Below are 143017 nucleotides of genomic sequence, written 5' to 3'. Positions count from 1 at the left end.
TTACACTCATCAAGTATACTCCGTGTGAGCACAATTGTCAAATCAGAAAAACTGAAAAAAATAGATATGCGCAAGATATCTCGGTGAATTCATAAATTTTCCATTAAAGGCCCGAATAGCAGAATATCACAGCAGTGTGGTGCAAAACAATATTGGCAGAGGAATAAATCACCAATTCGCCGGATCATGTTTAATTGATGGTCCTTGGAGAAACACATCAAAATAGGGGATTGCATTTCCGATTTAAATAGAAGTCTGCCACCAGTAGTTAGATATATTAAAAAAACTCTTCAACCAAACCATTTTTATATGAGAGTACTTTATGCAATTTCTATTAACAGATAAGACAGTGCCAGATGGGGTTCTATTTTATTTAAAATAACAGGTTTGGAGATTTCTTGCCAAGGATATAATGAAAACCATATTGAGAAAGGAAGCAAGTGTTGAATCATGGAGGCAGCTAGAACCATGCAAATAAATATTACAAAGGACACCAATTTTAACTTCTAAGTTCTGCAAATTGAATTTGGCCTGACTTGGCTCAGCTGGACTAATCTTGTGGCCTTTTCACCCAAAAGCTGCTTAGTTTAGACCTAGACTTAGAGACAAGATCGAAAACTTTGTGGAATAATTAGACTCTATGCTTATCAGAGAGAGTAGAAGTCAGCAAAGTAAAAGAGGATACTGTTGGCCATGCTAAATTGAGCCTTAGTGTCAGGGGGGGACCAGCAGGGTAAATACGTGGGGATAGGGCCTGGGTGGGATTGTTGTCGGTGTAGGCTTGATGGTCGAATGGCCTCCTTCTGTACTGAAGGAATTCTATGATTCTATAAATCAGTCAAGCTCAAGCTTAAAGGCATCCTGCTGAAATGCTCTGGTTAGGACATAATTTGAATAATATGTTCAGGAAGGCCCAAGAGAATCTGCAGAATCCCAGACGTGATGCTGATTCCTAATCTCTAAATTCTGAGGGAATATTGGGAAAGGAATGCACTTGAAAGGAGTGAATGAGAAGTGCCTACGATATAAAGTGGAACAGAAAGGGTTACACCTAAGCATTAATTCAAATTAAACCATGATTATGAACCAAAGTTGCAAACTGATAAAGATCAGGATTGATTTGAGGAAGCACTTCGACACAGAAGGAGTAATACCCGGAATGGTCATCTGGATCATGTATCAAAAGCACAACCCTGGAATCTTTTCGGAGGTATTTAGATGGGGACTGCAGATTCTTATGGAATATGAGCTGGATATGTTCACATTATTACATATATTAAAGGAATTACAAGTTGAAGGCAGGTGAGACATTTTTAATACTGCAAAAGCTAAAATAACATGCCTGCTAACTGAGGCAACTGTTTTGTTAATCCAGTATAAATTCTGAAGATTTTTTTTCTCCTTTTTAATTTTTCCCCCTTTCTTTCCTCCATTTGAGGTGTTGAGTCCTTGACGGGCTGTGGTTTAGAGGATGCTGATTGCAGACCAGCCCTTCATCCAAATGGCGGTTATTCATGTGTGAACTCTGGGTGTTATCACAATAAGCCAATTCACTTCTAGCAGAGGTTCTATCCCTTCACCAGAAATTATAATAAAGACTAACATACCACTTGCTTTCCTAATTGTTTGTTCTGTGTACTTTGTGATTGGTGTACAAGGATGCCAAGAATACCTTTAAATCCCAACATTTCTTCTCTTGTCACCATTAAAAAACAACTCTGCTTTTCCATTCTTATCAAAGTGAATACGTTAATGCTTTTGCACATTGTACTCCATCTGCAACCTTCTTGCCCAATCAATTTAGATATATATCATTTTGCCACCTCTTTGCATTTTCCTCGCAAGTTGCTTTCACATCTAGTTTTGTTTTGAGCAAATTTTGTTTACATTACACTTGGTCTCTGATCTAAGTCATTGATATTGACTATGAGTAGCTGAGATACAAGTGCTGATCTCTTAATGCCATCTTTTGCCAGAGATGGCCATTGCTTTAGTTTTAATACCATATTGTAATTGTAGAGACACGATATTAACTAAAATGATTGAATTTGATGTTGCAAGAATTTTTTATCTGCATCAAAATAGGTCAACAATTCAATGTTGCTGGAAAAAATATCATCTCAGTAGCAAACCGGAGGGTGTATTCAAATATCAGTGTCGATGTGAAACACAGACTGCTTCACACCGCTGCTAAACTTGGAATGCAAAGCAGTTGCCAAGGTCAGAACTAATTCTAAATCAAAGTGGTGCGAGACCACCCTCCCCAGGGAGTCTTGCAAGCATCCTCTGGTGTCAGGTCAAGTGTGTTGTGATGCTATCTTTATGGTACACTGTAAATGCAGCGTCAGTGAGAAACTAACCTGCCCCATCCCCAAACTCTCTGAAATGTTAGTGTGAATGCGTTCTCTCCTAATCCCTACAGTGTAGAAGGAGGCCGTTTGACCCATTCAAGTCTGCACCAACTCTCCAAAAGAGCATCCAGCACCCCCCCCCCCCCCCCCCCCCGAACAATCCTCATGGATTACTTACACTTTTTAGGACACTTAAAAGGCCAACCCACATAACCAGCACATCTTTTGGACTGTGGGAGGAAACTGAAGCACCCAGAGGAAACCCACACAGACATGGGGAGAATGTGCAAACTGCACACAGACACCCAAGGCCAGAATCAAACTGGGATACCTTGGGCTGAGAGGCAGCAGTGCTAGCCACTGTGCTGTCCGCTAATAATCTAATTCACACCATCTTTCAGTTTTTGTTACACAGTGCACTAAAATACTATACATTGAGTATTGCAATATTAAGTATTACATTCATTGCTGTTCATTAGATAAGTTGATTTACTGTCCCCATGCTGAAATCAGAATATCTCTATTTTCACTCTTCTAGTTTTCCTTTGTTGTTTTTGACATTCTTTAGCAATCACACAACTCTCCCAATTGTATATCGTCTACTTTTTCAAAAAGTTCATTTACGGGATGTGGGTGTTGCTGGCTGGGCCAGCATTTATTGCCCATCCCTTCCTGCCCTCCATTTCAGAAGGTATTTGAGAGTCACCCACATTGCTGTGGATCTGGAGTCATAAGCAGATTTCCTTCCAACCAGCTGGGTGTTTTTTTTTATACAACCATCGACAATGGTTACATGGCCAAATAGACTTGCATAAAAATCTGGATTTATAAAATTTAAATCCCACCATCTGCAATGGTCCCTAGATCTTGCCCTGGGTCTCTGGATTACTAGTCTCCCCTAGATCTATACTAACTAGGAAGACGAACTGGGTGGTTTGATCCGTTTTGAGGATGTGGTTAGAATTGCAGTGGATCACATGAAGGCACAATGCTAATGGTTCTTTTCCTTCCTTTGGCCTCTGCTCAACACTGGTCATAACCTGATCAAACTTTCAATAATCTGGGACCAATGGTTGACAAGAATTTTTGATTCAAGTACTAAGTTTGATTTTAATAAGTATTATCAAGGCAGGTGAGATGCGGAATGGATGGGAAGCCCCATGGAGAATTGAGCACAACACCCAGGCTATTTTAACTAAAGTCTTTCTTGAAATTGTTCTGAAATGTTTCTTGCTCATTGCTGGAAATTACATCCTGGCTGGGCAACAGGAGTGAAATCTCAATGGGGCTATCTTGGCATAAGGTTAGTACTGGAGAAGGGTGTTTCCAAACAGTTGCCAATGTCGGGAGGGAGAGGCAAGCCTTATAGAATTTCTGCTCCTCGTAACTTGCGAAGAAAACACAAAAACATTCAATGTGGTGAATTTGGTGCCATGCAGTCTGATGTTTCCAGTTAAAAATGTTGAAAGTTGAAATATCATTCAAGTCAAAACTTCTGAATGTTAAATCGGCCTTGTATACCTGTGCTATGCTGCCATCCTGAATAATATGTTTGGTGAGTTAAAGGGCGGGGTGGTGGGGGCGCAAACCACCTGGCTACCATTTTAACCCGCCACTCCCATTTGTACCAGGGTTAAAATCAGGACTGAAGTCTTCCATGCCACAGCTAAACTCATTAAAATAGTCTGAAATAAATGAGTTTTCTGCTCCGTTTCACCTACAAATCATATGCCAACAGTTATTTGGTAACAGCCATTATGTTACGAATATTGAGTCACAGAATCCCTCGAGTGTCGAAAGAGGCCATTTGGCCCATTGAATCTGCACCCACAACAATCCCACCCAGGCCCTCTTCCTGTATTACTATAACTCAAATGTCTGAGGTAATATGACAGCATGGATTTTTGAATCAGAATTTCACCAAGGCTTTTAAAATCTCTTTAATGATTTTATAGCTTTTAAGTTCAATTATGGTTACAGAGTACTGGTGGAGTAGGCAGTCTGGTTGGGACAGAGGTTTTGCCACTGTTGCATGCACAAACATAAGCATCACTCACAATCAAAAGTATCTCTCTATCTGGATTATCAGATATCATGCCTGTAGTCAGTTAAAAAGTTCTTGGAAAAACAAAATAATCTAGTTGTACAGTGTATACTGTCGTCACGGTTTAGTTGGTGGCCCACTCACCTCTGACGCAATAGGTTTTGGGTTCAAGGCCCAGTCCAGAAATTTGTGCGCACTGAGGCAGTGCTGTATTGTCAGGGGTGCTGTCCTTGGAGTGCAATGTTAAACCTCGGCCCTCTTTTTTGGGTGGATGAAAAGATCCCATGGCACTATTTTGAAGAACAGCATGAGCACTTCTCCCTGGCCAATACTTAGCATCAAACAACATCACGCAAAATAAAATTCTGGTCATCTGTTTAAGAAGACTGAATTTGCTAAAGGCCTTTGGGCTGGCATGGACTGGTATACAAAGCAATCGCGATGCTGACTTGCCACATACTTTGGGAGCAAGTCAAGTTGTTTCTCAGAATCTCTGCTTCAGTAATCATCTGTGCAGCCAAGTATTTCCTGTTCAGAGGCCCTTATGAAAACTCGTAATTTCCTCTTTTGACCGACGCCTACTTGTTACAGAAACAGTTGTTCACTACTCGTCTTTTCCAGACCTTATATAATTTTGTAAATATCCATTAGATCCCATGATTAGAAAAAAAATGTTAATTTACAAATGGCTTGAAGTGGAACTTTGGGTAATTATCAAATTCAATCAATTTAGAAATTTAACTACAAATTCGATCTTTATATTTGCCCTTTCAAAGGTGACATTCTGTCTGAAGTTGTTTTGCCAAGTTATTGTGTCAAGTTACGACCATGAAAAATACTTTGCCCATATATAAATAACAGTAAACAAACAACTGTAAATCATGTTCGTGTTTCACTGAGAACACTTCTGCTTTCCCTTTCATTTATTTTATGTTCTAACTCGCAGGTGTTTGATCTTCCTATAATCTATTGCACCAAAGTAATTTGCACAGAAGGAACCAAACAGAAAATTAAGTGTTATATTTTGTGCTCCAATTGATGCAATGAATGTTGCGTGGTAGATGGCAGAAAGTGTGACATTGAATTCAACTTCACGTTGCAGATTGGCCTCACGCAGTTGCTGATAAGTTTACATTAAAGAGATTTTGAATTACCTCCAGGGTCAACTGAGATATCCTCTCTTTCACATGACCAAGCAGCAGGAGCCATCTGGTTCTGTCAGGACTAGCTACAGGAAGGTTAGTAAAATAAGCATGTAAAACAACCTTCAACATGAATCAAGTCTGTGACAACATAATACTCAGCTCCGATATATCCGAATGAACAGGAACACTGCAGGCTAATAATGAGTTACATTGATTGTAGAATCATATTCATTTTTACCTGAGGGTTCCTGCTTCTGTCTTTGAAAGAGAAATGACATGGAAAATATACAGATCAAAAATAAATAATTTATGTAGCCTATGATCTCAAATGCACTCAAAGGGTGTTGGAAGCAGATTTAATAAAAAATCTTGCATCTTTCAGGATGTCCCAGTGCAATTTATAGCCTTTGAAATGACTGAATTTGGCAGCCAATTTAAACATAGCAATGTCCTACAAACAATAACAGGATAATGACGAGATAATCCGTTTTGGGTAAAACCAGAAAATGCTGGAAATATTCAGCAGGTCTGACAACACCTGTTTCAGGCCGATGACCTTTCCAGCATTTTCTGTTTCTATTTCAGGTTTTTGTTTTCTGCAATGGTTTGCTCTTGTAATCTGTTTTAGATATTGGTTGAGGGGGTAAATATTAGCCAGGACATTCCCTGCTGTTTGAATACTGACATAGGATCTTTTATGTCCAGCTGAGAGAGCAGATGGGGCCTCCCGTTTAACATTTCATTCGAAAGATGGCACCTCCCATCAGTCCGGTGCTGCTTCAAAAGGGCATTCGATATATACTTCAAAGGAAATATATGTAGCGCTAGGTGGCAAGAACCATAACCAATTGAATAGCTTTTCAAATGAGTTGGTATGTACAAGATGCTGTACCATATGATTGTATAATAATACCAACATTGAACTAATATTTTGCAAATAGAATTGCCTACACTTGCAGCTATAATATGAAGTGCAAACTGTAGCAAAATGCTACGAGTGTTAAAAAGGGTTAATTTCATCATGTACATACTTCATACAATTGCTAACTTAAAAAGTTAGCTTTTTTAAGGACCTTGGTAGGTTTACATGACTGAGAAAAATTCTTCCTGATTTCACCCTTAATGGCCCAGCTCGAATTTTGAGTATTTTTGTGCCTTGCAAATACTCAAATCCTCGTTTCAAAACTGAAGGCAGACAGGTAAAGACTCTCTCTCATTTCTCCAACCAGATTTTCTAACTTTAGGGTCACAATGCTTGTATGAAATTCAGCTAATTCCATCTCTTTTCCTCTCCGAATGGCAGCTCAGTGCTCATTGGAGGAAACCAAACGCACAGATTTTGTGCCCAGCCCCACTGAGCAAAGCATCTCAGCAAGGCCATACTGCCATCTACTGAATCCAGCAAGAAGGTAAATATTTCCTTTTGTCAAAGAGAATCTACACTCCAGGCCTTTTGGCTGCTGTTCCCGGACAGCAGCCAGAAGGCTCCGAAACCAATGGCCAATACTATTGTTTCTGACCTTTTCGGGCTCCATTTCCAGGTGCAAAACTCTGCCAGAAGGAGCAGGGCTGGGCCTGTTCCTGAGCTGCAAACAGCCTATTTAAAATAAACGTGCAAATATAGGTGTGGTTCACATCAGAACAGGTGAAGTATATTCTGCTTGATTTGTGCATAGGAGGGCAAGTTGGGAAAACTCATGATCAGCCCTATCCATGGTTCAGCCTCGCGCACAGGGTTGAAAGTTCATGTGTTGCTGGCAAGCGTTTATTGCCCTTGAGAAGATGGTGAGTTGCCTTCTTGAACCGCTGCAGTTCATGTGATGAAAGTACTCTTACAGTGCCGTTAGGGAAGGAGTTCCAGGATTATGACACAGCAACAGTGAAGGCAATATATTTCCAAGCCAGGATGGTGTGTGACTTTGGGGGAGAGCTTGCAAGTGGTGATCCCATATGTCAGCTGCCTTTAATAATAGGTGGCAAAGGTGGCAGGTTGAGGCATGACGAGTTGCTGCATGACGAGTTGCTGCAATGCATCTTGTAGATGGTACACACTGCTGCCATTGTAGTGGAAGAGCGAATGTTGAAGATTGTGAATGTGGCGCTGATCAAGCTGTCTTGACATTAAAAGTGTTAATATTAAAAGTCTGCTGGCTAACTTAATCGTACAACTGTGAACTAAATGCAATACAGGTTCACCCATCTCAGAACCAATTATTTACCAGCTCTTGCCCTGTAAACTCTGCTAATTGATTAGTTTACTGTGAGTAATTCCATTGACATACAAAGAACAATACAGCACAGGAACAGGCCCCTCGGCCCTCCAAGCCCGCGCCGCTCCCCGGTCCAGGATTGAATCCCGAATCCAGGATCCCCGCCCAATTTTCCAGCCTATCTACATCCTAATATCCTATCCACCGAGCTGTCCCTCACAGCTACGATGCTTTGTTCATCACAACCTATTAACTCACTCCCACCCCCCCATTCCAGACCATGTGATCTCCAGGGAGAGGCGAAAACCCAGAGTGAAAACCCCAGGGCCAATATGGGGAAAAAAAATCTGGGAAATTCCTCTCCGACCCCCTGTGGCGATCGAAACGAGTCCAGGAGATCACACTGGCCCTGATCAGAAAATGCTTCCCAACCCTATTCATTTCCACCATCTGAATTCCCTGCCCCCGAGACAGGTTCCCAACTATCCGCAGTCTTGCTCTGTACTGGCACCAGCAAGATGATCATAGAATGAAGCCTTGAAACGAGAAACAAAGAACAATTAGCCCGCGCCGCTCCCTGGTCCAAACTAGACCACTCTTTTGTATCCCTCCATTCCCACTCCGTTCATATAGCTGTCTAGATAAGTCTTAAACGTTCCCAGTGTGTCCGCCTCCACCACCTTGCCCGGCAACACATTCCAGGCCCCCACGACCCTCTGTGTAAAATATGTCCTTCTGATATCTGTGTTAAACCTCCCCCCCTTCACCTTGAACCTATGACCCCTCGTGAACGTCACCACCGACCCAGGGAAAAGCTTCCCACCGTTCACCCTATCTATGCCTTTCATAATTTTATACACCTCTATTAAGTCTCCCCTCATCCTCCGTCTTTCCAAGGAGAACAACCCCAGTTTCCCCAATCTCTCCTCATAACCAAGCCCCTCCATACCAGTCTAGCTGATGGGTGAAAATCTCTTTCCCCTCAGTCCTGCCTAGTTACATCTTCCATTGCTTGCTCTCCCTGGATCTTCATGGTTATCGTGTGGCTTTTATCATCAATCTCTCTGTCCTGGAACCTTCCACTTCTTGGAACATCTCGGGGTGGCATGGTGGCACAGTGGTTAGCACTGTTGCCTCACAGTGCCAGGGAATTGGGTTCGATTCCCGGCTTGGGTCACTGTCTGTGTGGAGTTTGCATGTTGTCCCTGTGGGTTTTCTCCAGGTGCTTTGGTTTCCTCCCACAGTCCAAAGATGTGCAGGTTAGGTGCATTGGCCATGCTAAATTCTCCCTCAGTATACCCGAACAGGCGACTGGGGGATTTTCACAGTAACTTCATTGCTGTGTGAATGTAAGCCTACTTCTGACTAATAAATAAGCTTTAACTTTACCTTGTTCCACTCTGCTCTCTCTCCTTTAAAATTGTCCTTTTCTACCATGTCAAGTTTCTCTCTGAGGTATCATCACCACTTTCCAGCCTCTGCATGGAAAGACCTCTCATTCTCAGTGATTTTCCCTGAACTCACGACACTTGTACGCTCCTTAAAACTTTTCCTCCATATATTCTTCTACTCATTTTCATGGTTACCCCCTTGACCTTGTCACCTTGCTTAGCCACTCTGCACCCATCATGTCAATCACAGAAAAGGCCATCACTCATCAGTTCCTTTCATCCCTCCTCATTTTGATCTCACTTTCCCCTCCCTCCCTTTTATAATCCCACTTCCTTCTGTGTTTATCCCTGATAAAATATCTCCCCAAATCATTTATAACTTCCAAATGTCTAGCTTTTTCTGCAGTTGTTGATTTATGATGTGGAGATGCCGGCGTTGGACTGGGGTAAACACAGTAAGAAGTTTAACAACACCAGGTTAAAGTCCAACAGGTTTATTTGGTAGCAAATGCCACTAGCTTTCAGAGCGCTGGCCCTTCGTCAGGTGGAGTGGAGAAATGCTCACAAACAGGGCATACAGAGACACAAACTCAATTTACAGAATAATGATTGGAATGCAGTCTTTACAGATAATCAAGTCTTAAAGGTACAAACAATGTGAATGGAGGGAGCATGAAGCACAAGTTAAAGAGATGTGTATTGTCTCCAGACAGGACAGCCAGTGAGATTCTGCAAGTCCAGACAAGCTGTGGGGGTTACAGATAGTGTGACATGAACCCAAGATCCCAGTTGAGGCCGTCCTCATGTGTGCGGAACTTGGCTATCAGTTTCTGCTCAGCGACTCTGCGCTGTCGTGTGTCATGAAGGCCGCTTTGGAGAACGCTTACGCGAAGATCAGAGGCCGAATGCCCGTGGCCTCAACCGGGATCTTGGGTTTATGTCACACTATCTGTAACCCCCACAGCTTGTCTGGACTTGCAGAATCTCACAGGCTGTCCTGTTTGGAGACAATGCACATCTCTTTAACCTGTGCTTAATGCTCCCTCCATTCACATTGTTTGTACCTTTAAGACTTGATTATCTGTAAAGACTGCGTTCCAATCATTATTCTGTAAATTGAGTTTGTGTCTCTGTATGCCCCGTTTGTGAGCATTTGTCCACTCCACCTGACGAAGGGGCAGCGCTCTGAAAGCTAGTGGTATTTGCTACCAAATAAACCTGTTGGACTTTAACCTGGTGTTGTCAAACTTCTTACTGTTGTTGATTTACTCAGACATACTCTTGGCTCCACCTTGGATGGCCTAGTTCCTGTTAAAGCCGTTCATTTATCTCATTCTGGGTGATTTCCTTCATGCAGCCTTCCTTTGTGCTCTCTCAAATCTAAGAGATGCAGACATGCGAGTTCATAGCAGACAACTGGTTTAGCCATTCATTGGCAGGTCATGCTTTTCCAAAAATACTTTTTACAACATGTAGGCATTGCTAGCATTTATTACCCAGCCCTAATTGCCCTTGAGAAGGTAGTGGTGAGTCGCTGCCTTGAACCGCTGCAGTCCCTGTGGTGTAGGAACATGATGTGAAGATGCCGGCGTTGGACTGGGGTAAACACAGTAAGGAGTCTAACAACACCAGGTTAAAGTCCAACAGATTTATTTGGTAGCAAATGCCACTAGCTGTCGGAGCACTGTCCCTTCGTCAGGTGGGGTGGGAGATGTGCTCACAAACAGGGCATACAGAATAATGATTGGAATGCTAATACAGCTAATCAAATCTTAAAGGTACAGACAATGTGAGTGGAGAGAGCATTTAAGCACAGGTTAAAGAGATGTGTATTGTCTCCAGACAGGACAGCTAGTGAGATTTTGCAAGTCCAGGCAAGTTGTGGGGGTTACAGACAGTGTGACATGAACCCAAGATCCCGGTTGAGGCCGTCCTCATGTGTGCGGAACTTGGCTATCAGTTTCTGCTCAGCGACCCTGCGGTGTCGTGTCTCCTGTCTGGAGACAATACACATCTCTTTAACCTGTGCTTAATGCTCTCTCCACTCACATTGTCTGTACCTTTAAGACTTGATTAGCTGTATTAGCATTGATTAGCTTGATTAGCATTCCAATCATTATTCTGTAAATTGAGTTTGTGTCTCTGTATGCCCTGTTTGTGAGCACATCTTCCACTCCACCTGACGAAGGGGCAGCGCTCTGAAAGCTAGTGGCATTTGCTACCAAATAAACCTGTTGGACTTTAACCTGGCGTTGTTAGACTTCTTACTGTGTAGGAACATCCACAGTGTTGCTAGGTAGGGAGTTCCAGGATTTTGACTCGGTGACAGTGAAGGAATAGCAATGTGGTTCCAAATCAGAACGGTATGAGACTTGAGGGGGACTTGCAGGGGGTGGTGTTCCCATACATTTGCTGCTCTTCTCCATCTAGGTGGTAGAGGTTGCTGGTTTGAAAAGTGCTGTGAAGGGAGTAAATGTTGAAGGTGGTGGATGGCCAATCAAGTGGGCTGTTTTGGCCTGGATGGTGTTAAGCTTTTTTAGTGTTGTTGGAGCTGCACTCATTCAGGCAAGTGGAGAGTATTCAATTACACTCCTGACTTGTGCCTTGTACATGATGGACAGGCTTTGGGGAGTCAGAAGGGTCCTGTTCTCCTCTATCGATCTGGCTTGCTCTGTCCAGGTCATCACGGAATGCAAAGATAACCCCCAGCTTCTGTTCTCCAGTTTAAATCTTTTAAAAAAAATCTCAGTTCCTGTTTTCCAACAAGTGTGAGGTACTTATGGACGACTTTATCACTAAGATGAGACCATCTATTCAGCTGCCTTAGCCATTTTCCTTCCTTCTCCCAAATGCATCAAGCAAAACTTTCCCTACTGTTGCCCCTGCCCTAGGCTGAATATCACATCTCTCTCTCTCTCTCATCTCCCCTCACATACTCTCCCAAGTTTATCCTGTCCATGAGAGAGATATCCTGCTCTTCAAATCTAGTCCCATGAAACTACCTAACTCCATGAACTACCCAACCTCAACAATGCAAAGCTCAGCTTGAATGGAAAAGATGAGATTGAAAAGTTCATAGCCATTTTCAACCAGAAATTCCATCTCGACCTCCTAAGAACTAGGTATCATTTGGAGCACAAAGAAGCCCTATTAAAATTGGAGTCAATGTAGATGAGAGAGGGAAAAGATCTCTGCTGGTTGCACTTACACTTAGCATGAAGGCAAATGGTCATCTGGTGGAGGCCAAACATCTTTGCCACAATATATCATTTTAAGGGTACCACAGCGCAATGTCCTCAATTCAACCATCTTCTGCTGATTCATTAATGACCTTCCTTCCATCATAAGGTGATTTCAGAGTGTTCAGTTCCATTCACAATTCCTCAGTTAATAAAGCTGCTCTTGCCTGTGTATAACAACACCTGGACAGCTTGGACTGATAAGTGGCGAGTGATGTTCATACTGCATAATGGCCAGGCAATGAACTTCTCCAACAAGAGAGAATCTAACCATTTCTCCATGATGTTCAATGGCTTCAATGACCATTATAAACTCCTCCACTGTCGACTTCTTGGGGATTACCATTGACCAAAAACCTAATTGGACCTGCCACATAAAAGCTGTGGCCACGGGAGCAGATCAGATGTTGGGTATTCTGCAGGAAGTGACTCAGAATAATCTTTCCCTCAATGTCAACAAGACAAAGGAGATTGCCATCGACTTCAGGAAGTGTAAAGGAGAACATGCTCCTGTCTGCATCAACGGGGATGAAGTAGAAAGGGTCTAGAGCTTCAGGTTTTTAGGTGTCCAGCTAACCAACAACCTGTCCTGGTCGCCCCATGCCGATACTGTAGTTAAGAAAGCCCACCAACGCCTCTACTTTCTCAGAAGACTAAGGAAATTTGGCATGTCAGCTATGACTCTCACCAACTTTTACAGATGCACAAGAGAAAGCATTCTTTCTGGTTGTATCACAGCTTGGTATGGCTCCTGCTCTGCCCAAGATGGCAAGAAACTACAAAAGGTCGTGAATGTAGCCCAATCCATCATGCAAACCAGCCTCCCATCCATTGACTCTGTCTACACTTCCCACTGCCTCGGCAAAGCAGCAGGCATAATTAAGGACTCCACGCACCCCAGACATTCTCTCTTCCACCACCTTCTGTTGGGAAAAGATACAAAAGTCTGAGGTCACGTACCAACTGACTCAAGAACAGCTTCTTCCCTGCTGCTGTCAGACTTTTGAATGGACTTACCTTGTATTAAGTTGATCTTTCTCTACACCCTAGCTATGACTATCACTACACTCTGCACTGTCTCATTGCCTTCTCTATGAATGATATGCTTTGTATAGTGCGCAAGAAACAATACTTTTCACTATGTTAATACATGTGACAATAATAAATCAAATCAAATCAGATCAAAGAACTTGCAAATCTTTCCACCACCTACAGGACAAAGTTGGAATGGTGATTTAATTCTCTTCACTTGCCTAAATGAGTGCAGCTCCTAAAACAGTGAAGAAGCTTGACAACATCCAGGACAAAGCACTTCACCTGGTTGGAGCCCCATCCATCACCTTAACATCCGCTTTTTCCATCATTGGTACAACATGACTACAGTATGTGTCTTCTACAAGACTTGCCAAGGCTTCTTTTGCAGCACTTCCCTAAGCCACAACTCCTATCTCCTAGAGGGTGGGGGGTAGCAGGGTCATGGGAACATCACCTCCAAATGGTACAGCATCTTGACTTGAAGTATAAATTCTGGCGCTCCCCTCTGGAACTGTGGGGAGTACCTTCACCACGGACTGCAGCAATTCAAGAAGGTCACTCATCGCTGTCTTCTCAAGGATAGCTAAGAGATGGACATTGACAGCAGGTGAAGGAAATTGGGATACCCTTTAGCTGAGGTGAGAGATGGGAATTTGGAAGTTCCTGCATCCACAATTGGTCTGTGCAGAACAAGTACCAATATTCATGGAGCAAAATATTACATTACGTTTTCTGCCCTCAGATGGAAGTTCAGGAAGGAAGCACGAAACACATTTTTGTTTCTATCATAGCTCTCCCTCCAGGATTTGTACGAAGGAAGCAGACAGTAATCCCATATTGACAGCCTTAACAACTGGGGCACTCAATTAAATTACACACGCTCACAGTCGCGCTGTTTCCCAGGTAGAATTACTCAGGAGCAATAGGTAGAATAGATGAGGAGTGGACTTTGGGTGTTGCACAACATAGGGAAGGCAGAGAACAAGTTAATGGAAGTTGAGAAGGATGTTCCTGAGCTGAAGGTAAGAAAATGTCAGCTCTTGGCTCAAAAATGTGCAGCAGATGCTGGCAGCAAATCCAATACTTTGTGGCAATATGAGAGAGGGCTTCTAGTCAATGTAGAGCATTCTGGACTAAGCATTGAGACAAGTCATCAGTTCAATGCATAGGCTTTGACTGGTAGAATTTCGGTACTGGGTGGTGGAATGAAGAGAGCGATATCGATGGATTCCACTGTTTCCACAATGCCATTTTGGTAGATTTACAGGATATTTCTTATTCTCTGTTCCCTTCGTATCACGTCACAATTATGCCATTTAAAAAATATTCATTCGAGATGTGGATGTCACTGACAACATTTATTGCCCATCCCTATTTACCCTTCAGAAGGTGGTGGTGAGCTGCCTTCTTGAACTGCTATAACCCATGTGGTGTAGGTACACCCACAGTGCTGTTAGGGAGAGAGTTCCAGGATTTGGGCCCAATGTTTGTGAAGGAACAGCAATTTATTTATAAGTCACAATGGTGAGTGACTTGGAGGGTAACTTCCAGGTGGTAGTGTTCCCACGTGTCTGCTGCCCTTTTCCTTCTAGATGGTAGTGGCCTTGGCTTGAAAGGTGATGTCTAAAGAAGTCTTGTTGAGCTTGTTTTGTGCAATTTGTAGATAGTCCACACTGCTACTAATGTGTGCCAGTTGTGGAGGGAGAGTGCCAATCAGGTAGACTACTTTGTTCTAGCTGGTGTCAAACTTCTTGAGTATTGTTGGAACTGTGTTCATCCAGCACGTGGGAGCATTCCAATACATTCCTGACTTGTGCCTTATAGATGGTGGGCTGGCTTTGGGGATTCACTTGCAGCAGGTTCCTTAGCCTCTGACCTCTTGTAGCCAGGTTTTGCTGCATTAGAACATGGACTGTTTCAGTATCTGAGGCATCACGAATGATGCTGAATATTGTGCAACCATCAGTGAACATCCCCACTTTCTGGCCTTATGAGAGAAGGAAGGTTATTGAAGCAACTAAAGAGGGTTGGGCCTTGAGCAATTCCTGCAGTGATGTCCTGGAACTGAGATGACTGACTTTCAACAACCACAACCATCTTCCTTTGTGCCAGCTATGACTCCAGCCAGTGTTGAATTTCCCCTAATTCCCATTGAATCGTGCACAGGCCTTTCTTTCTGGGTGTCATTCAGCTCCCATTCAGACCATCTAATTAATGTCACTCCCAAGCCAGGCTAAAGGTCTGGATGCAAAACAATTTCAATAATGTTACCACAATACTTGATTATATTCAAATATAATAGTGCATGTCCAGCTGCTACCTATTACCATCACACTTCCCCTTGGAGATAGTATGGGTACTATTTGCTCTTGATCCTGATCTTGTGCTTATCTGTGCTATTTGAATGGCCAACCTCATTGAGATGACTGGCTGCTATGTATCGGAACCAACCTTTTGATACTCCTATGACCTTGCCTCAGGGTAGCCTGATCCTCTTCAGCTACAGATATCCGAGTAGATGTCAGAATGGGGAAGTGGAAGGGTATGTTTGCCTAATACCCTTGTGCTTTCCTACAAGTATTTGGTCATGGCTCCGCATGGGCACAGATCTCTAATAGTGCTCCAATATAGGTCACTGAAGCACTGAGGTGCTTATCTGCAATCAATTATCAAGCCTCTCCAAAGCAGAAGAGATCTGAACCAACCTAACATTTGAGAATTTGATGGCAACGGGTTTATCCAGTAATTTACAAGATCGCCTTTCAAAACTTATTTTTATCAGAGTCTCAGTTGTTGATGTCTGTCCCGCCCCACCCTGCCATATATTTCGTTATTGATTACATTGCTGTTAAATGTTTCTTTAAATGCTACTTATGCTGTTGGTTAACTTGTCAAACCAGAATTCCATCTGCAACTAACTGCTAATACATTTCCCAGTTTCTATACGAATACTTGACACTGTGAGCAGTGTTCTTTAAGATTGAGTTTCAATAATCTGCAGAGCCACCCGTTCTTTAACCAAGAGGTAATGTCTCCTTACCTTCCAGCCAGTAATGCCTTCCTTCTCATTCCGCCATCAGTTCTTTCTGTAAGTTCAAGATCTGTATCTGAGATAGTCTCCAAAAAAAGTAACATGGAAGTGGACACACTACTTTCTCACTCTCAAACTCAGAATGGTTATCTCTGGGTCAGATTTAGGAAGGATGGAGTGTGTTAGCAAGAGTTTAGAGAACAACAGAAAAGGGGGTCCATTCATTGGGGAATGCATTCCTGAAGATATTGATTGAAACTGAAATCCCATACCAACTTTTCAAGAATTGGTGGGTGCTGAAGGAAATAAAAATGGAGATATGGGAACAAGGCATTCTCAGGATTAGACCTCTTGATCACGTGCGGGATAAACATTAATATGGATTGCATCAACCAAATTACTTTCTTCCATGTTGTAATTTCTATATACACACACACCACGTCTTTAGTGAGTCTACCCGAGGGTGGTTACGGTGCTGTGGGCAGGTTGAAAACTAGAGTAAAATGGTTTCTGCTGAGTGGGTAAGATTAAAATCACCCCAGGCAGTTGTAGGAGAGGTGAGTGTACTGCTGGGAGGTGTTGGTATATTCAAGGACCTTGGCCAAGGGAAAGGAAGTAGTTGGAAAGAACAAAGAGCTCAGAGATGGGCTTTGTAAGGAGAAAGTAACAATGGTGATGAGGGCTCCTGAACAGAGGGAATGATTAACACTCCGTGCCTTAGGGAAAAGACAATTTGCTGATCAGGAGTAGGTGTGATGGAGGCAGGTTCTGTACAAAACTCTGGTGCGGCCACATTTGGAGTATTGCGTACAGTTCTGGTCGCCGTATTATAGGAAAGATGTGGAAGTGTTGGAAAGGGTGCAGAGGAGATTTACCAGGATGTTGCCTGGTATGGTGGGAAAATCGTATGAGGAAAGGCTGAGGGGCTTGAGATTGTTTTCATTAGAGAGAAGGTGGTTAAGAGGTGACTTAATAGAGGCATACAAGATGATCAGAGGATTAGATAGGGTGGATAGTGAGAGCCTTTTTCCTTGATGGTGTTGGCTAGCACGAGGGGACATAGCTTTAAATTGAGGGGTGAGAGATATAGGACAGATGTTAGAGGTAGGTTCTTTACTCAGAGAGTAGTAAGGGCATGGAATGCCCTGCCTGCAGCAGTGGTGGACTCGTCAACGTTGAGAGCGTTCAAGTGGTTATTGGATAAACATATGGATGATATTGGAATAGTGTAGATTAGAGGGGCTTTGGATTGGTACCACTGGTCGGCGCAACATCGAGGGCCGAAGGGCCTGTACTGCGCTGTAATGTTCTATGTTCTATAGATATATTTGGAGAGGTTGAAGGACACAAATTTCAGAATGAAGATTATAGTTAGCATGATGAGCTTTAGAGAAGGCGGGCACTTTGAGATGCACTGGGGTCTCAAACTTTGAGGCTATGCAATCCATTAGTCACACTTGGTATTAGAAGCAAAAGTGGCAGTGGTGTAGCTGTTCTCAAACAAAACTGCAGATTTGTCCTTTTTTTTCATTCGTTCATGGGGTGTGCGTGTCGCTGGCTGGGCTAGCATTTAAAAGTCAAACACATTGCTGTGGAACTGGAGTCACATGTAAGCCAGACCAGGTAAGGATGGCAGATCTCCTTCTCAAAAGGGCATTAGTGAACCAGATTTTACAACAATCAGCAATGGTTTCATGGTTATTATGTGGAGATGCCGGCGTTGGACTGGGGTAAACACAGTAAGAAGTTTAACAACACCAGGTTAAAGTCCAACAGGTTTGTTTGGTAGCAAAAGCCACACTTCTCCAGCTTCCACCCTAAACACATTAAAGAAGCCATCCCCTACGGACAAGCCCTCCGTATACACAGGATCTGCTCGGATGAGGAGGATCGCAATAGACACCTCCAGACGCTGAAAGATGCCCTCATAAGAACAGGATGTGGCGCTAGACTCATTGATCAACAGTTCCAACGCGCCACAGCGAAAAACCGCACCGACCTCCTCAGAAGACAAACACGGGACACAGTGGACAGAGTACCCTTCGTTGTCCAGTACTTCCCCGGAGCGGAGAAGCTACGGCATCTCCTCCGGAGCCTTCAACATGTCATTGATGAAGACGAACATCTCGCCAAGGCCATCCCCACACCCCCACTTCTTGCCTTCAAACAACCGCACAACCTCAAACAGACCATTGTCCGCAGCAAACTACCCAGCCTTCAGGAGAACAGTGACCATGACACCACACAACCCTGCCACAGCAACCTCTGCAAGACGTGCCGGATCATCGACACAGATGCCATCATCTCACGTGAGAACACCATCCACCAGGTACACGGTACATACTCTTGCAATTCGGCCAACGTTGTCTACCTGATACGCTGCAAGAAAGGATGTCCCGAGGCATGGTACATTGGGGAAACTATGCAGACGCTGCGACAACGGATGAATGAACACTGCTCGACAATCACCAGGCAAGACTGTTCTCTTCCTGTTGGGGAGCACTTCAGCGGTCACGGGCATTCGGCCTCAGAGAACGCTTACCCGAATATCAAAGGCGGCCTTCACGACACACGACAGCGCAGAGTCGCTGAGCAGAAACTGATAGCCAAGTTCCGCACACACGAGGACGGCCTCAACCGGGATATTGGGTTCATGTCACACTATTTGTAACTCCCACAGTTGCGTGGACCTGCAGAGTTTCACTGGCTGTCTTGTCTGGAGACAATACACATCTTTTTAGCCTGTCTTGATGCTCTCTCCACTCACATTGTTTAGTCTCTTAAAGACTTGATTAGTTGTAAGTATTTGCATTCCAACCATTATTCATGTAAATTGAGACTGTGTCTTTATAAGCTCTGTTTGTGAACAGAATTCCCACTCACCTGAAGAAGGGGCTAAGAGCTCCGAAAGCTTGTGTGGCTTTTGCTACCAAATAAACCTGTTGGACTTTAACCTGGTGTTGTTAAACTTCTTACTGTGTTCATGGTTATTCTCAGACCTTTAATTCCAGATTTTTAAAAAAATTCAAATTTCATCATCTACCATGGTGGGATTTGAACCCAGGTCCTCAAGAGGATTAACCCAAGTCTCTGGATTACTAATCCAGTGATAATACCACCACACACCTCCCCTTACCATCCAAGAGTCAGGAGTAGGGGTCAGGACTTGACTGTGCAGAAGAAATAGCCTGTGTGTGTGTGGTATTTATACAGGCTATTTCTGTTGCCAAGATGCAACTAAAGAAGCTTTGCATAGTTAGAGCCAAAATCAAACTGAGGTTCTTACGTGCTTGATGCCACATCTTGTCCTTGTCTAAGTTTAATCATTTCAAACACTAAGAATTCAGTCTTTCAATTTCTTCTGCATGTGTCATGAATGATCCTGGCTGATGAATAATAGACTTAACGAACCAACCCAATACCCCAGTAGGGTAGGACAGTTGAATGTCATTGCTCAATTGTCTTGAATCTTATAAATAGAATGTCAATTTGGATAGAGGTCACTTTGCAATTAAACCTTGTGCCCAAGCTCTTGGAAATATCCTGAGGTTCTGAATGAAATATGTTATTAGTCAGGAAGGTCCTTTCTTTTACATGACTCGAGGCAGCACAGTGGTTAGCACTACTGCCTCACAGTACCAGGGACCCAGGTTTAATTCCGGCCTTGGGTTACTGTGTGGAGTTTGCATATGTCTGCACGCGTTTCCTCCGGGTGCTCCGGTTTCCTCTCTCAATCCAAAGATGTGCAGGTTAGGTGGATTGGCTGTGCTAAATTTTCCCTTGGTGTCAGGGGTAAAATGGAGGGTAAAAATGTGGGGTTCCGCGAATAGGACCTGGGTGGGATTGTTGTTATGAATCCTTATATGCAAAGTGTAGGATTCCAACTCCATGAAGTGAGTTGTGGACCATTTTGCATATCTATTTGTAGTGTTCAATGCAAATCTCTTCAAAGCCATTGTAATTAAATGTTCTCACATTTATCCCATTTCACAAGATATTAACACCTTACGTTGACTGTCTCGACCACCATCTTGAGTGTTGTTTCAAATTCCGCTTAAGTATCCTATTATTGTAGAGAAATATCATGCGGTGAAGAAATTATCTTGCATAATTGTTGTTCATGAGCAATGCATGTATGCCATATAAATGGGTGTGAGGTTTGTACAGTGTCTTACCTCCAAGACAAATAGACAGATCTGGACAACTCAATCATGGATATCTGTACTAATATAAATCTCCACAGTTCGTCACTGCATGTGATGTAATTGGTGTTTCACAGCTCACTATTTTTCATTCAACACATGAATCATAGAATCTACAGTGCAGAGGTAGCAATTGGCCCATCAAGCCTGCACCGACAACAATCCCACCCAGGTCCTGAACCTGTAATCCCACATTCTTACCCTCCTAATCCCCCTGACATTGAGGGGTAATTTCCCATGGCCAACCCGCACATCTTTGGACTGAGAGGGGAAACCGGAGCACCCGGAGGAAACCTATGCAGACATGTGCAAACTCCACACACTAACCCAAGGCCGGAATTGAACCCGGGTCCCTGGCACTGAGAGGCAGCAGTGCTAACCACTGTGTCACCGTGTTGCCCCGAGTCATGTAAAAGAAAAGACTTTCGCATCTTTCATTCAGAACTTCAGGATGTTTCCAAGAGCTTGGGCACAAGGTTTAATGCAAAGTGAACTCTATCCAAATTGACAAATTCTATTTGTAGGATTCAAGACAATTGGCCTTTTTAGGTATCTAACCTTGAAGCAGTATAAATGCAATGAGGTCGTCACCAAAGTAAGTAACATGGAAGTGGACACATATGAAAGTCATACCTTAAGCTGGATTCAATGAAAATTTCTCAAGCATCAAGAGCCCAAACTACCAATTAATAATTACTCATTAGTAGTTGTTTTGGAATTTGGCACAGGGAGTTCAGATATTGGTGGACAAAAAATTGCTTTGGCTTCGCCTGGTGATTTGACCGTCCTTCATATTTGTGACTACTTCCAAACTTCTCAATGTTTAATCTTGTTTCAGTACAATAGTTGAATCACTTGTTTCATTTGTCAAATCCTTCAATGGCATGATGATAAACTTAAAGATAGCTTTCTGCACCCATAAAAACTCAAAACAGTTTCCACCTTTTACTTTTGCCAGCTCCACGCTTTTCTATCTATTGGTATTTGTGGCACAGTTATGTTTCCCAATTGCCAACAGCTGGATTTCCTCTTCTGTGATAACTATTTCTTGATCAATATTACCATAGTCATAACTTATCAATCATTCTGTTTTTCCAGTTTCAAATATGCTGTCCCTTTATACACACACCTCCTGTGCATGAAAAGCAACACTCATCACACAATATCCTTTTCCAACTTAGAAGCTCAAGAACTGGAATACCTTACCTGACTCCCTCATTGCTCCATAAGAATTAGGAACAGGAGTAGGCTGTTCGGCCCCTTGAACCTACTCTGCCATTCAATAGGATCATGACTGATCCAACATTCCTTACATTCACTTTCCTGCCTTTCTTCCATAACCTTAGATTCCCTTATTGTTCAAGAATCTGTCTGTCTCAGCCTTAAAAATACACAAGGATTTCTTGTCGCAGCTCCAAGAAATCCTTGACCTGAGCACCAGGGAGCAACATACAATCCTGGAGTCTTGTTTGTGGCTACAGAAACACCTATCCCCGATAGCTATTGCATTCCCACACGTTCTCCTCCTCCTTCCGTACAGCAGAGCCAATTGTGGCACAACAAATTGGAGTGTTAGTTTTTCCCTGAGGTCATTCCCCCAACTGTATCCAAAGCAACATACCTGTTTTGCAGGGGGATGGCCACAACGGATTGCTGCACTCCCTGCCTAATCCTCTTACTGTGCCTGGTGGTCACCCATTCCCTTACTGCCTGAGGAGTCTTGGCCTGAGGTGCGACCACCTCTCTGTACATTTTAGCTACGATAATGAGTTTTGTGGAGGCTCCACCATGTTCCCAGCCACTGCTCCAGCTCTGAACCCCAGGCCTCCAGGAACTGCAACTGGAGACACTTCCTGCACTTATGCTGGTCCTGGGCAATGGAAATGTTCCCGGTTTCCCACATGGAGCGCACCATGGCTTACCCCTTTAAATTAAACCTTTTGATTTTAAGCATCTTCCAATAATGTCAATTATTCTAGGTCCCTTCTTTCCTAGTCCTTATTACTACAGAATACAACCAATAAGAGATAAAAGTAGTAAATACTACCTGACTTTATCCACTACTTACCAATCAGCTTGTTCTCATGTAGCCTCTACTGCTGCAGCAGGATCACACTCTAAAGATTTGCTGAAATCTAGACTTTAAAAACCAAACCTTGTAGCATTTAACAAAAATTGTTTATATCTTCCTGAGAAGGTGATGGAAGCAGAGTCTTTGAATATTTTTAAGGCAGAGGTGGATGGGGCAAGGTGGTAGTAGGTTTTTGTGGGTAGTCAGGATGCAGATTTGAGGTATTGGAACAACTGTTAACTTGTCGAATGGCAGAACAGGCTGGGGGCTGAATGGTCTATCCTGCTCCTTGATCGTATGAATTGCTCATATTCTCTCAATCTTTTTGCTCTTAGCAGTGTCCTGCCTTGGGTCTTTTACCTGCGTTTTTAAATTTGGAAGTAAACACTCCTGCTGCTGCAGATTAGAAAATAAAGAGAGAAAACTTTATACCTCTTCCATATTATAAGTACTTGTAATGGGAGTTCTTGTGTGGAGAATTGCCCTAGATCATTTTGTTTCCAAGTTCACTGTGGCAACTGACTTAATGGAATTAATGAAAAATACTTGAGGTTCATCACCATGTCCAACTTCAACATCAATTATCTTTTCCTTTACAAGTAAACGGCTTTGGGTCAGATGGAGAAGCCTGATTATTATGAAGGCAGATATGCTTTTGAAAATCCTCATGTTTTCATCACCAAACAAACCTTCTCGATAACACAGGAAACCAGAAACCGCCGCACTGACTGAACTTGAGAATCACGGTGGTCAAAAAAAATAAGGTCGCATTGCTGCTGACACTATCCACTCCTTCTGACAATATCCACTCCTTATACTCCATTTCTTTCATATAATTTGTTACTATTTGATTCAAAATTTCTTACTAGTTTTAATTATTTAGTCGGGGAGAGTTCTTTAAGTACACTATTCAACAATACTTGTGATTAGTAAAGATGGGTACAGTGTAGTGCATCTGAGTGAATAAGACTGAAAAATGAATAAAAAGGACACCAACCCGACAAATGTTTTCACAATAATATGAGCAAGGTAAACTCTGATAATCAAATGAGTATTTTATCATGAATAGATTTTTATCTTTGGTATTCATCAAGAAAAACGATTTCCAATGTTACATTTTTCAGTTCAAAATATTGATTGTAATTCCCAACTTCTGCTTATGTTGCCAAGTGTAATACTAAAATAAGCCACAAAAAGGCACTCTTTCCAATTTGTTTCTTCCAGCGAGATGAAAATTCTTCAATCTCGATAAAACGATGGATGGGATTCTCCCAAAAAAATTCGAAGTGCCGAACCCATGTAAAAAAAACTGGAGTAAATCCCGCTGGTATTTTTCAAACAGGAGTTTGTGCACTGCAGAGAGTGCTAGCGTGATTCACGCGAAAAACCAGTGCACGGGGCCTATTCCTGCTGGAGAGGCCAGCAGCATAGCGCTGAGCGAGCCACTGCGCTTGCACCAATCTGTCAGCACCGAGATTGGCACATGCGCAGTAGCCTTGCACTGCCGGCCTCCCGATCGATGGCCAGCTCTGCATTGCTGTTCATACGACCCTCCCACGGCCCGATTGTTGGCCCCCTAAACATGTCTGGGCCATCCTTCTCCCCCCAGAGATATCAGTCCCAGGCCCAATAATTATATGTTAAACATATTAAAATGGTCGTTGGGGCCGGAAACCTGGCTGCTGGAGACACCGAGGCCATGGCGCCCAGCGGGAAACCCCTGAAATGGTACAAAAGCAGGTTGGGAGAATTGTCCCCTATATCTTTAAAATGTACCATTATTTCTTCAAGCTGGCAAAAGTAGAGCCTTGGAGAAAGATCCAATGTTTCACACATTTAAAAGAAAGTTGGAATGTTGCTGTATGGCTACCTCCTTTACTTGCTACCTCAACAGAAATTAACCTGTTTTTAAAATAAGCCAGAAAATAGCAAAGAATGTCAGATGAATTCAACAAGCATCACGGGTGGGATTTTCCAGCCACACTCTCCCCAAGACTGGCAAATCCTGCCCAAGGTCAACAGACCTATCCATGGTCCACATCCCACCCGCTACGATTCCTGTGGCGGGCGTGATGGGAAAATTCAACCCATAGTGTTGTGGTTTCATTATTATGGATATTTATCTTTAATGATAAAATGAAGCTCAAAATGCAAATAGTTAATTATTGCTTTAACTGTATACTGTACATCTGGCTGTCCTTAAAACAAAATCCTTGGATCTAAACTGCCGGGGGAGGTCGTGGAAGCAGATACGATAGTAACTTTTTAAAAAAAGGTCTTGACAAATACATGAATAGGATGGAAATAGAGGGATATGGTCTCTGGACAAATAGGGGGTTTTAGTTCAGACGGGCAGCATGGTCGGTGCAGGCTTGGAGGGCCGAAGGGCCTGTTCCTGTGCTGTAATTTTCTTCTTTAAATATTGAACTTTTGTAAAGTTTGCAAAATAGTTAGAATGTGGAGTTTGAAAACCATTAATATACTATGTTCCTAATCTGCTTGTGGCAGACACACGAGGTTTGATGTTGGGCTTATGTGGTTGTCGCTGGGCTGAGATTAGTAACTGCAGTTCAGGTTCCAGTTAGGCAATGTCTCTTTTACACTGCATGGCTTTAATGTAAATTGCCCTGACCAGAGGAAAGAACTGTGCATCCTCACTTCCATGTGCGCACACATAACTCAACTGTTAGCTGTTTGGGGTGGCACAGTGGTTAGCGCTGCTGCCTCACAGCGCCAGGGACCCAGGTTCGATTCCCAGCTTGGGTCACTGTCTGTGTGGATTTTGCACGTTCTCCCCATGTCTGTGTGGGTTTCCTCCCACGGTCTGAAAGATGTGGTTAGGTGCATTGACCCAAATAGGTGCCGGAGTGTGGCGACTAGGAGAATTTCACAGTAATTTCATTGCACGTTAATGTAAGTCTTACTTGTGACTAATAAACAAAAACTTTACTTAAAAGCAAGCATATGGAGTGTAAAAGGTGATTCATATGAATTCTTTAAGCTTACTTGGCTCCACGATAGATCGCACCTTTCAGCAGATCTTAACCACTCTGCTCTGGAGTCAGGAGTCAAATCAGGACTAAATTCAGAGTTATGTTGCCAGCTTTGTATTAATCCAAAGCAAAAATTACTTTCCCATGATGCTAACGTTGCTGTCAACACACCCCGACTAACAGGGTGAAGCCTCGTTGTCCATTAGTGTTGGTATTCATACCAGCGAGGTTTTAAAATGTATTCCAACTAAACAAGAACGGTTCTGAGGATCTTTATTTCTTGCATTTTTTAAAAAAATATGAAACCCAGCATTACATTGGCACGTAAACCTCAGCAGTAGGCATTGCTGGCCATGTAAGACATGGCACAGCATTACAGGTGTATGTACAGAAATAAGAGGTCCTTTCCATTCTGGTTAACTTAGTAATTATGTTCCTTTGTAAAACCATGAGGATTTTACACCCCCACTGAAAGACAGTATGGAAACAAATGCTGCACCTCTCCAACATTAATAAAAAGCACACTATACATATTATCATCCATAACTTTTTTCATACAAAAAGTGCATTTTCCCCAAAAGGATTATGATTTCTTCACCTGTTCAATGATTAAGTTCTGAAACCAAAGTTGGTACAACTGCTGGTAATACACATAGTCTTCAAAGCAGAAATAAAGTTCTCTCTTGGAATGTTTACTGCCACAATTATGTAATACGAAGTTTGGCAATAAAACAAGCTTTGTTGTGGGTTGAAGTTTCTTTTGCATAATGATAATGAAAATTAACCATTGATCATTTTTTTTTCCACGTATAAAGGAAAGAATTAATGTAATGAAAGCTGCAAGAGTTAACAGTTTACATTCATTTGCTTATGTCACCAGTTGTGGTCAGAGACCAGTTTAGAGCTATTTATGCAAGATCTATTTTACAGGTAAGCCCTTTTTTTTAAAAATCACAAAGAAAAAATCCAGTATATAATTAAAAATATTAGAGTCTCTGCTGTTCCATTTTACAGTTGTTATAAACATTTAAATCCTGAGAATTCAGCATATCATAATAAACTGTCCATGGAGAGACTTACTTTGGTATGTTATCGCTAAAATACTACAATATGAACACTGATAAAAACCCAAGAGATATGCCTGGTTTTCCTCTCTAACTATGGAAACAAATGGTTCATTAGAGCTGGATTTTGCAAGAATAATGGAGGAGCACAGGATGTCAGCACAACTTAAAAGGTATCTTCATATCTGAGCATTATAATTACTTTTAAAAAATCTGGTATACAAAGCAATATTTTCTTTGTACAGCGTTCAATCAACCTTTTTTTTTGGCAACATTCAGCATCACCCTGCCATCTACTTCAATACATTTAGACCCTTCAATAAGTGACTTACTCACTGGCCAGTGACTCCCTGGATGGAAAGAAATCTTAAACCCTGTATTTAATCAAACTGCTAAAAGTTTTAAAGCTGCCAGTTCCATTCACTTGTTAAAAAAATTGGCAGAAACTTATGCCTGAAGACCCAAGAGATAACTGGTGGCAAAAAATTGAATTGGATTTAGCTTAATATTCTGGTACTAAAAGAAGGTGCAGCATTCTCTATTGGTCACAGTAATTAACAGTAACCAATCAAGAAAACAAACAAAAAATAAATTGCAGTGGCGAAGCAGATAGTTATGCAACAGCTTAAAAGAAAAATATTGCAATGGGCAACCAGCACTGAAGAATTAACTAAACACTGTGAAAGGATGGTTCTCATACATTCATGAAAATGGATCTCAAGTACAAAACCATTTTCATCAGGTTTTTCTTCTCCTTTCTCAAAATACTCAACTAAAGCTATGCTACAAGTCTTATTTTACAGTGAAGAGACATTATTTACACCTCGCATACTTCCTCGCAACTACATCACGTTGCGCCCTTGGCAACCTCCATGTGTTTCTAGGGTTATTCATTGTGCAGTACAGCCTAGTGCAATTCAACGAGGTTTTCCCGTTGGCACTTCCTGAATTTTCAGGCAGGTCTGACCCTATTTTTAACTTCCAAATTGCTAGTCAAATTTTTATCACAAAAAACAGTTTTTTAAAAAAAACATATGACAGCAATATACAAGTGTTTTCACCAAAAAAAAACAATTAAAATTTGGTTAAAAGATATCCCCCCCCTCCTCCATACACTATCAAAAACCAAAACTGTAAAATTTACATTTTTTTTTTGAAATGCAGTAAAAGCAAAGCTTTACAGCAATAAATTCAATTTGCTTCCTTTTCTTTAAAAAACAAATCTGCATGTGTTTCCTGGAACAATACCGGTCTTATGAGGAACCAATGGTTCAGCAGTGGAATGAAGAGTCAATTCTTCTCCAAGATTAAAGATTATTTTAAAGGGGCTAAAATAAAATGAGACGAGAGGGTGAAGGGATAGCAGTCAAAAAGCCTGCCGTTTAGGAATTTAATCAAATTGGCAAAGATTTCATTATTTAAACAAAAACAGCAAAATTGCCAGCTGGTTTAAGTGCCATTAAAAACACAGCAAGTTCAAAGAAAACTGTAAAAGCAAAAACAGTTATCATACTTTAAAAGAATTAATTTTTTTGATTGCATTCACACATAATTACAAGTGCATCATCCAAACAGAATCATGCCATTAAGCATTCCCTGCTTTAAAGTATTTTGCCCTTTTCTTGTTACCATTGATTGTTCAGGAAACAGCATGCTGTCAAATCTTAGAGTGTACAAAATTCAGAAAGTGCCATATTTCAGTCAACAAACCGCTGGCAGGCCTTCTTCCAGCGACAGGCAGTGCACCACATATCCCTGTTCTCCATTCCGTAAACTTTTCGGCATTTCTTTCCCTCACCCCTAGGCTTCCTGAAAAGGAAAGACGTGTAAATTTGTGAAACGTGATTCTTTGAAACGTTTTTGCTCATACACATATTTAACTTCTTTAAGAGAAACCCAAGCCACCACACGTTCTTCTCTGGCTCAACTACCAGCAACACTTCAGAGAACGGTGGCACAGTGGTTAGCACTACTGCCTCTCAGCGCCAGGGACCCGGTTTCGATTCCGGGGCTTGGGTCACTGTCTGTCCGGTGTCTGCACATTCTCCCCGTGTCTGTGTGGGTTTCCTCCGGGTGCTCCGGTTTCCTCCCACAATCTGAAAGACATGCTGGTTCGGTGCATCAGCCATGCTAAATTCACCCTCGATGTACCCGAACAGGTGCCGGAGTGTGGCAACTGGGGGATTTTCACAGTAACTTCATTGCAGTGTTAATTTAAGCCTACTTGTGACACTAATAAATAAACTTTGATTGTTTGAGGCCTGGTCATTTGTATTTTATTCATTGGCTTCAAGCTCGTGGACAGTTTGAGCCTTTGGAAATTCCACGTACTCCAAGCCATCTCTTCCAAATCTTTTTAAGGTCACAGAGTATGATACTGAAACAAACATGATTGCAATACTTTCCACATGTAAGCATTAGCTTTGTAACTTATTAACGACACACTACAAAGCAAACTTCTCACTGTCCACCTTCCAGAGGGAGGCAATATTTCAAGCTAGTAAGTTTCTCAAATGGTCATGACAGGAGGTCTGCAAGTTTTCACTGCTACCAGACACTTGAATCTGTCATTAGTCATTATTGAATTATGAAGGGAACTGCAGGGGGGGTGACAAAATTATCCACTATCGGCAGGAGAAATGTTGATTCATTTGCTACCCTTGTTGAACAGTTAATTTATTGGCAGATGTAGTTCACGGACCTCTATTTAGAACTACAGCATTGTTTACACTGTGATCTTAATTAAATCCACATCTTACTTTAAAACCTGTGGAATATTTGAAGTGGAAAGAAGTGGAAGTAATGGCCTCCTTAAACATATACATTCAAGTGCTATAAATACGCAACACACAAGTATGCACAACAAATTTACAGGGCTACAGGGAAAGGTCAAGGGAGTGGGATAACTTGATTGCTCCTTCAAAGAGCTGGCACAGAAAAAACAAGGTGGGCTGAAAGGTCTCATTTTTCCCTGTACCATTCTATGATTCTGCGTCCATATTGGTTTTGTAAAGCACAGGGGGAGTTGCTCAATGATTAACGTCAACAACAAATACCAGTTAAAACCCATTCAAATAATTCACATTGATTTCCTTTTCCCTGGATAATAATGAAGTATTAGTGTAGCTTAAAATTTCTTCAAAAGGTTATTAGCTCAAAACTGATTTTAAAAATGACTTGTGCTACATACAGCAGGTTAATAGAATTTTTTTTTTTTTCCAGTCATTCAAATCAAATTCCTTACACCAAACTAAAATATGGAACATAAAATGAAGACAGTACCTTGTTCCTGTCCCTGGTTTAGAGGATGACACGAGAGAAGTATGTACCTTTAAGGATGGGTGAGAAATCTGTCGCTTCTCGACAATACTGATTGGACGAATTTGTGCTAACGGATCCTAAAGGTAATCAGGGATTCAAATCAGTTCCTAGTTTCCACAACATTACATCAAAAAGTACAAATAAAAGGCAAAACAACGCAAATTGGGAACAAAAACGCGAGAAGGAATAACCATCACCGAAATGATGACTTGCTCTTTCTATACAAATGTTAGCTAATCCGCACGGTATTCTGTTTTTGGTTCAAAAAGTACCATTTGATATTGATGGTTGTATGGAAGATCCATAATCTGGTTGCAACCCATATCTGAATCTTAAATTGGAATGCATCATGTGTCAATTAACATACCTTCTGCATTAGACATTCATTTCTCAGGTTTTCATAATCAAAAAAATGCCTTCTGCGTACATACGAACTAGGAGCAGGAGTAGGCCACTGGGTCCCTCAAGCCTGCTCCGCCATTCAGTAAGATCTTGGCTGATCTGCTTGGAACTTCGACGGCACGGTGACACAGTGGTTAGCACTGCTGCCTCACAGCAAACCTGGGTTCAATTCCGGCCTCGGGTGACTCTGTGGAGTTTGCACATTCTCCCCATGTCTGCGTGGGTTTCTTCCCGGTGCTCCGGTTTCCTCCCACATTCCAAAGATGTTCAGATGAGGTTGACTGGCTATGCTAAATTGTCCCTTAAATGTCAGGGGAATTAGTAGGGTAAATATTGCCCTCCTTCTGCACTGTAGGGATTCTATGATTTCCTGCCTATCCCCAATAACATTTCACCCCCTTGTTTATCAAGAATCTATCTAGCTCTGCCTTAAAAATATTCAAAGATTCTCTTTCACAAAAGGCAGTGGAAGCAGCATTACAGAGACTCAGGACCTCAAGAGAAAAAAAATTCTCCTCAACCTCAATCTTAAATGAGCAACTCAGAGTTCTAGATTCTCCAACAAGTCACTTCGAACCACTGATGGTTCCAAGGGTCAACTCAATTTAGTTTCATGTTATCTTAACTACTTGACAATCGCTACTTTAGATTCTTTCCAGCCTCATTACGGTGCTGGACCTGTTGGATAATTGGAGCTACAAACGTAATTTTATTTTCCTCTTCTGACATATCAGCTTGAATTTGCTAATTTGACAAACCTGACCCAGAAGCAGGCTCCTGCGTAATCTGAACCCACTAGCTGTGATACGCGTCAACTATTCTTTCAATTCCAGGGTCCACTTCATTCATATATTTTGGCTGAACTTCATCTATCAGAAATGCTTCATATTGGGATTTCAGGCAACCAGGGATAGGAAGCAATTAATATGCTGCTGGCAAAATTCAAAAGCCTTCCAGCATTTTAAAAGAGGCAAGCAGCATCATTAATCTCCAGAGAAAGATGGTCATAGTTTGCAGATTGGCCGTCAGTTCTTCAGGGGGATCAGAGCTCTCCAGATTCTCTGAAGGTGCAGCAGAAATACTCCTCAGGAAGACGAGGCGGAAAGGGCAACATTTAAGAGTCAGTGGCAAAAGACAGCCGCTCAGTGCCACCTCCACTATTCCAGCTCGACCAGGTGGTAGCTCAAGTTTAATGAACTTACAGGTCCAATGTGACAGAAATAACCAACACCATATACAAATTCACTGTAGTACTGAAGAAGCTCGCAAGCTGTACCTGGAGTTCAGTCACGGGATCTACAAGAAGCTCGGAAAATTTCCACAAGAAGTTGACATGACCTGCAGCTCACACTACATTAAAATGCTTTAATAGTTTATTGATGTAGCGAAGCTTCCATGTGCCCCAGAGCACATCATTCATTTGGATATGTTCATTCACAATCTTTCCATTCATGTGATACATAGAATGTTATTGCTGCCTGCATCTTGCACCATCCCCTTTGTGGTTGCTGGCGTCTGGCTTTACTGCAGGGTACAGGAATAAAGAGGTCGTTCTCAATTTCTCTTTTGGCGTCGAGTCAGGCTTCATAACATACTTTGGGGTTTCTGATCCCTACCCTAACAGAAGACAGAGGATTAGATTATGTAATCCTTCGGTTGGGAGGGAGTGAACAAGCCCAAAGCAAAGGAGGGTGCACTGCAGAATTATGATACATGGTTCCGCAAATGTTCAACCTCTTACCCCCAGTGAATGAAGGGGGCAACAAATCCTGAGGACAGAAGCCAGATAACCTTCAAGAAACGTATTTATATCATGTTTCTTGTAAGGGATGTGTTTAAAATTCAGCTCCTTTTACACAATGCTGATTTTTCTGCACCAGACAGCTCACCTGCTGAGAATGCAGATGAAAGACTGATCTTCGCTATTGATAGGTTTGTTTTAATCTGGGTAAATGTATTTTGTCCCCCCCCCCCCCACCACCACCACCACCACCACCACCACCACCACCCCCCCCCCCCCCACCACAAGGGTTTCAGGGGAGGGTTTTGATTAGGTTGATTGACAGAGACAGCCGTGTGTTAATGGGCGGAGCTAAACCTGTAGGGAAAAATCAAGAGCAGTTTTTCTGTCTGGTTTTGAAAGAAGCAAGAGGTCTCTTTGTTCCGCTCTCTGCTGTATGAGACCTGCTAGGAGAAATGTGTCTCTCTCCCTCCAGAGGTGTTCTGGAGACTCGAGGACTGGCAATCCACGTTCCAGCATGCAAGCCTGTGCGTTGCTAACTGATTTTGAAGAGGGAGTTTAAGCCTATAAGAGGAATATTTCTTGAATAGGAACTAATAGGAGATAGATTAGCAGTTAAGAATTTGTATCATGTCATGTTTAAGTATTTTAATTTGTAAAAGTTAAGTATTGTTGATAGAATTACACTTGGAGTAAAACACCACATCTTCACACTAACGCCAAAATAAAAAGAACTTTTGGCATCAAGTCAAGCTTCATAACATACTTTGGGGTTTCTGATCCGTACCCTAACAGAAGGCAGAGGATTAGATTATGTAATCCTTTGGTTGAAGAACCTGGGGACCACTTCATAAGTCTGTGCTTTAAAATAAATGCAGGAAAAGCATAAAAGAATAGAAGCTATGTCAAAAAAAGTGTATTTCAGGTAACAACTTGGGTCTTAGCATCTAGCAACAGCACAACAAGGACATTATTGGAGGACCACTTTACAACTTTGTTGTCCACCATGGGTATTCGAGCTACATATGCAGTCAGATCCCCAGAACAGAGGCTTTAAAGGAAAGCTGTAACTCTTTCACCAATGTTCAAACTGCTGTCCAAAAAAGACTGAGTTGCCAGTTTGTGAAGAGCTGTACTTTCTGGCAAGAATTGGAGATGGGTTTGTATGAGCAACACAAAAAGATCCCTAACCTCTTTAGGATCATCATGCATTCTTTATGACAGAACACTTCCATGCTGAGTGCCTAAGACACTTCCAGTGCCTAAGACTATTAGATGGAAGGAGTGAATACAAAGGGAAGTGCAATCTCTTGGGGTAGCAACAAATATGTCCTCTGCTCAACCCATCGGAAAGTTGGATGAATGATAGAAAGCGTGCAGGGCCTGTTTTCTCATGGAATATCCCAATAGGTACAGCTTGCAGCAGATCTTTGATCATTAGATTGAAGCCAAACCAGTCACCAGCAGTCAGATGCAGCACAATATCAGCCGTAGCGTGTATGGGCGAAGTAATCTTGCAGCAATTAGTGTACGTTAGTGGTGGCTAAGTGAAGCTTCTGCAGTCACACAGAAGTCCTGCACTTAGATAGCACCTTTCATGACCACTAGATGTCTCAACATGCTTTACAACCAATGAAGTATTTCTGAAGTGAAATAAGAACATAAGAAATAGGAGCAGGAGTAGGCCACCTAGCCCCTCGAGCCTGCCCCGCCATTCAATAAGATCATGGCTGATCTGAAGTGGATCAGTTCCACTTACCCGCCTGATCCCTATAACCCCTAATTCCCTTACCGATCAGCAATCCATCTATCCGTGATTTAAACATATTCAACGAGGTAGCCTCCGCCACTTCAGTGGGCAGAGAATTCCAGAGATTCACCACCCTCTGAGAGAAGAAGTTCCTCCTCAACTCTGTCCTAAACTGACCCCCTTTTATTTTGAGGCTGTGCCCTCTAGTTCTAGCTTCCTTTCTAAGTGGAAAGAATCTCTCCACCTCTACCCTATCCAGCCCCTTCATTATCTTATAGGTCTCTATAAGATCCCCCCTCAGCCTTCTAAATTCCAACGAGTACAAACCCAATCTGCTCAGTCTCTCCTCATAATCAACACCCCTCATCTCTGGTATCAACCTGGTGAACCTTCTCTGCACTCCATCCAAGGCCAATATATCCTTCCGCAAATAAGGGGACCAATACTGCACACAGTATTCCAGCTGCAGCCTCACCAATGCCCTGTACAGATGCAGCAAGACATCTCTGCTTTTATATTCTATTCCCCTTGCGATATAGGCCAACATCCCATTTGCCTTCTTGATCACCTGCAGACTGGGATTTTGCGTCTCATGCACAAGGACCCCCCAGGTCCCTTTGCACAGTAGCATGTTGCAATTTTTTTCCATTTAGATAATAATCCAATTTGCTATTATTTCCTCCAAAGTGAATCACCTCGCATTTGTCAACGTTATACTCCATCTGCCAGATCCTCGCCCACTCATTCAGCCTGCCCAAATCTCTCTGCAGACCTTCTACGCCCTCCACACGATTCACTTTTCCACTTATCTTTGTGTCGTCTGCAAACTTTGTTACCCTGCACTCAGTCCCCTCCTCCAGATCGTCTATATAAATGGTAAATAGTTGAGGCCCCAGTACCGATCCCTGCGGCACGCCACTAGTTACCATCTGCCAACCAGAAAAGCACCCATTTATTCCGACTCTCTGCTTCCTGTCGGATAGCCAATCCCCAATCCACGCTAACACCCTACCCCCAACTCCGTGAGACCCAATCTTCTTCAGCAACCTTTTGTGAGGCACCTTATCAAACGTCTTTTGGAAATCCAAAAACACCGCATCCACCGGTTCCCCTCCGTCAACCGCACTAGTCACATCTTCAAAAAAATCCAACAAGTTCGTCAAGCACGACTTTCCCCTCATGAATCCATGCTGTTCTAACGTAGGTATTGTTTGATCAGCTGGGCATTCCTAGGTTACTGTCCCCGCTCTTTCAAAAGCTGGACACTTCCTATGGGAAACCAACTTTTGTTGGATCCTCAAACTTTTTTTTTCTCATCGTAAATCATGTCAGCATAGCTCAGTAATACCAACTGTATCTCCGAATTATGACTTGGGTTCATGTCTCACGTTGGAATTTTAATCAGAGAATCTGGCCTGACAAATCAGTGCAGCACTTGACTAGACAGATGGCCTTGGTTTATTTAAATGGACATAAAGATTCAGTAGAATTATTCAAAAAGTAGGGAAATCCATCCAGTGTTCAGGCCAACATTTATCCATCAACGAATATCACCAAAATAACTTAACTGATAAGTTTCCTTTGCTGTGGTACTTTGCTGAATGCAACGCTACAGCCATGCTTCCCTATATACTATTGACTACACTTCAGAAGTAATTCAATGGTTAAGAATTCGTGAAAGGCACTATAATAAACACAAGATTTTAAAATGATTAAAGCAAGTTATTGGCAGAAAGAAATGTAAATATGGACGATTATCCAGAAAACCTAAGTGAGGCATGAAGGTAAATGGAGAGGATACATAAATATCCAAAAATCAACAAAAGAAGAAACTACTTCCGCTTTTCAAGAGTTTTGTTTCAGCAGATCTGAACCTGGTAATCCTGTGAGCCAAGTTATTATCAATAAGGCTTCTGCTATAGGCAAAGGTGTGCCTAAATACATGAATGTCAATATGGGCCCTTTTATATGAAATTGGAGAAAGAAAAACATAATTGTTTTTCTTTCTCCGACATTTAAAGTTGATACGGCTGATTTCGTGCTGCTTCAAAGGATCTTGCAAAGTCAAGCCTTCGAACATTTTGACAAGAGGCAGAAACAGCCCGTAGATGGTAGTTGGGGCAGCACAATGGTTAGCACTGCTGCCTCACAAAGAACAGTACAGCACAGGAAACAGGCCCTTCGGCCCTCCAAGCCTGTGCCGCTCCTTGGTCCAACTAGACCAATCGTTTGTATCCCTCCATTCCCAGGCTGCTCATGTGACTATCCAGGTAAGTCTTAAACTATGTCAGCGTGCCTGTCTCCACCACCCTACTTGGCAGCGCATTCCAGGCCCCCACCACCCTCTGTGTAAAAAACATCCCTCTAATATCTGAGTTACACTTCGCCCCTCTCACCTTGAGCCCGTGACCCCTCGTGAACGTCACTTCTGATCTGGGAAAAAGCTTCCCACCGTTCACCCTATCTATCCCCTTCATAATCTTGTACACCTCTATTAGATCTCCCCTCATTCTCCGTCTTTCCAGGGAGAACAACCCCAGTTTACCCACTCTCTCCTCATAGCTAAGACCCTCCATACCAGGCAACATCCTGGTAAACCTTCTCTGCACTCTCTCTAACGCCTCCACGTCCTTCTGGTAGTGCGGCGACCAGAACTGGACGCAGTACTCCAAATGTGGCCTAACCAGCGTTCTATACAGCTGCATCATCAGACTCCAGCTTTTATACTCTATACCCCGTCCTATAAAGGCAAGCATACCATATGCCTTCTTCACCACCTTCTCCACCTGTGTTGCCACCTTCAAGGATTTGTGGACTTGCACACCTAGGTCCCTCTGTGTTTCTATACTCCTGATGACTCTGCCATTTATTGTATAACTCCTCCCTACATTTCTTCCAAAATGCATCACTTCGCATTTCTCCGGATTAAACTCCATCTGCCACCTCTCCGCCCAATTTTCCAGCCTATCTATATCCTGCTGTATTGCCCGACAATGCTCTTCACTATCCGCAAGTCCAGCCATCTTCGTGTCATCCGCAAACTTGCTGATTACACCAGTTACACCTTCTTCCAAATCATTTATATATATCACAAATAGCAGAGGTCCCAGTACAGAGCCCTGCGGAACACCACTGGTCACAGACCTCCAGCCGGAAAACGACCCTTCGACCACTACCCTCTGTCTCCTATGGCCAAGCCAGTTCTCCACCCATCTAGCCACTTCTCCTTGTATCCCATGAGCCTTAACCTTCTTAACCAACCTGCCATGTGGGACTTTGTCAAATGCCTTACTGAAATCCATACAGACGACATCCATGGCCCTTCCTTCATCAACCGTTCTTGTCACTTCCTCAAAAAACTCCACCAAATTTGTAAGGCACGACCTCCCTCTTACAAAACCATGCTGTCTGTCACTAATGAGATTGTTCCGTTCTAAATGCACATACATCCTGTCTCTAAGAATCCTCTCCAACAACTTCCCTACCACGGATGTCAAGCTCACCGGCCTATAATTTCCTGGGTTATCCCTGCTACCCTTCTTAAACAACGGGACCACATTCGCTATCCTCCAATCCTCAGGGACCTCACCCGTGTCCAAAGAAGCGACAAAGATTTCCGTCAGAGGCCCAGCAATTTCATCTCTCGTCTCCCTGAGCAGTCGAGGATAGATGCCATCAGGCCCTGGGGCTTTGTCAGTTTTAATGTTCCCTAAAAAACCTAACACTTCCTCTCTTGTAATGGAGATTTTCTCTAATCCGAGACACTCCCGGTTAACACGCCCCTCTCCTTCGTGAATACCGATGCAAAGTATTCATTTAGGATCTCCCCTATTCCCTTGGATTCTAAGCATAATTCCCCTCCTTTGTCCCTGAGAGGTCCGATTTTCTCCCTGACAACTCTTTTGTTCCTAACGTATGAATAGAATCCTTAGGATTCTCCTTAATCCTGCCTGCCAAGAACATCTCGTGACCTCTTTTTGCCCTTCTAACTCCCCGTTTGAGTTCTTTCCTACTCTCTCTGTATTCCTCCAGAGCTTCATCTGTTTTCTGTTGCCTGGACTTAACGTACGCCTCCCTTTTCATTTTAATCAGATCCTCAATTTCCCTGGTTATCCACGGCTCTCGAATCCTACCTTTCCTATCTTTCCTTTTTACAGGCACATGCCTATCCTGCAGCCCTATCAATAGTTCCTTAAAAGACTCCCACATGCCAGACGCGGACTTACCCTCGAACATCCTCTCCCAATCAACATCCACCAATTCCTGCCTAATCCGGCTATAGTTAGCCTTCCCCCAATTTAGCACCCTGCCGGTAGGACAGCACTCATCCTTGTCCATTACTATCCTAAAGTTAACAGAGTTGTGGTCACTATTTGCCACATGTTCCCCTACCGAAACTTTGACGACCTGACCGGGCTCATTTCCCAGAACTAGGTCCAGTATAGCCCCCTCTCTAGTCGGGCTATCTACATACTGTTCCAAAGAACCTTCCAGTACGCATTTTACAAATTCCTCCCCGTTCGGACCCCCAGCTCTAAGCACTTTCCAGTCTGTGCCAGGGAAATTAAAGTCCCCCACTACAACAACCCTATTTTTTCTGCACCTATCCAGAATCTCCTGACATATCCTTTCCTCCACTTCCCGTGGGCTGTTGGGTGGTCTGTAGTACACCCCCAGCATAGTGACTGCACCCTTCCTGTTTCGGAGTTCCACCCACAGCGACTCAGTATATGACCCCTCTAAGTTGTCTACCCTCTGCACCGCGGTAATATGCTCCTTAACTAATATCGCTACTCCCCCACCTTTTTTAGCCCCTCCTCTGTCTCGCCCTTACCCCGGAATATTCAGCTGCCAGTCCTGTCTTTCTTTTAACCAAGTTTCCGTCACCGCAACCACATCCAAATTCCGCATAAGCATTAAGGCCCTAAGTTCGTCTGTTTTACCCGTTACGCTCCTCGCATTGAAGCAGATGCACTCCAGACCTCCAGGCCCACTCAGGTCATCCTCCTCCAGAGTGCTCTTCTTAGCTAGCCTTGCCCTGGCCCCCAGCTCAACCCCAGCCTCAGTATTTACTGACCTACTGTTTTGTTCCCCACCCCCCGCCACACTAGTTTAAATCCTGCCGAAACACTCTCGCAAAACTCCCAGCCAGGATATTTGCTCCCTTCCAGTTAAGGTGTAACCCATCCTTTCTGTACAGTTGCCATCCTGACTTGAAGATTTCCCAGTTATCTATGAATTTAAAACCCTCCCTCTTGCACCAGTCCTTCAGCCACGCGTTCAACTGTAGAATCTCCCTGTTCCGAGCCTCACTTGCACTAGACACCGGGAGCAGTCCAGAGATTGCTACCCTGGAGGCCTTACTTTTTAGCCTCGCACCCAACTCCCTGAATTTCTCTCATATGACCCGTTTGACTACCTTCCTTTTTAATTATGCTTACTACCCTCTCGGAGACATCCAGTACCCCGGCACCAGGGAGGCAGACTACCATCCTGGATTCTCGTTCACTCCCACAGAACCGCCTGTCCGTGCCTCTAACCATTGCGTCCCCCACAACTATCGCTCTCCTAAACCCCTTCTTTCCCTTCCGGACCCCTGACCCTGTCTCCGTGGAGGCGATCTGGTCCTCGTGGCTTACCCCTCACAGTGCCAGAGACCCGGGTTCAATTCCTGCCTCGGGTGACTGTCCGTGTGGAGTTTGCACGGGTTTTCTCTGGGTGCTCCGATTTCCTCCCACTGTCCAAAGATGTGCAGATTAGGTGAATAAGCCATGATTAATTGCCCTTTAGTGTCAGGGGGATTAGCGGGGTAAATATGAGAGGTTGCAGGGATAGGGCCTGGGTGGGATTATTGTCGGTGCAGGCTCGATGGGCCAAATGGCCTCCTTCTGCACTGTAGGGATTCTATGATTTACAGATATGAGTGAGGTCTAAAACCAATGCCAAAAATGACGCAATGGTTTACAACCTTGGAATTGTCCTAGCTGGAAATCTGAGTTACACTGAAGGTATGTAAAAAGAAATGAAAAAACCCAACATTTTGGGTTTGGAGGTCTGAAATAGGGTAAGAAGTCTCACAACACCAGGTTAAAGTCCAACAGGTTTATTTGGTAGCAAAAGCCACTAGCTTTTGGAGCGCTGCTCCTTCGTCAGGTAAGTGGGAGTTCTGTTCACAAACAGCGCATATAAAGACACAAACTCAAATTACAAAATAATGGTTGGAATGCGAGTCTTTACAGGTAATGAAGTCTTAAAGGTACAGACAATGTGAGTGGAGAGAGCGATAAGCACAGGTTAAAGAGATGTGTACTGTCTCCAGCCGGGACAGTTAGTGAGATTTTGCAAGCCCAGGCAAGTCATGGGGGTTACAGATAGTGTGACATGAACCCAAGATCCCGGTTGAGGCTCGCATTCCAACCATTATTTCGTGAATTGAGTTTGTGTCTTTATATGTCCTGTTTGTGAACAGAACTCCCACTTAGCTGACGAAGGAGCAGCGCTCCGAAAGCTAGTGGCTTTTGCTACCAAATAAACCTGTTGGACTTCAACCCGGTGTTGTGAGACTTTTTACTGTGTTTACCCCAGTCCAACGCCGGCATCTCCACATCAGGTCTGAAATAGGAACAGAAAGTATTGGAAAAACACAGCAGGTCTGGCATGATCTGAGGAGAGAGACAGAGTTAAAATTCGGAGTCCAATATGACTTTTCTTTGGAACTGTTCAAAAACAAGAATGCAAAATGCTCACCTGTGAACCTTTAAAAATTATAGGTGGCGACTGCAATGATATGCTGAACCCAGTACCATTTGGCATGAATTTTGATGATACAGGGATACTCATAGGGGCTGTGGCCTGTAAAATAAGGAAATTTAACTCTTTACTCTCAAGTCTTTAATGATAACAAAAGAATAGGCTGTGTTCCATATAGCATCTCAATGGGTTGGAGACATGGATATGTAGAACTGAAAAGGTCTCAAAGTTACAAAAAAAATTTATACCCTGTCATAATCTCTCAAATCTCTTCACAACATACTATTCAACTCTCTTCTGAATTTGCTGATGGTATCTATCTGGCTTTGAAAAATTCTTTCACAGGGTGTAAATGTCACTAGCTAGACCAGCATTGTTATTGCCTATCCCGCACTGCCCTTCAGAAAGTGGTGGTGTGCTGTGTTCTTGAACTGCTGCAGTCCATGTGGTGCAGGTACATCATACAGAGTGCTGTCTGGGAGGGAGTTCCAAGATTTTGATCCAGCAACAATGAAGAAACAGCAATGGAGTTCCAAATCAGGATGGTGCATGGCTTGAGGGGGAATTTGCAGATGGTGATGTTCCCATGTATCAGCTGCCCTTTTCCTTCTTGGGGATAGGAGTTATGGGTTTGGAAGGTGCTGTTGAATGAGTCTTGACAAATTGCTGCAGTGCATCTTGTAGATGTAGACACACTGCTGCTTCAGTGGTGCAGACAGTGAATGTTGGAGGTGGTGGATGGGATGCCAATCAAGCAGGCTGTTTTGTCCTGGATAGTGTTGCACTTCTTGAGTAGTGTTGGAGTTGCATCCATCCAGACAAGTGGAGAGCATTCCATCACACTCCTGACTTGTGCCATGTATTTGGTAGACAGGTCTTGGGGAGTTAGATGGTGAGTTACATGCCACAGAATTCCCAGCCTCTGGCTTGTTCTTGTAATCACAGTGATTATATGGCTGGTTCAGTTCAATTTCTGGTCAATGGCAACTCCCAAGATGTTGACAGTGGAAGATTTAGTGATGGTAATATTATTGAATGTCATGGGGAGGTGGTTGGGTTTTCTCTTGTTGGAGATGGTCATTGGCTGGTACTTGTGTGGCACAAATATTACTTGCGACTTATCAGCCCAAGTCTGAATGCTGTCCAGGTCTTGCTGCATATGGACATAGAACGGTACAGCACAATACAGGCCCTTCGGCCCTCGATGTTGTGCCGAGCTTTGTCCGAAACCAAGATCAAGCTATCCCACACCCTATCATTCTGGTGTGCTCCATGTGCCTATCCAATAACCGCTTGAAAGTTCCTAAAGTGTCCGACTCCACTATCACAGCAGGCAGTTCATTCCACACCCCAATCACTCTCTGAATAAAGAGCCTACCTCGGACATCCCTCCTATATCTCCCACCATGAACCTTATAGTTATGCCCCCTAGTAACAACTACATCCACCCGAGGAAATAGTCTCTGAACGTCCATTCTATCTATCCCCCTCATCATCTTAAAAACCTCTATTAAGTCACCTCTCATCCTCCTCCGCTCTAAAGGGAAAAGTCCTAGCTCCCTCAACCTTTCCTCAAGACCTACCCTCCAAACCAGGCAGCATCCTGGTAAATCTCTGCACTCTCTCCAAGCTTCCACATCCTTCTTATAGTGAGGTGACCAGAACTGCACACAATATTCCAAATGTGGTCTCACCAAAGTCCTGTACAGTTGCAGCATAACGGCTCAAACTCAAACCCCCTGTTAATAAACGCTAACACACTATAGGCCTTCTTCACGGCTCTATCCACTTGAGTGGCAACCTTCAGAGATCTGTGGATATGAACCCCAAGATCTCTCTGTTCCTCCACATTCCTCAGAACCCTGCCATTGACCCTATAATCCGCATTCAAATTTGTTCTACCAAAATGAATCACCTCGCACTTATCAGGGTTAAACTCCATCTGCCATTTTCGGCCCAGCTCTGCATCCTATCAATGTCTCTTTGCAGCCTACAACAGCCCTCCACCTCATCCACTACTCCACCAATCTTGGTGTCATCAGCAAAGTGGACATGGACTACTTCAGTATTTGAGGTATCTTGAATGATACTGATAATAGTAAAACCATCAGCTAACATCCCCACCTCTGACAGTATGATGGAAGGTCATTGATGAATTAGCTGAAAATGGTTGGGCCTAGGACACTACCCTAAGGAACTCCTGCAGTAGATGCAGTAGCCACAGCAATGTGGTTGACTCCCAAATGCCCTCTGAAATGGAAGGCAGTTAGTGATGGGCAATAAATGCTGATTCAGCCAATTAAAAAAAATCCTTTCCAAACCAGGATGCCCCATCCTGTTAACATGGTGATCAGAATAGTACACCACAATATTGCTCTCAAGACCAAATTGGTGCAATCTTGCTATTAACACCCATCTAAAAAAAAACTTATGTTTTATCCCTTTGGTACTGCATCCAAATATCTCACCTGCCTTTAAAAAAAAATTGTGGTGGCACATTGCACTGATATCCACCACAACTCCTGACTTCCCTCTTTCATATCCTGTGCTCTTAATATCATTCGTCTTATATTCCCCCTTCCTTAGTCTCACCACCCTATCTTGATCCATACTATGATGATCAGAGGCATGTTGCAGGTACATGGAAACATTGTGAGCCAGTAAGCAAAGTATAGAGAAATACTACTTTACAGAGGGAGAGGGAGAGAGAGAGATTGATTCCTGGCTGCCCAGCAGTGACAGCCAGGGAACGCTTAACACAAATACTTAATATGAACTGATACGAAGTTGTTTACGAGAGTAGAAAGCTGCAAGTTTAAACCCCAAAATTTCTTGCCACTCAAACGATCAGCCTCCGGCAAGACCTTTGCCTGTTCAGTGTTTGGGCAGTTTACGTAACAGAACCGAGTCATCTAATTTCAAAATTGATCACATGCAGCTGTTTTGAATGTAAATAATCCAGGTACATGAATTTTGAAGATCCAAATAAATTTCAAAGTTTGAAGTGGAATTCAATTTCAGAAATGGTCACCATCACTGCCAGCTAATAGTCGAACACTACCAGCAGAAAACAAAAGAATAAAGGCTTGTATTTATATACAGTCTTTTACGACTTCAGGACATCCCAAGCACCTTACAACTACTTCTGAAGTACAGACAAAGTGGTGGAAACGTTCAGCGGACCAGGCAGCATTAGACCTGCTGGGTACTTCCATCACTTTCTGTTTAGGGTTTAGTTAGTTCAGCACTCACCATATTTTGCCCAAGCACCTTTGAAAGGTAGTGTAATAAGGCCTCGGAGATGGAAGTCCCTTCACCAGAATTCCTTTATTTACAAGATCAAGCAACATTATACAGAGTGCTCTCAGTATGTAGTCTACATCCGGAGTGCCAGAGGAACTGACACTCCTGTTTATGTACAGAGCATGGGGCTCCCTGCTTGGACCATTCATTTGGCCCTTAATCGAGGAGTTCATATTCAGGAAGGCCAACCTCAATTGCGTAGTTACTGTTGTAGTTAGCGTAGGGATGCAGAACAGCACAATCTACCAACAATAAAACTTCCAGCTCAGCCAGCTAATCACTACTCTCAACTTAATCAGCCATTTCTTTTCCCTTTGAACTTTGGCCATTTTCTGCACTTTGGGCTTTCACCCAGATTTTTTGAGAATAAAATAGGGTAGATTGGGACATCGAGAAAGAAAGAAACTGGTTTAAACAAGAAATAAGAATTTCACTGTGATATCTGTAGATATTTCTGCAAAGATTTTTTTTTGGAGTTTTTTTTATGTACCCAAAATTAAGATGTTAATGATATAAAGTTGAGTCCCTACAATCATGTTGTGGAATAAGACCATAAAACATAGGAGCAGAATTAGGCCACTCGGCCCATTGAGTCTGCTCCGCCATTCATGGCTGATATTTATCTCATCCCTATTCTCCTGCCTTTTCCCCATAACCTCAACCCCCTTATTAATCAAGAACCTATCTATCTCTGTCTTAAAGACACTCAATGACCTGGCCTCCGCAGCCTTCTGTGGCAAAGAGTTCCACAGATTCAGCACTCTTACTGGTGTATGATTGTTTAAAGCACGTTTAAAATTTTGCCCCTCTGCTAATTTACTAATTTGTTTTCTATACGTTAGTGACAACACTAAAATAGCAGCTGAAGGAACTTCAGATGAACGTGTTGACTGATTGGATGTCAAGGCCAAAATAAGCAATGGGGCAAGACAAGTTCTATCAATAGATACCAGAGAAAAAAGTACGCATTGACAAGTTCCCATGGAAATACACAATATCTAGTTATAACTTGTACTCTTTGCAAACAGGATAGAAACTTGCACTCTCGCAATTGAAGATTAAAAAAAAATAGCCACTGTAGACTGATAGTGACTTAAAGAGGGAGTTCGAAAAACTCACAGGTTGAAGTTCATTGAAAGAAACCACAATAGAGGCAGAATCCGTACATTTTTTAAAAAAAAAGAAATTTGGTCGAAATTACTTGAAAAAGTTTAAATGATCTGAGAGCCAAGAGGACAGATAACACCAAGTGGTTCATGTGCAGACTTGATGGGCTGAGGTTAGTTTCTGTGCTTTAATAACTCATGATTACTGTCCTTTTTTTTTGTATGTGGGTTGGGGCAGATGGGGGTGGGGTGGGGCAAGAGAGTGCAGAAAGGTTGTCTGCTGCCTGCGAGCAGACTCTCCAGCTTCCATTTTCTGCACAGCCTCAATCCTGATCAGTACGGTAGAAAAGGACAGGACATCGAGCACTGTAGCCCTGATTTTCTCAGCAGTTCTTGCAGCTAAAGGCTCAAAACAGGTTACTCTCTCATTAAGACAGTATTTGACCAGAATCTGTCCCAGTAAGACAGAACGAGTACATTAATAATTCCTCAGAATCAGCTTACTTCAATGGTAACATTTTTACCTCCATGGTGTGAGTTCAAGTCCCATGTTAAAGAACCCGAGGACATTGACTTCGACTGACACTCCTGTACAGCGCTGAAGGATTGCTGCACGATCAGAGCTGCCATCTTTTGAATGAGATACAAAAGTAAATGGATGTGTGGCATCATTTGAGGAGAAGGGTCTACTCCCAACATCCTGGATAACGCACCCCTCTCAACCAATTCGCAATGAAAACAGATAGACTTCGCATTTGCTCTTTTTTTTTATACTTTTCCAATTCAATCAAATCAAATCCAATTCAGAGTCTCAACAAGTTGAGACATTTCAGATCCAGGCTGACAAGACAGGCTCTTTACTATGTATAAATGAACTGCCATGTTTGCTTGCAGGACAGAAACTATGTTTCAAAAGTAAATGCGTTGCTTAGAGTTGTCCCAACAACAAAAAAAATTGCTACATAAAAGCAAGTTTGTTCTTTCTGCCAATGATGTTTGTTGAAATTAATTCTGTTAAATTATAAATGATCTATTGCAAGCTTAGCCAATATTGTGTCCGATATTTAAACAAAATCCAAGGCCAGGATTCTATGGCCGCCCGCCCCCCACCCCGTCCAGCTGGTTATTAGGGTCCCATCAAACGGAAAGGAGATTTAAAAAGCCTGCAGCATCCATCGGGGTGGGGGGGGAGAAATGCAGTGGCATAGCTGTAAAATTCTGGCCTAATTGTATTAACAGATTTATACTAGAGTTTGCAGCTTTGAAAACCAGGTGACACGCCAGATGGGAGATGTAGAGAGAGTTTGCCACCTTTTCATTTTTCCTGATCATTTACCTGATAAGCATGGTCAGTGCGTACGTGATACAAATTAGTTGGTGCAGACTGGCTCAAGGGGGTCACCAACTTCTCCTCATTCTTCACCAAAGCTGGATCTGAACATCCAGGATCCACATTAGGAAAAGCTGGTGGCATCGTGGTAGTCGGAGACATTGGTGTAAGGCTGCTCAATCCATCCGTCAATGAGTCCACATCCACATCAACCTCGGAGTAGTAGAAGTCTTCTTCACCATCACAGTGGTCAGAGTCACCATTATGCCTGTAACATACGACAGATGTATGGTCATAAAGGCTTTGCATCATGCTTTGTCAACTACTTTCATAATTAGCTCAAAAAAGTTACTGTTGAGTTTCTTGCTCAGTTGATGAGTTCACGATGACTTTGCTACACAGATCTGCAAGTTCTGTTCTCCATTGCCTTTATTCTTTTATTTGAAATCAGAGTTGCAGTTTACCCTTCCATTAGCTTTCTTCAGCCAGCTCCAACATTTCTCTCCCTCAGTCTGGATTGTTAAGTTCCCCTTTGCCCATTCTACACACTGGCAATGCCCTCACCCATTAAGACCTGCTCTCTAGAATTCCTTCCCAAAAATCGCTCATTCCCTGATTCATGCCTTCCCAACTTCAAATACCTGAAGCATTTTGGGATCAGCTTGGTCCCGTGGAGGCAGGTTTGAAGATAGGATTGGAAGCAAATTTGGAGATGAGGGTTGGCGGACAGGCTTGTTACCACAAGCTTGCTGGAGGCAGATGAATAATGGCAGTGGCTAGCCACCTTGTCAGGAGATGGTGGCATTGTGATAATGTCAATAGACTACTAATCCAGAGGCTCAGTCCGGGGATATGGATTCAAATCTCACTGTGGCAGCTGATGGAATTGAAATTCAATTAATAAATCTGGAATTGAAATCTAGTCCCAGTGATGGCAACCATGAAACTATCATAGATTGTCGTAAAAAAAATCTGATTCGCTAATATTCCTTAGGGGCAGAAATCTGCCATCCTTACTTGGTCTTGTGACTCCAGACTCTCAGCCATGTGGTTGATTCTCACTGCCTTCTGAAATGGCCAAGCAAACTGCTCAGTTCAAGTGCAATTTAGGAATGGGCAACAAATGCGGGCCTCGTCTACATCCCATTGAAGAATAAATAAGTGGCCGGTAGGCAGTAATGAGCAATTAAGAACCTGATGAAGGGAATAGGGAGGATTCAGCCAGGATTTTTCTGATACCTGAGCAGACCTTTGGCAGGAGGTTGGGTGGCCATCGGAGCCAAAGGCTCCACACTCCAATGGCAAGGCATCTGCAGCCTCAACAGTTCCACCAGACAGATTTCTCCCTCCATGCCGATGGGGCCTACTGGCTTTGTATGTCTTCACTTGATCTATTTTCTGGATGCATCTGAGGGCACCTCCATTTTGAGCCACCTCACGCACTCCTTTCAGCCTCAGCCGCAGCCACTTCTCCCAGTGAGGCCGCCAGCCTTCCAGAGGTGCGAGCCCTCTGATGGGACCTACAGCCATGGTAACCTGCAGATCAGTGAGCAGGTAATTGGCCAATTAGGAGCCCGCCTTCCTGTGGCATTGGAATGGTTTCTATTCCTGAACATAAACAACCATCATAAGATTCTGCCCACTGTGCCCGAGGTAGCTGTTTGAAAGAGTTTTCCTCCTCTTCCTAATTCTCCAAGTTTATTGAAATTTATCCGTTAGGTTTTAGGGGTGGCATGGTGGCACAGTGGTTAGCACTGCTGCCTCACAGCACCAGGGACCCAGGTTCAATTCCCGGCTTGGGTCACTGTCTGTGTGGAGTTTGCACATTCTCTCCGTGTCTGCGTGGGTTTCCTCCGGGTGCTCCGGTTTCCTCCCACAGACCAAAAATGTGTGCGTTTGGTTGATTGGCCATGCTAAATTGACCCTAGTGTCAGGGGGACTAGCAGGGTAAATGAGGGGTTTGGGAATAGGGACTGGGTGGGATTGTGGTCGGTGCAGACTCGATGGGCCGAATGGCCTCCTTCTGCACTGTAGGCATTCTATGATAACATGTCTTATCAGCTTGTGCCCTCGCTTTTAAGAGATTTTGTATTCAGACCTCTAAATATCTGTTCCTTTCACAAGTTTTCCATTTAGTTTATTATCCCATTTCTTTACATAAACTTTTATTCCCTGTAACAACCTGATTATAACACAGTTCCCCTCAGTTAACCATACTCTCTATCTTTTGGGGTCACCTGCAAAATCTATAACTCTATCCTCTATTTCCAACCTTTCTATCATTAAAACTTCACCACAGCAACTGACAGAACACTTCAGCTCTGGAGAAACCGGTGCTTAAACCCTTACACCAAAAAAAAAATCCATTTTATCACTACTTGCTTTCTGGCTCTTAACCAATTTCTAATCTATCCTGTCACAATCCCTTTAAACATGTCCTTTGCCCCAGGTCATTTTTCAAGTGTTTCTCTCGAGAATTTCGCCATACACCTATACTAATTTCATCCAAGATAGGGATAAGCAGCACCGTATTTTAAAAAAAAATTTCAGTACTATTTCAGTCACATGATAGCATCGCGATTCCAAATAATGTGATATGAAACGGAATGCGAATAGTAAAGTATTGGCGTAATATTTAAAAATGCAAGTAAATTGTGGTGACACTAGTATGGAAATTTTAAATTGCCGAAAGAGGACTTGTTAATTTTCCTTTACTCTATGGGTGGCAGATTTTCCACTCAGTGCAGAAGTGCACTTCTACTAATGCTAGAAGGCACATATATTCACACAGTCCTGTCTGTCCTTTGCAGACAGAAGGAGCATATCCATGCAATAAATTTTCTAATTAAGCAAAGCTTGGTGGACAGCCATTCCCTGGTTCATTCCCCATGGCAATGCCTGACCAGAGTCAACCTTTCTGGTGTGAATTTGAAACAAAAGCTTGGCAGTTAACAGTTCTCTGCTGTATTCCCCATAGCAATGCTTCTACCACTCAGAGTCCACTTGCCTACCAACCAGCACTCTCCTCTTATGCAGTATAAATTGATTTTCCCTTTATGGTTGGTTTCTCCTGTGAGCTATCCTGATAAGTACAAGACAAAAAGCTTTGATAGTATGTCTCTTTCTTTTTCCAGCAATGCACAAGAATTCTCAAATACGAGGACATATTCAGCGCAGAGAAATCTTAGTCCAGAAGTATGGACAAGTTCCATCTTAGAGTTAACATTTAACCTTGGTATTAACTGAATCGAAGTCAGTTCACAGGATATGCAGATTACCATGTTAAAATTAATTTTGTCAAAATGGACATGAAAGGCTAAAAAGGGATGACCTTAATACCCAAGAGCTCTTGTGGCGCAGTGGATAGATTCCCCAGCTCTAAGCCTGCAGCCAGGTTTGGGTCCCACCCCAGGACTTGATGGCCAAGGAAAATATGTTCATAACATGGTCCAACAGGTTGCATTTCAACCTGCAAATCTTTCCAACACACCAATGGCTGGCAGTAGGAGTGGGAGACTGTCCTGGTCAGTCATGTTTGAAGCGGAGTGGCACCCCTCAAGCACTGAGCCTCTAACGACAAATTAGTGACCAGTCCGAAGAATAACTAACTATGGAACAGACAAAAGTCTGCCTTAGTGCACCACTAAGTGTGAGAAGAGAATTGGAATTAACACCTAAACCGTCAAGAGTTCAGTACCAGTATTAACTGTGTATTAAAACAGAGTACTATAATTAATTGCTTCATTTGATCAAAACATTAAGCTCCCTGTTCAAGGATGCAAAACCTATTTTCAGTAATTGTGCAACAGCAGAGTGGCACCATATGGTCCAAATAATAACATCCAAAGGTATCATTGATCCCAACAATGGGAGGAGTTTCAACTGTACAAGAACCCTGTATCACACATATCTTAATAGGTGAAAACTGATTACAGTTTCTGAACACGAAAGCCATTTACCAATTTAAGCCAATTAGCCTCGGATGCATTCAATTTGAAATTCAGTTAACACTCAGAAAGGCGTCAAGTCACAAGTAAAGTCTACTTGAGAAGCATCTTTCTACATTAATGCAGAGCAGAAGATTGGACATAGTACGATTTTTCTTAAAATAAAATAAAAGGTACTCAAGAACAAAGCATCAGGGTTAAGGTCATAACACTTTCATCATTTAAATGCCCAAGTTTCAGACCTACCCCAAATGGAGTGTGCGAACGTGTTTCTGAATCCCTGATGACGTACTCAGAACTTTCCCACAGTTCTTCCACAAACATTTAAACATGACTTTCATGGAGTTCTGCAAGAGAGGAACAGATGGAGCAAAGTGAACAAAGCTATTATACTAAATCCTAGTAAACATCAGAAGGGAAATTCAGAAAGGCACCATTCCGAGCACAAAACTTGACCAGCATCAAGTGCAAGTTGGAGACAGAATTGGGGTTACAGTTTTACGGCTGTCTGCTGGCAGGAGAGCTTCGTAGAGTTTGCCCTTTCAGGAGCAGAAAAAAAAAGGTCAATACACCATATCAGGACCTGTCCTTTCTTTGACAAGTTCCACTATCCACTTTCCCATTAATGCAACAAATCTCCCTTACAGTTGTGAAGGCAATTCCTCAGGCATCTGCATGCCAACGTCTCTACCCATCAGCACTCCCTTCTCATACAGCATAAAGTTACCCCCAACATTGGTATTCTTGCGATTGTCCTGATGAGCGCAAGATGAAAAGCTTTGACGAAATCTCTTTTTTCAGCAAAACTCTTGCAGTCATGCACTGGCTGGTGTTCCAAGTAAATGAAAAGGATTTCTAAAAATCAATGCTCTGGATTCACCAAAATTTGTGCAATGATCACAAATTCTATTCCAAAATTATGTGCAAGGTGGACTTCACTTTGTCTGCTGACAGTCTCTTAAACCAGTTCTTGCCTGGGAGCAGAGATCTACAGTATGAAGTTGTGAATTCCCCAATTGCCTGTTCTTCGCATAGAATGGGAAAAGCAGCAGCACAGGGAGAAGTATCCTTTTAAAGCTGTAGTTAAAGTTACAGTTTGAGTCATGTGAAATAGCCTTGCCCTACAGTTAAAACTCACAGTGGGTAGCATTGCTGCCTCACAGTGTGCTAGGGACTTGGGTTCGATTCCCGGCTTGAGTCACTGTCTGTGCGGAGTTTGCAAGTTCTCCCAGTGTCTGCGTGGGTTTCCTCTGGGTGCTCCGGTTTCCTCCCACAATCCAAAAAAAAAGATGTTCTGGTCAGGTGAAATGGCCTGCTTGTGGCACAGTGGATAGATTCCCCACCTCTAAGCCCGCAGCCAGGTTTGGGTCCCACCCCAGGACTTGATGGCCAAGGAAAATATGTTCATAACATGGTCAATCGGGTTGCATGTCAACCTGCAAATCCTTCTCCGTCAGTATACCCGAACAGGCACTGGAGTGTGGCGACTAGGGGGATTTTCACTTGTAACTTCATTGTAGTGTTAATGCTAAGCCTACTTGTGACTAATAAACATACTTTAAACTCAGCCTGCACTGGACCCAAGAAAGCTGCATGCCAACAAAGCACGAAGAAGCAGTCAGAAATGTGCCACTGCCCAACACACCAAGGTAACAACACAAAATAAATTGTAGAACATCGTTGCAATTCTGTCTCCGTGTGTGGTTTCCCCCAAATGCAAAAAAACTCAAGACTTGTACAACCAGAGTCTCGACAATCCCAGCTTCCACCCCCCCCCCCCCACTAAAGCACCACATGCTAAACTTGAGACACTGATGTTTAAGATTCTTGATCTGCAGAGTTTTAACCACATGCATGCAAAACAAGCTGAATATATACTTGCAAAGTAGCAATTACTGCAAAAAAAGTAGTTAGATCTTCCCATTTCAAGTAATTATTAATCTAGACTAGGAAAGTGCCATAGACATCCCCTCCCATTGTCAATAAAGGAAAATAGCTGCAAGGCGTTTTAGTGAATATGAAAGACAGAAAAAAACAACAATCCCAGAAGTGAACAAGCCTGTTCAACAGCAGAAGGCTCCTGTGTGGTTGCAGCAAAAGTTGCATTGCTGGGACAATTCCAAGTGCCAGTCTTCAAATTAGATTTTAAGCAAAGACTATAAGCACACACAGCAAACGAGACACGCACAAATAAAAAAAATAGATAATTTAAGACTAGCATGAGGAGGTTCATGTAAAAGGAATTACCAGTGCATGTTAAAAAAAAATCTGCTATAAAACTGCATTGGTAGCTGAACAGTAGAAAGCAGAAATTCCAGTCACATTTTCCCGGCAACTACAGGGTTGCGTACGGATGGCTCGAGAAGACAAATGGCTGGATTTCTGCTAACTTCCATTATGGTTTCCCAAAACCTAAATGGCTTATAGAATAAGTTCTTGACAAAATCCTCACTAAAAATAAAGCTAATTTATGTTTCAAAATTAAGAACACATTTAGGCAGATGGACACTATTTATGGGGCAGTCAAACACGTAAAGCTCTCTTACATGCATGACAGAGGGATGAAAGCTTCGAAAACATCCCACCAGACCAAAGCGGGAAAAAAAAATCTTGATTAAAATTGCAATGGTCTGTTGCAAATTCAATGGAGTTGCATTACACTCCCAGACGTTTTTGTTTTAAAAAGAATGGGTGTTGTTCACTTGCTAGCAAGTTTTCAAGTATCCCCCCATTGCCCGAAGAGAAAACTCTAAAAACAGTCCAACAATGTACCATGCAGGGTGCCAAGGACAAATAGCCTGCAGCTCATTTTAAGTTCCAAACATAAAGCATGATGATAGTATAATTGGTTTTAGAATTTAATATTCTTTGCAGACAGGATAAGTGGTTATTTGTTCATGTTGACACAAATTTTATCTTTTCACTTTCCTAAACTATGTGCATACAATACCGCATTCTACAAACTTTCTTGCGGGATAATTTACCCCCTGATCTTTCTGTTCAATACAGCTGTAACATCCTACAAGCTTTCTAAATCCATACTATAGTAAAAGATAGAACATTTTAAAAAGTAAAACTGGGAACAGTCAGTTGTGCCGAATAAACATATTACTGTGTACAATAATTGTGGATTTCTCAAATTGAAACACTTGAATCCGAGATCAACCACTGCAATATTTCCTAATAAACATCACTGTCTAAAACTTCTTACTTTTTTTCCCCCCCCACTGAGGAAAGGTGTACACCCCGCAACACCTCCACCTCCAGTCCACTAACTCTACTCATCCAAAACACAACTGATTTAGGAAAAACGTTTAGAAATTCTGTGCAAAAACATTTTGCCGTGGTGTAAGATTCTGGCGATATTCTCCTACTTCCCTCTATTTTCTGCACAACATCCAGCTGACCAATTATCCCAACCATGCTGAACTTATCTACAAGTCCCTCAACACCCCAACTCTACAAAGTCCTCATCATATACACCAGATTGTTTCATATTTGCAATGTGACGCATCCCTCTTTCCTTTCACACCATGTTCCATCAAGTGGTTAGCACTGCTGCTTCTCAGCACCAGGGACCCGGGTTCAATTCCGACTTCAGGTGACTGTGGAGTTTGAACATTCTTTCCGTGTTTGGACTGTGGGAGGAAACCCACGCAAAGATGTGGGGGTTAGGTTGACCTGCCATGCTAAATTGTCCCTTAGTGTGCAAGGGAGATTAGCAGGTTAAATACATGGGGTTATGCTAGGGTCCTGGGTGGGATTGTTGTCAGTGCCGACTTGATGGGCCGAATGGCCTCCTTCTGCACTGTAGGGATTCTATGAAGAATGGCACAACCTTCAGCTATCTCCACCTAGTACTATTAGAGAATTCTCTCTAAACCTCAGTCATGTTTCGTTATCTATCTCTAACCTCACCATCTTACTCCCCATCCCAAATCGTTTTCCACAGATGCTCCGCTATTTTCAGTTACTCCCCCATCTTGTAAATCACCTTGGAATATTTTGCTATACTTAAGATTCCACATAACTGTAAGCTGTTACCTATACGTGACTGGAGGGAGAAAAAGACGGAAACTACCATGGCTAATTTTACCAAATATAAAATCATAGAATCCCTACAGTGCAGGAGGTGGCCATTCGGCCCATCGAGTCTGCATTGACCGCAATCCCACCCAGGGCCTATCCCCATATCGCCACACATTTACCCTGCTAATCCCCCAATTTAGCATTGCCAATCCACCTACCCCCCCCCCCCCAACACAAATATGCACTACCCCAATTGCAAAATTTTTCAAGAATGACAAAATGTGCCAAGAAACCCAAAATGGGTGCAGTGACTCTTATCTCAGGTGGACAGGTCTTTTTCCCAGGGAAGTGGAATTGAAAACTAGAGGGCATAGGCTTACGGTGAGAGGGGACAGATTTAAAAGGGCCCTAAGGTGCGTATATGATGTGAGCTGCCAGTGAAAGTGGTTGAGGCAGGTACAATGGCGACATTTAAAAGGCATTCGGATAAGCACCTGGATGGAAAAGAATTAGAGGGATATGGGCTAACCGCAGACAATTGAGACTAGCTGGGAGGGCACCGTGGACCGGTTGGGCCGAAGGGCCTGTTTCCGTGCTGTACTGCTCGACATGCATTTTGTGCAGCATTATAACAGAACATATAACATAGGACTCTTCAAAAATTATATTCAGTATGACACAATTATACTGTCTCCATTGCTGAAGCACTCAATGCTGTTGTACCAACAAAAATATACATCCCATATCATTGGCAGAGCTCTCCAATGTCTCATTTGGTTCTTTCCTTCAGAAAGATCTGAATAAGAGCAAGGCGACTTTATTTTCTATTTTGACTAAAATTGAGTTCGGTTGTGTGGCAGCAAAACCCTACCCAGCGATTTCAGGGCGAACATGACACACACCCAGGGTTGCAGAGCCAATTATTAGGAGAGAAAGAAAAAGGAAAAATAAAACATTAAAAAAAATAAGCTTAGTGGTTGCAACTTTCATACCAAGTCAATTAGCAAAACCACATAGGCAATGATTCAGTAGGATAAAAGCTAAACACTACATTGGTAAAGCAATTTAAAGAGCAATTAAGTGGTTTCTTCTTACAAAATAAATTCAGAGCAGATCCAGTACTGAAATTTGAAAAAAAAAGACAAACCTTTCTTTTCCTGGGAGCAGGTTCTTCAAACAGGAAGTGAGATGCCTCTGGTTCATCAATGCCATCGTCCGATTGTCCAGATAATGGTTTGGAGCCGTCACCTGGCAGTGGCGGTGATGGCGTGGATGGGTTGGAGTGGTCGCTTGGAATGTCCCAACTCCAATTGCCACTGGTGGTGCTGCTGCCATAGCTGGCAGACAAAGTTGGCCCCTCCTTTGACACTTTACAATTATCTGAAAGCAATAAAAGCAAATTCTGAAATTATAAAGGGAGGTAAGTACAGATCAATGTAATTAGTTTGTTTTTATCCATTCATGGGACATGGACATCGCTGGCTGGCCAGCATTTTTGCCTGTCCCTAGTTGCCTGAGGTCAGTTGAGAGTCAACCACGTTACTATGGCTCTGGAGTCACATTTAGGCCAGACCAGGTAAGGATGGCAGGTTTCCTTCCCTAACAGACATTAGTGAACCAGATGGGTTTTTCCCCAACAATCGACAATAGTTTCCTGGTCATCAGTAGATTATTAATTCCAGGTTTTAAAAAAATATTGAATTCAAATTCCACTATCTGCCGTGCGGGTTTCGAATCCGGGTCCCCAGAACATTAGCCGAGTTTCTGGATTAATAGCCTAGCAATAATACCATGAGGCCATCACCACCTCTTGTGCTGCACAACATAGAATCTACAGTGCAGGAGGCCACCATTTGGCCCATCGAGCCTGCACCGACAACAATCCCACCCAGGCCCTATCCCCGAAACCCCACATATTTACCCTCCTCATCCCCTGACACTAAGGGGCTATTTATCACGGCCAATCAACCTAACCCGCACATCTTTGGACTGTGGGAGGAAACTGGAGCGCCAGGAGGAAACCCACGCAGACACGGGGAGAATGTGTAAACTCTGCACAGACAGTGACTCAAGCCGGGAATCAAACCCGGGTCCTTGACGCTGTAAGGCAGCAGTGCTAACCGCTGTGCCAGCCCTGCATATATATAAAAAACATATACATAATTACACGATATTTAAATAAGTTATTTTAAAAATCGAATCCAATACTGAGCGAGTTGGTTTGCATCAGAAAATAAGCGCTTTCAGTGTAGCCAAGGTAGGCAAACTACCCCCTTCAAATGTTCTCTCCAATGCTGCTTTTCAGTTGTCCTCTAGAAGAACTGTACAGCAGCAAACCAAAGATGAATGCTTCTGCAATCTTGTCTCCATGCAGGATTTGCCAAAACAAGGCACGGAGGTTAGCACTGTTGCCTCACAGCTCCAGGGACCTGGGTTCGAATTCAGCCTTGGGTCACTGTCTGTGTGGAGTGTGCACAACAAACTAGCTGGCTATTTAAGTAGTTTTAGTATTTATGACGACTACCCAAAAGGACTACTCCAAACAATGTTTTACAATAGGCAATGGGCATTATTGTTAAATAAAATTAATGGTTGCTGAGTAAACAAACTGCAAGAATAACAATAAACATTGCAAGATATTTTAAAAACCTGATGGAATTGCAGACAGGAGGTACACGGTATTAGATTGCCAAATAAAGGAAGAGTGGTCTCGGACTGTAAAAGTGAGTAGATGTGGTCCTAGAACATGGATTGAACAAGGAAGAAACAGCACTGGATTGCAGAATGGGAAAATGAAGAGCAAGAGTTGCATTTATATCGTGCCTTTCATGATCACAGGACATCTCAAAGTGCTTTACAGGCAATGAAGTACAGGTGATCTATTTTTTTTCCCTGAGAATCACTGAAGGTTAATTATTGGCCAGGATTCCAGAGGCAATTCCCTTGCTCTTCTTCAGCATAGAGCCAAATGATCTTTTGGGGGCGATTTTATCAGCTCACCCCGTATATCAATGGGCGGGGCAGGCTGCTAAAATCAAGCGATAGTCAAGAAATCAAGTTTCTCACCTCTCGATCTTACCAGCACCGGATATCCGGCGCATTCAGAATCCCACCCATTTCCGGTGCTAGGCTGCATAAATTATTTCAATTTATTTTAAACAGCATTTGCATGAGCCAGGGAGGCAATCATAAGAACATAAGAACTAGGAGCAGGAGTAGGCCATTTGCCTCCTTGAGCCTGCTCCGCCATTCAATAAGATCATGGCTAATCTTTGTGAACTCAGCTCCACTTACCTGAACACTCACCATAAGCCTTAATTCCTTTACTGTTCAAAAATTTATCTTTGCCTTAAAAACATTCAATGAGGTAGCCTCAACTGCTTCTCTGGGCAGGGAATTCCACAGATTCACAACCCTTTGGGTGAAGAAGTTACTCCTCAACTCAGTCCTAAATCCGCTCCCCCTTGTTCTGGTTTCACCTGTCAGTGGAAACAACCTCCCTGCTTCTATCTTATCTATTCCCTTCATAATTTTATGTTTCTATAAGATCCCCCTCATTCTTCTAAATTTCAATGAGTATAACCCCAGTCTACTCAGTCTCTCCTCATAAGCCAAACCTCTCAACTCCGGAATCAATCTAGTGAATCTCCTCTGCACCCCCTCAAGTGCCAATATATCCTCTCTCAAGTAATCGTCCAGGCTCACTTGCATTTGTGGACTTGCCAGGAGAGGTTCTCCCCGGCGAGGATCACATATGTTCCCCATGAACGGGGATCAGTCATGATGGCCTCACCAGTAGAACCGGAGGCTATTGAGGCCCCACCGGGCAGTGCCGGGGCAAAGCCTACGGGAGACTGATCGGTTAGGGAGGGGACCCTGCTGCATCTCTGCAGGCGATCGGTGGGGAAGCGGGCAGGAGGGTGACTGGTCACAGGCCCCCGCGATAGTTGGGTAGGGGGCAGTTGGGGGTCCAGGCCGGCTCTCTCTCTCAGACCTGTCAGCCCTCTGCTGGTTGTAATTGCACATGTGCAGCCATAGAGGTCTGCAAATGCACAATAGCTCCCTTTGCTGCTGCAGCAGGCTTGCTGGCGATTTAAGCCCAACCCACTCTATCTAGTGGCTAGAAACAGTCTAGCCCATTTTTTTTACTTGTCTAAGTGCATAAGATTGTGATTTTGGACTCGGGCAAAAAAATTGGATCTGAAACTCCCATTTTCACGCTAGCTTGGCACTTAAACCTTTTTCATAAAATTCCCCTTTTATATACCACCTGAAAGCAGATAGGGCCTTGGTTTACCATCTCATCCAAAAGATGGCACACTGAAAGATGTAGGGCTCAGTTGTGGCATTGAGAAAAGGTAGGTCCCACAGTTTAAAAAAAAAGTTGGAAAAAATATTGTAACTTTGGAAGGAAGAAAGTGAAAAATGCATTTCCTGATGTGCTGCCTTGTATAAACTTGAACATGTTTGTCTTAAACTGTTATGTACACTTTAACTGTAGGTGTGAACCTGGTTATTTTAAACAGGTGATCAACAGTAGCACCTGGCAGAACTCAAGCATGTTAATTAACCATAAGCAAATAGCTTGGGTTGGAAAATATATTCGATTGTAGTTTACACCATTTCCTCTCTTCCACTTAATGTCACATTAAAATTTTCTTCATTTTAGCAAAGACGACTCCGCATCTCCCTTCTTAGGACTATCTTGATTAATAGCAAATATTTTTGGCAGAGCAGCACAGGTCAAAGCAATGCCACATTGAGACTGCAATGGAAATTTTCTCCACCGGGGAGCAGTTAGATAAGAATCAGCTTCCAAAATCGCAGGAATATTACCAACCACCCTGACAAAAGTTTTAAAGAAAATTCAGACAGTGAGTAGAATTTACTTTGGCGGTCTTAAACTTCTGGAGGGGTCATCTTGTTGGTTAAGACACTGCAATAAGTAGCTGTTTCTGTTGTGAGAGAAATGGAAAGAGAAAAAAAGCCAACTTTGATCAAGTTCAACAATTTGAAACAGAACTTTTGGACCTCTAGAAAAAAAAAACTTACGTTTCCTAACCTTTCAGTTGCCTCTTTTTAAAACAAAATACACTTTCCCCACCGTCAATTTTTAACTGAGTTTCTTCAGTAACAACTTCCAGACATGAAGGTCTTGTCTAAGAATCCCAGCTAGCAGCAACATTCCTCATATTGTAACTCGTGTTTGTTTCAAAATCCCAAACAAAGGATGTTCCTGCCTTGCATGATCATGAAATGCCTGTATTTCAAACTTCCTGTTACTGCAGACTATGACCACACTGGCTGCCTAACATGCCACTTTGGAAGCCAAGGGTCAACTTGTCAGTCTCCAGAGGCACTTTGACTGCATAGGAACCACACTCACCAAAGAGGAAGCGTTCAGCCTCGAGATCCTGCTCCTGTGGTCTAGCTGAAGGCAGGAATTCACTGTATGCAGAATAGTCAGGTAAAGAATGCAACTTACCCACAACAAGCATGTCAGTGAAACTATTCATTACATAAACAATTTAGCAAAATTTGAAAATCCTGACTGAGCATAAAGACCATCTAGGTTTAAAAGCCTACCTAATGTCTGTGTTCCTGAGGGTGGACTGCGCACCAGTGGGCTGGTGGAGAGACTGGTCAGAACTGCAGCTGCCATAACTTCATCCATGTCAGCTTCTTCTGAAGGCTTCCTGTAAAAATAAATATTACACTGTGAATAACAGCAGTTAAAGCTAAAAACTCTGCATTTGTCACGCTTGTTTACAATGCAAACGGCATTGCCACTTTGTGCTCATGTTCCTTCTATTCAATGTGGAAAAGAGGCGCGATAAAAATACTTCTGAGACCTAAGAATGTTTCAAAAACTTTGTCGACTGGTATATGATTGTTCACTTAGTATCATCTGTAGTTTTCTTGGAAAAAAACAGGTCTTTAGTAATACTGCATGCAGGCCTGGGATAAATTCACATTTTAACTAGACAGCATTGTTATATCTTTAATAATTTCATACCCTTATTATATAATCTAGTGTGCTGAAATGCATTGCAAACACATTGGTTAACATTCACTCTGTGGACTGTACATACAAACTGCGAATTCGCACTTCCTTCAAAATTTTGATCATTTCACACACATGCTTACATTCTTGCAGCACTGTGCACATGAGTGCACGCACAACAATGCTCTGAGTTTCAGAGATATTATCATATGGCAAGTGGTAATTGCCAGGCTGACTCATTTCCAAAGGGAAAATGGAGCAAACTATCCCAGTATATTCGCAATTTATATTTTATTACGAGAAGGTATGTGCACTGAAGTCAGGAGTCAAAAATTCCAATACCACTTTTGGAGATTTTAAATATTAAATTACAACATTAAAAAAAAGAAAAAGGTAAACATCCAAAATTACATTTACACAGTTAAAATTAGTCTTACAAATGTTTCCCCAAAGGATTTCTACTTTGATTCGCCAATAAACTTAATTATCTATAGGCAACAAGTCCCTGTGAATAAATCCGGTAATATTACAAAGCGACCATTGTTGCCATAGGGGAAGTATTTCCCAGGACTTCCTAGTTTCCTCTTACTCGACTGTGGAAATCCAAGGCTTTAAACAAACCCTGAATTCTAGGACAAACAGATGCTTCTCTGGAGTTTCTGGAGACAGACCACTTTGGTTCTTTCACAGTTCTTCAGCACAACACACTGCTCAGGCTCTCAAATGAACATTCCTCTCGCACGGCTTTCCATCTTTCCTTAAATATGTTTTTTCTCTTTCATCTTCAAACCTATTCTTCGTATTATGTTTTGGAAGTGACCTTTCCCAGAATATAAAAATCCTTTATGTTTTCCCATTGGCCACTACTTTAGGGTAAAATAAACTTAATAACTTTGCTTCATTCATTTGTGATCTTTGCCAGTTATAAATCTCCTTTATTTTCTCTTTTGAATTTCAACAGCTAAAATCCAAATCCTCACTTATCTCTTAATCCAAATTTTTACCTGGGATGTATTGACCTGTAATCCATTTTAGCTTGGTCATTGCCACTTCAAATGCCTGGTTTTAAACCTAGCCCTTTTGATGACTTAAAGCTTGCAGCCACACAATGCGCACACACGCACATCCCACAAACCTGCTTCGCAGTATACTACAGTAATATTGGAAAAAAAGGTATTTTCTTAACAGAAGTGTGTGCAAAATATATTATCACTCATAATTCATACTGTTTTCTGGTCTAAGAGGTCACATTTGCACCAATAGATGAATATACAATGGTGCTAATGCAAGCCTCGGGGGAAATCATGAATTACAGGTGTTTAACCAGAGCAAACATTTCTCAACTCTTGGGCTACAATCTAGAGTAGGTCTCAGTTTGGCAAATTGAGATTTAGCTGCTCTGCTTTTTATGTTGTAATTATACATTTAAAACAGGTACAATTACACCTCACATTACATAGATATAGCACAAGCCAATCATTTCCTCTTGGGGAATAAATGTAAATTTAAACAGCAGGAATGGTGAGGGTTAATAGTCAACAATATTAACACTCATTATGCAATAGAAACATAGAAAATGGAAGCAGGAGTAGGCCATTCAGCCCTTTGAATCTACTCTGCCATTCATTATGATCATGGTTGATCATCCAAATCAATAGCCTGATCCTGCCTCCCCCTTCCCCCACCCCAATATACTTTGATTCCCTTCATCCCAACAGCTATATCTAACTCCTTCTTGAAAACATACAATGTTTTGGCCTCAACTGCTTTCTGTGGTAGCAAATTCCACAGGCTTATCACTCTCTGGGTGAAGAAATTTCTCATCTCAATCCTAAAAGGCTTACTCTGTACCCTCAGACTATGACCCCTGGTTCTGGACACCCCCACGACCCCTGGTTCTGGACACCCCCACCAATGGGCACTTCTGCCCTGCATCTACCCTGTCTAATCCGGTTAGGATTTTATAGGTTTCTATGAGATCCCCCTTCATTCTTCTGAACTTCAGCTAATATAATCCTAACCGACTCAATCCCTCCTCAAACGTCAATCCTGCCATCCAGGAATTAGCCTGGTAAGCCTTCTCTGCACTCCCTCTAGCGCAAGGACATCCTTTCTCCGATAAAGAGACCGATACTGCATACAATATTCCAGGTGTGGCCTCACAAAGGCCCTGCATAATTGCAGCAAGACATCCCTGCTCCTGTACTCAAATCCTCTCACTATGAAGGCCTACATACTGTTTGCCTTCTTTACCGCCTGCTGCACCTGCATGCTTACCTTCAATGACTGGTGTATGAAGACACCCTGATCTCGTTGCACAGCACATTCCCCTCTCTTAATTTATAGCCATTCAGATAATAATGTTTTCCTGATTTTGCGACCAAAATGGATAACCTCACATTTATCCACATTATACTGCATCTGTCATTATTCGCCCACTCACACAGCTTGTCCAAATCACAATGAAGCATCTCTGCATCCTCCTCATAGCTCACCCTCCCACTCAGCTTTGCAGGGATTAGATTATTAAAACCAGATTAAATTTTATACATGTAGGAGCAAAAAGGGTGGCAATAAGAAAACAGGCAACATTTTAGCAGATTGTTTCTAACACGAGAATTTTTATCTTCAGATTAAGGGGTGTTGACTGGCTGAAAGAAGATGATCTTGAGAGACTCAATTTTTAGGCTAGGTTTTTGCAAACATTGCCCTGACCCAGATCTCCCACATTAAATGACAGGTCTGGGAAAGCATAGGAAGAAAGGCATCAAAGTGTTTAAAGGGGCTTTAAAAAAAAAGGTTATATTGGCTACATTTTACATTAGTTAGAAAGGTCGCAAAATACTAATAGGAATGAGAGCAACAGAAGAGAGAAAACAGAAGAGACAGCAGGCAAGGATATCGTTTGCTTTTTCAATTTAAGGACATTTAACAATGCTACATTAATGTTTAGTTTGTAGTATAGAATTATTACTGTAATAAAAGTTATTGACATTTGAATGGCTCTTTGACTTTCAAATAATTTTATTACTATTAAGATCAAGCTGTTTGAACAGATACTTAAAATATAGTTGTGTCAGGAAAGATCAGAAAAGTTCCCAAAGCCTGCCAATAATGAGGGCTAAACAATTCTTCACCATTTGCTGGAATGTTTAATTTGCATACCAAGCAAAACAACTCAACCAAGTTGAAGAGAACACCACAAGTTGCTGGATGACTTCCCAAAACATAGTTATATCAGATAAACCCCACATGGATTCAAACAACACCGATTTTTCCCATTCAGTGAGAACACTTTCATCTGAAGATTAATGCCACTCTTTACAACTATAATAATATATTTCTGGGCTATACAGTGAATCCCTACAGTGCAGAAGCAGGCCATTCGGCCCATCGAGTCTGCACCGACCACAATCCCACTTATGCCCCATTCTTCTTGCCTTGTTCAATTTGGAAACCCAGGAATTGATGGTTAAAGAAAGAAAGAATCCATGGTTAAAATGCACCTCCATTGCCTTTTAACATACCTTAACAGCAGACCTACCTGTTCCACAGGGGTTTCCCTTATGTTGCAGAAGCGCACTGCATTTCCCTGTACATGTGCTTCACACGGTTCAACATACAAATTCTTAAATTGCACTTGCCCACAAGTTCAGCAGCATTGCAAAGTGATTCTCACTTTTCACAAACCAAACTTCTGCAGTGAAAATCCAGACTCAAAGTCCACTCCAACTATAGAGCATAGTGGACATGCTTCACAGTGGGTTGTGGACTCTGGTTTAGCTTGCATTTAAAATATGCAGTTCCTAAGATGTCTAGCTGGAGATGAACTCTGTGGGCCATTACATTTTTAAAGACCTGGGGGCCGGGATAGTTTTAACCTGTTACAGTGGGCAGACGCAAATCCTTGCAGCAGTTTGACGAGGAATCCTGCAGGCGGAAACCTGCCACTTTCTGCATTTAACATGAGCATGCCCTGTATCATGAGGGAAACCCCCGTGGAACAGGCAGCTCTGCTGTTGAATTTATGTTAAAAGGCAACGGAGGTGCACTTTAACCGTCAATGCATGGGTTCCTAGGTTTCCTGGAACTTACCAAGTTGAACAAGGCAAGATGATATTGGGACTTGGCAGACATGAGCAACTGTCAGGCTTCCAAGTACTGAAATACGACAGCCGTTTCTTTGCCCAAGCGGAAGGGTTTTGGCTCAAAGGGCATTTTTATTGCTGTAGGGGCAATTTCCAAGAATTTGGAGGCCATTCCTGCAACCTTGGGAGTTCTTATTTCCTCCAAGCTGCATTTAGCCTTCTTGCCATAGAAGCAGAAGTAGACCATTCAGCCCATCGAGCCTGCTCCACCATTCAATATGATCATGGCTGATCTCCAATTCAATGCCTCTCTTCCACACTATCCCCATATCCCTTTATGTCATTAGTATTTATAAATACGTCAATGTTTGTTTTAAACACACTCAATGACTGAGCCTCCACAGCCTTCTGGATAACAGAATTCCAAAGATTTACAACCCACTTACTTAAAAAAAAACTCCTCGGTCCGAAGTGGTTTCCCCCTTACTTTGAAAACGTGCCCTCTGGTTCTAGACTCCCCAACCAAGGAAAACATCTTACCTGCATCCACCCTGTCTAACCTTTTAAGTATTTTGTAGGTTTCAATGAGATTATCTCTTATTCTTCAAAACTCCAGAGAATAGAGGCCCAGTTTCTCTCGCAAATTTGTTTGCAACTCATTTACACAGCTCTACTTTGAACATCTGACAAGGAACAAGAGGAGTAATACTTGAATTAACGTTTATGTCACACAAACGCCAAGCAATGATCTTCTCCAACAAGGGAGAATCTAATCATTTCCACTTTACTTTCAATGGCAATACCATTGCTGAATCTGCCATCAACATCTTGAGGGTCAACAGTGACCAGAAACCTGACCAAACCCTATAAGTAATGTGACTAGAAGAGCTGGTAAAATCTGGGCGCTGCAGAGAGTAGATCACCTCCTGACTCCCCAAAGCCTGGGGAGACCCAAGTCAGAAGTGCGATGGAATGTCCTCCACTTGCCTGGGAGTACTGCTCCAATAAACCTCAAGAAGCTTGACACCATCCAGGAACAAGCAGTCCATCTGATGAGCACACCATCCACCACCTTAAACATTCACTCCTTCCACCACTGGGTACAGCAGCAGTAGTGTGCATCATCGAGAAGATGCTCTGTAGCAACTCACCATGATTCCTTTGCCAACACCTTCCAAATCCATGACCTCCACTACCAAAAATAACAAGGGCAGCAGATGCTTAGGAACACCATAATCTGCGAGTTCCTCTCCAAGTCATGCACCATCCTGATTGAGACTTAGCTCACCATTCCTTCATTATTGTTGACTCAATATTCCGGAACTCCTTCCCTTGTAGCACTGTGGCTGTGCCTACATTGCAGTGCTTCAAGGTGGCAGCTGAGAACCACTTTCTCAAGGGAAAATAGGGATGGGGAATGCATGCTGGTTGTTCCAGCAATGCTCACATCCCAAACAGTAACAAAACAGCAGCAACCTTCTCCTCAACCAGCTGCTGCTCCACAGGACAGAGGTGATGGGCACAGAGCTCCAACTCACAGCACGTGAAAGCAATAACAGGATCTACAGACAGAGGAGTCTTTTCTGGATGTGACTGAACATCAGTTACTCAGGAGGTTCAAATTTTCATACCAGGTTGTTGCTGACATTTGTAGCCTCCTGCATCCTTCCAAGTGTACCAAGTGGGCAAGAATTACCAGTGGCACACAAGGTCAACACAGTTCTGAATTTATTTGCCTTCAGTTCCTTCCAGGGAAATGATGGGAACATCTGTGCAATCTTACAATAAGCTAGGCACAAGTGCATCTCCCAGGTGGTCAATGCCACATCTGCCAGGGCCAGCACCTACATCCATTTCACTGCTGGTGAGGCCAGTCGGAATGAGCAGTCCCTCAGATTCAAAGCTCTGGCTGGTTGTCCACAGGGACAGGGAGCCACAGAGTGCACACATGGCAACCAAGGCACCTTCAGATCAAACAGCAGTATTCACCAAGGCAAAGGGATTCCACTCCATCAATGTTCAGCTGGCATGCAATTACTGAAATATACTACGTCTATGCAAAATACCCAGGAAGTTGCCTTCACTCGGCACCAGTCAAGACTCCCAAAGACTGCAAGCAGAATTGGTGACAACTACCAATGATTCCTAGTAAGCCTAGTGATTACTTTTATGCTCAGGTGACTTCAGTTGTACCTTTTCTGGGAACCATTGGCAATTGTCTCTGACGTTGCTTGCAATGTGAGTAACCGTGGGAAACATTGATGATGTAATTCAGATGCGTGAACAAGGCTGGTGGAGTGCTGCAGCATACAGCAGTAAGACTGCCCAGAATGATAGTGGTGAGCTGTCCCTTACACAACATGAAGCATCAGAGAAGACTGGAGCTGCAGGAGGAGGAAGGTGATGAGTGCTCTGTATCTTCGGAGAACAGGATCAAGATGAAGGGCCTGGTGTGGCAAGAGGGCCTGCAGCCACTCACAGGTGCCAGGGATGCCAGCATGGACCCATCCAGTTAATCTGAGGCAGTGCTTGCCATCAAGTACACCAAATGCTGAACCTATTGTGCTCATTACCCAACCACCAGCACAAGGCAGTTCCACAGTCGACAATCTCACTGACACCCCTTGCTCATCTCCTACTGTTATACCATTTTCCTCAAGGCTAAAGGTCATTTGTTAAGTGACAATGGGGAGGATGGAACAATGGCACCTTAAAATAAAGATGATGATTCATAAACATTGAACATAAAAGGGAGAATTCAACGCAACATTAAACAGATGACCATTGTGCACCTACAAGTACCACTGTCTCCGGCAGTGCTAATTAGTAAGCAACTCGTGCTCCTCTCAGATTGCCAAGATGCTGATTTCCCCGGGGTTTGGAAGCTTGAGTGCTCTGTCAAATACCACTCTGAACCAGAACTTGTGCAGGGACAGGCTCAGTCAATAGGACAAGAAACAGCATGTAGGTTCTTGGGGGTTTGGCAGGGGCAAACTGGGGCCATGCCGCCCTTCTCTTTCTTCCCCCTCATAGGACATGCACACTCCCCTGCTAGCCAAGAGCTGGACAGCACTTTGTCACATTTCAGTGAGATGCAAAAGAGCCAAGACAAGGCTTTCCTCCATCCTATCCAAAGTGGCAAACTGAGCGCATAGGTTGTTGGTGAGTTGCCTGCCATGTCTAATGCCATGCAGGTGGCCATTCTTTTCATGGAGGTAGGCATAATTTCAACAGCCCATTGATCATGGCACTAATGGAGGAGATGGACTCTTCCAATCTCTCTCCATTCACGCAATGTATCTAGAAATGCTGACCGAGCCTCACACATTTTCTGCGGCTAGTCAGAATTGTCTTCTTAGTCAATGACCTTTCCCACAAACCTCAAACTGTGACCAGATAAGCAGAACTTGCAAGATCCTTCAACAACAGATAGGAACTCACCTTTGCTGTTACCGGTTCAAACACCCTATTCTGTTCACTTGTGATGTGTGCCTCACCACAAGACACCCACTAAAGTGAGCCGAATTGGCGCATAATATGCACAAGTTGTGGGACAGGTGTGCAATCTCCTACTCTTCACCCTCCTTCAGCACCAGCTCCTCAAGCATGCTCGCAAGGTTTTTGAGATGAAAGACAGAAATTAGAACTGTCAAACTACGAGGATTCTCAGTCATCATTGGGCAGATCATCATTTTCATTACTTTCTGACATCAAGCCAACATAAGAGAGTGCTGTATGCCATATGACTGGATGATATCCAATTCTCATCCCCAGGTCATCTCTCCACCGTGCCAAGTCTCTGCTATTCTCCAGTCTGTCCTCCTAGGCAGCAGTCATAGTCACAATGATTGGAGGGCCATCCCTGGTTCTCTGCCTCACCTGGCTCTTGCACCCTCTTCACCTGCAAGGAGAGAAAGAGTGACGAGTGATGAGAAACATGGAGAGAAAGGAAAGACAACAGGGTCAGTGTGAGGGATGGGCACGATTTGTCTAGAAGATGAGTGAGTGTCAGTGTTGGCTGGTCAGATGGAGACATGAGGAGTTGCCCTGAAAGAAAGGAATGGGTGCGTCTGTGATGTTTGTTGGTCTGAGGAACGCCGTGCTGAGGGAAGTGTGTGGGGGCTTGCACTTGAATGTGACGAACCACTCACCATTCCTGCCTTGATGAGACCATTAAGCCTCTTGCGATACTGTATCTAGGAGGGAGAAACCACGCTCCAGATGCTTACCTCCTCAAACACTTCCAACCACACCAGCTTGGTTTGAGTCAGGTTACTTCATCCCTTCCAATGGTAACAGAGAACCATGGAGCAGCCTATCCTTGTTGACATCCCATCTTTGAAGAAGCTTGCTCTCTCTCGATAGTTGTAGAATGCTTCCAACCTGACTTGCATAGTATTCATCCAAATAGTGAAGCTTCGACCATCAGGTGTGGGTCATTGTCATTCCTGCCTGCTTTAAATGGTTGGAAAATTCAGGCGTGGGATGCTAACGTCGTGGATCATTTAAAGCATAATTGACGAGCCCAATGCTTAAACCTCCAGATTCTTGGTGCACTGCCAGGCTCCCACACTGCAAGACTGCTGAAACCCATACACTTTTAAAAAGTGCTGCATTATGTACAGTGAGGCAAACACTTCGGGAGAATGTTCTAACACTGGCAGCTCTGCTGATAACTTTAATTCATGTAACGTCTTTAACACAGTTAATAGTCTCAAGATGCTTAACATGACAAGGGTGTGGGCGGTGCTGGTTGGTCAGCGCAATTACTTGTTGGGCAGCTATTCAAACACTCCTTCCCTCAGCTCAGAACTCAGGCTACTGCAGTATCACCACAACCCTAACGCTGACACTTGGAAGTTGAGGGAGGATTAAAAAGATAGTTAAATTACAGAGGCTTGTGTGGATCACCACCGACATGTATTAATTATTGAGAAGTGCAATGATTAGCATGCTGTAACTCTATTACAATTAGAAGAGTAAAATCTTGGGAGTTTCTGGCCACGCTCGCCCTAAAACCGGAAAATCCTGCCCGCAGTAAGCTGCCCCCCACCTCTCCCCACCCCCAGTTTGAGCTGATGACCCACATCTGGCAGGTGAAACTTCACTACATGAATGAAGCAGAGATGCTGGCTTTGGACTTGGGAGGACAAGATGAGAGATCACATGACACCAGGCGAGAGTCCAACAGGTTTATTTGAAATCACAAGCTTTTGGAGCGCTGCTTCTTCGTCAGACTTCACCTGACAAAGGAGCAGCGCTTCAAAAGCTTGTGATTTCAAATAAACCTGCTGGACTATATCCTGGTGTTGTGTGACCTCTCATCTTACATGAATGAACACTACAACCATCAAAAGAGAGTTAGCTACTTTAAAGATGGAGTGCCAATATGGATAGGCTGTTCCATGCTTCTCAGATGTTGCCATTGATAGGAATGAAGTAGCTCAACTTGACTGCAGCTAAAAATGAACAGTTAATCATCACTCAATTTGTTGTGGAACCATATTATTTCTATTGTAATGCTAGCCATTAGAAACCATGTGCTAGAAAACAGTCACATCTTGAGTATTTGGCATGATCACAAATCTCATTCTTGAACTCTGATGTAAGCAAGTGATTCAAACTGGGATTAAATAGTTAAGTTACCAGGTTGCATAAATCTAGCTTGGTTCTCCCAAGTTTTGACGTTCAAGGGGTTATCTAATCAAGGTCAAAAGGTGTGTAAATTGGGAGTGGAAGTACAGTTCAGTCATGATCTAATTGTGTTGGTAAGATCAAGCTTGAGGCACTGAATGACCATCATTTGTTGCTATGTGTTGGATGCTTACCAAAACTATCTGAAAACACGTGTGGGATTGGACTTGGAGGTAACTAACTAAAAATATAACTTAAAAAGCCATTAATTAATAAGAAGTTGGAAATAGCAAGGGATAATTTAGAGGATTTCATTCATCATTGAAATGCCAATGCAATGTCATGGAGACAAAAATGATAAATTACTGCAGCAAATAAAAAACTTACAGCTCCAGGCGGCAGATTTCCAATGTCTGTGCTGGAGCCAAAGCCTTGTCCACCAGCTGCACTCAATGAAAATCACAAGTATGGCATTCATGATTTCACTTGGCATTGCCAGTGCGGGGAGGGGGCAATGCATGTGGTGCTGCCACCAATGTACAATAAAGAAATTCTCATTGTGTGCACACACAATAACCTCTTCAGCACTTCTTAAACTGTAGTCTGAATCTGTAAACTTTCAACAGGAGTCCTTGCAATGCTGCTGAGCTACATTCTTTGATTACGCTTCTTGGCTAGAATGGAAAACAAACCTCTTGATCGCCTCCCCAATAGAAAAACGATTTTCATCTGGAACTACACCCTAGGCTCCCATCACCATTCCTCATCCCACCACCCCCTCACCACTGCCCCCCCCCCCACCTCCCCTTCTAATCACACATCTCATAAAATGCAATGAAACGTCTGTTCTATTTTTGAACATGGCAAAAACTAACGGTAGTCAAAAGCTTCTGATGAAGTCCATCCTTTCAAGAAAGGAAAACATGCCCCATGATTTAAGGTGAAAAAAAAAGGGATTGGGAGGAAAATAAACTGCTGCCATAGCTTCTGGAAACTCTGGATATACACATGTCCTAGATGGCTACAAGACCAGAGCAGATACCTATTTATGAAGTTGAAATATAAAAATCGATAGCAGCTCACTTGCTATCAGGATACCAAGTGGATCACTACAGGTGGTGAATTTTTCCATCAGATATACTGGGAGTTGAGTGGTTGAAGTTGGAAGGTACTATGGCATTAGCAATAAGGAGTTCAGACAAAGCATTGGCACCAAAGCAGCTCAAGTATTTATTGGTACTTCCCACAGTAATTGCTATTTTTTTGTCTCTCTCTCTCAGCATCAAATCTAGCTGGCAGTGCTCCATAGCAATATATTCAGCAGATATTATGCAAAGAAAAGAACGCAGGAGGTGGCTACACTGTGGAGGAAAATGCACAAGAAAAATGTACAATATATTTGCTGATTTTGCCAAAATTCTCCAATGACAAAGAAGAAGCATTTAAAAAAAGTGTTAGGATGCTTTATATGTTGGTCTATGGTCAGTTTAAAAAAAAAGATGTACTCCTAAATTTTAGGAGCCAGTTCAGCCAACATCAAGTACTATTTACAGCACCAATACATCTAAAGGAACAGCCATCATCTCTTAAGATGGCTCACTACTCCTCTGGTTGAAATAGTAGCAGTCCTTTTCCAATACTACCCATTGGATTATGCAGTGTGATTAACAGAAGCAGTGGAATAGTTTGTTGGGCAGTGTAAAACAGAAGTGTCCAAATTGCAGACTAAGGTCCAGCAAACTAGATCTCCAAAGCTTAGACAACTCAGTCCTATTTGTGCTAATATTTCTTAACTACTGATTTTTGTCAGTTTGGACATTCAGCTTTGGAAATGGTGCCCTTGCCATTGTTACCCGATTACGAAGTCCTAACTCAGACCAAAATGTGTTACAACATCTTGCAAGTTGATAGCAACACTGATTTATATTTATACAGTTGACTTCCTGAGATATGTAGTTGTACAACCACAAAGACAAAAAGCTTGGATGACCTGGTGTCGGGGAGAAGTACAACTCTTCAGGCAGAGTGACACAGTGGTTAGCTGCCTCAGGGACCTGGGTTCAAATCTAGCCTTGGGTGACCGTGTGGAGTTTGCAGGTTCTCCCCATGTCTGCATGGGTTTCATCCAGGTGCTCCAGTTTCCTCCCAAAGACCAACAATGTTCAGTTTAGGTGGATTGGCCATGATAAATTGCCCCTTAGTGTCCCTTGATGTGTAGGTTAGGGGGATTAGCAGGGTAAATGCATGGGGTTACTGGGAGGGGGTGGGCCTCGCTAAGGTGCTCTGTTGGAGTGTCAGTGCAGACTTGATGGCCGAATTGCTTCCTTCTGCAGTGTATGGATTCTATGATTCATGAATCAGCATGAGAATGGATGAGAGAGTGACTTAAGTGATATTGGTGCAGGGGGAATTTAATTTAAAGTTAAATGAACAATAGCACATTATTTTCAATTGTGCAATCCAGTTTGGCCAGTAATCTGTCACATATACTTGCATTATTACACATCAAGAAATTACTACACATCAAGAAATTACTACACATCAAGAAATGTAATTAGACAGGGTTCATTCAGCAAGTACCTTTCATACTTGGTGAAATCCATCTCCCATGTCTCCACTATCATTGTGATCTTCCATTGCTCAAATAAATCTGATCTGCAAAACTATCAAAAACTCCTTCCAATCACACAGATAAAACATGCAGTATCACCACGATCCTAACGCTGAGAGTTAGAAGTTGAGGGAGTTTTGTTGAGTCATCAAGTACAATAACAACCGTGTGTTAATGAGCCAAGAGAAGATTTCAATCCTTGCTGAGAAGCCTGTCTAAATTAGAATATGGTTTCAAAATTTATATTTTGAAAACTTCACAACAAAACCATGAGTTGTATTGCATCATTCTATCCAAGTCTTTCTCTCTGTAGCAACAGAAACAATGAAAGTGCCAGGGTATGAGGTGGAAGAAAAAGGGTTCATTTGCACAAATTTCATGTCAACTTTTTCTGTTGTAAATTCCCCTTTCATGTTGACAATGCAAACTACTTATGTAGACATGTCATATACACAGTCACATCCTCATGCTGTTCAAGTCTCCAGTACACTGCCTTTCGACATCGTCTACATTTATTTTCAGATTCCCCAGATCAGTATTTTTGATTTCATTCTTCTCTGCAGATTCCTTATATATTTTTTCAGCCATGTTCCAGACAGAACTAGGAAATTCTTCAGAATCCGTTTTAGTTTCAGGAAAGAAATCCTGGTTCCCCAAGATCCCCAGCCTGAGCTACAGAGAAATTAACCAATTCCCCAACAACAACAACTTGCACTTATATTGTAAAATGTCCGATGGTGCACAAGTTGCATTGAATCAAAGGAAGAAGCTTTAGGGCAGGAGACCAAAAAGCTTGGTGAAAGAGGTTTTGTACTTTTTAAGATTGCCGTATTTTACTATTTTATCATGATGTATTTTAAAAGTGTACAAAATATGTGACACACACACACACACACAAACTAAACTATCAATTGATTTGTAGCTAAAATTAGTCTATGGACAAGCCAGATGACAAAAAGTTTAAAATCCACAGGATATCCCCCATACGCTCTGTGCAGCGTAACCAGCGCAAACTGGTTCTGACTGTAAACCAAGCCAAATAGCCGAAAGTCTTGGCAGGATGCTGACCACAGCATTTCAAAATGCCAAAAAAAACATTTTCTAGGTCAATCAATTGATCTACTGGCCAAAGGGGAGTTCAAAGAATTATGGAATATTACCAAAGAAACAGCTTTTTCCCCCCCCCCCCTCTCCAAGCTCCAACAAAGCAGCATTAAAAGTATAACGCAAGTATTAAAAGTAAAGTTTTAATCTCTTGACAACATCTCCCCACCAGGCGCAAGAGCAGTTTTAACAACCTCCCACATTAGCTCCTCCCAGCCAATGTTGACTGGCTGCAATTTAAAACAAACAAGGTCACAGTATTGACAGCCACTGCCTGAGAGAGAGAGAGGAAAAACAGGCTGGTTGTATGGAACTGTTTCTATTGGTTGGCTTGCAGTCAAAGTAAAGCTTTAAGAGAAGTATAAAAAGCAAACAGTTGGCAGCGACCAAACTCCTGCAGCTCACTTGCTTAAAAGCAACTTTTCTGTTGCTTTAGACATTGCAGCTGCAAAAGTGCAGTTTAAAAATTCATTGTGCACCGTATTAACGATGCACAAATCACACATAATATCATTGCCACAATAATCAAGAGTTCTCGATGGATTACCATCAATTGCAAGTATTTTATCTTTTGCTCAGAGCTGTGTCTCGACCTGTTCTGCAGTATGTTGCTACAAAACGATTAACTCCTTCAGTACTGGAACTCCAATTCATCTCAATACAACAGCCACCATCTCTTTGTGACCTGCGATGATCAAGGCCTTTCCCCAGTGTGAACTGCACAGTATAATTGTAATTGACCAAACCAGTAAGGCACAGTTCGAATCTAATCATTTTAAAGACAGTAGGCATGGCTGTAACTGGGTTTTATTTCTGACTTCATGTACATACTACAGTTAAAAAAGCTTCATTTGACATTATACTATTGTGTAACATTGGGGAACTGCAATAGAATCAGAAGGAACCATTTGATCCATCACACCCGCTCTTTGAAAAAGCTATCTGATTAGTCCCACTCCCCGCAAATTTTTCCTTTACAAGTATACAGATCCAATTCTCTTTTGAAAGTTACTATTGAATCTACTTCCACCGCCCTTTCACGAAGTGCATTCCTGATCATAATTATTGACGGTCTGATAAAAGTAGTTAATTTCCCATTTTATTTGTCAATTATTGTAAACCTGTTTCCCTCTGGTTATCAAACCTACCTGTGGAAACTGTTTCTCATGTACTTTTTTAAAAAAAACCCATTAACCTTAACCTTCCCTACTCCAAGAATCCCAGCATCTCCAGTCTCAACACAACTGCATGCCTGCTCCCACTACCATTCCAGTAAATGAATCACTTCTTCACTCTCTCAAAGACATTGGGGGAGGGGGGGGGGGGGGTGATCTTATCAGCTCGTCACGCTGGTCGATCGGCGTGGCGAGCCAGTAAGATGGGGCGAGGGACAAACGGTTTTTCACCTCTCGCGATGCTATCAGCCTGTTGTGCCGGCGAAATCAGCCTCGCACCCAGGTATTCATTAGCTTATTTTAATATAATTAGCAAGCCCCGGATGCAATTGTCCAGGCTCACTTGCCTTAATGATCATGCCGTTCTAGGTCCACACTGGAGAGGATCCATGTATGTTCCCTACCAATGGGGACCTGACGTGATGGCCTCGCTGGGGGGGATTGGAGGCCATTGAGACTCCCCAGGTGGTTGAGGGCAGAGGGCAGCGACTGGCCGATGGGTGGGCGAGAAATTGGCCAGGGCGGTGATAGGGTGTGGGGATACAGCTCAGCAGCTGGCTTCCCAGTGTTAACAGGCTCTGCCCACTCCCCTACTGGCGAGAATCACATTTGGGATCTTTTTTTCCTAAGTGCCATAAGATAGTGGCCGGAATTTTACTGCCCCACCCACCATGGGAATCAGAGTAGGGAGGGGGCGGACAATGGGAAGATCAGTTGAACTCGGGCAGAAATTTACAGTTCCGGGACGAGCAAAGCCATAAAATCCTGCCCATAGTTTGGGAGCTCATCCAAAAAACAAAATGGGTGTGATTCTCTCCAGTTCTCACACTTGTTCAGCATTTAGAATTTTTTTGGTAAGATCACCCTTCCTTACATGATTCCTAAAATGTACTGTTCAAAATTGAACATAATGCTGCAGCTGACACCAAACCCTAGGTCTCTGTTTCTACACCCCCTTTCAATTGTGGCATTTCCTCATTCTTCTCTGCAATCCGTCTGTGCCAATTTTGCTATTACTTTTCCTGTAGATAAATATGAACGTGCACATGGAAGTCAGTTAATTCAGTCAATTAACGTATAGAAAAACTCAATGCCCCAATTTCTGTATCCAAATTCTTGCCGATCACCACCCATGTGATCACAGTATCTGGAGCAGGAATTCATAAAAATCTATCTTCACATGTCCAAATATACTTAACCATGATTTTTGCAAACTAAAGTTTCTAATCCAGTGGCACAGGCCTATAGTAAAGGCAAAATCCCAACCATTTTGTGAAACACATTTAATAAGAGGACCGCCATGGCTTTGCTTGTGTGTTGGAGAGAACATTTTGTAATGACAGGAACATTTTGCCATTTAATGTAGAATGTATTGATCTGCTAAAGGAGACCAGTGTGTAAAACAGCCTGTAACCTTTCAGGCTACAAAGATTTATTGATGAAATGTGCACAAGATCCATTTGAAATTTAATTGTGCTTAGGTAAACCCAGAGGTCAATTATCACTGACAATCACTGATTCTAAAAGGCTTATTCTCTAAAGCTACATATGGCTCTTCTTGGATATAGATACTGTGACCACAGGTGGAACTTTTCGTTTTTCTGTTCATGTCAGGATCTACTAGGTATATCTACCAGGTTTATGTATCGCTGTTCAATGTATCAAATTGTACCCTACTATTCCAATTTCTGTAAAATAATTAGAATATATATATATATAAATCCCCACAACTGGGAGCTGGTAATGTGGAGGGAAAGGGGAAACTTTTTTTAAGCTCAATCTTACTTTCAACATCTACCGTCAGAAATAAAATCATCTCCTTATATTACTTATGAATTAAATCACACCATAAATCAGGATCAATAAAACAATAGCAATTTTGCATCCATATAGAATCCTACTGTGCAGGAGGAGGCCATTTGGCCCATCGAATCTGCACCGACCACGATCCCACCCAGGCCTATCCCCATACATTTACCCTAGCTAGTCCCCTGAGACTAAGGGGCAATTTAGCATGGCCAATTCATCTAACCCGCACATCTTTGGACTGTGGGAGGAAACCGGAGCACCCGGAGGAAACCCAAGTAGACACGGGGAGAATGTGCAAACTCCACACAGACAGTGACCCAAGCCGGAATCGAACCTGGGTCCCTGGCGCTGTGAGGCAGTAGTGCTAACCACTGTGCCACCGTGCCGCCCTATGTTGTCTACATATCGTTACCATTACAGTGCTTATCTGAAAATGATTCTGCTGAATTCATTTCTCTCTACCACTGCCAGGATATGGCGATGGAATTTAGACTCATGCAGAATTAAAATTAGAAATACAATCATTCTGCCTCGCTTCATTAAAGATGGGAGACTATTTTGAATACTCATGGTGTAACCATGCGATGAAAAAATCAATGACACTTTGACAGAAGAAACATTATTGTATTATTCTGCAAGTGTTTTTCATTATGACAAGGTACTACTAAGCTCTTGATCATTGCTGTGTCAGAGGGGCGCTGAATCATAATCTCCATATTGTAGGGAGCGTGGAAGATTTTGCTGCAGGAGTGATCGATGGAGACAATTGCATCATAAGGGATAAAAAAATTGGATAAGTATTTTAAAAAGATGAATATACAAAGCCATGGGAACAGAAAGGAGTAAATTAGTGTCACAAGTAGGCTTACATTAACACTGCAATGAACTTACCGTGAAAATCCTCTCACTGTCACACTCCGGCACCTGTTCGGGTGCATTGAGAATTTAGCATGTCCAATGCACCTAACCAACATGTCTTTCGGAATCCCTACAGTGCAGAAGACGGCCATTTGGCTAATTGAGCCTGCACCGACAATAACCCCACCCAGGTCCTAAAGTTTTAATTTGTTAGTCACAAGTAGACTTACATTAACACTGCAATGAAGTTACTGTGAAATTCCCCTCGCTGCCACGCTTCGGCGTCTGTTCGGGTCACTGCACCTAACCAGCACGTCCTTCAGACTGTGGGAGGAAACCGGAGCACCCGGAGGAAACCCACGCAGACATGGGGATAACGTGCAAACTCCACTCAGACAGTCACCCGAGGCTGGAATCGAACCCGGGTCCCCAGTGCTGCAAAGCAGCAGTGCTAACCACCATGCAACAACACAATCAGCTTAATAGGTTCCTTTCTTCACTGCAACTGAGCTGTGCTTTTCATGTGCCCATAATTCCCCTAGGCAAGAAAAATGCCTGCACTTCATCAGTTGTAAAGCACTTTGGGATGTCCTCAGGACATGGGAAGGCACCAAGTAAAGGCAAGTTTATGAAGCATAGCACTTTGAAATTTGTTTTAAATATGCTATCACAATGCAAGTTTTAAAAACCTAGGATTTAAATCACCTTTTAATGTCTGCTCCTTTGACCAGAATGTCAATTTAATAACCTGCTTACTAATAGCCATCAGCATTCACTTCACTGAAGCAAAAGATTGTGAATAAGCAACTGTATAATTACAATATTGTAACTATAAAGTAAACTGCCTTCTTAAAAAACTGGAACCCCAAGCTAAATACCAGAAAGGAGTGAACATTTTTATCACTGCATCATGTTGCTTATCCAATAGTGTAGAAGCAGGATTTACATAGCTGCAAACAATACAGTAAAAAGAGTTTACAATAGCCCAATTAAAGATAAACATGCAGGACCTTTCTCAAACAGTACCATGTGAGAATTACACAGGAATGAATCTGTTAATCCTGTAATTTGTTGGGTTTGAGCAATTCTCCTCCATTTACTTGCTGTCATCACATCCTGTTCTCACATTACTCTGAAGTATCCTACAGCAGCACAAGTTGGGACATGTCGCATTTTGTACAATTGTTCATTTTAAGTAAATATTTTTACTTTGTCAGCGTATTTTCAAACCACAATTCCTGTTTTTTTAAAAACAAATGAGTGACCCACAGCCGTTTTAACAGTCAAATAGCACAACGCATGAAAGCGCAAGTGGGTAGTAGCATCACAGTGAGAGAATGCGCTGTTCCTGAACCAGGTTAAACTGGAAGACATGTTTTACCTTTTAGCCACTCCACCCTGATGGCCGACCCAGGAATGGTACAATCTGTGATCTGGGAGCAAATTAATCCATTTGGTGTTCTCTCAGAGATATCTGCAGAGGTGGTGGATGCGCTGGTTATGGACTCTATTATTAAGGTGGTCTTAAGTGGACTTTCATAGAATCCCTACAATGCAGAAAGAAGCCTCTTGGCCCATCAAGTCTGCACCAATCAGAAATCAGAAAAGCCTTTTATAACCCTTTCCAAATATTCTAAACAGTCAATTGTTTCAGTCGCAGAGCAATGACAGTGCAGCAGGCCTGAAGAACCAAATAACATCCTGTGTTGTGATTTTTCTGATTCCGTAACAGGGTCGCTGGCCAGATCTCAGACCTCTGGAAGCTGCAACTTTACAAGAGCAAGAGGGTCCGGTCTGTCTTGGGGCTCATCTCTATGCACAGTGTTGCTTCTTTAAATGTTATTCCGAATGCCTGCACTTGTGAATTTGGAAATTTAGTGCTTTGGGATTCATGGCGAGGTATCTACGACCTTCCACTATTTGACCCACTCCAGCTTACAGATACGTTGTAGATCTTTCACAATATTTGTGTTCTTGAAGGCTGGAAAGAATCAGCACTCAAAAAGGATAAAACTACAATGTCCTCAATTTAACTTTAAAATGTATCTATATCGGTGTCAAATGGACTTTATCTGTCTGTTAATATGAAGCAAGTTAACACTGGGGCACATGGTGTGGAAACTTTTTAAATATTTGCTTTCAAATGGGACTTTTTACAGCATTATTACAGCAGGGTTTGAGAAAATAAGCCCTTCCCAAACCCCTCATGTCTTCCTTCACGCCCTCTCTCCCTCATACATACCCACTCAACCCTTCCCTCCCTCCCCAGGGAGTAGGTGTGAGGTGCTTCAGACTGTTCAGGTTCAGGCTGTTTCCTGTCCCTGGCGGGAAATCCAGTTATTAGTTTCCTTTCAATCCTTGAATATTATTCCTTCTGAAACGACAAAGCGGGCAACTCTCCAGCACCACACAAAGGAGCAAGTCGTGCTGTGCCCAGAGAATCGCGTGAGTGGGGCCAAACATGATTTGCACCAGGGAGAACGTTTTTTGGGGATTCTCTACCCCCTCCTCCCAGTGAGGGCATGAACCAGATTAGCATATTTAAATCTCATTTAAATATGCATTACGGGGGCTTTAACCAGATTGACCCGGTGGCGCAACAGGAAACTGGCACAAAACCATTTGCTGGTCCCCACAGACAGTGTGATGGCCACGCCAGGGAGCTGAAAACCTATGGGAGCCCCCTGGGTAGTCAGGGACATGGCAAGACACTGCCCCAGCACCACATAGCTACCAGTGCCAGGTTGGCACTGCCAGGGTACCACTGTCAAAGGATGGAGCATCACTCACTGAGTGCTGGGGTGGGGGGGGCGGGGAGAGGAGTCAATGTCAGTGATGGGGGGGGGGGGGGGGGGGTTTGATGCCCTGATGCCTGCATTGGAGGGTGGGGTGGGGAGGGGTGAATTTGACCTGGGCATTTAGTGCTGGGGGAGGAAGGTAGCCTCTCTGGGGTTAAGGGTGTTCCTCATGTCTGCAGAGGGGGAGGGGCTCAGTGTCTGGGGGTGGGGGGGGAGAAACGACCTTCAACCTCACTGAGATTGGGGCGCCCTCTGAGGGACCGGTCTTGCCGGCATCTTTCGGTCTTGCACCTCCCTTTCACAGCACAATCACCTCAACCTTCAAAAATAATTGTCTACGGGTGGGTGGGTTGCGATCTGAATCACGCTGAGCCACCTGGTCGGAATTGCACCGCTTTTCCTGCTGGAAAGCACACAAATTGTTTGGAAGATTTGCGCCCAACATCTTTTTATAAATTAGTCCAATAAAATACCAACATTGCCATTTAAATAAAAATTGGGACAAGTCATTAATTTGCAACCTTTGCCAATATCATACTGCATCTCACTAAATCAATAGAGGATACTACATAGACCCCAAAGGATTCGCCCACATCCTGAGAGAGAGAGAGAGAAAGAGTCAAGAGTGTGGAAACATGGCCGAGAAAAGAATCTCTAAGAAAGAGAATGCAAATGGCCCTCGTCTGGGGAGAAAGTGTCAAAGTACCTGCATCACCGAGTCTTAATTTTCAATCTGCAAAGACTGACGTTAAACAATAGAAACTGGGTCAGTGCTCCAGTGCCTAACCACAAACTTATAATTAGACCAGCTGCAAATTTCATCCAGCAGAGCAAGTCTGCACTTCAATATTGTTTAAAAATATTTGACATCACTGACAGTAAAAATACCTCAGGTGAACTGATCAATGTGGACACAATGATCACTAATCGGTAGAAACTAGCCTTCAACTGGAGTCCAGAAGGTCTGACGTCACATACCAACCCACTCAAGAACAACTTCTTCCCTGCTGCCAGACTTTTGAAAAGGACCTACCACATATTAAGTTGGTCTTTCTCTACCCCCTAGCCATGACTGCAACGCTACATTCTATACTATTTCCTTTCCTTCTCCCCTATGCACTCTATGAACGGTATGCTTTGTATAGCGGGCAAGAAACAATACTTTTCACTGTATACTAATACATGTGGCAATAATAAATCAAATCAAAATTTAATCAGAAACGCAGCTGTAAAAAAAAAAGATCTCTGAGGAAGTGCCTCGAGGGAGAGCAGAGACAATCCTCAGATTTTCAGTGAAGAAAGGGAGCATAATTCAGGCTGGAAAATTTAGGAGTAGAATAATAAAAAGCTCGAAAGAGGAAACAGCTTCCTTATTCATGCTGTCAGTTGATTACCACCTACTGCCTTCCTTCAGCTGATGAGTCAATTCTCTTTCATGCAGAACACGACTTGGAAGAAGATCCAAGAGCAGCGTGATTACAGAGTGTACTCTGAGAAGCGGAGGTCGGTGTCCATCACCAAGTGCAGTACTGCGGCACATCAATGGGCCGAGCCCTGAAGGGTTAAGCTGCCAGATTGGACTTGTCACAGAACCATCACAATATCCTCACCAATTTACCCATCACAGATGTATTGGCTGGAGTGACCACCCCGTCAGTCTTATGGCGATGAGGTTAGGGCGGCACTGCTGCTTCGCAGCGCCAGGGACCCGGGTTCGATTCCCGGCTTGGGTCACCGTCTGTGTGGAGTTTGCACATTCTCCCCGTGCCTGCATGGGTTTCCTCTGGGTGCTCCGATTTCCTCCCACATTCCAAAGACGTGCAGGTTAGGTGGATTGGCCATGATAAATTGTCCATTAGTGTCAGGGGGATTAGCAAGGTAAATAAATGGGGTTACAGGGAAAGGGACTGGGTGGGATTGTTGTCAGTGCAGGCTCAATAGCCTCATTCTGCACTGTAGGGATTCTATGATTCTAAGTCCCAGCTTCAAGCTAAGGATACCCTGAATCATGTTGTGTGGAATGAACATTGTGCTAACTGGGACAGATTCAGCAGTGCAAAACTGGGCATCCATGGAGGTCCTATGGGCCATCAGCATTAGAAATGTATCCCACCACAGTCTAACTTAATGGTCTGGCACATGCCTCAACATTACCATTAAACCAGGCAATCAATCTGATTCAATGAGTGCACAAAATCATGATTTTTAATGTATTTAATTGCTTAAATGCAGAAAACAATAAAATCTATTTAAAATGCATCGTGCCTCAATAATTGCAAATATTTTGTTTAACATGTATACTAGTGTAAAAGTCAATTTTTTTTAAAGACCAATTTTATAGGTTAAAATTCATGGCAGGTCAACTTTTACAAGGGTAATGTTTGATGACTTAACATGCATGTTTGATTTGGGGCTTGGTGAAACCAAAAACTGTCACAATCGAATTAAGTAAAAACATTAATTAATTTTAATTTTCTAACGTTTATTCATTGTATGACATGTATTACAACCAGGATGGGAGTTATTCTAATCCCACTACTCTACAGGTCACACTGTTACTTTAAACATTTAATTCACTCACCAAAATGGCCTATTATTTACCCTCACTACTATTAGCCCCAGTATAAAAGAGAACTCAATAAACTCCAATTGATTTATCATTAAAAAATTTTAAAAAATAATTACAAGAACTGGTTGACAATTCTACTCTGGAATTATAACTATCTATCCCTTTTACAAAGCATGCACAGACACAAACAATGAACAAAAAGGTAGGGTCTCTGCAGAGATGTGCTTTATAAAATAAAGGATAAAGTTCGCCGGGTTTTGATGCTGTCAATCTGGAGTTCCCTCATGTGAAGACGTGATGGTCCCAGTAGTTGCCTGGACTTTCATCAATGGAGCATTGTCATTGAGAAGAACATAGGCGGATCAATCCCTCTAGTCTTAACTTCTATGACTTCCGAAGATAGATAAGTTATACTGGTCAGTTAAAGGAGGTGTGTGTCTCTTGCCAATTGGAGGCTCCTCCATCCCCTCTGCAGCTTTTCCACCCACTCACCTCCCCACCATCCTTTGCCGGAGCCTGTCAGCTTGGCTCCAGTGGCATCTGGGACTTAACTGAATGTCCAGGTCCATCGCCAAATGCAACTTCTTTCACTTACCTGTAGGATCAGCAATGGCCACCGCTCCTGCTGGTGCAGAGACCCCCTCACCTCCAATTGGCCAGCAGCTTCATGAGGCGAGACGTCTTCTTGGAGACGGACAGAAGCCCCATCTCATACTGTCACCTAAAATATTAAAGCAGGATGAGCTGGCTACATGGAGGTGGTCTTGCCCTCAGTTACACTGGGATGTCAACAGTCCGCATGCAGAGCTTATTTATCAGCCCAATGCTGCTCGCATATTTCTGCCCTAAATGAAAGTTTTTCTCCCTTCCAATATCCTACTATTCCACATGTTTTGGATATTGTCCTTGAGGGATTTACTTATACACACATCCAAGGGCTGAACAACATTCATCAGACTCGTGGGGGGAAAAAACTCATCACTGACTGCATTGAAGTGGGATTTGAGCACATGTCAGATGAACAAACTTTATTATTTGTCTAGTCCTCCTGGTCTCAGATTCTACACCAGATCCAAAATGCATTTTCTGTCACTGACATTATTTCTCCAGCGGTTTCTCATGAGAATGGATAACAATGGGCAGCACAGTGGTTAGCACTGCTGCCTCAGTGCCAGGGACCCAGGTTCAATTCAGGCCTCGGGTGACTGTGTGCACGGAGTCTGCATGTTCTTCATGTGTCTGTCTGTTTCTCCTCCGGGTGCTCTGGTTTCCTCCCAGAGTCTAAAGATGTGCGAGTTAGGTTGATTGGCTATGCTAAAATTGCCCCTTAGTATCAGGGGGATTAGCAGGGTAAATACGTACGGCTACGGGTATAAGATCTGGGTGGGATTGTTGTTGGTGCAGGCTTGATGGGCCGAATGTCTTCTTTCTGCACTGTAGAGATTCTACGATTTTATGAACGGCCTTTCTGAAATTTGTTTCTGGACGATCGGTTTGAATTTTGTGTCACCTGTCATACAAGATAGAACCTTGTGAATTGTGCCTTCTCTTTGCAAGGGTGGTTTTATTCAATCAATCTTGCTAACATTCTTGTTGCTGGAATGTAGCTCACAGCGTTTTGCCCGTATTTCCAATGTAGATCAATCGATATGCATTCTTCTTTCAAAGTCGGATGACAATTTGATGGAGTTTGGTGATGCTATTGTCGTGTTCAGGTGGCTGATGCTACGAAACTTTCATTTTTAGAGAGTACTAAATCATGTCTTCATGCACCAGGCCTGGGGTTCTGGAATAAGATCTTTCTTGGCTTCTATGAGGGCATAGGGTCAGATGGATTTGCAGACGATAATAAAATTGCACTTTTCCTCCCATTTAAAATGAGCCGTGTACTTATTATTCTTTTTGGAATAGATCATGTGGTATACATTAATTTTGTTGGTTGGTTGGGCAATTGCCACTAGAAATGGCAGGGGGAAAATCTGATGGTTTGGGCGTGTGCCTTTAACTTAATGAACCATAGTAACTACTGGTAAATAATACTCAACACTGATCGCTGACAAACTAGGATATAATTTTACATGAGGTATATGAAAAGTTACTTTTTTTAGGCCAAAAGTCATGAGGTTGACTTTTAATGACATCGATTTTTACATGAGTACACATGGTAGCTATCACGTGACAAATGCTGTCAGAAAACATGCCCAGTGGCTTTTATTTTTATTTGTTCATATGGCAAAGCCAACATTTATTGCACATCCCTAACTGCCTTTGCAAAGGTTGTGGTGAGCTGTCTTGTGGTGTAGGTACATCCACTGTACTATTAGGGAAGAAGTTCCAAGATTTTGACTCAGCAAAACTCAAATGATGTCGCTCTACTTCCAAGTCAGGATGGTATGTGACTTGGACTGAAACTTGCAATGTAATGGCATCCTTGTCCTTCCAGGTGGTAGGAGGTTATGGGTTTGGAAGGTGCCGCTGGAGAAGCTTTGATGAGTTGTTGCATTTCATTTGTATATGTTGTACAGAACAACCATTGTATTCCAGTGTTGGAGAGAGTGAATGGTTATGGAGTTTAATGGGGTAGCAACTCAGCAGGCAGCTTTGTCCTGGTGGTGTTGCACTTCTTGGCTGTTGTTGAAGTTGCACCTAATCCGGCAAGTGGGGCAATACTCCATTATGCTCCTGACTTGTGCCTTGCAAATAGGGAGTCAGGAGGTGGGTTACACATCACGGAATTCCCAGACTCTGACCTGCTTTTGTAGCCAACGTATTTATGTGGTTGGTCCCGTTATGTTTCTGGTGAGTCATAAATCCGCAGGATGTTGATGGAGGATGATTCAGCAATGATAATGTCCTCAAATTTCAAGGGGAGTTGGGTAAATTCTCTCTTATTGGAGGTGGTCATTGCTTGGCACTTGTGTACTTCATTTGCTACTTATCAGCCCAAATCTGAATGTTTCCACATCTTGCTGCATGCAGGCTGGACTGCTTCCATATAAGGAGTTGTGAACAGTAATGAACACTCTGAATTCGCCAGTGAACATTCCCACTTCTGACCTCACAATGAAGGGAAGGCCAAGCAGCTGAAGATGGTTGGGCCTTAGAACATTGCCCTGAAAAACACCTGCACTGATGTCCTGAAGCCGGTAAGATTGGCCTTCACTGCCAGAACCATCTTCCTTTGTACTAGGTATGACTCCATTTTCTCCCTGGATACCCATCAACTTCAATTTTACGAGGGCTCCTTGATGCCACACTCAGCCAAATGTTATCTGGATGTATTTTCACCTCACCTCAGGAATTCTGATCGTTTATCCCCATGGCTGTTATGAGGACTGGGACCAAGAGGTCCTGGTGGAACTTAGGTCATGTTAAATGGGTGGCACAGTAGCTAGCCCTGCTGCCTCTCAGTGCCAGGGACCCAGGTTCTTTTTATTCCTGGCTTGGGGTCACTGTCTGTGCAGAGTCTGCACGTTCTCTCCGTGTCTGTGTGGGTTTCCTCCGGGTGATCCGGTTTCCTCCCATAGTCCGAAAGACATGCTGGTTAGGTGCATTGGCTATGCTAACTTCTCCCCAAGTGTACCCGAACAGGCGCTGGAGTGTGGCAGCTCGGGGATTTTCACAGTAACTTCATTGCAGTATTAATGTAAGCCTACATGTGTCACTAATAAATAAGCTTTTTTTTTCAAAACTTGCTGGAATACATCTAACTTCCACTGGCCAGTGGTATTATAGGCTAATGGAGGCAATTATTACAAATAGCCAAATTTTGAGCAACTTAAATAAATTCTATTGCATTTCAATGTAATTTTTATCATCTACACATCACTGAACAAAACAAATGATGGTTTTGCTTTACAGCAAGTCAAAATAGTGACCAAATATACTAAAAGCCACTCAAGCAATTTAATTTATCTTAGTTACTGATTTCAGGTCATTCGAGTTAGATTCTTTTTAAAAAGTAGTTTTGAGTGGTTTTGTGGTTAGTTCTAGTTGCAGGTCAACATTCCCCTTATGTGCTGATGGAATCAAATGGGTTTTTGCTCAATTCCCAACTGATAGTCAGATAACCAAACACATTTGTGTATCAACCATGTTTTCTGATCCCAAAGACATGCAACATTGTTAAGGGTGTGCTATTGAGGTGCGTTATAGTGGATAGGATTTAGCTATAGAAATTGGTCAGCAGAGATAAGAAAGAAAGACTTGCATTTATATAGTGCTTTACATGACCACTGCTGTCTCAAAAAAGGGCTTTAGAGCCAACGAAGTAGTTTGTAATATAACTGTAGTAGGAAACGAAGCAGCCAGTTTATGCACAGCAGGCTCCTACAAACAGCAATGATAATAACGAGATTTGCCTCTGTGATATCGATTGGTGGATAAATAGTGGCCAGGACAGTGCGCATAACTCCTCTGCTCTTCTTCGAAATAGTGCCACGGGATCTTTTATGTCCACATTACAGAGCAGACGGAACATCTCACCCAAAACATGGCACCTCCAACAGTGCTGTACTCCCTCAGCATTGCACTGGAGTGATAGCCTTGATATCTTGCTCAAGTCCTAGAGTGGGATTTGAACCCAGAACCCTGTGACTCAGAGGCAAGAAAGCTGTCAATTGAGCCACAGTTGACAATTAGTGAAGAATTAACCAGCAAGGTAAATGTAATCTTATTTGGGGGGAGGGGGGGAAATAGGAGGGACCTTACAGTATGCCAACAAGCAGTTTTTAAACTTCACTGCAGCGTACTTGCAACATTAAGAAATAAAACCAAAAACTAAACTAATTTGCAAGTGTGGAAAAGAAAAAAAAAAAGAGGGCCCAGAATTTGCGATTACATTTTGGCCAGGGTGTGGAGAAAGAGACTAATTTGGTTCACTAAGGATCAGTAGTTCTTTTATGGCATATATAAACAAGAGTTAACCACCCAGTCCATTGAGACTGCACCTCAGGAAGGAGGGACAGTGCACAAACCTTTGCAGTTTTGCCCACCCATGGGACTGAACTCAAATATTTACTTTGAGTCTGAACAATAATGATCACCATTGACACACTGTGTCTACAGCATCTGTGCATCAACAATCAAGCTGGCATTTCACAGAAATTGTTCAGTTTTAACATTGGCACAGTTCTTGAGATCTCACCCTTTATTCCGTATTGTTTATGTAGCATTTTAAACCAATGAGCTCCATTTAAATGTTTTCTGCAAACTTTACTATCTCAGTTTTGCAACACTGGTGAAAAAAATATTTCAAACTGTTTCACCCAAATACATTTAAAATTCTGTTTAATGGCCTAAATTTGTATTAGGTGAAATGTAAATTTGGATATTTCCATTAACAACAGCAACTTACATTTATATAGCACCTTTTAACATAATAAAACTTCCCAAAGCACTGCAAAAGGTAGTGTAGGTAGTATAGTTCTGCACTGTATAGATGCTATGATTCTATGAAGGTGCTTAATGCAAATATAGCTGCTTAGAAGTGTATTGCCTTTTGTGGCATAATATATATCTAATAGGTAACCCTCCATGATAATGCGGTAACTATAGAAACCGATTATCCAAGAAAAGATAAGTTGCTATCCTGGCTCTAAAGGTCAAAATTGCAAAACTGCTCCATCCAGCATTTCTTTTCAATATGAGCCACAGTTACCCATCATACATCCCGCAGTCCTAGATACAACACAAAGTTCCAACTTAGTATATCTAGCTGCCCACTGGCTTGAAAGATTTGAGAAGTGCAAGAGAGGGAGGTTTTAGGCATTCCAGAAATAAAATTGATGAAGTGACAAAGAGTAAAACAGGCAAAACATTAACTGCAGCCAGAAGTGCATGCTTTTAACCTTTTTCTTTTTAGCCCAGCTATTTCCATCGGAACAAGTTGAGCAAATATTTTACATCACAGGAAAGGCATTCCTCACTTATGTGAAACCAGATAAGTCCCTCGAAAAGTTTGTGGTGCTATATGTATCTGCACTGCCTCAACCAACATTAATCAGCTCTAATCCTAGCTTGCCTATGTTTACATACCTGAACTCAATTTTTTTTCCAGCAAGCCACCTGTATTAGCAGAGTCTGACTGCCAAGACAGAAATGCACAGTGGCATTTTTAAAAAAAATATAAAAATGGTGCCAAACACTTTCCTCCCCCTCTGCCATTATATATATATTTTTATTTGTTTCTGCCTAATTCCCCCTAGCCCCCAAAGGGAGGGAAGAAAGTGACTTTGTTTTCTTCTACAAGTGAACTGCTACTGTGATGTATGGAGAGTGTGTGGATATGCCCTTGATTTTTCTTCCATTTTCTTTCCTTCCCTCTTTACGGGTGGTGGTGGTGGTGGTGGTGGGGGGGGGGGTCAATATAGCGAGAGGAAGATAAGAGGTACATCATCTCCCCCCACCCCACACAGCCTGTTGAAAAGCTCACGTGAGTAATCAAAGGGGAAACATGTATCCTCCTATTTCAGAGCTCTTGCCATCTCTACAAATCTTCAAACACGAAGCAACGCACCAGGTCGGTGGGGTCAAAACACCATTACAGCACTTTGTTCCTCCCACAAAATTCATGACAAGGAACTAAAAAAAAATTTATGAAATGCCTGAAAAAGATAAATCTGTCCACCAGCTCAGCATCTGAAACTCCCTCTCTCTGAACCATGTTTCAGTTTTGAAAACCAGAAATTCTATAATTTGAATCAAGTTTTCTGTAAACACACATGCACACACACGCGAAATGTAAATTATAGGAATAATCTACAACGCTAAAGGCAATTGTTTGTGGCCCTATCATTTTGTACTTGACTATCGGAACTCTATAAATAAATGCTGATTTCAATGACATCATCTCCTCGTAACCTTAAAAACCTTCCTGTCCCTCGGCATTAAAACCTACTTCTTCCGCAGAGTTGTGTTTCTAATGTTACTGAACTCAACAGATTTGGCCCCCATACCTTCAAAGTGTCAAACAAAACCTTTAGACTTTGTACACTACACGTTCAGGCACCAATAATCAGTAAAATATATTCACGAGACAGTTGAACAAAGCGGCAAGTTTATTTAATAAAACAATAATTGCAAGACCAAAAAAAAAACTCAAAGACTGGGTCGCCAAAAAGCAAATATCTGTCAGCATCATCCCGAGCCGCAACGGGAGGGGAAAGTCCCACGATATTACTCACTTTATTTCTGCTCTGCCAAGCGAGAGAAAAAAAAAAGAGAGACTACCGTGAGTTCAAGAGTCCATAGCTTTATCAGATTCTTATAGTGGAAACAATAGGGGAAAGATAACATGGAAAGTTAAAAGCTGAACTATTTGAAGTTCAAATACAGTACTGCAAAGGTTACCAGGAGCCATTTTATATTGCTCTTTGGACAAACTAAAATGGATTTGTTTCCCTGCAAACTGCAGCCGCTTTCCAAAATTGAGAGACAAGCAAGTTCCTCAGAGAGAAACAGAAGCACTCAGCTCATAGAGGGACTATTTGGCTAGATTTCTTCTCTGCTATTGCTATTTGCAATATAAGTGAAATGAGCCGGCTGTGGAAGAAACACCAAATCGCTTCCAGGCTGTATATTATTATAAGGCTGATGTGGCAACATAAAAGCAGAGAAATATTACAAATTGCAAGGGACAAGGAAAGGAAAAGCATCCGCTGCAGAGGAAGCAAAAGCTCCAAAAGAAATCTATACGCGCCTGGCTTTTTCACTGCCACAACCAGTCTATTGCAATAACGCCTTTGGCAATGAGACACTGCAGGGCAAGAGGATGTTTGCTCTGCAGTTGTTTACCCACAGCACTAACAGGTACAAACAGCACCAGTTTCTAACAAGCTAAAAATCTTGCATGTTAAACGTAAACAAAATCTCTCGTTTGGTTAGTATCTGTGAAATTCTGATCTATATATAAACTGACCATTCCATTCAACAGCTGTTTGAGGCTCTGCTGGAGTGTTGCACTTCAGCTGTCATGGTTCACCTAAATGCAGTGTTGAACGCAATGCCGACTGCAATGAGAAACTATGAAGTGCTTTCTGCTGTATTACTAGACGTGGGACCTGGTCACCAATGGACAACAGGAGCAGTTTATCTTTCTATGCTCTCATATGGTAGGAGGGATGGGACGAATGGACATGCAGGACTTATACCTCAGTGAAGCAAGTTCTGGGACCAATAATAAAAAAGGGAAACATGCATTGAGGATAGAAAAGTAATTGAATCATTTCATTAATTAATTTGTTGCATATCTTTCCTTGGGTTTCCAGTTAGTTGACAAACCTGATGTTTTGCATTTTTGTTTAAAATCTTGTATGCCTGTAGAGTGTCTATGACAAAAGTATTTTTGGAAACATCTGTGCACACACAAGTAAAATTTAGTGGCCTTTCTTATACATTAGTGTGGTAAAAGGATGTTTTCACATGGCAATTTTGTCAATCCCAACATGTATCACACTGAATGTTCAGAATTCCCAAATTCCATTACAAATTGAGATCAGGTACTATTTCAGTTCTTGATTCCTGACATGGACTAACTTCCATTCCTGATCGAAGAGCCTGGGCTTCCAAATCCTATAGATCTGAGCAGATGCCACATCCCTTTCCCAAAGGCGGCACGCTAGCACAGTGGTTAGCACTGCTGCTTCACAGTTCCAGGGACCTGGGTTCGATTCCCAGCTTGGGTCACTGTCTGTGTGGAGTTTGCACATTCTCCTCGTGTCTGCGTGGGTTTCCTCCGGGTGCTCCGGTTTCCTCCCACAGTCCAAAGATGTGCGGGTTAGGTTGATTGGTCATGGTTAAAAAAAAATTGCCCCTTAGAGTCCTGAGATGTGTAGGTTTGAGGGATTAGCGAGTAAAATATGTAGGGATATGGGGGTAGGGTCTGGGTGGGATTGTGGTCGGTGCAGACTCAATGGGCTGAATGGCCTCCTTCTGCACTGTAGGGTTTCTATGATTCTAATCCTCTGGCTCAGCTCAGCCTCTCAGATGGCAAATTTCCAACACTTACTTCTTGTAAAAACCAACCAAATGAATCTCCAACTAAATAAAGACACAAAACATATACACAGTCGTATGCGTGTGTGTTTGTTGTCTCGTTTTCCAGTGAAGGGCTGGCCAGGCGGCAGTAGCAGCAGGACTAGACCAGTAATGGTTACGCCACCATTCAGCACAAGTAATCCACAATATTCATTTTTAAAATGATCTTATGGGATGTGAGCCTCGTTGGCTAACCCAGCATTTATCGCCCAACCCTAAATTGCCTTCGAGAAGTGATAGGCAATAAATGCTGACCTAGCCAGCGACGCCCACATCTCAAGAAAGAATAAAAGAACATAAATCAAGCAATATAGTTTGCATTATAGCAAATTCCCATTTCTGAGTCCGGGAATTTGAATTTATTAATTTATAGTGTGCTGGCAGCACGTTTGGGCAGAAGAATTTTATCTCTTGTGAAATCACAGCTTCCTCAAGTCACCCATATTTCAAATATAATTATGAATAAATAAGTATTCTGAACGAAATCAAATGGGGGTGGGGGGGGGCGGGTGCTGGGAAGGATGGAGAGCAGTATCACCAATTTGTTGAACTGATCCTTGTACAGTAGTGGCAGGGTGGCACAGTGGTTAGCATTGCTGCCTCACAGCGTCAAGGGGCCCGGGTTCAATTCCCAGCTTGGATGACTGTGCGGAGTTTGCACGTTCTCCCCGTGTCTGCGTGGGTTTCCTCCCACAGTCCTAAAGATGTGCTGTTTAGGTGCATTGGCCATGCTAAATTCTCCCTCAGTGTGCCCGAACAGGCGCCGACTAGGGACTTTTCACAGTAACTTCATTGCGGTGTTAATGTAAGCCGACTTGTGACACTAATAAATAAACTTTTAATAAAAACTTTAAACTTTATTGTAATTAAAACTCCCATCGTAGTAAGTTGCAGCCATTTTCTTTCCATTGGTCCTCTAAAAGCTTTGGGGATACAAGGGCTGTGTTTAGGACTCTCCAGGGATGTGGGTGTTAGATTTACATACAAACCTCATCAAGCTTAATACACACTCGAAATTTGAGAAACTAAAAATTAAACACACTTTATCCCATAGTGGACCATGACAAGATTTAGAAGGTTTGGTTTATTGTCAGGTACGAGACATTTTCAATTGTTCCTTCCACTTCCCCGATCCTCTTCACTATGGCTCAAAAAAAAACCAACCAAGATTGTGATGATGGTTATTGAAGGCACAATGGCAGTGGTTAGCACTGCTGCCTCAGTGCCAGGGACCTGGGTTCAATTCTAGCCTTGTCTGTGTGGAGTTTGCACATTCTCCCCGTGTCTGCATGGGTTTCCTCCGGGTGCTCCGGTTTCCTTCCACAGTCCAAAGATGTGCGAGTTAGGTATATTGGCCAAGCTCAATTCCCCTTTTGTGTCAGGGTGATTAGCAGGGCAAATACGTGGGATAGGGCCTAGGTGGGGGCTAGATGCAGGCTCAGTGGGCTAACTGACCACCTTCTGCACTGTAGTGATTCTATGACTCTTCTCTGAATGGATTAATAATGCCACCAATCAAGAAATTTGTCTTTGAAAACCAGAACACTATTGTGCACCGGAAAATCATCATGGACGGGATTCTCCAATCTCGTTCGTTCCTGCCCTGCTGCCAGCAGGAATGGAGAATTTGGCGCTCAGCCAAAACTCCATTCACGACAGCGGCACCAGAGAATCCCTGCCACGGACATGATTGGAGGTTTCCAGTACATATCTTTTCCTTTTTGAATGACATTTTGCATTACTAGTGTACAGTCAAGATAACAGAAGAGTGTCATCAAAATGATCGCCAGAATATTTTTGTTCATCTTACATGCATTTTAAAAGCGCTAAAGAGAAAATTTCCAATCAAAATGCACCATAAGATTCCACCATGGCTGCAAAAAAACAATTACTCATTTATCCAAAAGACTCCATGTTCTAAAACAGGCAAACCCACCTTAAAACAAAAGTGGTTATGATTCTAAAGAACAGGTTTTCAAACCAGGGACCTATGCCTCTGGACTATAACACGTTCCCCGCAACTGGGGACCTTGGTCTCTGGACTACGAGACGTTCCCCGCAACTGGGGTCCGACGTCGCTGACAGGAAGACGTTCCCCGCATTAGTCAGATATCGACCAATTTAGGACTGAGCATACTGGAGAATTCTGTATTTGTTCAACACAAGCTTTTCTATTATTGTGCCTTATTGTGCCCTACTAAAAGTATATTTATTTCATTAATAATAATAGCATTGACAGAGGTTCAGACAGAGGTCTGAAGGGGATCCTCAGTATTTTGATTTGGCGGATTTTCTCTCCCTCAAAGGAAAATTAGAAAACAGCTCTACTAACCTTCATGACAGTCAGAACTTTGTTTTAATTGTAAACTCCACTGAACACAAAAAGGATACGACTCTTGTAACCTGATCCAACTTGTACATGATTAAAGATGATCCAACTACCTTCATATCATGCTATTATTATGGAAACAGTGGCTTCAGTTAGGTCACGTGTAGTTTGTGATAAACTTTCTTAGGGTGAAGGAAAATTCAATGTTTGAGTGCAAAAAATAAGGTTGCAATGGTCACAGTAAGCAAAAAACAGGACGAAGGCTAGAAGACTTCTTGCATCTTGTGGGCAGCACGGTGGCTAGCAGAGCCACCTCACCCGGGTCCAATCCAATCTTGGGTGGCTGTCTGTGTGGCGTTTGCACGTTCTCCCCGTGACTGCGGGTTTTCTCCAGGGTGCTCTGGCTTCCTCCCACAGTCCAAAGATATGCAGGTTAAGTTGATGGGCCATGTTAAATTGTCCCTTAGTGTCGGGGGGACTAATGGGGTTAAATACATGGGGGTTACAGGGGTAGGGCCTGGGTTGGATTGTCATTGGTGCAGGCTCAATGGGCCGAATGGCCTCCTTCTGCACTGTAGTGATTCTATGATCTTTGAAAAACTACCCAGATGCAATTGGATTAAAAGTTTGAATGAACCAGCAGAATTAACTTCTTTAAAGAAAGAGGGAGACAATTCCAAAATAATAAAATTATTTGGCATTCCCATCCCGTGGGATTCTCCCCAGGTCTCTTCAGTTAAAATTCCTTCCTGATCAAACATTTTTTTTTCCATAGATTTGTGACTCCAGGTCTAGATTTATTTTCTTAAATTGAGTCCTTTGTAGAAATAATTTTAAAACTTGCAATTTTAAAATTCTTCATACCTACAAAGAAAACTTCAAACGAAAGGGAAACTCGGTTTGGTTCACAAAATGCCATTTGAACTGGGCAGACAACTATTCACAATGAAGTACCACAGCACTGCCTTACCCAAAACATATAGCCCAGCAGTTGCAAACTATGGACCTGACAGTGAAGCAGATTTAAATTTAGAGCAGAGGCCATTGACCCAAATTCTATTACACCGCTTTGCAGACTCTAGACAGTTATTTCTGTCACCCTGCTGTCCATGAACAATTCTGTCTGCTCGAGATCCGATAGACAACTTGCAGTACCAACCGGTCAAGACTCGGATAGTTCTAAAGACCCAACGTTCCACTTAAACTATTTTATACAACTTTCTGGTTAATCACAAAATAATTACAAGATTCACAAACCAGGTTTTTCTCCCCCTTGGCATTGTCCATGATCAAAATCAGAAAAATACCCATTAATTTCAACAAGTTCAGGTGTAAAATTGCTTGCAGCTTTACAATTTTAAGACTCTACTCCCACATTGGGGCGGCACAGTGGCTAGCACTGCTGCCTCACAGTGCCAGGGACCCGGATTAGAGTCTGGCTTCGGGTGACTGTGTGGTGTTTGCACACTCGCTCCATATCTGCGCGTGTTTCCTCTGGGTGCTGCAGTTTCCTCCCACAGTCCAAAGATGGGCAGGTTAGATGGACTGGCCTTGGTAAATTGCTCCTTAGTGTCCAAAGGTGTGTAGGTTAGGTGGATTAGCCGTGGTAAATGCATTCGGTTACGCAGGTAGGACAGAGGGAGGGATTGGATGGGATGCTCTCTCGGAGAGTTGGCGCAGACTCGATGGGCCGGCTGACCTCTTCTGCACTGAAGGGATTCTGTGCTTTAATAGAAGTGTGCAGATCTGAAATATCTGAGTTGAAATAGATTAATGATTTCCCAGAGAACTGCAAATCATGTAAGCTAACCTCTTCTCAGTTTATTTTTTAATGAAATTTCTAAGTTTAATCTGGTTCTGATATTAAAAAAAACAGGTATGAAATCAAAACAAAATAATGTCAATGCAGGAGTTTCCAGTTCTGACAAGAGTTAATGGGCTGAATCTTCCTTGGAGTGGCAATCACCAGCCGTTTTTACTTAGCCTCGGCTGAAGCTGCACACTTCTTGCCCAGACGTCCGACCCTCGGATCCCTTCAGTACAGTGTAGGATCATGGGAAGGTAGTGAAGCCACATGCCTTTTAAACAACACTAATTGTCATAAACTATTAAGCTTGAAGGTCCCACCCACTTTGACAGAAGACAAGGTAAATGGGTAGAGTGGGGCCGGGGGACAAATCCATATTTACCGAGTTAGGAGTGCTTTTAATCTTTCAACCTTTTCCCGGATAATTATTCTGCTATTGCAGTCTGAACCAACCAAAGCTTCTGATTTAAGTTGGAGATCCGGATGGTCCCAGGTGCACAGTAATCACTCTGCAGAAGATGAAATTTCACGGTCACGGGCATTCGGCCTCTGATATTCGGGTAAGCGTTCTCCAAGGCGGCCTTCGCGACACACGACAGCGCAGAGTCGCGGAGCAGAAACTGATAGCCAGGTTCCGCACACACAAGGACGGCCTCAACCGGGATATTGGGTTTATGTCACACTATTTCACATAAATATTTCTGCTTTTTTCCTCCTGAGTCTTTATCATGCGATCCTAGAATCAGAATTTATGTCACACTATTTGTAACTCCCACAGTTGCGTGGACCTGCAGAGTTTCACTGGCTGCCTTGTCTGGAGACAATACACATCTTTTTAGCCTGTCTTGATGCTCTCTCCACTCCCATTGTTTTGTTTCTTAAAGACTGGATTAGTTGTAAGTATTCGCATTCCAACCATTATTCATGTAAATTGAGTCTGTGTCTTATAAGTTCTGTTTGTGAACAGAATTCCCACTCACCTGAAGAAGGGGCTCAGAGCCTCGAAAGCTTGTGTGGCTTTTGCTACCAAATAAACCTGTTGGACTTTAACCTGGTGTTGTTAAACTTCTTAAGATGAAATTTCCCAGGCAATTCCTGTGCAATCCTGGTTTCAAACAAAGGGACCACCGCATCCTCCAGGGCGCAGGCAGGAAGCCGAAATTCAGCAGGGCCATTGGAAATTAGCATGGAGTTCAGAAACTCAATTTTTGACGTTCCAAGGGTCTAAATCTGCAGTGCAAGAATCGCAAATGTACAGAAATGTAGATGTGGTAGCCATTCAGTTGTAAAAGCAAACAAATGTCTACTTCAGTAACCACAGCAAAGATAGCTAATCCTTTAATAGTCTCTTAAAGTTTTCAAACAAAACAGGATTGCAGCTCCCACTAGGATAAGTACTTTTGATTCTCAGCCAAGCATTCATAACAGGTTCAGCTATAATAACAACTGTTGGGAAATGCATCAGCCAGCTCCCAATGGTATCGCCATTTGTGCTTGGAAGTTCTTCACAAGGGGTAGGGTATGGCAGAAAGTGGTTATAACAGCTGGATTCCATGGTCTGCCTCAACTCAGAAGAAAATGGAACTGATATGATGTTTCAGATGGGATATCTTTACTTCCTTCGAATTCTTGGGAGTGCCATTTGATTGTTCACTCATTTACCATCTAATTCTGAAGGTGCTTGCAGAATCTTGTCCTTCAAAGAGAATAGGGTTATGGATCGCAGAACAACAGACTGACTTATTATTAAACCAGTTCAACTTTACTATTCAATTTAAACACATCTCTCCGTTGGCTGGACAGAGGCCAGCAAAATACTGCAGTTATCAGCATAATTTACAGGCGGCAGTAAGTGAAGGTGTTCCGACATCAATAAATTGCATTTTATGGCATTGCAATTGGCGGTTCCAAGTCCTTATCATGGCCTACACTTGAAACTGCCAACTGCAACTCTCAGATTTATGCCACGTTCAAACAACGATACCGCAGAGTGTCTATCCTTCATTAGTCGAAAAACTTAGCTCACCTTTCCCTTCAACTACACAAGACGTGTTACCACAAAAAAAACTAGAGATCAAACAACTGAGCAGAATGAAAAGTGAACAAGAAAACAGATGAGAATATTAAACTGCAATGCTGCTCCATAAAATTGATTTATTTTCTACAACATGTTTTTCCTCCAAAACACTGATACATTTTGTAAAAGGGGTTCAGGCACATTACTGTAAAACAAAATGAAAACATGCAAAGATTTTGTTGGGCGTGGGGGGGGGGGGGGGGGGGGGGAGAGGTTTCAAACGTAAAGAAAAATGCTCAAAACATTTTTGTACGCTTTATATACTGACAGGTAATGCTTCTTCCAAGCTGCTCAAATGTGTGTCTACCTGGAACGTGCTGCGCAGACAACTCAGAAGTTGCCCCCTTTAAGATACCACCCACTTAAATAAACAAACCGCGCACAACTAGAAATTAGAGGGGATATTGCTGACAGGTACATAAGCAGCACGCAATTCTGAAAACATTGTGCAGTACTCTTTTACTCCCTTAAACTGATCTATCGCACAAAACAATTTTGGGGGACGAGGTCAGTCACTAGTATGGAGCGATAAGAGATTGTGAACACAAGAAGCATCGCACCATGAAGGAAAGCAACAGATGTGACACACATGCTTCAAACTCCAATGTAAGGTGTTCAGCACAGCATGGGTTAATGAGAGACTGGAGAGCAGCACCACCCACAGGACAGTGTCAGATGATAATAGGCTGTGTAGTAGTAGAGTCTGAAGCAGCCAGCATGGAGACAGCACCCATGCATGGCAGTACCTTGGATATGTACATAGTTATGGGCTACCAATAAAGTTATGTTGAACCAAACAAGCATCCAGACCGCTCCGTCAGACACCAAACAACCGTACAACATGGTGAAGGATGGGCTCCGAAATCTCAAAGAAGCTGAGGAAGAAACCCAGCATCAAAAACTAAAGAATCAGAAGTCTGACCTCGGAGAAATGCGCCCAAATTGAAGACCCAGTTAGAAAATGCCTAAAAAGAAATTGAAGACACAGTTGGAAAGTGCCTAAATAAAATGATCCGTGAAAGATGCGGAAGCGAAAGGGCTCTATTTGGACATGTGGAGGTCCATTGCCAGATCTGATCAAAGGCAGAGTCAAGGAACCTGGCTAGATCAAAAAATAAGCTGAGCATAATTCAAAAAGAGGGAGAAAAAAATAGGCTGAAAAAACTCTTAACTTGGGTGACACAGTGATTAACACTGCTGCCTCACAGCGCCAGGGACCCGGTTCAATTCTGGCCTCAGTCAGTGTCTGTGTGGAGTTTACACATTCTCCTGTATCTGCGTGGGTTTCCTCCGGGTGCTCCGGTTTCCTCCCACAGTCCAAAGTTTAGGTTGATTGACCATGCTAAATTAACCCTAGTGTCAAGGGGATTTGCAGGGTAAATATGAGGGGTTACGGGAATAGGGCCTGGGTGGGATTGTGGTCGATGCAGACTTTTCTTTTAAAAGTTTATTTATTGGTCACAAGGCTTACATTAATACTGCAATGAAGTTACTGTGAAATTGTGGGAGTAGGTTGATGTTGGCAGGGAAGATTCATGGAGGTATGTCAATATTTACAGGGGTTCTCTACATAGAAGCCTGAAACACTACTACAATACCTTAAGAAATTAAAGTATACAGCATTTCATGCACAATTTTGAAAAGCTAGTATCATAGAATCCCTACAGTACAGAAGGAGGCCATTTGGCCCATCGAGTCTGTACCAACCACAATCCCACTCAGGCCCTACTCCTGTAACCCCACGTTTACCCTGCTAACCCCCCTAACACTAGGGTCAATTTAGCATGGTCAATCAACCTAACCCGCACATCTTTGAACTGTGGGAGGACACTGGAGCACCCGGAGGAAACCCACGCAAACATGGGGAGAAAGTGCAAATCTCACACAGACAGTGATCCAAGGCCGGAATGGAACCTGGGATCCTGGCGCTCTGAGGGAGCAGTGCTAACTACTCTGCTACTGTGACGCTCATGTACAAAAATTCAAGAGTCCTGTAAACCACCAGAAAATTGTCAGTAGTCTAGTTTCAACATTAAGACTATTGTATATAAGCATTTACAAATTCTTTTAATGCTGCTAAAGGGTGTTTGATAAATTCTAATCACCAATGTTGCCACAGCACCTCAAATGACAAAGCTGTGGAGGAGACATAACAATGGGAGGGGAGTAGGATACAATGTGCTTGATGCAAGGCTGATGGTGGCTGGCCATCTTACTGTGTGGGAAGTTGAGCCCAATTGGGAATGCAGCAGCAGATGAGCAGGTCTGATCCTTTGGTCATTGACCCAAACATCAAACGAGGCACCTGCTACTCTTACCCATAGAATCCTACAATGCAGAAGGCCATTCGGCCCATTGAGTCTGTACCGACTACAATCCCACCAGGCCCTCCCCCCCACAATCCCATGCATTTACCCTAGCTAGTCCTTGTGACATTAAGGGGCAATTTAGTTCGGCCAATTCACCAAAGCTGCACATCTTTGGATTGTGGGAGGAAACCGGAGCACCCGGAGGAAAACCGACTCAGACACGGGGGAAGAATGTGCACACTCCACACAAACAGTCACCCAAGCCAGGAATCTAACCTCGGTTAACGACAAAGATCAAATCTGTGAGGATGAATTCCCATTGGGCTACTTGAGACAGTATCAAGTCTGGGATATCTGGGCCAAATCCCTTGAGCAGTTTCAACATGTCACAAAGATTAGTACAGTCCCAAGTCAGGAAATGTCATAGAAGTTTAAATGTCATGTGAAGACTGTGCAATCCCCTGGTCAAGACCACATCTCTAATTAAATTTGTTAGTAAGACACAAAAAGAAATAAAAATTCAAGACAAGGAGTGCGTGGAGGAGAGCTATTCTAATTAACTGAGAATAAATTTTAAAGGAAGACTGGAGGAAATGCGACACTTTTTGGATGACATTACTTTGAATGAATTTTAAGTAGAGTTAGATGATGTAACATAGGGAATGCATAAATGAACCAAAATTGACTTCCCTCATCATGATAGAGTATAAATCAGTTGAGTGCAAATCTACAGGAGGTACTGCTGTGGTTGTTCACTTCTCTTGGTCAGGCCACACCTTGGGGATGGTGAATAGACACTTGGGCCTGAATTTCTTGCCCATCGGGCACATGCACTCAGTGGGCTCAGATGCAGATGTGCAACACGCTTCCAGCTGCAGTCAGCAGCACTGGAGCGCAATTTCACACTGGCTGATCAACCAATGCGAAAGGCTGAGCACTGCCAGAGAGGGTGCTGAGAAAAGGAAGACTGCGGGACGGCAATTCCAACAGACTCCCTCAGGGGGGGGACTGGTGCTGCTGTGAGGCTGTACCTCTAGGACTTGATTACCTGTAAAGACTCGCATTCCAACCATTATCTTGTAAATTGAGTTTGTGTATGCACATGCCCTGTTTGTGAACACAAGTCCTCACTCACCCGATGAAGGAGCAGCGCTCCGAAAGCTTGTTGCTGCCAAATAAACCTATTGGATTTTAATCTGTTGTTGTGAGATTTCTTACTGTGCTTACCCCAGTCCAACGCCAGCATCTCCACATCATGGCTGTGAGGCTGCCTCAGGGAGCTGCTAACCCATAGAATCCCTACAGTGCAGAAGGAGGCCATTTGGCCCATCGGGTCTGCACTGACCACAATCCCACCCAGGCCCTATTCCCATAACGCCTCATATTTACCCTGCTAATCCCCCGTCACTAGGGTTAATTTAACATGGCCAATCAACCTAACCCGTACATGAACAACATCGACAGAAGAACTAAGGCACAAGTGTCTAGGCAACACAATTGTTCACAGATCTCAGTCCCCAGACAGATTTGCTCATTTCATTTGAGCCCGGACTGGAGGTTGCAGCTTAAACGTAGTGTGTGCCCGGCTAATCAACCCAGCCGCCAACCACAAAGGCAGATGGGCCACGTAAAATTACTGTCAATTGGTGCTTAAACTGGTTCCTTTATTGTCGACGGGCACACCACCGACTTTCGTGCCCACCAACCAAAACATCACGATGGTCTCGACACACACACAGACACTCCGCCGTCTTGCACGATTTCACATGCTCCTGGGTCGGGCATGCGCCTGAACCTTTAAACAGAAAATTCTGTCCATGGAAACATTTCTTTATCGAGACAGTTAAGAGGAGGTTGTCAAAAGGGCTTGCGAGGTCAGGATTTTTGGTCGATTGAAGAAATGCCTGCTATAATGGCCAGAGTTGCTTTTTTTTTGAAAGATTTGAAATGACAAGTTGAAAGGCTTTTATCATTCAAAATAGTCCCGTGGACCTAAATTTCTCTTAGTCATACTGTTTAAGCTCGTAAAACATATTTCGTGAACAGAGCAGGAGGACAAAACGAAACATTTATTTGGTCAGTGTTGCTACAAAATAGATTTTTATTTCTATAACAATTCAACGTTTCCTCTTGTTGGGGGGGGGGGGGATCATTGTTTAAAACTAAGGGATCGCTCATTTAAGAGGGAGATGAGGAGCAATATTTTCTCTCAAGAGGCTCGTGAGTCTCTGGAACTCTCTTCCTCAAAAAGGATGTGGAAGCAGAATCTTGGCACATTTTCAAGGTAGAGCTAGATAGATTTGTGATTAACAAGGGGGTGAAAGGTTTTCGGGGGGGGGAGAATGGTTAGGTTAATTGACCCGAACAGGCGGCCGGACTGTGGCAACTAGGGGAATTTCACAGTAAATTTATTGCAGTGTTAATGTAAGCCTTACTTGTGACTAATAAATAAAAAAAATGTGGGGTTGAGGTTATGATCAGACCAGCCATGATCTTATTGGACGATGGAGCAGACTCGAGGGGCCAAGTGGCCTACCCCTGCTTCTAATTCGCATGTTTGTGAACAATTATGCATAATCTCTCTGGCACGATTTCTAAACATTTGCAACCTTTTCAACCCACTGTAGCTCAGTGACCCTGCGTAGTTTTTGTCAATACATTGCGGAGGTTTACTTGGAAGAACCCATACTTGGTGACGGCCTCCGCCTGTTCTAACGGGACACGAATGGCCAATCTCCCTGGGGTTGAGGGTAGAGTGCGTATTTTACTGGGCCAAGTGGAAAGCTACACCTACAATGCGCTCAAAAATATCATTCTCAAAAAGGAGTTCATAACGCCCATGGTCTTGGATGAGATGTTTCAATTATCCCCTTTCACGAGATTTTACAGTAGTTTTTAAACTTAAGCAGCAATTAATATTTTGTCAGTAAACACAAACATTTTGTACTTACTAGCTATGCTCTGCTTAAATACTCATGAAATATATGACAAAGCTGTACGATAACAAACAATTTTTCCCTGTAGGCTTGTCATGTCCACTTCTCCAGTATTACTGAACCATTTCAAATAAGTTCAATACCATAAACAAAGAAACACTTATTAAAGGTGTGCAGGCAATCACACCTGGGGTCTGCCGCAAAATACTGCAGGGAAGCTAGCCTGGCACCCTTTATGTTTAAGCTGCAACCTCAAGTCCGGTTTCAAATAAAATTAACAAAATTTGTCTGGGGACTGAGGTCTGTGAATGATTGTGTTGCCTAGATACATGTGGCTTAGTTCATCTGTCGATGTCGTTCGTGGGTTCTTTAACTTTTCCAATATTGAGTTTCCAATTTAGCTTTGCTTGGTAAGACTTGATTCCTGTAACATCAGTTGGCAGTGATACATGGGGGTAAAACTGCACGCTTAGACGAAAACCATATGAAAGGTCACATCCTCAGAATGTTACAGCGTTATAACATCAATGGGTTACAGTTACTTGGTAGTATCCAGAATTTGAATCTTGCTGAAAAGGTGGACATGTCGCCAATTTATTTTTTTGGCTCACACGAATGACAAATGCAAGAATGCCAGATTTCAAGCAATCAAAACAATTCAAGGGAAAAAAAAGGGTGTTGATTGGGGGGCAAATCGACTCCGAATCGCTGAGGTGTTGCCATGGAGAAAACAATGGTGAACAATAGGGTCCCCACACCCTGGATAATTCAATAAAGTAGCATGACAGGAATATATCCTTTTTTAATGTATGTCGCGGAGACTGATTATCTTAAATTAGCAATCAGTTGTTCTTAATAGGCAGAATGCAGACCGTACTCAAACAGCCCGCATTGGCAAAATCCAAAACATCTAGGTTGTTATCTGGTTGTTCACGCTGGCAGGATTCTCCAGTCCCACTGGAAGTGCACCCCCCCATGGGTTTCCAGCCAGCATGAGGTGACGTCAACGGGAACTCCCGTTGACAGTGGCGGGACCAAAGATTCCCGCCACTAGCAAACAACGCGCCACCCCCTGCCGGCAGGAAACACACAACTGGGAAGCTGGAGAATCTCGCCCTAATGTTTAAATATGATCCTAGTAATTACTCAACACTTGCTGAATAATCCCGAATGTGTTAATAGCTACATTATCTTAAATTTGTTGTCAAGCTCGTAATGTGGCTTCACTTACACTTGCTAGGCGTGACATCCATTCATACTCAGGGACCCCTTCACTGCAAACAAAAGGAACAGGTTCAACACCTTTGTGGAAATACTCAGTAGCATGGGGAGTCTACAGCTCCCAATTCCTTCCTCCATGAAGAAGCCTCAGCCAATCAGGGTCCATCTGCCAACCAATCAGCAATCTTCTCTCCTGTAGTATAAACTGTTGTGCTTCATTGAAATTTGGCACATAGGCGTTTGTCATGATGAATGCCAGACGAAAAGCTTCAGCAACATCTTTCTCTTTTGAGTAATATTCAAATCCAGAACTGTTCAAAAAAATACCTTGGCACTGACACAGGCCATATGTGCTTGGATCTGGCAGGCAGGACTCCATCCAGCACCCACCCCCTGGAGCAAAGCCCTCACTATTTAGGGGCATTCTTCCTGAGGCGGTCACAGCGAGCCACCAAATTTTGATACTCGAGCCACTTGACATGGGAGCAAAAGTCCTGATCCACGTTTCTTTCCTATTCCATTTATGGTCACTTTTTAACTGCATTCCATTAATGCTGGAAAGTCTAAATTTTTTTTCCCATATAGTTCAGTTTCTTATTGTTAGGGATCTGCCTTATGTCTCTTCTCCGAGATCTGTCAGGACTTGAACATTGTATGTTGGTGATCAAAATTTTAAATGGGGCTATTCAACAAGGAAGAAAGATGCACTTCAATGACTTATTTTTTTCTCTTTCCTACGAAGCTTGCCAGGATTATGCTCAGTCTTGACACAGAAAAGAATTGGCAATACTTGTGAAGTTCCATTGTTAGTCAAGACTTGCACTTGAACCCAGAAGTGTCTAGTTAAGGGACTAATACTTCACATTAGGAGAGCTACCAAAAATTAAACCTTCCATCTTTTGTCCCGGGGGCAGGTCTGATTGCCAAAGAAATTTCTGCCCGTGACAAAATGGAAACAAAATTCAAAACAAGATTCATGAAATTTGGCGATGGAAATTCAGTTAGACAGATGAGTTAAAGTTTTTTTCCCCTCTTTTGGAACCGAACTGCTCCAAAAAGCTATGGCAGTTTTAAACCAGAACAGCAGACATTTGCTGAATTGTCTCTACAAATTCCTAATTGAGGAATTTTACATGCAAAAACTTTACAGGCGACGGATGTCCACTGTGGCTCGGGGGGGGGGGGGTATTGCTATTGCTTCTATTAATCATAGAATCCCTCCAGTGAGGGAGACAGCCATTTGGCCCATTGAGTCTGCAGCAACTCTTGACAAAGCATCCTACCCAGGCCCACCACCCTGCCCTACCCCGATAACCCAAGCATTTACCCCACCAATCCCCTTAACCTACATATCTTGGGAGTCTAAAGGGCAATTTAGCATGGCCAATCCAGCTAACCTGCACATCTTTGGACATTAGCAGGTGAAGAATAGGAGCAGGAAACACTGATTTTAGCTCTTCCCCTCCAACAATCCTCACCCACCCCCCCCCCCCCCCCCCCCCCCCCACACCCACTTCCTTGACCAGGAACGCTCAAGTCAATTAGAGGCTCATCATTCATTGCCTTCGCTCAGCAGAGTCTAGAGATCAAATCTGAAACATTCTTGGTTTGCCTGCCTCATTATCATCCTGCAATCAACCAGAGTCATTTTGGAAGTGTGAAAGAGGAATCTTTTCCTCACTCAACAGCAAGCCATCATAAGAACATCAAAACTAGGAGCAGGAATAGGCAATTCAGCCCCAAGAGACTGCTCCACCATTCAATACGATCATGGCTGATCTCATCTCAGTCTCAACTCCACTTACCTGCCCATTCACCATTTTTATACTTGCGCTAATTTTCTTTCATGATTTACCTTTGCTCTTTTTATTACTTTTTTAGTGACCCTTAGTTGACCCTTTAAAAGTTTTCCAATCTTCCAGTATGCCACTGGCCTTTGTAATAAGGATACCTTAGTTTTTGTCTTTATGGTATGCTTAACATCCTTGCTTAGCCATGGAAATCCCCCCCCCCCCCTCCTTTCCTCCTCTCAGAAATATATTTTATTTGAGAGGAGTTGAATATCTTCTTAAATATTTGTCATTGTTCATCAACTGCCCTACCTTGTAGAGTTCCTGCCCAGTCCACTAGGGCCAAAATCTGTCTTCATGTTGATATAATTTCTTTTGTTTAAATCCAGAATGCTAGAGTGGGATGCCAGTTTCTGACCCTCAAACTGAATTTGAAATTTTAGCTTGCTATGATCACTCTTCCGTAGAGGACCCTAAACTGTGACATCACTTACTTACCCTACCTCATTACATAATACCAAATGTAGAATAGCCTGCTCCCTCAGTGGCCAGCAATAACCAGAGTTGTGTTCATAGCTGTGGTTCAGTAATGCTACAGGCTCTGCCTTAAATGTACCAAAGTTCAGACGCGAAAAACAATCTGCCCAAAATCTAATCCTCTTTAACTTTGCCATGGATCTTTTCTTCCAACGCAGGTAGTTCGAGTAGGGAAATTTCCCGACTTGGCAGACACACCTCAGTTTAAAGGGCCCTACCAGACCTAATATTTCTGCTCTGGGACATGGGGGCAGGATAGAGTTGGGCCCACCAACACCAGAAGTAGATCTTAGGCAGCCATGGAGGCATGCAAATACCAAAGATGGTTGGTTATACGGTCTGCCTTGGTTCTCTGTCCCATTTGTTTTTGAAGCTGTTAGGCCCTCTATCCCTCAACCTCAACCAATTTCCATGCAAACCCCATATTAACTTACTCTCCACCCAATCACATATCCCCCATGGCCCCATGTTAACTCATGCCTCCCCACCCACCATCTCACCTTCATAGCCACAATCCAACTATCCACCATGGACAGATCTCAGATCCAGATGGAGGTGAAAAAATAAACAAACTTCCAATAAATTAATACAGTTCTTACTCCTATACATTTGACTGAAAAAAATTCCCATTCAAAGCTTTTAAATCTCAAGTAGCTAATCTTTTATAAAAAGAAACAAAACCAATCAGACCCCACAGGACAGCTAGTCCTCAATGGTCTAGTTAAACTATCAAACTGTGAACTCAGAATCCCCTGCTGAGATAACTGCAGTTTTTGAAAATCAGCCAAGAATTCAAAAGAGCATAATTTTAGTAATTGGGAAATGTTAATAAAGACCTCCAATACAATCACATGGCATTTTTTCCTAACCGACACCAGATGGCCTGTCGTTTGAAGCAGTCCAACAGCAAGTTTTGTTAACTCTGTCAGCTACAGCATGTTCCTTTTGTGTTTAAAGGGCAGGGATTAAAATAATTACAGATCAAGGCACTTAAAAAGACCTTATCTGGCCTTCAAGAGCATGCGCTGCCTGCAATGTCCTTGCCTATAAAATGAAATCTATCAAAAGTCAGGGCGGGACTTCTCCATTAGGGTCACACCCGCCATTTTGAAAGGTCAGTGGAGGTTTTCCAACTCCATAAATATCTGGCCCGAAGGCCCAAATAGAAATTACATACATCGGAAGAAGTTACATGGTTGCACAGAACAAAACTGAAGGGCAGATTTTATATGCAAACAGTCTGTCTATCACATAACAGTCCCTTAAGTACCCCCATCATCTGTAAATTAAGAAGGGAAAAACAAAATAATGCTCCATTTACACTCAGGATTTTTAGAAAGCTTGCATGTGCCTGGTTATTACAAACACCTTGGAACTTGTCAGGTTAACAGTCGTAGCCAAAGCCACAATTCCACCTTCACTTTTTCCACCAGATACAAAATAAGGGCAGCAACATGAACAAGCGGGACCTTGCTCAGCTTTCTCTTGATAACAGAATTTAAAAATGAAAAAAAGGGATGAGCAGCACCAACTGAGGTCCAAAAAAGTATAACTGATATCAAAGAGTGACACCTTCGAATGTGAGCAGAGAAACTCAGATAGTAAGGGAGTGGTTGAGACAAACAGCACAGATATATTTAAGGGGAGGTTAGATAAGCATATGAGAATGGAATAGAGGGTTACAGTGACACATGGAGATGAGGAAGAATGGGAGGATGTTCAAGTGTGGCTTGAAACACCAGCATGCACTGATTAGGTCAAATGACCTCTATGTACTGTCTCTTCTATAATAAAGTAAATCATCAAAAGGGTGTAGACATTTATTATTAGGTTGAAGATAATTATTTTCACAACTTCATGAAAGAAACATTTTTGTAAAGAAAAAGGATCAATGTTTGCAAAAGCGCTGCATAGTTGAGGTATGGAGAGAAATCAATATTTCGGTTAGTGTAATGCGTCAGGAAGCCTAGCTGGAAAGGAACATAGTTCATTACAGAATGCAAAGTAAAACCACGACTGCAGGGTACACACACTAGCCCTTGCCTGGGACCACTGTTCAGCAGGCCCAGTCCCGAGCCTGTCTTATAAAAGGCTCAGGTAATGAGTTCCAGCAGGGCAGGCCACTACTGCCCATCACCAGGGGAACTCATACCCAATGAGCCCCACAGGGAGATTATTAGGTGATTCCCCATAGACCTCAAGGGGATTACCACAGTTAGCAATGTGGTGCAACGCGTAGATTAAAAACTACCCACACAAAATGACTGATCTTAGTCACATCATCATCAGAAAAGAATCCCAACAGAGCCCAGGAACTTTGACAGGAAAGGAGGAAACCACGCAAATGAATTCAAATATTTTGCTGGCTTGGTAGAGCACATACATTTGCTTTAGATATTTAGATTCAGATCCCAGCTTACTTTGTGGAGGCATATTTTAAAAGGTAAAAACTGTCACAAGGAGTTATAACTGAAAATTCAAATTCTGATGTAAAAAGTTTATCAAAGAGAAAAATGCACAAGAAGCTTGATTCAAAACAGGTCCATAGAACCAAGAACAGTACAGCACAGAACAGGCCCTTCGGCCCACGATGTTGTGCCGAGCTTTATCTGAAACCAAGATCAAGCTATCCCACTCCCGATCATTCTGGTGTGCTCCATGTGCCTATTCAATAACCGCTTAAATGTTCCTAAAGTGTCTGACTCCACTATCACTGCAGGCAGTCCATTCCACACCCCAACCACTCTCTGCGTAAAGAACCTACCTCTGATATCCTTCCTATATCTCCCACCACGGACCCTATAGTTATGCCCCCTTGTAATAGCTCCATCCACCCGAGGAAATAGTCTTTGAACGTTCACTCTATCTATCCCCTTCATCATTTTATAAACCTCTATCAAGTCTCCCCTCAACCTCCTCCGCTCCAGAGAGAACAGCCCTAGCTCCCTCAACCTTTCCTCATAAGACCTCCCCTCCAAACCAGGCAGCATCCTAGTAAATATAGATAAGTCCATTCACTCATAAAACATGTATGCAGATCCATGTACAATGCTATAAAAATTTACACATCTAAATTTGTTTTATTGTCTGGAGTTACAGCGCTTTAGCTCATTGCCTATTAGTTTTTGAACTAGTATCAACACAACTTGTTGGGCAGCACGGTGGCACAGTGGTTAGACTGCTGCAATAGAGCGCCAGGGACCCGGGGTTCAATTCCAGCCTCGGGTAACTGTCTGTTTGGAATTTGCACATTATCCCCGTGTCAGCATGGGTTTCTTTTGGGTGCCATGGTTTCCTCCCACAGTCCAAAGATGTGCGGGTTAGTTTAGCTTGCCATGATAAATTACCGCTTAGCGTCAAGGAGATTAGCAGGGTAAATACGTGGGGTTACAAGGATAGGGCCCGGGTGGGATTGTCATCGGTGCAGGCTCAATGGGCTGAATGGCCTCCTTCTGCATTGTAGGAATTCTGTGAACTTCCACGGTTACCACACATGATAGGATACAGTGCTGCCACAGGAACAAGCTAGCATTGCAGCGTTTGGTGCCCATCTATCGTGAGATGGTAAGCAGAGAAGCCAGAACGCATCATCTGTCTGAAGATAAAAACCACAGCAGTGTGATGTGGTTATGGAACAGATGTGATGAATATGCCGCATTCCCAAATTTACTCCAGAATGCAACTGAACAACCCCAAGTTAAAATGGACTATATAAACATTGCTAGCAGAACTCTAGCTGCTGGCAATCAGATGATATGCAATTTTACAGGGATAGTCCATTCTATCATGTAATGTGCAAGATAATATGCTGTTGCTAAGCAGCCGGTCTCTGTAAACTGGGCTGTCCTTTAAGGTTAGAAGGGCTCCTTGATGACTGTTTTCTTTGGAAATTATTTTTTGCTATTGTAGGATCTCTCATGTAATGTTGATAAACTGTTTTATTTTAAAAATTGGACCCCTGTATGTATTTACTGCCATACCACCCCACCCCCTTTAGATTACTTATTCTACAGATACGTTTAACTGTGAGCCCCTATGGAACTTAAGTACATGAGTAACCTTGGAAGCAGATATTAACAGGACATTTACTAGATTGACTTCATCTTGTGTAAAATGATACAAAATACAGCTCATAACTGCTGGAGAAGACCAATAAAATAATAAAATGCAGAAAGAGGATCTGCCTCTGACAGATTCACACTAGAAGACCAAACTCCAATGCACAAGAAAGATTGCAAAGTTTTCATGAAATTTAGTAGTAAATATGCAAGTGCTGACATTTACTTGTATTGCTTGTAAGATGCCTTCGACTAAAACTACTGTCAAAACTGTTCTGTTGTCGCCATGCCAATGCTCCTACTGAACAACACTGTTACAAGCAGAAAGGGGTCACTAGGCTCAGGACTATCAGTGCCATAGAAATTGATGTTAAAAGGCAGAGTTACGATTCAAATTGAAAGTCCCTCTTGAACCTGCATTATCATAGAATCCCTAGTGCAGAAAGAGGTCATTTGGCCCATCAAGCCTGCACCAACAACAATCTCACCCAGGCTCAAATCCCCGTATCCTTCATGTATTTACCATGCGAACACCCCCCCCGGCCACTAATGAGCAATTTAGCATGGCCAATCCATATAACCCGCACGTCTGGACTGTGGGAGGAAAACAGAGCATCAGGAGGAAACCCATGTAGATACGGGGAGAACGTGCAAATTTCACACTAGACAATCACCCGAGGCCAGAATTGAATCCGGGTCCCTGGCGCTATGAAGCCACAGTGCCAAACACTGTGCCACCGTGCTTCCCTATGGTGAGAATATTTCAAGATTCGTTCATTCTGCTACAGGTAGTTCTAATTATATTATAATTATACTGGACATTCGGTTGTCAATTCGTGAGTGCACAAATTCCAAACTGGTTACAAGCCAGCGCAAAAAAGATGACACGTGTGCCATCACAACTTCAGGATGCTTTACAACCAATTAAATACTTGAAAAGTATAGTTACCATTGTCATGTTGAAAACCAATTTGAGCACAGCAAGATTTACTATCTCATTTCAATGATGACATTTCCAAAGCACTAAAGTATCAATCCAGATTATGTGCGGAAGAGCAAGAGTAAGGTTTAAATCCATAATCTCCCGATTCAGAACATAGTACGAACCCTCAGCCAATCTGACACTTGGTTCTTTAGTCTCCTCTGTTCCAGTGACACAGGGGTGTGTGAGAGACATTAGAACGTCAACATGCTGGACCAGTGCACCTCTCTAAAATATTACGATATCTTTAATAATAATCATGGAGCAGTTAGCTACATTAATATAACTGTATCCAATTTGCAGAAATGGCAAAGCATTGGCTGTGTGACACACCTGCATTAATAATAAGCTAAAGCCATAATGCTCTTCAAAAGTACGTTATGCATGGATGACACATATTGAGAGTACTCATTTGTGATCCAAATGCTCAGTGCTCACATCTAGGCTCTCTGTACCTGCAAAACTGGGGAGGAGGTGGCATAGTGATATAGTCACTGGACCAGTAATCCAGAGACCCAAGGTAATGCTCTGGGGACAAAGGTTTAAATCCCACCACGACAGATGGTGAAATTTGAATTCAATAAAAATCGAATGATGACCATGAAACCATTGTCGATTGTTGTAAAAACCCATCTAATGTCCTTTAGAGAAGGAAACCTGCCATACTTACCTGGTCTGGCCGACACAGGACTCCAGATCCACAGCAACGCGGTTGGTTCTCAACTACCCTCTGAAATGGCCTAGCAAGTTATTCAGTTCAAGGGCAATTAGGGATGGGCAATAAATGCCCACCCAGCCAGTGCCGCCCATGTCCCTTACATGAATAAAAGACAGCATGGACAAGCTAAAATCAACCACCTTTTATTAAAACTGCATGTCTTTGTCACAAAGTTGAGTTGGGTGTTCAAGTGCAAGGACAGAACCGCAACACAATGCCAGGCTTCCAGTTTCTTAACTATGCAAAAACAGCATGAATCAACTTGCCCTTCTATTTTCTCCACCTCGAATCAGGAATTTATTTTGAAAAAACAAAATCACAATATCCCACATTGTATCATATAATTCTGCAGTGTAGTAGGCTACACATTCTTTGATGGGAAATCTGTGCTAGGGTCTCTGCTATTCTTAATTTAAAAAGAGTTGGATAAAGACAAGAGGGATTACATAATGTGCATTGATACTAAATTTGGCAAACTGTTAAGGAAGAATGATGCATAATCCAGTTAAAAAAAAAAGGATTAATTAGTTAATGTAGAGAAATATGAAGCAGCACAAATGGGCAAATACAATACTGCTTAAGCAATTACTAATACAACTTATATTTGTAAAGCACCTCAAAGAATACAAAAATGCTTCAAGGTGATTTACAGAAAGGTTCCAGAAAACAGTCTGACAGGGAGCCTGAAAAGGAGAGATGAGTAGTAAAAGATTGGTCAAAGAGATGGATTTTGAAGAGGTTTTTAATAAAGGGGAAAATAGGGTGAGAACAAAGAAAACAAGAGGCTAAAGTTAGAGAAATGTTTAAGTTTATTTATTTGTGTCACAAGTAGCCTTACATTAACACTGCAATGAAGTTACTGTGAAAATCCCCCAGTCACCACATGCCAGCACCTGCTTGGGTACACGGAGGAAAAATTTACCATGGCCAATGCACCTAACCAGCATGTCTTTGGGAGTGTGGGAGGAAACTGGAGCATGCAGAGGAAACCCACAGACACGGGGGAGAACATGCAAACTCCACACAGTCAGTGACCCAAACCGGGAATCGAAACCGGGTCCTTGGCGCTGTGAAGCAGCAGTGCTAACCACTGTGCCGCCCCAACAAGGCAAGACAAAGAAAAAAGGTGGAAGAGCTACATACTGGTGGGGGTTGTGAATTGATTTAAACTGATTCTGCAGGTTTATGAGCATCAGGAGGAAACATGAAAGGAGAAACAAGGTGCACGGAGGGCTGGGAGGAGCAAGGAGCATCAGAAACAGAAGAGATTGGCGAACTGGAAAATGTAAACTGGCTCACAATAGGTTTGAAGCACATGTATATAAAATCATGGAGTGTGGTAAATAAATAAAGATTAATGAGCTGCAGGCACAGCTCACCACATGGGACTAAGACATGATGGCAATAACAAGAGTCCGAGCTCAAAGGCAGCGATGATTGGAAACTTACTATTCCTGGCATTCAGGTAAGATTGGGGGGGGGGCGGGGGGAATTAAGGTGAGTTGGTGTGGCTGGCAGAATTGATCAAAGGAAATACTGGGGGGGTGTGTGTGTGTGTGTGTGTGTGTCTGCACCGACTACAATCCCACCCAGGCCCTATTTCCGTAACCCCACATATTTACCCTGGCTAGTCTCCTGACTCGAAGGGGCAATTTAGTACAGCCAGCCGACCCAAGCCGCACATCTTTGAACTTAGAATCTTAGAATCCCTACAGCACAGAAAGAGGCCATTCGGCCCATCGAGTCTGCACCGACCACAATCCCACCTAGGCCCTACCCCCATATCCCTACATATTTACCCACGAATCCCTCTAACCTACGCATCCCAGGACACTAAGGGCAATTTTAACATGGCCAATCAACCTAACCCGCACATCTTTGGACTGTGGGAGCAAACCGGAGCACCCGGAGGAAACCCATGCAGACACGAGGAGAATGTGCAAACTCCACACAGACAGTGACCCAAGCCAGGAATCGAACCCAGGTCCCTGGAGCTGTGAAGCAGCAGTGCTAACCACTGTGCTACCGTGCCGCCCGAACTGTGGGAGGAAACCGGAGCACACGGAGGAAACCCACGCAGACGCAGGGAGAACATGCAAACTCCACACAGACAGTGACCCGAGGCCGGGTCCCTGGCGCTGTGAGGCAGCGGTGCTAACCACTGTGCCACAGTTGCAAAGTCAAAGACAGAAGCTCAGATATTATAGTAAGAATAATAGTGAGCCTATCAGCACTCACCAACATTATGTTACTCAGACAGCAGCCCCTGATCTCTGCACATGTGCAGTTGATTGCTAAAATCAGGAAGTTGCCATCCCCTGCTTATCCACAAGCTTCACTGCAATAGAAAGGTCCCATCAAGTTGGAAAACTCAACTATTTTATTCACATTATTTGAGGAAGGAACATGGTTAAAGAGGAACCTGTAGATGTGCTGTGCATGGATTTCCAAAAGGCATTTGATTTGGTGCCACGTCAAAGTTTACAATACAACACAAGAGTTCATGGTGTAGGGGTAACATATTAGCATGTATAGAGGAATTGGTTAGCTAAAAGGAAACAGAAAGGATGAATAAATGAGTTAATTAATGGTTGGCAAGATGTCACTAGCGGAGAACCACAGGAATCAATGTTGAGGCCTCAACTATTTCTAATCTATATCAATAATTTGGGTGAAGAGACCAATGTATGATTGCTAAATTTGCTGATGACACAAGGATAAGTAGGAGAGTAAGCTGTGAAGCGGGCATAAGGAGGCTGAAAAGGGATATAGATAAATTAATGAGCAAAAAATTAGGCAGATGGAGTATAATGTAGGAAAATGTAAACTTGTCCACTTTGGCAAAAAGAATAGAAATGCAGCACATCATTTAAATGGAGCGCAATTGCAGAACTCAGTGGTATGGATCGATCTGGACAACCTGGCACATTGTTGCAAAACATTAGTATGAAGGCGTAGCAAGTAATGAAGATGACAAATGGGATGATGTTGATCATTGCAAGGGAAAAGGAAAAGTAGTTAAGTTTTGCTACAGTTGTACAGGGTATTGGTGAGACTACATTGAGAGTACTATGTATACTTTTGGTTTCCTTATTTAAGAAAGGATATAATTGAATTAGCAGTGCAGAAGTTACTCAACTGATTCCTGGGATGAATTAGGTTGTCTTATGTGGAACAGCTGGAGTTTAGAAGAAGAGGTGATCTTATTGAAATGTACAAGATATCGAGGGGACTTAATAGGATGAATGTTGAAAGGATGTTTCCCTTTATGGGACAGGTTAAGACCAGGGGACAGAGTTTAAAAATAAGGGGTTGCCCATTTAACCCAGAGGTGAGGAGAAATCTTCTCTCTCCATTAGTCTATGGAATTCTCTTCTCCAGAGAACAGTGGAGGCATGGTAATTCTGTTTAAGGCCAAATTGGATTCTGGACTGACAAAGAAGTCAAAGAGTATACAGGGTACACAGGAAAGCAGAGAAGCCATGATCTTATCAAATGGTGGAGCAGGCTTAAGGGGCTGAATGGCCTACTCATGCTACTAATTTATATGTACCTCACAGAGATTCATCAATAAAATGCATGAAGTTGTCATACTTACCCACCAGGTACTACAGAAGCATACCAGTTATGGCTTGTTCAAATATAATTGTCTAATGACATCATGTGCCTTATTACCAAACAACTTCTCAATGAAAAATTACTTTTACAAGCATGTAGCCTCATCGCTTCAAATGTTAAATATTGTTGGAGATACTCTGTCTTTATCTCTCTCCCTTAATCTTGTCTTTCTTTACATTTCTTCACTGCATGTATATGATGTTATACTTAAATATTCCAACTTGCACTTCCTGGTTTAGACACTACGACGATGGTTTTTGTTTTGAGCTTGGGATCAAGTGTAGGTCCCAACTCCGCTCCAGGTTGGAATCAATCATCCAACATTAATCGCCCATTCAATTAACGGCCAGAGGGCCCCACTCACTGTCCAATCAAGGACAACAGATGGGCTTTTGATGCTGAAGGGTCAACGCGAGACCTTTCAGCACCAACAGTGACTACCTGACAACGTACGCAAGGGAAAAAGAGAAAAAAAAAGAGATGCATGCTCTCAGCATTTCTAGATGTCGTGAAAATAAAAAATGACTACAGTTGCCAGACTGCCATAGTGGAGATAAAAGCCTATGGCTACAGCTTTGGCTACCTTTCTGTACTGGCAGCAGGGCTGGGGAACTTGTAAAAACAGTTTGGGAGCGCTGGCTTCTATGTCTGATGCCAAGAGGCCGCCCCCATTCACTGGCCATGTTTTGACCACCGCGGGGCGGCTCTGCTTCCAGTCGCAAGGGCTTTATAACAGGCCCTTTAATTACTTCAGTTATCTACGCTCTGCAGCCAGGCAACAACTGCACCTCCCCCAAGCCTCCTTGAAAATGACCACGGTGGGAAGACGACAGCAAAACTGGCATGTCGCATTCCAACAGCTATCTTGCTGCCCAGCTGCCTCTGCAGCCATCCAGCCTTGGTAAGGCTTCTCTGGTTGCTTGAAGAGATAAGCTGTTGCTCTGCCCCCACAATCCCCATGCCTCCTGTAAATGGCAACATGCTGAAAAGGATCTCTAATAACCATAAGAGACTGCTCAAAATCCTGCCAAAAGCCCATGCACAGCTGTCATGAGTAATGAACAATGAGCTCCGTTTGTTCGCTAATGACTGCAAAATGGCCAAGCAAACCACTCAGTTGCATTAAACACAGCAACTAGGAATGGACAATACACATCTGCCTCACCTACAACACCATCAAAATAAAAACTTTTATTCAACTTTAAAAACAAATCCAAGGGCAAGCTTTAGTACAATAGTGGAAATATCTTCTGTAATACTGCTTCATTTTTATTACAGTGCTCAAAATAACCCGAAGACTAAGCAAAATGGTACATGAGCAAAAGCAGTTGTGCTTATTGGCCGTTCCATTTGGACAAATATCCTCTTCAACAGGAAGCCCTAGCCACTAAGTAACTGCTCACTATTGGCAAGGTAAAAAACTTCATCGTTAAATAGAAACCATTTGCGTAAATTAATTTGCCATTTTTGATCCTTAAACCGTGATATTTGCTGAATTCAGTCCTTCTGTGCCTGTTGCAATAAACTAAGTTATTTGTTCAGGCTGTGTTTTAGTCAGCCAATATTTCGGACAATGTGAAAAAAGACCAGATCTAAATTAGGAAGCTTGCTTTCAAGTGAATTATGATGCCTTCATTCACATCCTACTTGGCAACAGAACCAAATAAACTGTTTCATCTGCTTCAGATTTCCAGCGTCTGTAGTATTAAGCTTTTGCTATCTGTTTAAGTATTGGGTTTTGGAGCACTATGTTGACAAGCCAATTAAGTTGCTCTTGAACAACTTATCAATACAGCTGCAAGACTCTTGGGTCTGATGATGTGGGACACCTACGACGTACAACATTAAATAAGTGCGTACGCATCGGCATTCATTTCATGAGTACTGCTTTTGAATCGATTGGTATCTATCGACTGTGATCAGTCCCAAGCATACTGATTAAAGAACCAGTCGCTTTTAAAAAGCAGATTAGTGTAAAATTAACTATCTTACCAGTTAATGTAGCAATGCAGCCTGTCAACTGTATCAGAAAATACTAAACCTAGCTTAAACAGGCTTTTATTTGAACAAGCAACTTGCTTATTCCAATATGTATTTAATACACTAGACACCATCAGTCAAAGGACTGGACGCACCAATTTATTATTGGGGTAGGTGGGGAAATAGCTTAATCAAACAAGCTAATGTTACATATAACAATACTACTAATCCTTTATACTAGCTATAAACTTAAATTTAGGTTTTAATACCACAGTCAGTAATATCATGTGATCAAGAAAGAAAAAATTGGGAGAATCATTGAGAAGTCATCACACCAAGAAATACTAGCATTGGTCTGAAATTCTTACTTTTGCTAGTCCTGCAGAAGCATTAACTGTTTTAGATTCCCGGCTTGGGTCACTGTCTGTGTGGAGTTTGCACATTCTCCTCGTGTCTGCGTGGGTTTCCTCCGGTGCTCCGGTTTCCTCCCACAGTCCAAAGATGTGCGGGTTAGATTGATTGGCCATGCTAAAATTGCCCCTTAGTGTCCTGGGATGCGTAGATTAGAGGGATTAGCGGGTAAAATATGTAGGGATATGGGGGTAGGGCCTGGGTGGGATTGTGGTCGGTGCAGACTCGATGGGCCGAATGGCCTCTTTCTGTACTGTAGGGTTTCTATGATTTCTATGAAATTCCTTAAACATCAGGAATTATATAAATTAACCCACAACTCTCCTCTCCATTGGTTTTAAGGATTCAGTGCAAAATTAATTTGGGCAATTTCAATCCAGTTGTGGCCGTGACACCATGGACAGAGGTACAGAATCACCCCTAATTTGTTGCTTCGTAGTTTTGAAAAGAAAGCCAGTTTACAATGAGTGTTAAGTAAACTCAAACTCCTTGTAAAACAGGCATCTGACTCGCCAGTTTCTGCTGAGTCCATTAGTCTTAAACTGGGGTCTTTTGATATGTTAACATTTGTGAGATTGTCTATATCGGAGAAGCAATTTGCCCTTCCTTACACTGTGAAAGGCAGTAGATCCCTACCAAATCTTAAATAAATGTTGAGGAATGAGCATTGGCTGGGGTATCAGGGAGAAATCCCCTGCTCTTCTGTTAGCCCATGGGACCTTTATGCTATAGATGGTTTACTAATCCATCCAATGCAAGGTTGATGTCTTTACCTTGAATTTTTACAAGGTTGTGCCTTTACCAATCCAGCGCAACACAACACAACTGAAAGCTAATCCGAATTTGGTTCTGCTTCTGTGACATTGATCACTCTTCACTGGTTATGTTGTGCTTTCTTCCAATTAATATTTTTACTCAGAGGCAAGAGTCTGGTTAGTATGGAAAATAAAAATGCACAGCTTTTGGGACATGGAACTAAGTGGGTTCCATCCTCTTTTTATAAATGGGATGTAGATACCGCTGGCTGGGCCAGCATTTATTGCCCATCCCAGAGCGTATTTAAGAGGCAACCACATTGCTGTAGATCTGGAGTCACATATAGGCCAGACCAGGTAAGGACGACAAATTTTCTTCCTTCGAGGATACGAGTGAACCTGATGGGTTGTGACAATTGACTGGTTTCACAGTCATCATTACACTTTAAATTCCAAAATCGGACTCAAATTTCACCATCTGCCGTGGCGGGATTTGTCCCAGGTCCCCAGAACATTACCCTAGGTCTCTGGATTACTAGTCCAATGACAATACCATTATGTTATTGCCTCCCTCCAATAGATAATCAATATACCCAAGTATCCAATAGACTGAACTGGTTTTGTGACTGTTTTTTTGAAGGAATGGAGATTAGCGGGTAATTGGATTTAGCATGTGACTACCTGATCACAGTAGGAGATGTCTTGGGCAGAGCACATCGAGTCTCAGTGCATCTCACTGCAGAGTGAATGATGCTTAACACCAGTGCTTGAAAAACAGAATTGTTCATAAAAATTCACAATATAGTCAAATTAATCCACAAGAAAAGAGCTACAAATGACATGATTTTCCTCTGCAGCACCAATCTGAGACACACAGGCAGGACTAATGTCAATCTACTCGCCATGTTTGTAAGCATAGATTACAGAAGTTTACTAAAATAAAATGATAAATAAGGCACACATTTTCCAAGTTAATTCTAACATTTAAGATTTGGTAGGGACCTACTGCCTTTCAATGCAAGGAAGGACAAATTGCTTCTCAGATATAGACGATCTCACAAACTTTAACATAACAAAAGCCCCAGTTTCAGACTAATGGACTCAGCAGAAACGGGCAAGTCAGATGTCTATTTTACAAGGAGTTTGAGTAAACTGGTTTTCTCTTCAAAACTATAAAGCATCAAATAAGGGGTGATTCTGTACCTCTGTTCATGGTGTCACAGCCACAAATTGATGGAGGGGGAACATTACTTTTCAGTGAAAACAGAGTTCAGGAACCAACCTCCTGTTAATCCATGGGACCTTTATGCCACAGATGGTTTAACAATCCATCCAAGGCAAGGTTGATGTCTTTACCATGAATTTTTAAAACACTAGCTCTCCTGCCAGCTCATCTGAAATATACAAAATATTTTACATCACCACACATGGCACCAATTCTTCCTATTAACTTATAATGGAAACTGGCAATGTAAATTTGCCATGCTGTAATAATTCTCCTGTCAGCGAAGGTGCCACAGCACCTTGAGGACAGAACAATCACCAGATGTCAAGTTCATATAGCCTTTATGAACATAGGAATTTATGACGCAAATATATAAAAATTGGAAAAGCACATATTTAAAAAGGGAAATGAATTACACCTGTATATCTTGACCTTCTAATCCGCTTCCCTGAAACGCTAAACTTGGTTTTGACTCTTGGGAGTAGGTTCTGAGTTTATGTAGCGGGTGCATTTACTTCAACATAATTTTCCCATTATGTGTGGTGGCCTGTGTAATTATTTTTTCCAAAAGGCATTCTTTAGAAACATTAGGCTCAACTAGCTGCAAGAAGAACTCACAGGTGTTCTGGAAGCCACGACCTGGGGCGGCTGATTGCTCAAGAGTGTTGCGTTCTGGCTGCATTCCAACTCTCTCACATAGTTGTCAACAGTGGGCACAGTTGATGGACATTTTGGATAGCTCAATCAGGTGTTGCACTGAGCGACAACAGGAGACAGTGGCAACTTTGAGCTGCTTCAAATTAACTGATGCGTTTAATGCAAGATCTGGTCTACCTCTGCTACAATGTGTTCTATTTATGCCTTTATGGCAGAACAAGATGTTAACTGATTCTGAAGCCAGATGGTGAAGTCGGAAACCAGACACCAATCTTTTACTTAATATTAAATTTATTTACATGTGTCTGTCTCCGCCTTAACCAACATGCAATGTCCCAGATGTCTCATGATTTTCCAATTCTGCACGCCACATCATAATACGAGACAACCTTCTTTTGGGACTTCCAAATGACTATGAGAACATTTTTTTCTAAAGCATGATCACTTGTGTCAACCCATTTTAATTTGGAGATTTATTTTCTTTCTGACATCTCCTTTACATGAGCAAGGTCAATCCTTAACTTTGTTTTTACAGTCGCACGTTTTGTCAAATGTATGTTATCCCACAGGGAACAACCTGTATAACATTCAATGGGCAAACTATTCTCAGAGCACCCTTGTACAGAATTTCCCCTAGATTTCTGACTAGTAAAACAGCCCATTTCTACTGTTTCTCCAAGAACCAGTATCGACACAGCTATGTTATTTTGCCACATTTTTTATTTTGTTAGCTTCCCAAGCCAAGGGATGACATTTTTCATGTTCACTCACCAAGAATTCTCAAACCAGTTGTACTCGAATACCCATCTAGAAGATTGGTCTGAGAAACATAACTTAAAAAAAGACTAATTTCATGTCCTTCAGGTCCCACAAGGCTGGAAACTTGAGTACAGTCCTCCATATTTGAAAAAATCCCTGTTTGTCCTCAAAACATCCTCAATTGCAGTGTCTCATCACAGTACTTAGCTCTAATACATCAAAACTGACATCTGGTCTTATTTGGGTTCACTGCTAATACAATTGTCCAATCAAGTTTCTAATTGTTCTGTTTCGTCTTTGGATGCAAGATTTGATTTGTCACATGTATTGGGATACAGTAAAAGTACTGTTTCTTCATGCTATACAGGCAAAAGATACCATTCATAGAGTACAGAGGGGAGAAGGATAGGGTGCAGAATATAATGTTGCAGTTACAGATAGGGTGAAGAGAAAGATCAGCTTAACATATCATGGGACCAAAAGTCTGATGAAAACAGGGAAGAAGCTGTTGAGTCTGTTGGAAATGTTTTCAGACTTTTGTATCTTTTTCCCGACAGAAGGTGGAAGAGAGAATGTCCGGGGTGCATGGGTCCTCGATTATGCTGGCTGCTTTTCCGAGACAGCAGGAAGTGGAGACGGAGTCAATGGATGGGAGGCTGGTTTGTGTGATGGACTGGGCTTCGTTCACAATCTTTTGTGGCTTCTTTCGGTCTTGGTCGGAGCAGGACCCATACCAAGCTGTGATAAATCTGGAAAGGGTGCTTTTTATGGTGCATCTGTGAAAATTGCTAAGAGTTGTAGTGGACAGGCTGAATTTCCTTCACTTTCTGAGAAAGTAGAGGCTTTGGTGGGCTTTTTTAACCATGGGATCAGTGTGGAGGGCCCAGCACAGATTGCTGGTGATCTTAACACCAAGAAACTTGAAGCTCTCAACCATCTCCACTTCATCACTGTTGATGCAAACAGGGGCTCTCCTCCACTACATTTCCTGAAGTCATCTTTTTGTGATGACTTAACAAGATCAGGATAACACTTGCTAAATAAGATTGTTGGTTAAAGGTTACAGTTCGTTATCAATCCCATTAACTGAGACCAATGGACAATAGTTTGACTGCCTTGTTAGAAAGCCAGGGTCTTACCATCACACCTATCACCTTACCCAGACCTTCCCATTTTTATGACCCTCTTATTGTATACAAACCTCCAAGATTAAAACTGGTCATGGATGTTGTGATTTTTTAATTTAATTTACTTGTGTCATCACTAGGCTTACATTAACACTGCAAAGAAGTTAGTGTGAAAATCCCCTAGTTGCTACACTCCGACATCTGTTCGGGTACATGGAGGGAGAATTTAGCATGGCCAATGCACCTAACCAGCACGTCTTTCAGACTGAGGAGAAACCACAGCACCTGGAGAAAACCCACACTGACACGGGGAGAATGTGCAGACTCCGCACAGTGACCCAAGCTGGGAATCAAACCCAGGCCCCTGGCGCTGTGAGGCAGCAGTGCGAACCACTGTGCCTAATGCAACACATTAGAGTTCTGAATTTGCTCTGAAGATTTCCACATTGATGACTGCTCTTCTTCCTGCATGTAAAGCATTCAAGTGTAGAGCATAAGAACTCTAGTCCATTACCAGACAAAAGCTTCTTGTGACCAGTACAATTCCCTGAGACTGATTACTACCATCTTCAACTTCCAAATTCTCTGCATTGTGCGTCCATTCGAAAACCCTTCTGTTCCGCTTTAGGTAGCTCATCACAGGGTGATTTTAAGTCATATCTGAAGCACTTATTAACTGTTTCCCCCAACATTCCTGGGGTCCATTCATCTATTAACATTGTTCCAATCTGGTCATCTACCAGATGTACTGAAACTGCCTTCATCCTCATTGCTTCTGTCTGTAACTCATCTGTTGCACTGATGCCTGCACCCCATGTGTGAACAATCTCGAAATGCTACAATCGTGGAGACCTCCATCCTTTGCAACACCACAGGACATCCTACTTGTGCCAGCAGGGCTCCTGGAAATGACTGCTGAGCTGAACTTTTTCTCAAAGCAGCAGATATTTTAATCCAAAAAGATGACATTTTCTGAGAACGGAATCCTAGTTAAGACCAGGATCCTATTCACGACCAGGATCCTATTCACATGCAACACAATCCACCAATTTAAATGTGAGCATTGAATAAGGAACCTACAAAATGAATTTCTGTAACGCCCATGTTATGTTCCTCAATGGAATGACCACCCATCTATCAAAATCAATGTCCGAACATACCTCTGGGCATCTTTCTTCCAAATTTCATTCAAGAAGCTTAATAAGATCCAAACCTTCATCAGTATCCAACTGATGGGTGTCCAGCTCAAAATACCTTGCTTTTATTTATACTTTTGTCAGGAAGTGACAATGCAAAGGTCTTTGGTAAGGACGTAACCCACATCCACATATCTGCTTCATTTTCTCCACTGGTCATTAGGTTCAGATTCAGAGAACAGTGAGTAATCATACAGACAATTCACATTTGCTTTTAGCCATTCTTTACACAAGTAGCTCAGATTACCATCTTCTGTCTGAAAGGAAACCTTAAATTCCAACCTGCACCTCTAGGCAGCCAAACTCTGCTACGGTGTTAATTCATTCTGAAGCCAGATTGTGTAGTAGTAAACCAGGTACCAATCTTTTTACTTATAAGGTTTACTTACAACATGCGATATTACATATGTCTACCTCCTCCCTAACCAGGTGTCCCAAAAGTATCTCTTTATACCACGGGGTATTGTCAAACAAATTCATAATTTCACTAAATAATCAACCCCTTAAAGAGGCACTTGTAATAAATATAAAACTTTAATGGAAACTTATAAAATTAAGTTAAAATAACATTTTTGGTGGAAAGTGTCTCTTGAACCAGTGATGAGCAACCTAGGCTAGTGAATGGGCAGCATGAACAGCCCTCCGTCTCAGTGGGCCACAAGATTGAAATCAGGCTCATTCACTAACCATGGCTCCATGAATAAAATTAAAAACATTTAATACACGCCGAATATTTCATAATGAGTTGTAGCAAATGCTTAATCAATTATATATTAAATAAAACTATCAACCTCAAATGGTAAAAGCAAAATGAATACTTACACTTTGGATGCAGAGGGAGTGCCAACTTTCACAGTCAATGTGAACAATTAGCATGCACCTCACTCCATTTGCCCTTGCTTTACGTGCATATCACTTCGGTCATACCAGTAGGAAAAAAAGTTACACAGATAGAAATCAGCAGAATATGGCAAACCTGTGCTTGGCAACGGTCAACAAAAACGTCTTGTGGGCCGCACTCAGAATCCAGATGGGTGGCATGTGGCCCTTAGGATGCAGGTTCCCCACCACTGCCTTATACTCGTTTGAGTCGACCAAATTAACAAAGTAAACTAACTGAAGAACCAGCCCTTAAAAGGGCACTTTAGCAATAACAAAATATGTTTAGGCAAATTAAATTAAAATGTCAATTTTGGGTGGAGATATCGGACTTCAGGGCAGAAGACAGACAGTCCGGTCGAATGAACCTGTTTATGGCCACCTTGGCCTAGGGTCAGGCCCTCCAATATGCTCTCCTTCCCGAACCAGGTGACCAAAGATGAGGAGCATGGGACTTAAGTGCAAGCAAAACCTGAGAAGTGCCTCCCTCAAATAAAAAAGGTTGTGCAATGTTGCAGCCCATGTCAGCATGAACTCCACAAGGCCGCATAAAGGACAGGCAGCCTGGGAGTCCATGAACCATCATAACCTTTTGCTGCACCGGACTGTCACGTGCAACATCCTCCATGTCAAATCCCTGATGGAAAAGGGGAAGACCCACTCATGGAGATCCTCCCACCAGAAGCCCCCTCTTCTGCCAGCCACATGAACCCATATTGGGGGGAGGTGCAGATTCTTGAGCAGTGGCCCTCTCTTGATAGGTGCTACTCTTGATGGGAGCTACTCTTGATGGGAGTATGCCCCAGCGAGAAAAAGCCCCCTTTATATATGCTCAAGTCACATACTCAATCAGTGCTTTTCACCTGTGTATTCTTAATAGTGCACATAACATACCACTAACAAGGCTGATTGGTTATAACCAGTAAAAAATGACTGGTACTGAACTGGACCAAATATCCTGCATGCTTAATAAGTTAAGTAATATCTTCACAATTGATGGTACGCTGATTCGTTAACATTTTCTTAAAATACCAAAACAAAGATGGTGCAAGTGGTGGGAACTAATGTAAAATGGATGATAACACCCAACCGTCCTAATAGAAAATATAATGGGTAATCAACATTGATAGAGGTCATCCTTAGGAGGTATTCCTCAAGTCACTATCCAAGGTCTAACTGCTGGTCGAGTATACTTTATCCATAAATCTGAAAACCGAACACATCCAAACACCACATTTTGAATCTCAGCTGCCTTTAGCATGGGAAGTCTCTGACCCAAGCCCACAAGAGCCTTGCTGACCACATCTAACCTTTAACGGAGGAAGACTAATTGTTTGTCTGCACTTTTTAATCTTGCAAACCCTCTCCTACAAACAGAATCACAGTTGGTACCACAGGTAGAAAATTATAGGCACCCTGTATTTATCGTCCAGTGAGACATCTTACTTTTCTTGCCATTTTAGTTTGTTCAGACTATAACTAGCCTAGGCTTCAACCATTGTAATAAGTAGGTTTTTGGGGTTGGACGGAGAGAGGACATGTCCACTTTTCTTCTTGCTCTGCCACTTTTTGTTCAGCTCACACTCAACTCTTGTTGCCCCTTGTGATACTTCGCCCTTATATTGTGGCTTGTCGTCTTGTCCCCTGGAGCTTTCCATTTTTATTCACGTCAGTCTTTTTTTGTGCGGAAGGGTGGATGGATGTGTATTTATGTGATGAGGTGAAAAAAGGAAAAGGGGGGTTCTTTTGTTCGAGAGATACATGGGGGGGGGGGGGGGGGGAGAAGGAAGAAGGAGAAACTTGGAGGTAAAGAGGGGCCCCGAGGGAGGGGGGTTGTGTACTGCATTGGGTAGAATTCCAAAATATTCTGTAAATGCCTAGAGTGGCAGTGGTTAACAAGGGTGATGTTCAAGCCCATTGGGGACCAGGGGATTATCTGTGTGAGAGAGCACCGGGTATTGTGAGGAAGAAGAGTGACTAGTTCTCTTTTGGGTTTCCCCCAGGGATGAGACTACGGTGGGGCCCAGATAGGGCACGTAGGGAGCATTTGTTTCCCTTCGTTGGGGGTGGGGTGGGGGGGGAAGAGAGAGATTGGGGGGAACCCTGGAGGGCATAGTTTTAGGATAAAGGTCAGCAGATTCAGAAAGGATTTAAGAAAAGACCATTTTTATTCAAAGGGTGGTGGCTATCTGGAATGCACTGCTTGGGGAGGTAAATGAGGCCTAAAGTCTTACCACCTTTCAGGTTATATATGGGTGGGCCTTTGAGGTCTCTTAATATTCCCTGTTCTGGAACTCATGTAGGAAAATGGGGTAACACATCTTAAGTGGAAGTTGTTGTTGGAGCAGATTCAGTGGGCCAAAACGTAAGTAGGGTTAGGCCTATAGGTGGTATACAAAATACAGAATTATCCGAAATGTGAAACACAATCGGCCCCGACGGTTGATAAAGGACATAACTTTTCTCTTCAATTGTTTCCTCAGTAACTTTCCCTTCATGAGATCAAATGTGGGTCTGTTTGCTGATGATCAGCCTCATTTGCAATTTTTCAGATAACAAAGCAGTCTGTGCTCAGATGCACCATCCAGACATGAGCTCAGAAGGGGAAAGTAACATTCAGGTGACAGATGAGCAATGACTTCCTTCAACATGAGACAGTCCCAACACTTTACCTTGACTTTCAATGACATTACAACGCTATCGATATCATGGTAGGCATTGCTGTCAATATCTTGCTAGTCACCAGAAACTCTTGAGACCAGCCAAAAGTTCAGTGGCAACAAGAGTAGGCTCGCAGCTGGACAGTCTGCAACAAGCCATTCACCTCTCCAAACCCTCAAAGTCTCGCAATCAGCTAAAAGGCTCAAGTCAGGATCGAGATGAAACATTCTCGACAAGCCAAAATTTTACAGCTCCAAGAATAGTCAAGCACGAAATGCCATCCAAAACAAGGTGATCCACTTCATTAGCAAACCGTCCACTAATCCATGGATAGAGTGTATAGTATCAATACACTGCCAACTCTTCGATGTTTCCTAAGCAGAAACTTTTAACCTCCACCATCTAAAAGCACAAGAGCAGCAGGATGCATGGGAGCAGTGCCGACTCCAAGCTTCCCTTAAGTCAGACACTACCCCAGCTTGGAGCTATATCATCATTCCTTCATCCTCTCTGTGCCAGAATCCTAGAACACACTACCTACCAAATTTGTGCAAGTACCTTCGAACTCCTGCAGGCTGTACCACCTTCTCAGGGCAACTAGGAATGGACAGTGTTAGCCTTGCTAAATGACACCCATGCCCAAAGAATGAATTTTAAAAACATGCATAAGTAAAGAGGACAGCGGCTGTGAGGTTTAGGAACAGCACTGTGTAGAGAGAATGTAGGGGTGGCACGATGGCACAGTGGTTAGCACTACTGCCTCACAGCACAGGGGACTGGGTTCAACTCCAGTCTCAAATGACTGTGTGTGGATATTAGGCATATAGAATCATAACACATTCCCCCCGTGTCTGTGTGGGTTTTCTCCGGGTGCTCCGGTTTCCTCCCACAGTCCAAAGATCTGCGGATTAGGTGGATCGGCCATGCTAAATTACCCTTTAATGTCAGGGGGATTAGTAGGGTAAATACGAGTGGTTACGGGGATATGGCCTGGGTGGGATGGTTGTCGGTGCAGGTTTGATGGGCCAAATGGCCTCCTTCTGCACTGTTGGGATTCTATATCAAAGAAAAAAAAGAGGTACGCAAGGAATGAGAGGTTTGCTATAGTGAAAAATGTTTGGAAATCTGTGATGTTAACACTTCTCAGGAAAGTTTCCTGTTGTGCACTTATATATAAAACTATTTGCAAATATTAACATTACTAAAAGCCTTAATTTCCTAAACTACACCCAAATTCAAATTACATACCTCCCATTCACATTACACTTGAAACAGCATTGCATACAAGAATTTGCATCAAGTTCAATTAGGTTAAATATGAACTATTGGAGGAACAAGGTGATCCTATATTTGAGTGCGATTAATTTCACTGGACAATTACTCCCAAGGTGAAAACATCAGTTGCTCAACAAGGGTACCTTTTACCAGTCACAGGGTGCAGTCGCACTATTATACCGTAATAGTTACAGTGCAGTGGTAGTGCAGGCTGAGTATAGAGCCACACCTCAATAGGACACCCGTGTGTTACACCCGGGAAGAGATAGTATATTAGCTCTATTTTGGAGACATTAGGTGATAACAGGTGAGTCTTAATATTAGGGCATCCTTTAAGTAAAGGATGATGCGACCAAGTGAAGGAAGATGTGATAAATTAAAAGAGGGGGAGGTCAAGGCAAGAATGCACGGTAGCAATAAGGGAATTGATAATCTGAGTGTGGCAGGAGGGGACAGATCGAACAAGCTTAAGAGAGTGTGACTGCAGATAAGGCTAGAGGCTGTGAAAATAATAGAAAAGACAGCAATAAAGGCATTCTATCTGAATGCACACAACAAAGTAGATGAATTGACAGCACGAATGGAAATAGTAAATAGATGTACTCTAATTGCTATTACAGAGGTGTGGTTGTAGAGTGACCAAGACTAGAAACTGAATGTTCAAGGGTATTCAACATTTAAGAAGGATAGAGAAAGAGGAAGTGGACATGGGATGGAGTTGTTAATAAAGGAGATGAGCACATTGATGAGAGAGGATCTTAGATCAGATCAAAATATAGAATCCACTGGGTGGAGCTAAGAAACAGCATGGAGCAGCAAACATTGGCAGCTGGCGTTTTTGGCCACCAAACAGTAGTGGTAATGTTGGGCACAATACAAATCAGGAAATTAGGGATGCATCTAACAAGCATAATGCAGTAATCATGGGGGATTTCAATCTGCATATAGTCTGGATAAACCTACTTGGCACCAATGCAGAGGATGAATTCTTGGAATCATACCACAGTTTTCTAGAACAGTCTGTTGAGGAACCAACAAGAAAATGTGCAATTTTAAAATCAAGGGTGAAATTCTCCCAAAAATAAAACCAAAGTGTCATAACGGCAACAATACTGGAGTGATCCGTGCCAGTTGCCAGTCTCTCAGGCAAGCTCCGCACCACAATCAATATTTCAACATGCCTCCAATCACGATCCACTTCTGCATGATCCGCCCCCCCCCCCTCCCCAACACAACCCCACCCCCTTGCCACTGGTGATGCCTGACGGGCACTGCCATGGTGTCCAGTGACCACCGCCAGGGTGCATGGTGGCCACCACCAGTGTGCCAGATGGGCCCCACCTGACAGGCACGCCCAACCATGCCCCCAACCATCCTGGGGTTTCCCTGACGTCAGAACCCCCCCAGTGTGACCATTGCAGCAGGTCTCCGCTGGTGGAGATGAGTAGTGACTCCGCTATCATGTCATGCCCAAAGGCCAGAGGCTTCCATGTGCTGTAATTTGAATGGGCTATGCATATTTGAATGCTTTTTTAAATAAGCTAATCGGCCTTGCACCCTTTCTAGGTGAGCTCCATGTTCATGCCATTAGAAAGGGGCCGGGAGACACTCAAACTGTTTGGTGCCGGGCATGAAAACGATTTTCAGGATCGCACGCTATTCTCCAGGATCAACGCAATCTGCACCAGTGTGGCGAGGTCGGAAAATCACCCCCAGGATATTCTGCAGTGAGAAAGGGCTATTTAATAATTTTCTTGTAAAAGGGCCTGGAGGCAAGAGTGACCATAATATGTTGTTCAATCCAAAACAAGGGTCTTAAATCCAAACAAAGGAAACTATGAAGCTGTAAGGGGCAAGTCTGCTGTAACAGTTTGGGAAACTATATTAAAAGGTATAATGGCAGACAGACTAACATTAAAGAATACAAGGTTTACAACAAATTTGCATTATTTGAGGCACAAAAGCTCAGCAGGAAAGGTGATCGAACCATGGTTAACAAGAGAAGTTAAGGATCGTACTAGATCAAATGAAGAGGTTTAGAAAGTTGTCCAAGTAGTAGCCCTGAGGATAGGGAGCATTTTAGAATTAACTAACTCTCCAAAAGAGCATCCTATCCAGAAAATGAAAGTAAACTAGTGAGAAACATTAAAAATGGACTGAAGTTTTTAAATAGGTGTGCAAAAAGGAAAAGTTTAGCAAAGACAGACGTGGGTCACTACAGGCAGAAAAGGAGAATTTATAATGGGGAATAAGGAAATGGCAGAGAAACTGAACAGATAATGTGTGTGTCTTCACGGAGGAAGACTGGTGTTTGGAAAAGGCTTTCAAGCAAAGATATTTCCAGATATCACAGTTAGCTTGCTGCTATCCCTCTTTGCATCAGCTCTTGTCCATCGAGTCTGTGTAACTACATGTTTTAGCTAATACTGGCAAACAAAGAGACTAGGGAGAATGAAGAACTGAAAGAAATTAGTATTAGTCAAGTAGCATTAGTAATGCTTATTGAAAATTGATAAATCCCCTGGACTTGATGATTTACATCCCAGAGTGTTGAAAGAGGTGGCTGTAGAGATAGTGGATGCACTGGTGGCCATCTTCCAAGGTTCTATAGAACAGTTCCTGTAGATTGTAAGGTAGCAAATGTATCCCCACTATTTAAGAAAGGAGAAAAGAAAACACAGGGAACTGTTGAACAGGGAATCTATAAGCCTGGCATCTGTAGCAGGGTTGGTGAGATTGTCTTATGAGGAGAGAGTGAGGAGACTGGGTCCGTATTCGCTAGGCTTTAGAAGTGTGAAAGGTGATTTCTTTGAAACATACAAAATTCTTATAGGGCTCAAGAAGGGAGATGAAGGAAGAATGTTTTTCCTGCTTCTTTGGGGGGGGAGGTTGTTAGGATTGAGATAAGTAGGAATTTAGAATTGGAGAATTCCTACAGTGCAGAAAGAGGCCATTTGGCCCATCAAGCCTGCACCAACAACAATCCCACCCATGCTCTACCCCCATAACCCAAATTTTTACCCTGCTAATCCCTTGGACACCAAGGGGTAATTTAGCATGGCCAATCAACCTAACTCACATCTTTGGAATTTTCTACACAGAAGGCTGTGAAGGCTTGAGTCTATTCAAAAGACAGATTGATAGATTTATAGATATTAAAGATATCAAAGAATATGGGGAAAGTTTGGAAAATGGCATGGAGCAGGATTTTATGGCCTCACTCGACCAGAGACCGGAAAATCCCACCCAAGGTCAATGGACCTTTCCACTGTCCGCCCCTCTCCCGCTCGGATTCCTGTGACCGGCGGGGTGGTGGAACTCCAGTGATTAGATCAGCCATGATCTAGCTGAACGTCTTATTCAGGGCTGTATGTCTTATTCCGATTTCCTATGTTCCTAACATCCAATCCAAGTTTAGAGAAAACTGCATTGCAATGACCCTAAACTTGAAACAGATATGCACCCTAAATATCACCCTTCATGTGTCCAGATTAAGGTTTTAACAATGTGAAGTGATGGTCTAGTTTTGTGTGGGAGTTTAAACAATTACTGGGGCTGGACCCAATTTAAATTATATCTATGATTTTTTCAATATTAGGAGCCCTTTGCTTACGAGCAGAAGTAACTCAATGTGCTATTTTTATGTGACAAGACTTAAAACATGGAACCACACAAAATTATCTTCCAAGCTAAAATGAAACACTCAAGCGTTGCTAATAGATTCTTTCCTTTCCCTAGCAAAAGAATTTGTCCCATACGTAAGAAGACTATCTGCATAACTATGTATTAATGAAATACCTTCAATGAACACAAAGATTTCAATTGCAACATTTGTGTAGAAAATGTTTCAAGTGACAAACTCAAAGTTGAGATGCGTTGTCCTATGAAATGAATTAAAGAGCTAGAAGACAACAAATCTGAGACAACAGCATGCGAGGTCAAAAATGTGGAATTTCGCACAATCCTTTTTGCTTTTTCCAATACCTGAGTTGGCAAAAATTTCAGATGTTCCAAGCACTGCATTAAGACCACACATTGGAAGAATGCAACATGTTTAAACTTTCTGAAACGGATTTGGATTTTATTTAATTCGATTTGAAGTTGATCTCCAGTGGTATTGCTGAGTTAGTCTGGGATCTAGAGCATGGTGTGGAAACAACATGCCAAAAGGGAAGTTGTGTTCAGGGCTGTGTGCCCCTTTATACCTCTCAGATACCACCGGTGAACAAAATTCCCGAATCAAAACAGGCCAGGCTCAATTTGAGGCTAATTGGAGGTAAATTAGCTCTGTAGACTGGCAACTGCTTTAAATTTCCAACTCTTTCTCCTGTGAAATGGAAAGGTGATCAACCCAGAAACAAAAAATGAAGTAACTGCCTTTCTTTCCTTAAAGAAAATGAATTAAGTGCAATGTCTGAAGTGGAATAGATGAAAATGTAGAAACACTTGAAAACCTTCACTTCAGAGGTAATTTCATGGATTTGATAGCACGGGGGTGATTATGGAACTGGACTGGAACTAACTCCATAATTGGCTTCAGAAGCAACGTGAATGCTCTGAATGGCAATCGCACAGAGCTGTGGGGAATGGTGAGTGGGGGTGGGGAGGTGTTCCCTGACCATTTTGATCAGATTAGCTACACAGCCAGCTTGTTCTGCCTAACTACGTGTCATCCAATATTCTCATGGTACTTGGTCACAGACATTTTTGAATAGCCTGATAACTGCACCAGAGCATGGCTATGGTGGGGGTGGCGTAAAGAGCCAAAATCCATCTACTATGCAGAAGTTCTCCTCTGCATTTTTTTTGTTGGATCGCCAACTTGGGTGACACCAGCAGGAGTTGGCCACATGAAGGATCTTGTGACAGATGCAAATCCCCAACAGTGGTTAAGGTCTGGACATAGATCCCGTTTCTTCAGGCATTCTGATGAGCTCTAAACCCAGTCATGTCTTCACTTTCTTCTGGAGGCAGTGAAGGAGGTCTTGAAGTTACTCCAAATCTCAGTGTGGAAGAGACAAAAGAATATTTTCATTAACTGAATTAAGATTAAGAACTGTGTGCGCTGTTTTCATTTAAAAAGAAACAAGATTTTAGGCAGAGCACATGATCATGAGCACAGGACATTTACACCCATCAATTAGTGAGGCTTTACTAAATGCAACATGCAAGTTCATAAGAGTATTTTGAAATGCAATCATAAATATTTTAGCATTTTATACAGAACAGTACACAAATCACTACTGGAATCCTCATGGAGTTAGCTGCTTCAATATCTGGAATACTTCAGCAACCATTTGTCTGGCCACATAACTAATGCTTCTCCAACACCAACTAACCAGTTTTCTCTAATGTCAATATGTCAAATTAATGGATTTTCTCTCATTTTCTGCATTTCTAAAATTTGAATTGTTGAATGATCTGTAGGTGCTACTTGCTTTGCATCCAAGAAACTACTCCGTTGCTTTACTGAAAGCAACGTGTAACCATACATTTGTCTTTTACGTAGTCACCCTTTTCAGGTGGTGTATTAATTCATCTGCATGGGACAACCACTTAATCTCATATTTTAATAACTTCAGTGTTCAAGTGGACGCCTTAATCAATATTACAGGAAAATGCACAATGGATTCACAGCAACATCAGTAAGCACAAAATGCTGCCGACAGTTCATGACTGAAGCACCTAACAATCCAAATAATGCTCCAAAAAAATTAACTAACATTTGGCCACAATATTATATGCAATTTAAACTTAATAGCAGCGCATGACAAAAATCAAAGTACACAGTGACAGATCTTCCAAATATGAAAGAGTCAAGTGATTTTGAAATTTCAACAGCTAATAAGTACAACGGTTATGTACATTGGCTTGATTTTCAATTGCATTGCAAGTAATTATTCGCGGTCTAGAGAACACAGCTTAGCTCTGGGTTTGATTTGATTTATTATTGTCACACATACTGGGATATGGTGAAAAGTATTGTTTCTTGTGCACTATACAGACAAAGCATACTGTTCATAGAGTACATAGGGAAGGAAAAGGGAGGGTGCAGAATGTACTGTTACAGTCATAGCTAGGGAGGAGAGAAAGATCGACTTAATATAAGGCATAACGTATGTGTGTGTGTGTGTGTGTGCGCGCACAAATATCTTCATTTCAACTAGAATGCACTCAAACGTTGGCACAGTGGTTAACATTGCTGCCTCAGCGCCAGGGCCCCAGGTTTGATTCCACCCTTGGGTCACTGTCTGTGCGGAGTCTGCATGTTCTCCCCGTGTGTGCGTGGGTTTCCTCCAGGTGCTCCGGTTTCCTCCCACAGTCCGAATGACTGGCTGGTTAGGTGCATTGGGCCATGCTAAATTCTCCCTCAGTGTACCCCAACAGGCGCCAGAGCCGTGGCAATTAGGAGGTTTTCACAGTAACTTCGTTGCATTGCTAATGTAAGCCTACTTGTGACAATAATAAACAAACTTTAAAGAGGGGGGGGAAGAGAGCGGTAGAAAGGATATTTGTTCAGTGCATGGGTTAGTTGAATTTGAGGTTGCAATCCTTTCCGAGACGCTCAGCAACTCAAGATTGCGAAATAAAAACCCAACACAAACCCCTACCTCTGAGGAACGTCGATGTTTGCCGAAGCGAGGAGGCGTTTGTGTTCTGACACCGAGCCAGGGGGGCGGGTCGCAGGCTCCTTCTCCACTTCTCGAGTCCTGTTACATTTGTTTTCCTGATACCGGTCCTCTGCTCTCCTGGCTGTCAGGCCGCGTGGCTCTGGGGATCTTAAAGGGACATGGCTCCTGTCTCCTTCCTCAACTGCTTCGCTGCCTTTGCAATTCAGAAGCATCTGAAATTTCACAAAACCCGAGAGCTGTCATTTTTTTTTGTCTCGCCTCCTCTCCTCCATTTAAAAAAAAAGCTCTTCAAAATAAAAAAAAAGGAATGCAAGCTGGTTTCGCCACTCTTAAAAACAAAAAAAATTGCAGGCAATGCTTCTTGGTAAAGCAAAAGTGCCCAATTATTTAAAGTTCACAAGTGGCAAAGTTGCTTAGACAGTTCCACCCCTCAGGAATACACTTGATCATGACTGGAGTGCTTACTTGCAAAGATTGGACCATTACTGATAATTAATAATGGTGAAACATTGCTTTTTTTTTCCTGTGGTGGTGCCGGCGTTTACTTTTGCTAGCAAGGGGATGGGCATTTAATTATACCGGCTTCCTTGCTCTCTTTAAACTTTGGACGTGCACTTCAGGCGCCATCTTAGTTGCAATATATTCCAAAAATATAAAAAGCAATATGTCTGATTGCAAATAAAGAAAACATAAATGAAAGCATGCACCAAGTTTGCAAAACGGTCGAAGCTTTTTTTAAAAAAAATAAAAAAAAAGTTAACAGAGGATGCTTAAATACCTTCTGATTATATCTGGGCTTTCCTTTCCCATCGATGCAGATTATTTCTTCTTCTGCATACTCTCTGAGAGAGCCATCATCTAGCATGATTGTGTATAAATTATTGCCCGCGGGGTCGTTCTTACAAGCCTGGATCACTCCAGAGACTCTGACTTCGCCGGCTGAACTTGGCGCGCAAACCTTTGTACCTACAACTTTGCATTTTTTGCTCAGACGTTTGGAGCTCATAGTCTTTTTTTTGTGGAGGGGGTGGGAGGGAGAGACGGGAGATTAGTTAAACTAAAGCGTTTAGCAAAAAGGCGATTGCATTTTTAAAAAACATTCCTGTTGGATGAGGAGGGGGTGTGTGTGTGAGAGAGGGGGGAAAGAAAACCGCTGCCCTCCTCCTCTCTGCAAGCCCGCCTTTGCTGCTGATCACAATTGTTTTGCTTCTCTCCGGCACCGGGCCGTCCCCGCCCCTCTCTCCCTCGCCCCGCCTCCCATTCACACCGATTGGTGGGCGCACATTATAAACATTCCATTTTCGAACGCTGACATTAGCAACAAGGCGCGCGGCTGGTGTAGCCACCTGCCACTCAGCAACAGCAGTGCAAGGCCACTTTCCAGACCCGCCCACCCCCATGCAGCGCAAAACCAGTTTCCAGACCCGCCCACTCCCCCCACGCAGCGCAAAGCCAGTTTCCAGACCCGCCCACCCCCTGGGCAGCGCAAGGGCCAGTTGTTTCCAGACCTGTCCATCCCGGGGCAGCTCAAGAGCCAGTTTCCAGACCCGCCCACCCCATTGCAAGCGCAAAGCCAGTTTCTAGATCCGTTCAACACCGGGCAAGTTTCCAGCCCCGCCCACCTCGGGCAGCGCAAAGCCGGTTTCAACCCCTTCACCCCATTCCCTCTGCAACCAAAGTTGGGTCAAAACACTGCAAAAGTAACCAATTCGTTTCACCCACATGTGCATGAAAATCACTCATTTCCAACCTTGGTCCCGCCCCACTCGATTTATTTTTAATCCAGTCTCAAATTTAAGAAGTTACGCCTCTTCTATTTTCGTAATTGCAACCCCCCTCACCCCCCCAAATTATTGGTTACTCACTTAGTTGGCCAGTCCACCTGCGAGCTGCTACTGCTTGGGGTTGCTTTTCTTGCCCGCAGAAAGTTGCACGGAAGAACCGGCGCTGTCTTCTGTCTTTTCCCTCCCTCCCCGCCCCTGCGATCTGTCCGTCCAGCAGGGAGTGAGAGGGAACGGGCTTGCAGACCGCGCCGGCCGGTTTCTCCGCCCATCAATCATAGCAGAGCGCTGGCAGCGACTTGACACTGTAATGTTTACAGCACGTAGCGCACGTCGCTATTCAAACGGGAGCCCAACAGATCTGCAAAGCTGCCTTAGGGAAAATGGCAGCCGTGTTGAGTCTTGCCCACTTACTTTTTATTCCCCCCTGAAAAATATGAATCTTAACAATTTCCAACCATTGCACCACAGCCTTGATAGCTAAATTAACCTCTTCCCAGTGGTTTCCTGGGGGAGCCAGTTAGAGCGCCTAACCAATTCATTTTACTATATACTAGGTGAAACATAATATGGTTTAAAAAGCTGATAAGTGACAGACGAAAATAATACAATCTGCACATAATTAGGATGACTAACATGACAGTCATATCATTCTTCTTTCTACCAAGTATACTAGACCCTGTGGATCTCTTATGCACCAAGACGATGTCAAATTTCCTCGAGTGACATATCCACACAAACAAAAAACTTCCTCGACGAGTTACTTTTCTACATAATCTCTATTGTGGATTTAATTATGAAAGATTTGAATACATTGAGAGTTTCCCCGATAAACTATTTGGTTAGACTGGCCTTTCCTTTCTTTCGTTCCAATTGGGGATTTGTCCCACTTTGTTTTCAATTGCAGTTCTGGGTGAGGCAAAGTTTCTGGGCAATTCCTTATAAACGTTGGGAATTTACTTCTGCAGTGCTGCATACTTTTAAGCTGGAATTTCTATTATTTCGCTTTGCAGTCTTGTCTTGGACCTTTGCACATTTTTTTGCCATTACAAAATTTAAAGCACTGCTGTTATTTCCATGAATTGGATTCCTGAAAGTTTCTTATGAGCAATTGAAGGCGGCAAAATATTGCGGATGCTGGAATCTGAAACAAAAACGGACAATGCTGGAAAATCTCAGCAGGTCTGACAGCATCTGTGAAGAGAGAACACAGCCAAAACTGGCTCTATTCTCTCTATTCAACTATATGATGACATCAACAAGTTCCATCCCACCATCAGACTCACCATGGACTACTCTCCGGAATCGGTTGCATTCTTGGACACACGCATCTCCATTAAGGACGGTCACCTCAGCACCTCACTGTACCGCAAGCCCACGGATAACCTCATGATGCTCCACTTCTCCAGCTTCCACCCTAAACACGTAAAAGAAGCCATCCCCTACGGACAAGCCCTCCGAATACACAGGATCTGCTCGGATGAGGAGGATCGCAACAGACACCTCCAGACGCTGAAAGATGCCCTCATAAGAACAGGATATGGCGCTCGACTCATCGATCAACAGTTCTGACCCGCCACAGCGAAAAACCGCACCGACCTCCTCAGAAGACAAACACGGGACACGGTGGACAGAGTACCCTTCGTCGTCCAGTACTTCCCCGGAGCGGAGAAGCTACGGCATCTCCTCCGGAGCCTTCAACATGTCATTGATGAAGACGAACATCTCGCCAAGGCCATCCCCCCACACCCCCACTTCTTGCCTTCAAACAACCACGCAACCTCAAACAGACCATTGTCCGCAGCAAACTACCCAGCCTTCAGGAGAACAGTGACCACGACACCACACAACCCTGCCACAGCAACCTCTGCAAGACGTGCCGGATCATCGAAACGGATGCCATCATCTCACGTGAGAACACCATCCACCAGGTACACGGTACATACTCTTGCAACTCGGCCAACGTTGTCTACCTGATACGCTGCAAGAAAGGATGTCCCGAGGCATGGTACATTGGGGAAACCATGCAGACGCTACGACAACGGATGAATGAACACCGCTCGACAATCACCAGGCAAGACTGTTCTCTTCCTGTGGGGGAGCACTTCAGCAGTCACGGGCATTCAGCCTTGGATCTTCAGGTAAGCGTTCTCCAAGGCGGCCTTCACGACAGCGCAGAGTCGCTGAGCAGAAACTGATAGCCAAGTTCCGCACACATGAGGACGGCCTAAACCGGGATGTTGGATTTATGTCACATTATCAGTAACCCCCACAGCTTGCCTCCCCGACTTGCAGAATTTCACTAACTGTTCTGTCTGGAGATAATACACATCTCTTTAACCTGTGTTGAATGCTCCCTCCACCCACATTGTCTGTACATTTAAGACCTGGCTGGCTGTAGAGATTTGCATTCTAATCAGTATTCTGTAATTTGATTTCTGTGTCTGTTTGCACTGTTTGAGAACAGATATCCACTCCATCTGACGAAGGAGCTGTGCTCCGAAAGCTTATGGTATTTGCTACCAAATAAACCTGTTGGACTTTAACCTGGTGTTGTGAGACTTCTTTCTATTCTCTCCCCGCAGATGCTGTCAGATCTGCTGAGATTTTCCAACATTTTCAGATAACAATTGATGTCAGGATTCTTGAACCGCTTGCTGAGTTAAAAGGTATAGGGGGAAAGTAGGCTGGTGGAGGTCACATCAGTAGGTGGCTGGCCAATCACATACCTAGGATGAGGATGGAACGAAATGATGCAAAACTAAATTGTGTATTGCTACCTCCAATTCATTTTCAGTTCCATATATTCAATTAGTTGGCCACCGTTGTGGAATATATGATTTATTATGAAAAAAATCCATGAATTTAATGGGGTTGCAATCAATCTCACTTAAAAACACTCACTGCTTCTGACTATTTAACCTTTGCAACACATATCCATAAGTGCTGAGCATGTAAATGTATTAAAATTTAATTTTTATACATTACATGAATCAGGGGAATTTCGCATTAACTTCCTTGCAGTGTTAATGTAAGCCTTGCTTGTGATTAATAATAAATAAACTAAACTAAAGTAAGGTGCCTGGAAATGCTTGTCTTATCATAGGTACCTGCAGCTTCGAATCTAAAATTGACAGCATTTCTTGAAGAGGAAATTGGTGCAAGCTAACAAATCAATACTTCATTAGAGAATCCTTTCAGAAACTGCGAGTATGGTGGCATATTTAACTGTACATAAAGCTCAGTTGCCCATATCCTAACTCGCACCACACTTGGTTCACCCATCAACCCTGTGTCAGTGACCTACACTGGCCCCTGGTTTGGCAACACCCGATTTTAAAATTCTCATCCTCCTCCAGATTCCTCCATGGCCTCAGCCCTCCCAATCTCAGTAACCTTCTCCAGCCCTACAACCCTCTGAGATCCTTTGCTGCTCCAATTAGTTTGCATCCCCCGTTTTAATTGCTGTTCACTGGTACCCATGCTTCCAGCTGCCCAGCCCCAAGTGTTGGAATTCAATCTCTGTTCCTCTTCCCCCCCCCCCTTCTTTAAAATGCTCCTTAAAATCTGCCTCTAAAACCAGTTTTTTTATATCAATTTTTTATCCATTCGTGGGACATATGTGTCACTGGCTGGCCAGCATTTATTGCTCATCCCTAGTTGCCCTTGAGAAGGTGGTGGTGAGCTACCCAATCTCTTTATGTAGCTGAGTATCTAATTTTATTTGATAATGCACCTTGGAATGTTTCACTATTTTAAAGTGCTATGTAAATTCACTTTTGTAAATGCACTGGTGCTGAACTAGTGATAGGGATACAGCAGGCCTACATTCCATTTGAATGGAGCAGTCTTTTGACGAGCTGGAAAGGTGAAATTGGCCATAATTCCTACACTGGCTTGATTATGACCCTTGCTGAAAAAACACATTAGGACGTTGACAGCCATGTCTAACCCAATGTTGCATTGCCTTCTGATGTTCACAGGAAATACAGCACTTGGCCAATGTGGTAGAGGGCTATTGGCTACCCAAGCTTTAACCCCAACAGACATCATCATTTGTGTTAGAGGGTAGAAAGGTAAAGAATCTAATCATGAAATATCTTCCCAACTCACTTCAGCACCATAACCTATTCCTGTGAGACCATGATGTGGAGATGCCAGCTTTGGACTGGGATGGGCACAGTAAGAAGTCTCACAACACCAGGTTAAAGTCCAACAGGTTTATTTGGTGGCACAAGCTTTTGGAGCACTGCTCCTTCATCAGGGGAGTCAATTCACTTGATGAAGGGGCAGCACTCCAAAAGCTCAAGCTACCAAATAAACCTGTTGGACTTTAACCTGGTGTTGAGAATTCTTAATAATCTTGAGGAGACTGGATGGTTCCATTCATTTCAAAAACGAGTTTTCAATTCAGCCAAGAGTGATGAAATGGTTGTCTCATCATTGTTCAGTGAGCCTCCTAAGTGGCATAACTTTGAGCAACAGCTCAGTTCAAAACTGCTTATGTTGAGAGAACGTAACTCAGGTAAAATGAAGGAAATGCTGAACTGTTGTATTGATGGTTGCTCATTTGAGATTGAACTAAGATATATTGTAACCAGAATCTCTGCACTGCTCACTATACACTCTATAACCAGAAAACAAAATAATGGGGGTTGGGGGGGGGGGGGGAATTATTTCACTCACTTCACTGGCAATAATGTGTATTATTGACATCAAAAGAGGAAGTTTTGATTTCTGGTTAATAACATTGATACATTGTGAGGTAGTAATTTGTGAAATATACTAAAAAGTGAAAATCCAGAGAGAGGAAGATTTTCAGTCAAGAAGTCAGATAATAGCTATTGCACACACAAAACCCTGAAGAAACTTTAATGGGCAGAATCTGAGATAAACGTGACTACCAAGTTAAAATAGTACTTCCAGAGTTTGACTCCTCGCACCGACATTGTGCATGATGTTGAAGTAAGTCCTCAGAGGCCAGTGTCCCTTTCATTAGATTCCCTTTATTTACAAACTTACCTCCACTTCTAAGAGTGCTTCAAGTATAAAGTCAGAATCCAGAGTGTCAATAGCCCTGACACTCCTCAATACATACACAGGTGAGACTCCCTGACTGGGCAGGCGATCCAAAAGGCCCACCTCCTGGGCCTCGT

General features: G+C 42.8%; 1 protein-coding gene across 3 annotated transcripts; it reads right to left on the bottom strand.

The window, feature by feature from the left end:
- Window positions 1-25968: 25968 nt before the first annotated feature.
- Window positions 25969-138140, bottom strand: LOC144508546 (zinc finger protein 704-like). 3 transcript variants are annotated; one of them, XM_078236579.1, is made up of 9 exons: window positions 137946-138140; window positions 136060-136292; window positions 60042-60151; window positions 55603-55835; window positions 50673-50773; window positions 46486-46747; window positions 40738-40842; window positions 30059-30174; window positions 25969-28585 (listed from the first exon to the last, which is right to left on the bottom strand). In XM_078236579.1, exons 2-9 carry the CDS (start codon window positions 136290-136292, stop codon window positions 28474-28476), a joined length of 1272 nt encoding a protein of 423 aa, XP_078092705.1. In that variant the 5' UTR covers window positions 137946-138140; the 3' UTR covers window positions 25969-28473. The 3 variants fall into 3 exon arrangements, with proteins under 3 accessions (XP_078092705.1, XP_078092703.1, XP_078092704.1); XM_078236577.1 differs by lacking the exon at window positions 137946-138140 and adding an exon at window positions 136859-137319; XM_078236578.1 differs by lacking the exons at window positions 40738-40842; window positions 137946-138140 and adding an exon at window positions 136859-137319.
- Window positions 138141-143017: the final 4877 nt, after the last annotated feature.

Source organism: Mustelus asterias, chromosome 20, assembly GCF_964213995.1.
Source record: "Mustelus asterias chromosome 20, sMusAst1.hap1.1, whole genome shotgun sequence".
Taxonomy (NCBI): Eukaryota; Metazoa; Chordata; class Chondrichthyes; order Carcharhiniformes; family Triakidae; genus Mustelus; species Mustelus asterias.
This window is presented reverse-complemented; position numbering and strand designations above follow the sequence as displayed.

Bases quoted from the DNA above. Each gene is read 5' to 3' on its own strand.
- LOC144508546 (XM_078236577.1), bottom strand. From the start codon at position 137,086: ATGAGCTCCAAACGTCTGAGCAAAAAATGCAAAGTTGTAGGTACAAAG. The intron at 40,843-46,485 runs GTAAATGATCAG...CTTATTTTACAG, and splicing joins GCACTGACCATGCTTATCAG to GCCACAGCCCCTATGAGTAT. The intron at 28,586-30,058 runs GTACTGTCTTCA...TTTCCTTTTCAG, and splicing joins AAACCAGGGACAGGAACAAG to GAAGCCTAGGGGTGAGGGAA.